This window comes from Salvelinus fontinalis, unplaced genomic scaffold, assembly GCF_029448725.1.
Source record: "Salvelinus fontinalis isolate EN_2023a unplaced genomic scaffold, ASM2944872v1 scaffold_0029, whole genome shotgun sequence".
Lineage (NCBI taxonomy): Eukaryota > Metazoa > Chordata > Actinopteri > Salmoniformes > Salmonidae > Salvelinus > Salvelinus fontinalis.
This window is the reverse complement of record NW_026600238.1, coordinates 409,861-531,756: the sequence shown is the minus strand read 5'-3', so window position 1 is coordinate 531,756 and position 121,896 is coordinate 409,861. Positions and strand designations below refer to the sequence as shown.

The window sequence follows — 121,896 nt, the reverse complement described above, 5'->3', positions numbered from 1 at the left end:
TATAGGTCCTGGATGGCAGGAAGCTCGGCCCCAGTGATGTACTGGGTCATTCGCACTACCCTCTGTAGTGCCTTGTGGTCGGAGGCCGATCAGCTGCCATACCAGGCGGTGATGCAACCGGTCAGGATGCTCTCGATGGTGCAGCTGTATAACTTTTTGAGGATCTGGGGACCCAAGACAAATCTTTTCAGTCTCCTGAGGGGGAAAAGCTATTGTCGTGCCCTCTTGATGACTGCCTTGGTGTTCTGACCCTAGTTCTTGTGTTATTTCTTTGTTTTAGTGTGGTCAGGGCGTGACTTGGGTGGGTATTCTATGTTCGCTTTTCTATGTTGGTTTTTTCGTTTGGCCTGGTATGATTCTCAATTCTCAATCAGAGGCAGGTGTCGTTAGTTGTCTCTGATTGAGAATCATACTTAGGTAGCCTTTTTTCACCTGGGTTTCGTGGGTGGTTGTCTTCCGTGTCTGTGTGTTCCACACGGAACTGTTTCGGTTTTCGTTCGTTCACTTTGTTATGTATTTCAGTGTTCAGTTTGTTCTATTAAAGTTTCATCATGAACACTTACCACGCTGCGCATTGGTCCTCCGATCCTTGTTACTACTCCTCCTCAGATGAGGAGGAAAGCCGTTACAGATGTGTTTGGACCAGACAGTTTGTTGGTGATGTGGAAACTCTTGAAACTCTCCACCCGCTGCACTATGAGATTTCTGTTTGAATTTGGCTCCACTACAGTCCTGTCGATGTTAATGGGGGCCTGTTCAGCCCTCCTTGTCCATCCTTTTCCTGTAGTCTACGATCATCTCCTTTGTCTTGATCACATTGAGGGAGAGGTTGTTGTCCTGGCACCACACTGCAGGTCTCTGACCTCCTCCCTATAGGCTGTCTCATGGTTGTCGGTGATCAGGCCTACCACCGTTGTGTCGTCAGCAAACTTGATGGTGGTTAGGGGACAGTAAAACGGCAGCCATTCTCCTCTCCTGACACCGACAACAGTGTCTGCTCAGTGTTTATGGAAACAGTGTTGATTGTTGTGTTGTGACAAGGGGTGGTATTCAACCTTGTTTTCTTCAGAGTTCCCAGTTGTCTTGAAAGCACCATACATCCAGAGAATGACAGACTTTGATGACAAAGTTTGATTAGAACATTTGCCCACAAGAAGGACCGCCGTGCCACCTCCAAAAATGTTTTGAATGCTGTAGCTAAGAAAGTCATCCTACGTGTATGTTGGGTAGTAAGCTGTTAGTAGCCCATATTCCTCACCCAAATAATTTGGTCTCTTTCCCCCTCATAATTTAGCCTACTGTTCTGACTTGGTGTTGCACATGTAGCCTATAAACTGTTTTAGAGAAATGCCATCATGAAATATAGTAAGAGCTTTCATTGTCTGCTTATATGCCCCCTTTTTATATCCTACGGTTCTGACTTGGTGTACAGGTAGAATACTGTAAGAACGGCCCATGTTCTGAATTCTGTCGCTGTACATTTCAAAAGTGCTGAACAAATAGTTATATTGATTACGTCCGTCTCAGCTCATTGTCTTAATCAAAACTACGACTGCCTCTTATCCACTCATCATTCCCTTATGCCATAGTTTGTTCATCTCAGTTGTCAGTAGAAACCACATTTCTTTAAACAAGTCAGCCATATCAGCTATGTTTTTAAAAAGGCAGTAAATGAGGCTGAATGAACTGTTGTGCTGCCAGACAAGGTGGTATGAGTCTGTTTCTCAGCCAGACAAGGCTCCTCTGAGGCTCAGGGGTAGCGGTGGTAAGGAGTCTGTTTCTCTGCCAGACAAGGCTCCACTGAGGCTCAGGGGTAGCGGTGGTAAGGAGTCACTCCATGGTGCTGAAAAGGCTCTGCTGTTGGGACAGCTTTATGTCGACCCTAACAGTTTGTGGGCACCGTTTGTCAAAGTTAGTGCAATTAATGTATTGTGTTGTGTAGTGGCATGAATGGAAGAAAAATGGCCTTGAGATTTACTGCTAAAATCACCACTGGACAACAAAGCTGTAATAAATATTTACATTTACAACAACTTGGGATGTGCCAAGAACATTGATCATATAAAATACATGTGACTAGATAGTTGAGCAGTATGGCAGAAATGACTGGGGCTGTAGGGGAAACCTGGAATGGAGTATTTAGAAGATACTCAAGGCCCTGGGGGCTGTAGGGGGCACCTGGAATGGAGCATTTAGAAGATACTCAAGGCCCTGGGGGCTGTAGGGGAAACCTGGAATGGAGCATTTAGAAGATACTCAAGGCCCTGGGGGCTGTAGGGGAAACCTGGAATGGAGCATTTAGAAGATACTCAAGGCCCTGGGGGCTGTAGGGGGATCCTGGAATGGAGTATTTAGAAGATACTCAAGGCCCTGGGGGCTGTAGGGGGAACCGGGAATGGAGTATTTAGAAGATACTCAAGGCCCTGGGGGCTGTAGGGGAAACCTGGAATGGAGCATTTAGAAGATACTCAAGGCCCTGGGGGCTGTAGGGGAAACCTGGAATGGAGCATTTAGAAGATACTCAAGGCCCTGGGGGCTGTAGGGGGATCCTGGAATGGAGCATTTAGAAGATACTCAAGGCCCTGGGGGCTGTAGGGGGAACCGGGAATGGAGTATTTAGAAGATACTCAAGGCCCTGGGGGCTGTAGGGGAAACCTGGAATGGAGTATTTAGAAGATACTCAAGGCCCTGGGGGCTGTAGGGGGATCCTGGAATGGAGCATTTAGAAGATACTCAAGGCCCTGGGGGCTGCAGGGGAAACCTGGAATGGAGTATTTAGAAGATACTCAAGGCCCTGGGGGCTGTAGGGGGAACCTGGAATGGAGCATTTAGAAGATGCTCAAGGACCTGGGGGCTGTAGGGGAAACCTGGAATGGAGTATTTAGAAGATACCCAAGGCCCTGGGGGCTGTAGGGGAAACCTGGAATGGAGCATTTAGAAGATACTCAAGGACCTGGGGGCTGTAGGGGAAACCTGGAATGGATCATGTAGAAGATACTCAAGGGCCTGGGGGCTGTAAGGGGATTAAAAACAGAGTGGTTTTGATGTCATTCAGAACAGATTAAAACAGGATACATGCTTGAGGAAAATCATTTATTTCAATCTATATGATACAAAAGCAATATCTTAGCTAGATGATTAATATAATAATTATAATTTTGCACAAAACAACCTTAATTAAATTATAGGACTACATTAGTTTATGTTTAAATCAAATAATGCTGACCAAATGACCATATGGAGACCAAAATGGAAAAAAGTAAGATAATATTTATAATAATTGAATTCTCCTGTCCTGTATGTTTTCTATCTCTGTAACATGTAGCGGTATAACATTATACTGAACCTGTAACAATAATGCCTGAACCTCAACACCTATCAGTTGATGTGTATAGACATGAAAAGTGAAGGCATTTACAATGTATCAACCATAATGCTATACAGTATATGACCAGTATATGACTGATGTTAAAGCTGCTGAATGAATAATACAACACACATTATATTAAAACACATTCCAATCAGAATAATACATGTATCAGTTAATAGATCACATTTGATCAAATGCCACTATTGTTCCAGCAGGTGGAGCTACAATGTAACAACATACAGCATAGTGACTCACAGTTCTATATTAGAATTCCATGAGTTCCATTCTGATGGTTGTTATGGTGATCAGGTGACCTCAGCCTCACTCTTCTTCAACACGATCACCTGTTCAACACAGAAGTAGTTCATCAGTGTGGCCATGTATTTACTTATCCAATACAGAACCACTTAGAAATGGAAATCATATCAGATGATTTACTAGTCAATACTGTGCTACTTAGAATCCTATCAAATTACTTCCAATGGGGCTCCTGCTTATGTCCAGTTCTCCCTTATCAATACCAGGGCTATTTACTCCTTATGTCCAGCTCTCCCATATCAATACCAGGGCTATTTACCATTTATCAATACCAGGGCTATTTACAATATATCAATACCTGGGCTACTAATAGCTATTTATCAATACCAGGGCTATTTACTCCTTATCAATACCAGGGCTATTTACTCCTTATCAATACCAGGGCTATTTACTCCTTATCAATACCAGGGCTATTTACTCCTTATCAATACATGGGCTATTTACTCCTTATCAATACCAGATCTATTTACTCCTTATCAATGCCTGGGCTTTTTACTCCTTATCAATACCTGGGCTATTTACTCCTTATCAATACCTGGGCTATTTACTCCTTATCAATACCTGGGCTATTTACTCCTTATCAATACTAGGGCTACTTACTATTTATGTCCATACCAACTCTCCCATATGTGACCGACCCGGCTCAAGTCGGTCTTTTGTAGCATCATTTGAAATTGTATTTTTTACGTTGGTTAAAGTAGAGACTCAGAGCGCCAAAATGGTATATCATACACTACAGTTGAGAAATGATGGGAAAGTAATTCTGCTTTGAAAGTTGATAAATTTATAAACTGAATTCTGAGAAAATGGCATTTGAATGTTTTGGTACTACTACTGTAGAGCCCTTCTTTGCATACACCCATTCAGCATTGTTCCCACCCTCTTCAGCTTTAGCCCCACCCATCTCTTAAGCTTTAGCCCCACCCTCTTCCGTTTTAGCCCCACCCATCTCTTAAGCTTTAGCCCCACCCTCTTCAGATTTAGCCCCACCCATCTCTTTACGGGTTGAACTGAGCGTTCTGTACTAACAGCAGCAGTCAAGCTGTAAATACCTTTATTATACACAGATTCTAAATTGCTGTTGAAAACAAATGTGTATTTTGTGGTTGTGACCCAGAGACTCTTGACCATTTATTTTGGTTTCTGTTCTCATGTCAGAAGATGTTGGGGTGAGTAAAAATATTTGATTTTAAAATTAACTACTATTAATGTTAATTTGAAAGATATTATGTTTTATTTTGATCCAAATTATATGATTTGTTTATTTGTTTATTTTTCGTGGCAGATTCTTTGTCAAGGATCGGTAGGATGGTCAGTTTTACGAGGGTATGTTTGGCAGCATGAGTGAAGGATGCTTTGTTGCGAAATAGGAAGCCGATTCTAGATGTAATTTTGGATTGGAGGGGTAGGTAGGGTTGGTGTAGGGGTAGATAAGGTTAGTGTTTAACCTGTTTGGGCTGCAGGGGCAGTATTGAGTAGCCAGATAAAAGGTGCCCATTTCAAACGGCCTCGTACTCAATTCTTGCTCGTACAATATGCATATTATTATTACTATTGGATAGAAAACACTCTCTAGTTTCTAAAACCGTTTGAATTATATCTGTAAGTAAAACAGAACTCATTTGGCACAAACTTCCTGACCAGGAAGTGGAAAATCTGAAATCGATGCTCTCTTCTAGGTCCTGCCTATAAATGGGCATGATACGTATTAGTATACATGCACGTCATACACCTTCCCCTGGATGTCAAGAGGCTGTGAGAGAAGAAATGGAGTGTTTATCTTGGTCTGAGATGGAATAAATCGTCTTGGAATGACGTGTCACCCATTTCCTGTTTTCAGGAAGGCGCGAGGTTGGACCCGGAATTGCCTTCTGAAAAGCTTTCGTTATAGGCGACTACTATCTCCGGCTTTGATTTTATTTGATACATGTGACAATATCATCGTAAAGTATGTTTTTTCAATATAGTTTTATTAGATTTTTTGAAATTTATTCGGGACGTTAGATGTGTTGCGTTGTGTGCCTTTGTTCAGAAAGGAGAGCTTCGCGCCACTTGGCCAGTGTACTTGCTAATTCAAGAGGGAAAAAGGACCTTCTAAATCCAAACAACGATTGTTCTGGACAAAGGACCTCTTGTACAACATTCTGATGGAAGATCATCAAAAGTAGGACCCATTTTGTGATGCTATTTCATATATCTGTCGAACTGTGTACTAGTAGTTTTGCGCCCAGGTTTTGGCCACTCTCTCGCTATACATAAGCCTTATGTCGTAATGAAGATATTTTTAGAATTCTAACACTGCGATTGCATTAAGAACTAGTGTATCTATCATTTCCTATACAACATGTATTTTTTTGTAATGTTTATGAATAGCTATTTGGTCAGAATAGGTGAGAGTCTAATAGAAATATCCGCACATTCTGTGAAAAGGAAGCTACGTTAGCATAATGGATAACCACTGATTTCAGCTCTAAATATGCACATTTTCGAACAAAACATAAGTGTATGTATAACCTGATGTTATAGGACTGTCATCTGAGGAAGGTTTATGAAGGTTAGTGAAAATTAACCTGTTGAGGATGGGGGCGCTGTTGTGACTATTTATGCTAATCGTGTAATTTTTGAAACGGCTTCCCACAAAATCCTTGATCGTACAATATGCATATTATTATTATTATTGGATAGAAAACAGTCTATAGTTTCTATAGGAGTTGAAATTTTGTCTCTAAGTGGAACAGAGCCCATTCTACAGCAATTTCCCTGACATGGAGTCAGATTTCAGAAATTTTGGCCACTGTTCTGGAGTCAGTTAAAAGGGCACTGTTATTGCTATGACTATACGGACACTGCTTACGTCTTCCCCTGGATGCCTTTACGTGATGACGATTTGAATGGGGTCGATTGCGCGTTCACAGGCACTATAAATTAAAAAACCCTGTAGCTAGCAAGTCTTTTCTTGGTGCGTAACGCGCGTGGAGGACACCGACCCGCTCCTGTTCCAAGCGTTAGTTTAGCCTGTTATATTTCTCCGGTCATCTTTTTACTCGTTATAGGAGTTAAAAACATCATAAGGTAGTTAATTTAAAGCGTTTTATAGCAATTTATATCCGTTTAGTGCGATTTTGGGACATTTATTTTTGAAACGCTGTGAATAGCTGGGCACGCTTTTCAGTTCATCCCGAAAGCAGTTGGCATTTCCACATGGCAAGAGGACAGCTTTCCACCAAAAGACGATTACTCCCAAGAAAGGATCCTTTGCCCAAGATACTGATGGAAGAACAGCTCAAAGTAGGAAATTTTTATTATGATAAATCGTGTTTCTGTCGAAAAATGTTAGTGGCTTAGGACGCCATGTTTTTTGACGTAGCTTCGCTTGGCGCAAACTGTATTGAAAAGTAAGGATAATTTAAAAAATGTAATTCCGCAATTGTATTAAGAATTAAATTGTCTATCAATCCCTGTCCACCCTATATTTTTTAGTCACGTTTATGAGTATTTATGTATAAGAGTAGATGACTGTCTAAGTGGCGCAAGGACATTTTCTGACCAGCTGAGCTACATTTCACATTGTCTAACCATGATTTTGGTGGCTAAATATAAACATTTTCGATCAAACTCTATATGGATTGTGTAATATGATGTTACAGGAGTGTCATCGGAAGAATTCTGAGAAGGTTAGTGAAAAAATTTATATATTTTGGCGATGTTGACTTTTATCGCTCACTTTGGCTAGAATCAATGCTGGGCTGCTATGTGCTATGTGCTATGCTAATATAACGATTTATTGTGTTTTCGCTGTAAGACACTTAGAAAATCTGAAATATTGTCTGTATTCACAGGATCTGTGTCTTTCGATTAGTGTATGCTGTGTATTTTTACGAAATGTTTGATGATTAGTAGTTAGGTAAACACGTTGCTCATTGTAATTATTCTAGTCCATTTGTGACGGTGGGTGCAATTGTAACCTATGCCATCTACCTGAAATATGCACTTTTTTCTAACAAAACCTATCCCATACCATAAATATGTTATCAGACTGTCATCTGATGAGTTTTTTTCTTGGTTAGGGGCTATAAATATCTTAGTTTAGCCGAATTGGTGATAGCTACTGGTGTTGGTGGACAAATAAAAGATGGTGGATTATGCTAATGTGTTTTTAGGTAATAGATGTACATCTTTACATATTGTGTCTTCCCTGTAAAACATTTTAAAAATCGGACATGTTGACTGGATTCACAAGATCTGTGTCTTTCATTAGCTGTATTGGACTTTAATGTGTGAAAGTTAAATATTTAAAAAAAATATTTTTTTTGAACTTCGCGGCACTGGTTTTTCAGTAGGGGGGGGGGGGGGGGTGTGCCGCTAGCGGCACGCTCATCCTAGACAGGTTAATATATTTTGCTGGTTTATTCGCTAACGCTAACGTGCCTATTGCTATCGCTAACGTGCCTTGATGAATGAATGCGGTAGTGTGGTAGGCTATTGTAGTAAGCTAATATAATGCTATATTGTGTTTTCGCTGTAAAACACTTAAAAAATCTGAAATATTGTCTGGATTCACAAGATGTTTATCTTTCATTTGCTTTACATGATGTATTTTTCAGAAATGTTTTATGATGAGTATTTAGGTATTCCACGTTGGTCTCTATAATTACTCTGGCTGCTTCGGTGCTATTTTTGACGGTAGCTGTGATGGTAGCTGCAATGTAAAACTGATTTATACCTCAAATATGCAAATTTTTCGAACAAAGCATAGATTTATTGTGTAACACGTTATAAGACTGTCATCTGATGAAGTTGTTTCTTGGTTAGTTTGGTTGGATCTTGGTTAGTTAGGTTGGCTTTGTGCATGCTACCTGTGCTGTGAAAAATGTCTGTCCTTTTTTGTATTTGGTGGTGAGCTAACATAAATATACGTGGTGTTTTCGCTGTAAAACATTTAAAAAATCGGACATGTTGGCTGGATTCACAAGATGTGTACCTTTCATTTGCTGTATTGGACTTGTTAATGTGTGAAAGTTAAATATTTCTAAAAAATATATTTTGAATTTATATTTATTTTGAGGTGATCCTGTAAAAACTCTGGTTCCCACCTTGAGTCCTGCTCCTGCAGCATTTCACCAGCAGTATGATGGTCACCAGCAGGTAGGGAGACCCCAGCAGTAGACTACACAGAAGCCTGGGTAGAGACATGGACAACACTGGGACTGCTGGAGATGGAATGGGAGTTGGAGGAAGAATGACAGCGGGAGAGAGACATGGAAACACAGTATATTGTCATGGTTACAGCCAATACAGTGTAAGAACATCAGTACATATTGAAGCATTAAGGCCCAGGGGCCAATATCGTATACCTGAATGCTGATTGGCTGGAAGCCGTATACCACGGGTATGACAAAACATGTAATTTTCTAATTATGTTGTAGTAGTACGCCCAGTAAGGAACCAGTACTAATTATGTTGTAGTAGTACGCCCAGTAAGGAACCAGTACTAATTATGTTGTAGTAGTACGCCCAGTAAGGAACCAGTACTAATTATGTTGTAGTAGTACGCCCAGTAAGGAACCAGTACTAATTATGTTGTAGTAGTACGCCCAGTAAGGAACCAGTACTAATTATGTTGTAGTAGTACGCCCAGTAAGGAACCAGTACTAATTATGTTGTAGTAGTACGCCCAGTAAGGAACCAGTACTAATTATGTTGTAGTAGTACGCCCAGTAAGGAACCAGTACTAATTATGTTGTAGTAGTACGCCCAGTAAGGAACCAGTACTAATTATGTTGTAGTAGTACGCCCAGTAAGGAACCAGTACTAATTATGTTGTAGTAGTACGCCCAGTAAGGAACCAGTACTAATTATGTTGTAGTAGTACGCCCAGTAAGGAACCAGTACTAATTATGTTGTAGTAGTACGCCCAGTAAGGAACCAGTACTAATTATGTTGTAGTAGTACGCCCAGTAAGGAACCAGTACTAATTATGTTGTAGTAGTACGTCCAGTAAGGAACCAGTACTAATGATGTTGTAGTAGTACGCCCAGTAAGGAACCAGTACTAATTATGTTGTAGTAGTACGCCCAGTAAGGAACCAGTACTAATTATGTTGTAGTAGTACGCCCAGTAAGGAACCAGTACTAATTATGTTGTAGTAGTACGCCCAGTAAGGAACCAGTACTAATTATGTTGTAGTAGTACGCCCAGTAAGGAACCAGTACTAATTATGTTGTAGTAGTACGCCCAGTAAGGAACCAGTACTAATTATGTTGTAGTAGTACGCCCAGTAAGGAACCAGTACTAATGATGTTGTAGTAGTACGCCCAGTAAGGAACCAGTACTAATTATGTTGTAGTAGTACGCCCAGTAAGGAACCAGTACTAATGATGTTGTAGTAGTACGCCCAGTAAGGAACCAGTACTAATTATGTTGTAGTAGTACGCCCAGTAAGGAACCAGTACTAATTATGTTGTAGTAGTACGCCCAGTAAGGAACCAGTACTAATGATGTTGTAGTAGTACGCCCAGTAAGGAACCAGTACTAATTATGTTGTAGTAGTACGCCCAGTAAGGAACCAGTACTAATTATGTTGTAGTAGTACGCCCAGTAAGGAACCAGTACTAATTATGTTGTAGTAGTACGCCCAGTAAGGAACCTGTACTAATTATGTTGTAGTAGTACGCCCAGTAAGGAACCAGTACTAATTATGTTGTAGTAGTACGCCCAGTAAGGAACCAGTACTAATTATGTTGTAGTAGTACGCCCAGTAAGGAAACAGTACTAATTATGTTGTAGTAGCACGCCCAGTAAGGAACCAGTACTAATTATGTTGTAGTAGTACGCCCAGTAAGGAACCAGTACTAATTATGTTGTAGTAGTACGCCCAGTAAGGAACCAGTACTAATTATGTTGTAGGAGTACGCCCAGTAAGGAACCAGTACTAATTATGTTGTAGTAGTACGCCCAGTAAGGAACCAGTACTAATTATGTTGTAGTAGTACGCCCAGTAAGGAACCAGTACTAATTATGTTGTAGTAGTACGCCCAGTAAGGAACCAGTACTAATTATGTTGTAGTAGTACGCCCAGTAAGGAACCAGTACTAATTATGTTGTAGTAGTACGCCCAGTAAGGAACCAGTACTAATTATGTTGTAGTAGTACGCCCAGTAAGGAACCAGTACTAATTATGATGTAGTAGTACGCCCAGTAAGGAACCAGTACTAATTATGATGTAGTAGTACGCCCAGTAAGGAACCAGTACTAATTATGATGTAGTAGTACGCCCAGTAAGGAACCAGTACTAATTATGATGTAGTAGTACGCCCAGTAAGGAACCAGTACTAATTATGATGTAGTAGTACGCCCAGTAAGGAACCAGTACTAATTATGTTGTAGTAGTACGCCCAGTAAGGAACCAGTACTAATTATGTTGTAGTAGTACGCCCAGTAAGGAACCAGTACTAATTATGTTGTAGTAGTACGCCCAGTAAGGAACCAGTACTAATTATGTTGTAGTAGTACGCCCAGTAAGGAACCAGTACTAATTATGTTGTAGTAGTACGCCCAGTAAGGAACCAGTACTAATTATGTTGTAGTAGTACGCCCAGTAAGGAACCAGTACTAATTATGTTGTAGTAGTACGCCCAGTAAGGAAAAGGTTTTGGTAACATTGGTAACAACATTACATAAAAAAGTAAATCTCTCTTCACCTGTCACAGTCATCCAGCTCTCTGGTGATTCTCCTTCAGAGTTGGTACACTTGTAGAGTCCTTCATCTGACTTGGACACTGCAGGGATGGTCATCTCTCCTGTAGTCTCAGTCCTGATGAGGGATCCATCTTTGTAGAAATCAGCTGTGAGGTCAGAGGGAGTTCCCTGATATCTGCAGCGCAGAGTCACAGAATCTCCCTCAGTCACAGGAAGGGCAGGACTCTCCAGGATCACAGCTCCATCTGTATATAATATATAAACATCATATATAAACAGGTCTCTCCAGGATCACAGCTCCAGCTGTATATAATATTTAAACAGGTCTCTCCAGGATCACAGCTCCAGCTGTAGATAATATATAAACAGGTCTCTCCAGGATCACAGCTCCAGCTGTATATAATATATAAACATCATATATAAACAGGTCTCTCCAGGATCACAGCACCAGCTGTATATAATATATAAACATCATATATAAACAGGTCTCTCCAGGATCACAGCACCAGCTGTATATAATATATAAACATCATATATAAACAGGTCTCTCCAGGATCACAGCTCCAGCTGTATATAATATATAAACATCATATATAAACAGGTCTCTCCAGGATCACAGCTCCAGCTGTATATAATATATAAACAGGTCTCTCCAGGATCACGCACGAGCTGTATATAATATATAAACAGGTCTCTCCGGGATCACAGCACCAGCTGTATATAATATATAAACATCATATATAAACAGGTCTCTCCAGGATCACAGCTCCAGCTGTATATAATATATAAACAGGTCTCTCCAGGATCACGCACGAGCTGTATATAATATATAAACAGGTCTCTCCAGGATCACAGCTCCAGCTGTATATAATGTATAAACAGGTCTCTCCAGGATCACAGCTCCAGCTGTATATAATATATAAACAGGTCTCTCCAGGATCACGCACGAGCTGTATATAATATATAAACAGGTCTCTCCAGGATCACAGCTCCAGCTGTATATAATGTATAAACATCATATATAAACAGGTCTCTCCAGGATCACAGCTCCAGCTGTATATAATATATAAACAGGTCTCTCCAGGATCACGCACGAGCTGTATATAATATATAAACAGGTCTCTCCAGGATCACAGCTCCAGCTGTATATAATATATAAACAGGTCTCTCCAGGATCACAGCTCCAGCTGTATATAATATATAAACAGGTCTCTCCAGGATCACGCACGAGCTGTATATAATATATAAACAGGTCTCTCCGGGATCACAGCACCAGCTGTATATAATATATAAACATCATATATAAACAGGTCTCTCCAGGATCACAGCTCCAGCTGTATATAATATATAAACAGGTCTCTCCAGGATCACGCACGAGCTGTATATAATATATAAACAGGTCTCTCCAGGATCACAGCTCCAGCTGTATATAATGTATAAACAGGTCTCTCCAGGATCACAGCTCCAGCTGTATATAATATATAAACAGGTCTCTCCAGGATCACGCACGAGCTGTATATAATATATAAACAGGTCTCTCCAGGATCACAGCTCCAGCTGTATATAATGTATAAACATCATATATAAACAGGTCTCTCCAGGATCACAGCTCCAGCTGTATATAATATATAAACAGGTCTCTCCAGGATCACGCACGAGCTGTATATAATATATAAACAGGTCTCTCCAGGATCACAGCTCCAGCTGTATATAATATATAAACAGGTCTCTCCAGGATCACAGCTCCAGCTGTATATAATATATAAACAGGTCTCTCCAGGATCACGCACGAGCTGTATATAATATATAAACAGGTCTCTCCAGGATCATAGCTCCAGCTGTATATAATATATAAACATCATATATAAACAGGACTCTCCAGGATCACAGCTCCAGCTGTATATAATATATAAACATCATATATAAACAGGTCTCTCCAGGATCACAGCTCCAGCTGTATATAATATATAAACATCATATATTAACAGGTCTCTCCAGGATAACAGCTCCAGCTGTATATAATATATAAACATCATATATAAACAGGTCTCTCCAGGATCACAGCTCCAGCTGTATATAATATATAAACATCATATATAAACAGGTCTCTCCAGGATCACAGCACCAGCTGTATATAATATATAAACAGGTCTCTCCAGGATCATAGCTCCAGCTGTATATAATATATAAACATCATATATAAACAGGTCTCTCCAGGATCACAGCTCCAGCTGTATATAATATATAAACATCATATATAAACAGGTCTCTCCAGGATCACAACTCCAGCTGTATATAATATATAAACATCATATATAAACAGGACTCTCCAGGATCACAGCTCCAGCTGTATATAATATATAAACAGGTCTCTCCAGGATCACAGCTCCATCTGTATATAATATATAAACATCATATATAAACAGGTCTCTCCAGGATCACAGCATCAGCTGTATATAATATATAAACAGGTCTCTCCAGGATCACAGCTCCAGCTGTATATAATATATAAACATCATATATAAACAGGTCTCTCCAGGATCACAGCTCCAGCTGTATATAATATATAAACAGGTCTCTCCAGGATCACAGCTCCATCTGTATATAATATATAAACATCATATATAAACAGGTCTCTCCAGGATCACAGCACCATCTGTATATAATATATAAACATCATATATAAACAGGTCTCTCCAGGATCACAGCTCCAGCTGTATATAATATATAAACATCATATATAAACAGGTCTCTCCAGGATCACAGCTCCAGCTGTATATAATATATAAACATCATATATAAACAGGTCTCTCCAGGAACACAGCTCCAGCTGTATATAATATATAAACAGGGCTCTCCAAGATCACAGCTCCAGCTGTATATAATATATAAATATCATATATAAACAGGTCTCTCCAGGATCACAGCACCAGTTGTATATAATATATAAACATCATTTATAAACAGGTCTCTCCAGGATCACAGCTCCAGCTGTATATAATATATAAACATCATATATAAACAGGTCTCTCCAGGATCACAGCTCCAGCTTTATATAATATATAAACATCATATATAAACAGGTCTCTCCAGGATCACAGCTCCAGCTGTATATAATATATAAACATCATATATAAACAGGACTCTCCAGGATCACAGCTCCAGCTGTATATAATATATAAACATCATATATAAACAGGACTCTCCAGGATCACAACTCCAGCTGTATATAATATATAAACATCATATATAAACAGGACTCTCCAGGATCACAGCTCCAGCTGTATATAATATATAAACATCATATATAAACAGGTCTCTCCAGGATCACAGCACCAGCTGTATATAATATATAAACAGGTCTCTCCAGGATCATAGCTCCAGCTGTATATAATATATAAACATCATATATAAACAGGTCTCTCCAGGATCACAGCTCCAGCTGTATATAATATATAAACATCATATATAAACAGGTCTCTCCAGGATCACAACTCCAGCTGTATATAATATATAAACATCATATATAAACAGGACTCTCCAGGATCACAGCTCCAGCTGTATATAATATATAAACAGGTCTCTCCAGGATCACAGCTCCATCTGTATATAATATATAAACATCATATATAAACAGGTCTCTCCAGGATCACAGCATCAGCTGTATATAATATATAAACAGGTCTCTCCAGGATCACAGCTCCAGCTGTATATAATATATAAACATCATATATAAACAGGTCTCTCCAGGATCACAGCTCCAGCTGTATATAATATATAAACAGGTCTCTCCAGGATCACAGCTCCATCTGTATATAATATATAAACATCATATATAAACAGGTCTCTCCAGGATCACAGCTCCAGCTGTATATAATATATAAACATCATATATAAACAGGTCTCTCCAGGAACACAGCTCCAGCTGTATATAATATATAAACATCATATATAAACAGTTCTCTCCAGGATCACAGCTCCAGCTGTATATAATATATAAACAGGTCTCTCCAGGATCACAGCTCCAGCTGTATATAATATATAAACATCATATATAAACCTGTTAGGCGGGCTGTCCCGACATCGGTACACTTATGACAACATCCAGCTCAAAGTGCAGGACGCGAAATTCAAAATCTATTTTTTTTAAATATTTAACTTTTTCACATTAACAAGTCCAATACAGCATATGAAAGGTACACATCTTGTGAATCAAGCCAACATGTCCGATTTTTAAAATGTTTTACAGGGAAGACAAAATATGTAAATCTATTAGCTAACCACGTTCGCAAAAGACACCATTTTTCTTAGTCCATAATTTTTTCTCAACACCAGTAGCTATCACCAATTCGACCAAATAAAGATATTGATAGCCACTAACCAAGAAAAAACCTCATCAGATGACAGTCTGATAACATATTTATTGTATAGCATAGTTTTTTTAGAAAAATTTGCATATTTCAGGTATAAATCATAGTTTGCCATTGCAGCCACCATCACAAATCTCACCAAAGCGACTAGAATTACTACAGAGAGCAACGTGTATTACCAATTTACTCATCATAAAACATTTCTTAAAAATACACAGCGTACACTAATTGAAAGACACAGATCCTGTGAATCCAGACAATATTTCAGATTTTCTAAGTGTCTTACAGCGGAAAAACACAATAAATCGTTATATTACCATAGCACATGTGCAAACATTACCCCAGCATTGATTCACGGCAAAAAGAGCGATAGCATTATCACCACCAAAATGTATAAATTTTTTCACTAACCTTCTCAGAATTCTTCAGATGACACTCCTGTAACATCATATTACAACATACATATAGAGTTTGTTCGAAAATGTGCATATTTATCCACCAAAATCATGGTTAGACAATGAGAAAAGTAGCCCAGCTGGTCAGAAAATGTCGTGCGCCATATTAGACAGTGATCTAGTCTTATACATAAATACTCATAAACTTGACTAAAAAATACAGGGTGGACAGCGATTGATAGACAATTTAATTCTTAATACAATCGCTGAATTACATTTTTAAAATTATCCTTACTTTTCAATACAGGTTGCGCCAAGCGAAGCTATACCAAACAAAATGGCGGCATAAGCGTTTAACATTTTTCGACAGAAACACGATTTATCATCATAAATTGTTCTTACTATGAGCTGTTCTTCCATCAGAATCTTGGGCAATGAATCCTTTCTCCGGTCTAATCGTCTTTTGGTCAAAAGATCTCCTGTGGTCCGGTCGAAATGGTCACTAACGTTCACCATGCACTCGAAAAGTGCCCAGCGCTTCAAAGTGCATTACACAGAAATGCCATAAAATCGCCCTAAACGGATATAAATTGCAATAAAACGGTTCAAATTAACTACCTTATGATGTTTTTAACACCTATGACGAGTAAAAACATGACCGGAGAAATATTACTGGCTAAACAACAGGTTGGAAGGAGGCGAGTCCGATGTCCTTCGTGCGTCAGGCGCAGGCAGCAAAAGAAAGCTACTTCCGGTATTTGGTGTTTTATACAGGCCCTGATTGCGCAATTGACTCCATTCAAAGCGTCACCACGTACTGACACCCAGGGGAAGACGTAAGCAGTGTCTGTTTCTCCATAGCATTTACAGGGACCTTAAAACCGACCCCAGATCAGGGGCCAAGATTTCTGAAATCTGACTCCCTCTCATGAAAAGTGCTGTAGAAGGAGTAATGTTTCACTCAGACAAAATTCCAACGGCTATAGAAACTAGAGAGTGTTTTCTATCCAATAATAATAATAATATGCATATTGTACGAGCAAGAATTGAGTACGAGGCCGTTTGAAATGGGCACGATTTAGCTGGCTACTCAGTAACGCCCCCTGCAGCCATAAGAATTAACAGGCCTCTCCAGGATCACAGCACCAGCTGTATATAATATATTGTTGGATTCTGGGTGAAACTTTGAACATTGCTATACTAGAGATATGATATATCATGAGTAATACTATAGTATCTGAGGGGTGATAGAGACTGGTTTTTACATCAGAAGTCAATGTTTATCTGTAGGAGCCAGATGGCTATGGAATGTGCTGGGTGGACAGGAGGAAGTCACGGGAGTGGTATAGGTGATACGGGTGGAGAGCTGTGGGTGACATCAAGGGGGTTGAGGTCAGGTCACCTTAACTTATTATGGCTGAAGGGGCAGTATTGAGTAGCTTGGAAAGGTGAAAGGTGCACAGAGGTGCCCAGAGTAAACGGCCTGCTCCTATGTCATAGTTGCTAATATATGCATAGTATTATTAGTATTGGATAGAAAACACTCTGAAGTTTCTAAAACTGTTTGAATTATGTCTGTGAGTATAACAGAACTCAAATGGCAGGCAAAAACCTGAGAAGTTCCACTTCCTGTTTGTATTTTTTCTGGGGGTGCCAGATTTTCAACCAAGCTCTCATTGAAATTACAGCGAGATATTGATGGGTTTTCACTTCCTACGGCTTACACTAGATGTCAACAGTCAATAGAACTTTGTCTGATGACTCTAATGTGAAGGGGGGCCAAAAGAGACAGGAATTAGTGACCACTGCCAAGAGATGATCACGCATTGAAGAGGCACATTCACGTGAGAGGGAGCTCCGTTCCTTCAGTCAACTGAAGTCGATGAAATTCTCCGGTTGGAACGTTATTCATTACATCGTTTGACATGTTTCTGCTGACTGTAACGGAACTTTTGGACATTTCGTCACGTTATAGTGGACGGTAGTGGACGCACTTTGGGTTGGGCGTTTGGTAAACATGTCCAAAGCAGCTAATTGGACATAAATAACGGACATTATCGAACAAATCAAGCATTTATTGTGGACCTGGGATTCCTAGGACTGCATTCTGATGAATTCATCAAGGTAAGGAAACATTTATCATGTATTTTCTGGTTTCTGCTGAGTCCAACATGGCGGCTAATTTGGCTATTCATCTGAGCTCCGTCTCAGATTATTGCATGGTTTATTTTTCCGTAAAGATTTTTTGAAATCTGACACAACGGTTGTATTAAGGAGAGGTATATCTATAATTCCATGTGTATAACTTGTTTTATCATCTACATTTATGATGAGTATTTCTGTTGAAACGATGTGGCTATGCAAAATCACTTGATGTTTTTGCAACTAGTGAATCTAACGAGCCAATGTAAACTCAGATTTTTTTATATAAATATGAACTTAATCAAACAAAACATGCATGTATTGTGTAACATGAAGTCCTATGAGTGTCATCTGATGAAGATAATCAAAGGTTAGTGATTAATTTTCTCTATTTCTGTTTTTTGTGAAAGCTATCTGTGGCTGGAAAAATGGCTGTGCTTATTGTGGTTTTGTGGTGACCTAACATAATCATTTGTAGTGCTTTCGCTGAAAAGCATATTTGAAATCGGACACTTTGGTGGGATTAACAACAAGATTACCTTTAAAATGATATAAAACACATCTATGTTTGAGGAATTTTAATTATGAGATTTCTGCTTTTTTGAATTTGGCGCCCTGCACTTTCACTCACTGTAGTCATATCATCCCGGTAGCGGGATGGCAGCCATAATTAAGGGAGACAGAATGGTTTATTAATCTATCACTGCGTCTTCCTGTCAGACCATAAAAGATGTAAGGATTGGAGAGGAAGAGGAGTATAAAGTGGAGTATATATACTTGTGGTGGTGGAAATATGATGTCTGAATGCAGCTGTATCGACCCTTTCGGAAGACCTAAACTTGGTTAAGCCGTGAAGTCATTTACTCTTAAAATTAGAAACTAAAAGATGGCGTTGTCGGCAGGATTCCCCACGATTTGTAGTCAAACCAGAGAGTCCAGATCAGTGATGCAGGATCTGGCAACAAACAAGGTAAGCAAAGATTCCTACACTTGTTTCCACTCATTTTTACATCTTGGTGAGATGAGAATCGTATAGGGTAAGTCCTAGGGGGAAAATCCCTAGGTGGTTGGTTCTTTGCTAAACCTGTAATGAGAGGTTGGAAGCCCAGCCGCAGTGGATGGAGAGTGCAGGGTGTGAGTGTGTGTGTGAAAGAAAGAGAGGTTAGTTGTATGCACTGTTAGGGAGGGGAACCATGAAAGATTATGTGGAAATAGGAAGACAAGTGTGAATCATTTTGGTGATGTGTGTTATCAATAATAGTTTATATTTGAGGCAATACAGGAATAAGCCAGTAGGTCATCTGTATTGTCCAGTGAAACTTATGCAGACACTATAGTATCGGTTCTAATACAAGGTATTAAGTGCCGTGACCAATGAATTATTAACCGGGGAAGTGTGTAGTGCTACCTTGGAAAATAGAGCAAATTAGAGAAAATTGTACAACATTTCCCTGCTGACGGAGAATTCAAATCAAATGATGAATTCAGGGAGGCAATTATGACTTGGCACAAAGACATAAAACCAGAATCAAAAGCTCAATATACCAGCGTTTTGAAGTCAGCATTCTATCATCAAAAAATACAAACTGAATAACCAGAAATTAGTAGAAGTACGTCCACAGAAAGACTGAGTACAGTGATAGAATTTGAACTTCTGCTTTGATGGCAGGTTTGAACCCTGTGATCAAAACGGTAATTGCTGAGTAGTGGATAAAATAGAGCAGGATGTTTTGACAGTGGAATATAACTCCGTTCACTTCACAGACGTGCGAGGGGTTAGTAGGGCCTTCGTGGAAATCATTAACTATAGTTTCAATGACCAAGGTAAACCAAAGAAATGTAGCGGAAAACATCAAAGCGTAGGGAGACAGAGTCCTGTTTTAGGTGGGGCTATGGTCATTCGAAAAGGGAGTGTAAAGTGAGTATGGAGCCCGCTGTATTCGGAGGAAATGCTGCCAAGCAAGCGTTTGCATCTTTTTTCAAAATAGCAACAACAAATCCTTTTGAGATTAGCGAGAGGAAATGTCACATATCGGTGTTTGGCCTCGGTTCGATCGATAGTGGTTCTTAGAGATGACAGTTTCTATGTGAAGGAAGACATATGAGATCACGTTTTACCTAACCTTTTAGTAGAGGCCAGGATCAAATATCGCAGATTCTTTACGATGAAAAGTTGGCTAAATTTGCTAAAGGAAAACATGTTTTGGGTTGAAGAATCCAAGCGACATGCCAGGGGAATGGATTCTATAGGTAACAAATTTAAATTATACTGCCAAACACTCCCTGCAAACTCAGAAAGCCTTGTTTTCTTTTGATCTCATGAGACATTTTATGTTCTCTTATTCTGAAATAAATGTATAGAATGGATGAAAAGGTGGAGGGGTCACGAGGAATTAGCATAGTTGTTACAAAACCTAAAATTAACTTAAAACTTCTTAGGGATAGGGGGCGACATTTTCACTTTTGGATGAATTGGTGCCCAAATTAAACGGCCTCGTACTCTGTCCTAGATCATATGATATGCATATTATTATTACTATTGGATAGAAAACACTCTGAAGTTTTTAAAACTGTTTGAATTATATCTGTGAGTAAAACAGAACTCTTATGGCAGGCAAACTTCCAAACAGGAAGTGAAAATTCTGAAATGGGTCGCTGTGAAAGGCATCGCCTATTCAATTGCCTTATATTTATGGATCTGTATGCACTCCATACGCCTTCCACTAGATGTCAACAGGCAGTAGAACGTGGAATGAAGCGTCTAGCCTGATGTGGGACCGAATGAGAGCCTTTGGAGTGACAGGCCAGGGCTATTGCCAGTTCTTGGCCACGCACACTACGCATGTGATGTCCTTCCTTGCTATCGGTTATATAAATATGAAGAAATGCTCCGTCTGGGACGTTATTGGATATATATGAGAAAAACATCCTGAAGATTGATTTTCAACTGAGTTTGACCAGTTTATTCGATTTGTAATATCACTTTTTGAAGTTTTTGTTCATTAGCGTAAAGTTCTATGGACACATGAACTACACATGCTAGCCAAAGTTGCTAATTCGAGAGAAGTAATGGACATTATAAAACAAAAAAACGATTTATTGTGGAACTAGGATTCCTGGCACTGCATTCTGATGAAAGATCATCAAAGGTAAGGGAATATTTTGATGTCATTTCGTATTTCTGTTGACTCCAACATGGCGGAGAATGGCTGAGCGCTGTCTCAGAATATTGCATGCTGTGCTTTTTACTAAAGTTATTTTTAAAATCTAACACAGCGGAGGATACTGATACGGAAGGAGAAGAGGACCAAGGTGCAACTCCCAATAGCCAACCGACACTCCCTCCTGAATATCCAGAGAGTCCAGGGATGGGGAGGAGTGACATGCCTGTTGCTCCTGATGAGATACCTACTCTGGCAGATACCCCTGACGGAGAAACAACGACAGGAGAATGGGAAGGAGACTTCCGCTACCATCGACTTCTCTGTCACATGGACTTCCTAACAGACAGTGGAAACCAGGACAGATGAAGAACGGTAGAATGGCCTTGACAGCAACAGCAGCAAACCTAGAAGAAATTGTAAAATTACCTCCCACTAGCACCAGTACACCAACGAAGACAATCCCCCAGGTTTATTAACTTCTTGCGACTACAGGGGGTGCTGTTTTCTCATTAGCATAATTGCATTACAGATTAAACGGCTTCCTACTAAATTCATTATCGTACAATATGCATATTATTACTATTATTGGATAGAAAACAGTCTCTAGTTTCTATAGGCGTTGGAATTTTGTCTCTGAGTGGAACAGAGGTCATTCTACAGCAATTTCCCTGACATGGAGTCAGATTTCACACATTTTGGCCCCTGATCTGGAGTCAGTTTTAAGGCCACTGTTATTGCTATGAGGATACGGACACTGCTTACGTCTTCCCCTGGATGCCTTTACGTGATGACGATTTGAATTGTGTCGATTGCCCAATCACAGCCCCTATGAAACAAAAACACGTGTAGGTAGGAACTTTTTCCCAGATGCGTAATGCGCGCGGAGGACACTGAACGGCTCTTCTTCCAAGATTTAGTGTAGCCAGTTATATTTTTCCGTACATGTTTCTACTCGTTATAGGAGTTAAAAACATCATAAGGTAGTTAATTTAAACCGTTTCATAGCAATTTATATCTGTTTAGTGCGATTTTGAGGCATTGCTTTGTTGTGCACTTTGACGCGCTGGCCACATTTCGGGCTCCCGGTCGTACGTTAGTGGGCATTTCCACGGACAAGTGGACATCTTTCGATCAAAAGAAGATTAGACCCAAGAAAGAATTCTTTGTCCAAGATTCTGATGGAAGAACAGCTCACAGTAAGAACAATTTATGATGATAAATCGTGTTTCTGTCGATAAATGTTAACCTGTTGGGGATGGGGGCGCTGTTTAGACTATTTATGCTAATGTGGCTAATTTTTTAAACGGCTTCCCACAAAATCCTTGATCGTACAATATGCATATTATTATTATTATTGGATAGAAAACAGTCTATAGTTTCTATAGGAGTTGAAATTTTGTCTCTAAGTGGAACAGAGCCCATTCTACAGCAATTTCCCTGACATGGAGTCAGATTTGAGAAACGTTGGCCACTTTTCTGAAGTCATTTAAACGGGCACTGTCGTTGCTATGACTATACGGACACTTCTTACGTCTTCCCCTGGATGCCTTTACGTGATGACGATTCCAACGGGCTCGATTGCTCGTTCACAGGCCCTACAAATGAAAAAAACCTTTAGCTAGCAAGTCTTTTCTTGCTGCGTAACGCGCGTGGAAGACACCGACCCTCTCCTGTTCCAAGCGTTAGTTTAGCCTGTTATATTTCTCCGGTCATCTTTTCACTCGTTATAGGAGTTACAAACATCACAAAGTAGTTAATTTAAAGCGTTTTATAGCAATTTATATCCGTTTAGTGCGATTTTGGGACATTTATTTTTGCAACGATGTGAAAAGTTGGGCACGCTTTTCAGTTCATCCCGAACGTAGTTGACATTTCCACATGGCAAGAGGACAGCTTTCCACCAAAAGACGATTTCTCCCAAGAAAGGATCCTTTGCCCAAGATACTGATGGAAGAACAGCTCAAGGTAGGACATTTTTATTATGATAAATCGTGTTTCTGTCGAAACATTTTAGTGGCTTAGGACGCCATGTTTTTTGACGTAGCTTCGCTTGGCGCAAACTGTATTGAAAAGTAAGGATAAATTAAAAAATGTAATAACGCAATTGTATTAAGAATTAAATTGTCTATCAATCCCTGTCCACCCTATATTTTTTAGTCACGTTTATGAGTATTTATGTATAAGAGTAGATCACTGTCTAAGTGGCGCAAGGACGTTTTCTTTACCAGCTTGTCTACATTTCACATTGTCTAACCATGATTTTGGTGGCTAAATATAAACATTTTCGATCAAACTGTATATGCATGTTGTAATGTGATGTTACAGGAGTGTCATCGGAAGAATTCTGAGAAGGTTAGTGAAAAAATTAATATCTTTTGGCGATGTTGACTTTTATCGCTCACTTTGGCTAGAATCAATGCTGGGCTGCTAATTGCTATGTGCTAAGCTAATATAACGATTTATTGTGTTTTCGCTGTAAGACACTTAGAAAATCTGAAATATTGTCTGTATTCACAGGATCTGTGTCTTTCGATTCGTGTATGCTGTGTATTTTTACGAAATGTTTGATGATTAGTAGTTAGGTAAACACGTTGCTCATTGTAATTATTCTAGTCCATTTGTGATGGTGGGTGCAATTGTAAACTATGCCATATACCTGAAATATGCACTTTTTTCTAACAAAACCTATCCCATACCATAAATATGTTATCAGACTGTCATCTAATGAGTTTTTTTGTTGGTTAGGGGCTATAAATATCTTAGTTTAGCCGAATTGGTGATGGCTACTGGTGTTGGTGGACAAATAAAAGATGGTGGCTTATGCTAATGTGTTTTTAGGTAATAGATGTACATCTTTACATATTGTGTCTTCCCTGTAAAACATTTTAAAAATCGGAAATGTTGACTGGATTCATAAGATCTGTGTCTTTCATTAGCTGTATTGGACTTTAATGTGTGAAAGTTAAATATTTTAAAAAAATATTTTTTTTGAATTTCGCGGCACTGGTTTTTCAGTGGGGGGGGGGGGGGAGTGCCGCTAGCGCCACGCTGATCCTAGACAGGTTAAACGTTTATGTCGCCATCTTGTTTGCTATAGCTTCGCTTGGCGCAACCTGTATTGCACAGTAAGGATAATTTAAAAAATGTAAATCAGCGATTGCATTAAGAACTAATTTGACTTTCGATTCCTGTCAACCCTGTATTTTTTAGTCAAGTATATGATTAGCTATTGATTAAACTAGATCACTCAAAGATGGCGACCGACTTTACCAGGCTTGTTTTGCTACTATTTTCATTGTATAACCACGTTTTTTTATGGCTAAATATGCACATTTTCGAACAAACTGTATATGTATGTTGTAATATGATGTTACAGGAGTGTCATCTGAAGGATTCTGAGAAGGTTAGTGAAAAAATTAATATATTTTGGCGATGATATGATATCGCTCTCTTTGGCTAGAATCAGTGCTCGGGTAACGTTTGCGTATGTGGTATGCTAATATAACGATTTATTGTGTTTTTGCCGTAAAACACTTAGAAAATCTGAAATGTTGTCTGAATTCACAAGATCTGTGTCTTTCCATTGCTATGTGCTGTGTATTTTGAACAAATGTTTTATGAGTAATACACGTTGCTGTCTGTAGTAATTCTAGGAGCTTTGGTGAGATTTGTGATGCTGGCTGCAATGGCAAACTATGATTTATACCTGAAATATGCACATTTTTCTAACAAAACCTATCCTATACCATAAATATGTTATCAGACTGTCATCTGATGAGCTTTTTTCTTGGTTAGTGGCTATCAATATCTTAGTTTAGCCGAATTGGTGATAGCTACTGGTTTTGAGAAAAATTGGTGGACAAAGAAAAGGGTGTCTTTTGCTAACATGGTTAGCTAATAGATTTACATATTTTGTCTTCCCTGTACAACATTTAAAAAATCTGAAATGGTGACTTGATTCACAAGATCTGTATCTTTCATTAGGTGTCTTGGTGTTAGGGCTGTCTCTCTCCTCATCCTCGGACGAGGAGAGGAGAGAAGGATCGTCAGACCAAAATGCAGCAGTAGGGAAATAAGCCATCTTTTTATTTAACACGACGATGATGGCAACACGAAAAACAAAACACTTTCAAAAATACAAAACAAGAAAACGACGTTGACGAAACCTGAACATAAACTTACATAACTAAACGTAAACTCACGGACAGGAAACAGACGACATCGAAACGAAAACGAACAGCCAAACAGTCCCGTATGGTACATACATTACACGACACAGGAGACATTCACCCACAAACAAACAGTGAGAACGCCCTACCTAAATATGACTCTTAATTAGAGGAAAACGCAAACCACCTGCCTCTAATCAAGAGCCATACCAGGCAACCCAAAACCAACATAGAAACAGATAACATAGACTGCCCACCCAAAACACATGCCTTGACCATAAACACATGAAAAACAACATAAAACAGGTCAGGACCGTTACAGAACCCCCCCCTCAAGGTGCGATCGCCGGGCGCACCAGCACAAAGTCCAGGGGAGGGTCTGGGTGGGCAGTTGACCACGGTGGTGGCTCCGGCTCTGGACGCTGTCCCCACACCACCATAGTCACTCCCCGCTTCTGTCTTCCCCTCCAAATGACCACCCTAAAACTAACATCCCCTAAATAAATGGCCAGCACCGGGACAAGGGGCAGCACCGGGACAAGGGGCAGCACCGGGACAAGGGGCAGCACCGGGACAAGGGGCAGCACCGGGATAAGGGGCAGCACCGGGATAAGGGGCAGCACCGGGATAAGGGGCAGCACCGGGATAATGTGCAGCACCGGAATAAGGGGCAGCACCGGGACAAGGGGCAGCACCGGGACAAGGGGCAGCACCGGGACAAGGGGCAGCACCGGGACAAGGGGCAGCACCGGGACAAGGGGCAGCACCGGGCTCCAGGCTGAGGGACTCTGGCAGGTCCTGGCTGAGGGACTCTGGCAGGTCCTGGCTGGACGGCTCTGGCAGGTCCTGGCTGGACGGCTCTGGCAGGTCCTGGCTGGACGGCTCTGGCAGGTCCTGGCTGGACGGCTCTGGCAGGTCCTGGCTGGACGGCTCTGGCAGGTCCTGGCTGGACGGCTCTGGCAGGTCCTGGCTGGACGGCTCTGGCAGGTCATGGCAGGACGGCTCTGGCAGGTCATGGCAGGACGGCTCTGGCTGGTCATGGCAGGACGGCTCTGGCTGGTCATGGCAGGACGGCTCTGGCTGGTCATGGCAGGACGGCTCTGGCTGGTCATGGCAGGACGGCTCTGGCTGGTCATGGCAGGACGGCTCTGGCTGGTCATGGCAGGACGGCTCTGGCTGGTCATGGCAGGACGGCTCTGTAGGGAGGAGAAGGAGAGACAGCCTGGTGCGTGGTCTAGGCACTGGCTGCGCTGGAGAGGAGGAAACAGCTGGAGAGAGAACCCGGAGAGACAGCCTGGTACGGGGGGCTGCCACCGGAGGACTGGTACATGGAGGTGGCACCGGGTCTACCGGACCGTGAAGGAGGACACGTGCTCTTGAGCACCGAGCCTCCCCAACCCTACCAGGTTGAATGGTCCCCGTAGCCCTGCCAGTGCGGCGAGGTGGAATAGCCCGCACTGGGCTATGCAGGCGAACCGGGGACACCACCTGTAAGGCTGGTGCCATGTACGCCGGCCCGAGGAGACGTACTGGAGGCCAGATACGTTGGGCCGGCTTCATGACATCCGGCTCGATGCCCAACCTAGCCCTCCCAGTGCGGCAAGGTGGAATAGCCCGCACTGGGCTAAGCACGCGTACTGGGGACACCGTGCGCTTTACCGCATAACACGGTGTCTTACCAGTACGACGCCTTCTACCTCCACGGTAAGCACGGGGAGTTGGCTCGGGTATCCTACCCGGCTTTGCCACACTCCTCGTGTGCCCCCCCCCAAGAAATTTTTTGGTCTGACTCACGGGCTCCCAACCGCGTCGTCGCGCTGCCTCCTCATACCAGCGCCTCTCAGCCTTCGCTGCTTCCAACTCCTCCTTTGGACGGCGATATTCCCCTGGCTGAGCCCAAGGTCCTCTACCGTCCAGGATCTCCTCCCAAGTCCAGGAGTCCTTGCTGCTCCGTAGAGCATTCCCTTGCCGCTTGGTCTTAGCGTGGTGGGTGATTCTGTTAGGGCTGTCTCTCTCCTCATCCTCGGACGAGGAGAGGAGAGAAGGATCGTCAGACCAAAATGCAGCAGTAGGGAAATAAGCCATCTTTTTATTTAACACGACGATGATGGCAACACGAAAAACAAAACACTTTCAAAAATACAAAACAAGAAAACGACGTAGACGAAACCTGAACATAAACTTACATAACTAAACGTAAACTCACGGACAGGAAACAGACGACATCGAAACGAAAACGAACAGCCAAACAGTCCCGTATGGTACATACATTACACGACACAGGAGACATTCACCCACAAACAAACAGTGAGAACGCCCTACCTAAATATGACTCTTAATTAGAGGAAAACGCAAACCACCTGCCTCTAATCAAGAGCCATACCAGGCAACCCAAAACCAACATAGAAACAGATAACATAGACTGCCCACCCAAAACACATGCCCTGACCATAAACACATAAAAAACAACATAAAACAGGTCAGGACCGTTACACTTGGACTTGTGATTTAATGATATTTAGATGCTAAAATTTAAATGTGACGCTATGCTAGCGATGCTAATCAGTGTGGGGGGGTGGGGGGGGATCCCGGATCCGGGTTTCAGAGGCAGTAAAAGTTAATAGTACTTGAACCTGCGACGTTTGAGGTTTGTGCAAATCGTACAAACTAAACTAGATGATGTTAAACTTGGGCATTTTCATCATGAAGGAATGTGTTTAAAGTATTCACATACTATAACAGAATATAACCATGTACTCAATGTAACAGTTTCTGAATGATAAATCCTTTTAGACCTGATTATATGATCTCCTAGACATAAGACGACTTATGGTTTTCCGGTTACAAGAGTCCAAGTCCAATCCTCTAACAGGTTTTTTTCACTATAGACCGAATATTTGTTAGAGTTTTTAGAGAGGTGTCTGTGAGGGAAGGCCATATATTTAGGTGTCATATTGAGAATGACGTTATAAGGGTTTATGAGGTTTAGTTTTTTTAATGTTTTTATGTTGTCTTTATTTTATTTTACATAACTGAGAACCTCGGGCAAGGCTAAGAAATGCATGCACATGCTTTTACACTGTGTTAACCTGTTGGGGATGGGGGCGCTGTTTAGACTACTTATGCTAATTTGGCTAATTTTTTAAACGGCTTCCCACAAAATCCTTGATCGTACAATATGCATATTATTATTATTATTGGATAGAAAACAGTCTATAGTTTCTATAGGAGTTGAAATTTTGTCTCTAAGTGGAACAGAGCCCATTCTACAGCAATTTCCCTGACATGGAGTCAGATTTGAGAAATGTTGGCCACTTTTCTGAAGTCAGTTAAAAGGGCACTGTCGTTGCTATGACTATACGGACACTTCTTACGTCTTCCCCTGGATGCCTTTACGTGATGACGATTCCAACGGGGTCGATTGCGCGTTCACAGGCCCTACAAATGAAAAAAACCTTTAGCTAGCAAGTCTTTTCTTGCTGCGTAACGCGCGTGGAAGACACCGACCCTCTCCTGTTCCAAGCGTTAGTTTAGCCTGTTATATTTCTCCGGTCATCTTTTCACTCGTTATAGGAGTTACAAACATCATAAAGTAGTTAATTTAAAGCGTTTTATAGCAATTTATATCCGTTTAGTGCGATTTTGGGACATTTATTTTTGCAACGATGTGAAAAGTTGGGCACGCTTTTCAGTTCATCCCGAACGCAGTTGACATTTCCACATGGCAAGAGGACAGCTTTCCACCAAAAGACGATTTCTCCCAAGAAAGGATCCTTTGCCCAAGATACTGATGGAAGAACAGCTCAAGGTAGGACATTTTTATTATGATAAATCGTGTTTCTGTCGAAACATTTTAGTGGCTTAGGACGCCATGTTTTTTGACGTAGCTTCGCTTGGCGCAAACTGTATTGAAAAGTAAGGATAAATTAAAAAATGTAATAACGCAATTGTATTAAGAATTAAATTGTCTATCAATCCCTGTCCACCCTATATTTTTTAGTCACGTTTATGAGTATTTATGTATAAGAGTAGATCACTGTCTAAGTGGCGCAAGGACATTTTCTGACCAGCTGAGCTACATTTCACATTGTCTAACCATGATTTTGGTGGCTAAATATAAACATTTTCGATCAAACTGTATATGCATGTTGTAATGTGATGTTACAGGAGTGTCATCGGAAGAATTCTGAGAAGGTTAGTGAAAAAATTAATATCTTTTGGCGATGTTGACTTTTATCGCTCACTTTGGCTAGAATCAATGCTGGGCTGCTAATTGCTATGTGCTAAGCTAATATAACGATTTATTGTGTTTTCGCTGTAAGACACTTAGAAAATCTGAAATATTGTCTGTATTCACAGGATCTGTGTCTTTCGATTCGTGTATGCTGTGTATTTTTACGAAATGTTTGATGATTAGTAGTTAGGTAAACACGTTGCTCATTGTAATTATTCTAGTCCATTTGTGATGGTGGGTGCAATTGTAAACTATGCCATATACCTGAAATATGCACTTTTTTCTAACAAAACCTATCCCATACCATAAATATGTTATCAGACTGTCATCTAATGAGTTTTTTTGTTGGTTAGGGGCTATAAATATCTTAGTTTAGCCGAATTGGTGATGGCTACTGGTGTTGGTGGACAAATAAAAGATGGTGGATTATGCTAATGTGTTTTTAGGTAATAGATGTACATCTTTACATATTGTGTCTTCCCTGTAAAACATTTTAAAAATCGGAAATGTTGACTGGATTCACAAGATCTGTGTCTTTCATTAGCTGTATTGGACTTTAATGTGTGAAAGTTAAATATTTTAAAAAAATATTTTTTTTGAATTTCGCGGCACTGGTTTTTCAGTGGGGGGGGGGGGGGGTGTGCCGCTAGCGCCACGCTGATCCTAGACAGGTTAAAGGACAATTGGCTTGAGGATATTTTACAACCTGATGTTTGCTCCTGACTCTCCAGTATGAGAAAGTGAAATATATCACTTGTACTGGAACAAACTTTAAGGTTTGGGACTTAAACTTCTTATGGCTGCAGGGGGCGTATTGAAAAACTGGAAAATATGTGCACATTTTCAAACGGCCTCTTAATCAATTTTTGCTCTTACAATATGCATATATTTACTACTATTGGATAGAAAACAGTCTCTAGTTTCTAAAAACGTTTGAATTATTTCTCTAAGTGGAACAGAACTATTTTTACAGCCCATTTCCTATCCGGAATTGAGATTTCCAAATGCGATGTCTCTCTTTAAGAGCTTGTCTATAAAAGGTCATGTCCACTTAGGACTGTAGAAACACGTCATACGCCTTCCTCTGGGTGTCATGCGGAAGTGAGAGCAGAAAGGAGTTGAATATCTCGTCCAGGGACTGAACACAACATCTTGGAGTGAGACCTGCGCACTTTATATTTTTTTCAGGGCACGAAATAGAACAATGACTCGGCTCCTGGACAACGCTCGTTAAAGGTGAATATGAGCTCTGGCTTCGATATTATTGATACATGTCACAAAATCATCCTAAAGTATGTTTTTTCAATATAGTTTAATTATACAGCTGGTGCTGTGATCCTGGAGAGAGTTTAATTATATTATTGAAATTTATTCTGGACTTTAGACGTGATGCGACGCAAGAATTGTTTGAAGAAAGAGAGGTTAGCGCCGCACGGCCAGTGTGCTTGCTAATTCAAGAGGGAAATAGTTTGTTCTGGATCCCAACTAAAGACTCAACTGGACATTGGACCCCTTTACAACATTCTGATGGAATATCAACAAAGATAAGGACCCAATTTGGGATGCTTTTTCATATATCTGTCAAACTGTGCTATGCTACCGTTTGACTAGAATCAATGCTGCCGTATGCTAGCTAATGTAGTAAGCTAATATAACGATATATTGTGTTTTCGCTGTAAAACACTTCAGAAATCGGAAATATTGGCTCTATTCACACGATCTTTGTCTTTCATTAGCTATCCACCATATATTTTTCTGAAATGTTTTATGAGGTGTAATTAGTAGTTGACGTTGGTGTCTGTATTTTCTCTGGCTACTCCCGTGCTATTTCTGACTGTAGCTATGATGGGAGCAGTAATGTAAAACTGATTTATAGCTAAAATATGCACATTTTTTGAACAAAACATAGATTTATTGTGTAACATGTTATAGGACTGTCATCTGAGGTAGTTTTTTCTAGGTTATTTAGGTTGGTTCTAGGTTAGTTAGGTTGGCTTGTGCATGCTACTTGAATCCTACTTGTGCTGTGAAAAATGTCTGTCCTCTTTTTTATTTGGTGGTGAGCTAACATAAATATATGTGGTGTTTTCTCTGTAAAACATTAAAAAAATCGGACATGTTGGCTGGATTGACAAGATGTTTATCTTTCAAATGCTGTATTGGACTTGTTAATGTGTGAAAGTTAAATATTAAAAAAAAATAGATTTTGAATTTCGCGCCCTGCACCTGAGGTGGATGTTGTCATAAGTGTACCGGTGACGGGCTGCAGCCATAACAGGTTTAATAAGCCCCAGAGGAGGAAAGAACATGTGTGGCCATTATACATTATACATACATTTCATAGTAGTATTCCATGTAATCCGTTACACTCTGTATCTATATTGAAATGGAAAAGGTTTTGGTAACATTGGTAACAACATTACATAAAAAAGTAAATCTCTCTTCACCTGTCACAGTCATCCAGCTCTCTGGTGATTCTCCTTCAGAGTTGGTACACTTGTAGAGTCCTTCATCTGACTTGGATACTGCAGGGATGGTCATCTCTCCTGTAGTCTCAGTCCTGATGAGGGATCCATCTTTGTAGAAATCAGCTGTGAGGTCAGAGGGAGTTCCCTGATATCTGCAGCGCAGAGTCACAGAATCTCCCTCAGTCACAGGAAGGGCAGGGCTCTCCAGGATCACTGCACCAACTGTATATAATATATAAACATCATATATAAACAGGTCTCTCCAGGATCACAGCTCCATCTGTATATAATATATAAACAGGTCTCTCCAGGATCACAGCTCCAGCTGTATATAATATATAAACAGGTCTCTCCAGGATCTCCAGGATCACAGCTCCAGCTGTATATAATATATAAACATCATATATAAACAGGTCTCTCCAGGATCACAGCTCCATCTGTATATAATATATAAACATCATATATAAACAGGTCTCTCCAGGATCACAGCTCCAGCTGTATATAATATATAAACAGGTCTCTCCAGGATCACAGCTCCAGCTGTATATAATATATAAACATCATATATAAACAGGTCTCTCCAGGATCACAGCACCAGTTGTATATAATATATAAACATCATATATAAACAGGTCTCTCCAGGATCACAGCTCCATCTGTATATAATATATAAACATCATATATAAACAGGTCTCTCCAGGATCACAGATCCAGCTGTATATAATATATAAACAGGTCTCTCCAGGATCACAGCTCCAGCTGTATATAATATATAAACAGGTCTCTCCAGGATCACAGCACCAGCTGTATATAATATATAAACATCATATATTAACAGGGCTCTCCAGGATCACAGCTCCATCTGTATATAATATATAAACATCATATAAACAGGTCTCTCCAGGATCACAGCTCCAGCTGTATATAATATATAAACAGGTCTCTCCAGGATCACAGCTCCAGCTGTATATAATATATAAACAGGTCTCTCCAGGATCACAGCTCCAGCTGTATATAATATATAAACAGGACTCTCCAGGATCACAGCTCCAGCTGTATATAATATATAAACAGGTCTCTCCAGGATCACAGCTCCAGCTGTATATAATATATAACATCATATATAAACAGGTCTCTCCAGGATCACAGCTCCAGCTGTATATAATATATAAACAGGTCTCTCCAGGATCACAGCTCCAGCTGTATATAATATATAAACAGGTCTCTCCAGGATCACAGCACCAGCTGTATATAATATATAAACATCATATATTAACAGGGCTCTCCAGGATCACAGCTCCATCTGTATATAATATATAAACATCATATATAAACAGGTCTCTCCAGGATCACAGCTCCAGCTGTATATAATATATAAACAGGTCTCTCCAGGATCACAGCTCCAGCTGTATATAATATATAAACAGGTCTCTCCAGGATCACAGCTCCAGCTGTATATAATATATAAACATCATATATAAACAGGTCTCTCCAGGATCACAGCTCCAGCTGTATATAATATATAAACATCATATATAAACAGGTCTCTCCAGGATCACAGCTCCAGCTGTATATAATATATAAACATCATATATAAACATAACATCAGCTATCTGAAACCAGATGAACCACTAAACACTATAATGTTAGTAGATGGTGTTTGTGGACATACCAGGTACTGTGATGTTGACAGTATTGCTGTGTTCTCCAGGCCCAGACTCACACCAGTACACTCCACTGTGTGATGGTATTAGATACACGATGCAGGAAGATCCTTGTGGTTTTCCCCAGTTTCTTCCACAATCTGAACGCTCCCCATAGGCTGTGTATCTCTTCATTCTCCATCCAGCAGAGTTCCCCTGAACCTCACAGCTCAGAGAGACAGACTCATATTTAAGGAACTGAGAACTGTCAGGACTGACGCTCAGAGACGCTGGATTAAAGAGAACTGAGCGAGAGCGAGAGAGCGAGAGGAGGGAAGAGAGAGAGAGAGAGAGAGAGACGGAGATACAGACAGAGAGAGACATAGAAAGAGAGAGACATAGAGAGAGAGAGCCATAGAAAGAGAGAGAGAGAGAAAGCGAGAGAGACATAGACAGAGAGACAGAGAGAGACAGAGATACGTTGAGTGTCAGTCGGATTTCTGTACTGTTGTAATATATTCCAGAGCTGAGTCTGTATCACATCTGAGTTTAACTTTGATTTGTTCTACCAGTCTACACCAGATTCAGTTTCTGACTCCCCAGGATCACAGCTCCATCTGTATATAATATATAAACATCATATATAAACAGGTCTCTCCAGGATCACTGCTCCATCTGTATATAATATATAAACATCATATATAAACAGGTCTCTCCAGGATCACAGCTCCAGCTATATATAATATATAAACATCATATATAAACAGGTCTCTCCAGGATCACAGCTCCAGCTGTATATAATATATAAACAGGTCTCTCCAGGATCACAGCTCCAGCTGTATATCATATATAAACATCATATATAAACAGGTCTCTCCAGGATCACAGCTCCATCTGTATATAATATATAAACATCATATATAAACAGGTCTCTCCAGGATCACAGCTCCAGCTGTATATAATATATAAACAGGTCTCTCCAGGATCACAGCTCCAGCTGTATATAATATATAAACATCATATAAAAACAGGTCGCTCCAGGATCACAGCTCCAGCTGTATATAATATATAAACATCATATATAAACAGGTCTCTCCAGGATCACAGCTCCAGCTGTATATAATATATAAACAGGTCTCTCCAGGATCACAGCCCCAGATGTATATAATATATAAACAGGTCTCTCCAGGATCACAGCTCCAGCTGTATATAATATATAAACAGGTCTCTCCAGGATCACAGCTCCAGCTGTATATAATATATAAACAGGTCTCTCCAGGATCACAGCCCCAGATGTATATAATATATAAACAGGTCTCTCCAGGATCACAGCTCCAGCTGTATATAATATATAAACAGGTCTCTCCAGGATCACAGCTCCAGCTGTATATAATATATAAACAGGTCTCTCCAGGATCACAGCTCCATCTGTATATAATATATAAACATCATATATAAACAGGTCTCTCCAGGATCACAGCTCCAGCTGTATATAATATATAAACAGGTCTCTCCAGGATCACAGCTCCAGCTGTATATAATATATAAACAGGTCTCTCCAGGATCACAGCTCCAGCTGTATATAATATATAAACATCATATATAAACATAACATCAGCTATCTGAAACCAGATGAACCACTAAACACTATAATGTTAGTAGATGGTGTTTGTGGACATACCAGGTACTGTGATGTTGACAGTATTGCTGTGTTCTCCAGACCCAGACTCACACCAGTACACTCCACTGTCTGATGGCATTAGTGACACGATGCATGAAGACCCTTGTTGTTTTCCCCATTTTCTTCCACAATCTGAACGCTCCCCATAGACTGTGTATCTCTTCAGTCTCCATCCAGCAGAGTTCCCCTGAACCTCACAGCTCAGAGAGACAGACTTATATTTAAAGAACTGAGATCTATCCGGACTGATGCTCAGATAGGCTGAAAGAGAGATTTGAGAGGGAGAGATTTGAGAGGGAGAGAGAGAGAGAGAGATACAATCAAAGAAAATGAACAACAATGACAAATGGTTTGAAGAACCGAAGAAAAATATTTAGAAAACTATCCAACCAAAAACATAGAAACCCAGAAAACCTGAGCCTTTGCCTTCACTATGGTGAATCACTAAAACAATACAGAAATGGACTACGGAAAAAGAAGGAACACCACATCAGAAATCAACTGAATGTCATTGAAGAATCCATAGACTCCAACCACTTCTGGGAAAATTGGAAAACACTAAACAAACAACAACATGAAGAATTATCAAAATGGAGATGTGTGGATAAACCACTTCTCCAATCTTTTTGGTTCTATAACAAAGAACAAACAGCAAAAACATACACATGATCAAATACAAATCTTAGAATCAACTATTAAAGACGACCAGAACTCACTGGATTCTCCAATTACCTTGAATGAACTACAGGACAATACAAATCCTCATACCTAAAAGGCCTGTGGTATTGATGGTATCCTAAGTGAAATGATAAAATCTACAGACAACTAATTCCAATTGGCTTAAACTTAAACTCTTTAACATCATCCTCAGGTCTGGCATCTACCCCAATATTTGGAACCAAGGACTGATCACCCCAATCCACAAAAGTTGTTGAGTTAATAAACTATATAACCTTCCTGTATTCTGACTAGATGGTGGTAAACCATATAACCTTCCTGTATTCTGACTAGATCAGATGGTGGTCAACTATATAACCTTCCTGTATTCTGACTCGATCAGATGGTGGTAAACTATATAATATTCTCTAGTTGCGCCGTGAAAAAGGTAATTATATATTTTTATATACATTTGCTAGAATAAGTAAAAACCTTTTTTTCACTTTGTAATTATGGGATATTGTATATACACTGGTGTATATATATATACAATACCCCATAATGACAAAGTGAAAAAAAGGTTTTTACTTATTCTAGCAAATGTAAATAAAAATAAAATAAAAATATATATATATAATGTACAGATTGATGAGAACTTTTTTTTTTAAATCCATTTCAGAATAACGTAACAACATGTGGAAAATCTTCATTAAATCCAAAAATAAATGTAGCAACTGCAGATTGCCCCTTTAAAACCTGTTTGGGATAGAGGGCGCTTTTTTCACTTTGGAAAAAATCGTGCCCAATTTAAACGGCCTCGTACTCTATTCTTGCTCGTACAATATGCATATTATTTTTACTATTGGATAGAAAACACTCTCAAGTTTCTAAAACCGTTTGAATTATATCTGTGAGTAAAACAGAACTCATTTTGCAGCAAACTTCCTGTCAGGAAGTGAAAAATCTGAAATCGAGGCTCTGTTCCAGGGCCTCCCTATTAATTTGCATGAAATCTATGGATATACTTGCACTTCATACGCCTTCCACTAGATGTCAACAGGCAGTGATAGGTGAAATGGGGTGTATAGCTTGATCTGAGGTCAAAAGAGAGCTCTTGGAATGACATGACCCCAATTTCCTTTGTTCAGCAAGGCGCGGGAAGGAACTCTGGATTGCCTTCTGAAAAGCTTTCGTTATAGACGGCTAATATCTCCGGCTTTGATTTTATTTGATACATGTGATAATATCATCGTAAAGTATTTTTTTTCAATATAGTTTTATCAGATTATTGAACGTTTATCGGGAGTTTTGGAGTTTTCCGTTCTCTGCGTTAGGTGAAGATGGACATCTTCGCGCCACTTGGCTAGCTTTGGTTGCTAATTCGACAGGAGAAGAGGACATTCTAAAACCAAACAACGATTTATTCTGGACAAAGGACTCCTTGTACAAGATTCTGATGGAAGCTCAGCAAAAGTAGGAACCATTTATTATGTTATTTCGTATTTCTGTCGAAAATGTTTAGTATTATTTTCCGCCCTGATTTTGGGCGCTGTCTTGCTATAACGTAAGCTGTATGTCGTACTAAAGTTATTTTTAGAATTCTAACACGGCGATTGCATTAAGAACTAGTGTATCTTTCATTTGCTGTACAACATGTATTTTTTAGTAAAGTTTATGATGAGTTCTTTGGTCAGAATAGGTGAGTGTCAGAAATATATCCGGAGATTCTGGGAAAAGTTGCTACGTTTTAATAATGTATAACCACGGATTTCGGCTCTAAATATGCACATTTTCGAACAAAACATAAGTGTATTGTATAACCTGATGTTATAGGACTGTCATCTGATGAAGCTTGTCAAGGTTAGTGAACAATTATATATCTTTTGCTGTTTTTTTGCGATCGCTAACTTTTGCTGCTGATAAATGGGTTGTGTTTTTGGCTATTGTGGTAAGCTAATATAATGCTATATTGTGTTTTCGCTGTAAAACACTTAAAAAATCTGAAATATTGGCTGGATTCACAAAATGTTTATCTTTCATTTGCTGTACACCATGTATTTTTCATAAATGTTTTATGATGAGTATTTATGTATTTCACGTTGGTCTCTGTAATTGTTCTAGCCGCTTCGGTGCTATTTGTGATTGTAGCTGCAATGTAAAACTATGATTTATACCTGAAATACGCACATTTTTCTAACAAAACATAGATTTATTGTATAACATGTTATAAGACTGTCATTTGATCAAGTTGTTTCTTGGTAAGTGACTAATTCTATCTCTATTTGGTCGGTTTTGTGCAAGCTACCTGTGCTGTGAAAGAAATGTCTGTGCTTTTTTGTATTTGGTGGTGAGCTAACATAAATATACGTGGTGTTTTCGCTGTAAAACATTTAAAAATCGGACATGTTGGCTGGATTCACAAGATGTTTATCTTTCATTTGCTGTATTGGACTTGTTAATGTGTGAAAGTTAAATATTTCAAAAAAATATTTTTTTAATTTCGTGCTCTAGCTTTTCAGTGGAATGTGGGAGGAGTTCCGCTAGCGGAACCCTGGGGCTAGATGCACGGCAGGTTCTCTATCTGTATCCTTTATCAAGGTGCTGTGGTAAAACACTTCATAATACACCTGTTGTATCAGCAGGTACAACACTTCATAATACACCTGTTGTATTAAAACACTTCATATGACACCTGTTGTATCAGCAGGTACAACACTTCATATAACACCTGTTGTATCAGCAGGTACAACACTTCATAATACACCTGTTGTATCAGCAGGTACAACACTTCATAATACACCTGTTGTATCAGCAGGTACAACACTTCATAATACACCTGTTGTATTACAACACTTCATATAACACCTGTTGTATTACAACACTTCATAATACACCTGTTGTATCAGCAGGTACAACACTTCATATAACACCTGTTGTATCAGCAGGTACAACACTTCATAATACACCTGTTGTATCAGCAGGTACAACACTTCATAATACACCTGTTGTATCAGCAGGTACAACACTTCATAATACACCTGTTGTATCAGCAGGTACAACACTTCATATAACACCTGTTGTATCAGCAGGTACAACACTTCATAATACACCTGTTGTATCAGCAGGTACAACACTTCATAATACACCTGTTGTATTACAACACTTCATAATACACCTGTTGTATTACAACACTTCATATAACACCTGTTGTATCAGCAGGTACAACACTTCATATAACACCTGTTGTATCAGCAGGTACAACACTTCATGATACACCTGTTGTATCAGCAGGTACAACACTTCATATAACACCTGTTGTATTACAACACTTCATAATACACCTGTTGTATCAGCAGGTACAACACTTCATAATACACCTGTTGTATCAGCAGGTACAACACTTCATATAACACCTGTTGTATCAGCAGGTACAACACTTCATAATACACCTGTTGTATCAGCAGGTACAACACTTCATAATACACCTGTTGTATCAGCAGGTACAACACTTCATAATACACCTGTTGTATTACAACACTTCATATAACACCTGTTGTATCAGCAGGTACAACACTTCATATAACACCTGTTGTATCAGCAGGTACAACACTTCATATAACACCTGTTGTATTACAACACTTCATATAACACCTGTTGTATCAGCAGGTACAACACTTCATATAACACCTGTTGTATCAGCAGGTACAACACTTCATAATACACCTGTTGTATCAGCTGGTACAACACTTCATAATACACCTGTTGTATCAGCAGGTACAACACTTCATAATACACCTGTTGTATCAGCAGGTACAACACTTCATAATACACCTGTTGTATCAGCAGGTACAACACTTCATATAACACCTGTTGTATCAGCAGGTACAACACTTCATATAACACCTGTTGTATCAGCAGGTACAACACTTCATAATACACCTGTTGTATTACAACACTTCATATAACACCTGTTGTATCAGCAGGTACAACACTTCATAATACACCTGTTGTATCAGCAGGTACAACACTTCATAATACACCTGTTGTATTACAACACTTCATATAACACCTGTTGTATTACAACACTTCATAATACACCTGTTGTATCAGCAGGTACAACACTTCATATAACACCTGTTGTATCAGCAGGTACAACACTTCATAATACACCTGTTGTATCAGCAGGTACAACACTTCATAATACACCTGTTGTATCAGCAGGTACAACACTTCATAATACACCTGTTGTATCAGCAGGTACAACACTTCATATAACACCTGTTGTATCAGCAGGTACAACACTTCATAATACACCTGTTGTATCAGCAGGTACAACACTTCATAATACACCTGTTGTATTACAACACTTCATAATACACCTGTTGTATTACAACACTTCATATAACACCTGTTGTATCAGCAGGTACAACACTTCATAATACACCTGTTGTATTACAACACTTCATAATACACCTGTTGTATTACAACACTTCATATAACACCTGTTGTATCAGCAGGTACAACACTTCATATAACACCTGTTGAATCAGCAGGTACAACACTTCATGATACACCTGTTGTATCAGCAGGTACAACACTTCATATAACACCTGTTGTATTACAACACTTCATAATACACCTGTTGTATCAGCAGGTACAACACTTCATAATACACCTGTTGTATCAGCAGGTACAACACTTCATATAACACCTGTTGTATCAGCAGGTACAACACTTCATAATACACCTGTTGTATCAGCAGGTGCAACACTTCATAATACACCTGTTGTATCAGGTACAACACTTCATAATACACCTGTTGTATTACAACACTTCATAATACACCTGTTGTATCAGCAGGTACAACACTTCATATAACACCTGTTGTATCAGCAGGTACACCTGTTGTATCAGCAGGTACAACACTTCATATAACACCTGTTGTATCAGCAGGTACAACACTTCATATAACACCTGTTGTATCAGCAGGTACAACACTTCATATAACACCTGTTGTATCAGCAGGTACAACACTTCATATAACACCTGTTGTATTACAACACTTCATATAACACCTGTTGTATCAGCAGGTACAACACTTCATATAACACCTGTTGTATCAGCAGGTACAACACTTCATAATACACCTGTTGTATCAGCTGGTACAACACTTCATAATACACCTGTTGTATCAGCAGGTACAACACTTCATAATACACCTGTTGTATCAGCAGGTACAACACTTCATAATACACCTGTTGTATCAGCAGGTACAACACTTCATATAACACCTGTTGTATCAGCAGGTACAACACTTCATATAACACCTGTTGTATTACAACACTTCATATAACACCTGTTGTATCAGCAGGTACAACACTTCATATAACACCTGTTGTATCAGCAGGTACAACACTTCATAATACACCTGTTGTATCAGCTGGTACAACACTTCATAATACACCTGTTGTATCAGCAGGTACAACACTTCATAATACACCTGTTGTATCAGCAGGTACAACACTTCATATAACACCTGTTGTATCAGCAGGTACAACACTTCATAATACACCTGTTGTATCAGCAGGTACAACACTTCATAATACACCTGTTGTATCAGCAGGTACAACACTTCATAATACACCTGTTGTATCAGCAGGTACAACACTTCATAATACACCTGTTGTATCAGCAGGTACAACACTTCATAATACACCTGTTGTATCAGCAGGTACAACACTTCATAATACACCTGTTGTATCAGCAGGTACAACACTTCATAATACACCTGTTGTATTACAACACTTCATAATACACCTGTTGTATCAGCAGGTACAACACTTCATAATACACCTGTTGTATTACAACACTTCATAATACACCTGTTGTATCAGCAGGTACAACACTTCATATAACACCTGTTGTATCAGCAGGTACAACACTTCATAATACACCTGTTGTATCAGCAGGTACAACACTTCATAATACACCTGTTGTATCAGCAGGTACAACACTTCATAATACACCTGTTGTATCAGCAGGTACAACACTTCATATAACACCTGTTGTATCAGCAGGTACAACACTTCATAATACACCTGTTGTATCAGCAGGTACAACACTTCATAATACACCTGTTGTATTACAACACTTCATAATACACCTGTTGTATTACAACACTTCATATAACACCTGTTGTATCAGCAGGTACAACACTTCATATAACACCTGTTGTATCAGCAGGTACAACACTTCATGATACACCTGTTGTATCAGCAGGTACAACACTTCATATAACACCTGTTGTATTACAACACTTCATAATACACCTGTTGTATCAGCAGGTACAACACTTCATAATACACCTGTTGTATCAGCAGGTACAACACTTCATATAACACCTGTTGTATCAGCAGGTACAACACTTCATAATACACCTGTTGTATCAGCAGGTACAACACTTCATAATACACCTGTTGTATCAGCAGGTACAACACTTCATAATACACCTGATGTATTACAACACTTCATAATACACCTGTTGTATCAGCAGGTACAACACTTCATATAACACCTGTTGTATCAGCAGGTACAACACTTCATAATACACCTGTTGTATCAGCAGTTACAACACTTCATAATACACCTGTTGTATTACAACACTTCATAATACACCTGTTGTATTACAACACTTCATAATACACCTGTTGTATCAGCAGGTACAACACTTCATATAACACCTGTTGTATCAGCAGGTACAACACTTCATATAACACCTGTTGTATCAGCAGGTACAACACTTCATGATACACCTGTTGTATCAGCAGGTACAACACTTCATATAACACCTGTTGTATTACAACACTTCATAATACACCTGTTGTATCAGCAGGTACAACACTTCATAATACACCTGTTGTATCAGCAGGTACAACACTTCATATAACACCTGTTGTATCAGCAGGTACAACACTTCATAATACACCTGTTGTATCAGCAGGTACAACACTTCATAATACACCTGTTGTATCAGCAGGTACAACACTTCATAATACACCTGTTGTATTACAACACTTCATAATACACCTGTTGTATCAGCAGGTACAACACTTCATATAACACCTGTTGTATCAGCAGGTACAACACTTCATATAACACCTGTTGTATCAGCAGGTACAACACTTCATATAACACCTGTTGTATCAGCAGGTACAACACTTCATATAACACCTGTTGTATTACAACACTTCATATAACACCTGTTGTATCAGCAGGTACAACACTTCATATAACACCTGTTGTATCAGCAGGTACAACACTTCATAATACACCTGTTGTATCAGCTGGTACAACACTTCATAATACACCTGTTGTATCAGCAGGTACAACACTTCATAATACACCTGTTGTATCAGCAGGTACAACACTTCATAATACACCTGTTGTATCAGCAGGTACAACACTTCATATAACACCTGTTGTATCAGCAGGTACAACACTTCATATAACACCTGTTGTATCAGCAGGTACAACACTTCATAATACACCTGTTGTATTACAACACTTCATAATACACCTGTTGTATCAGCAGGTACAACACTTCATAATACACCTGTTGTATCAGCAGGTACAACACTTCATAATACACCTGTTGTATTACAACACTTCATATAACACCTGTTGTATTACAACACTTCATAATACACCTGTTGTATCAGCAGGTACAACACTTCATATAACACCTGTTGTATCAGCAGGTACAACACTTCATAATACACCTGTTGTATCAGCAGGTACAACACTTCATAATACACCTGTTGTATCAGCAGGTACAACACTTCATAATACACCTGTTGTATCAGCAGGTACAACACTTCATATAACACCTGTTGTATCAGCAGGTACAACACTTCATAATACACCTGTTGTATCAGCAGGTACAACACTTCATAATACACCTGTTGTATTACAACACTTCATAATACACCTGTTGTATTACAACACTTCATATAACACCTGTTGTATCAGCAGGTACAACACTTCATAATACACCTGTTGTATCAGCAGGTACAACACTTCATATAACACCTGTTGTATCAGCAGGTACAACACTTCATATAACACCTGTTGTATCAGCAGGTACAACACTTCATATAACACCTGTTGTATCAGCAGGTACAACACTTCATATAACACCTGTTGTATTACAACACTTCATATAACACCTGTTGTATCAGCAGGTACAACACTTCATATAACACCTGTTGTATCAGCAGGTACAACACTTCATAATACACCTGTTGTATCAGCTGGTACAACACTTCATAATACACCTGTTGTATCAGCAGGTACAACACTTCATAATACACCTGTTGTATCAGCAGGTACAACACTTCATAATACACCTGTTGTATCAGCAGGTACAACACTTCATATAACACCTGTTGTATCAGCAGGTACAACACTTCATATAACACCTGTTGTATCAGCAGGTACAACACTTCATAATACACCTGTTGTATTACAACACTTCATATAACACCTGTTGTATCAGCAGGTACAACACTTCATAATACACCTGTTGTATCAGCAGGTACAACACTTCATAATACACCTGTTGTATTACAACACTTCATATAACACCTGTTGTATTACAACACTTCATAATACACCTGTTGTATCAGCAGGTACAACACTTCATATAACACCTGTTGTATCAGCAGGTACAACACTTCATAATACACCTGTTGTATCAGCTGGTACAACACTTCATAATACACCTGTTGTATCAGCAGGTACAACACTTCATAATACACCTGTTGTATCAGCAGGTACAACACTTCATAATACACCTGTTGTATCAGCAGGTACAACACTTCATATAACACCTGTTGTATCAGCAGGTACAACACTTCATAATACACCTGTTGTATTACAACACTTCATAATACACCTGTTGTATTACAACACTTCATAATACACCTGTTGTATCAGCAGGTACAACACTTCATAATACACCTGTTGTATCAGCAGGTACAACACTTCATAATACACCTGTTGTATTACAACACTTCATAATACACCTGTTGTATTACAACACTTCATATAACACCTGTTGTATCAGCAGGTACAACACTTCATATAACACCTGTTGTATCAGCAGGTACAACACTTCATGATACACCTGTTGTATCAGCAGGTACAACACTTCATATAACACCTGTTGTATTACAACACTTCATAATACACCTGTTGTATCAGCAGGTACAACACTTCATAATACACCTGTTGTATCAGCAGGTACAACACTTCATATAACACCTGTTGTATCAGCAGGTACAACACTTCATAATACACCTGTTGTATCAGCAGGTGCAACACTTCATAATACACCTGTTGTATCAGGTACAACACTTCATAATACACCTGTTGTATTACAACACTTCATAATACACCTGTTGTATCAGCAGGTACAACACTTCATATAACACCTGTTGTATCAGCAGGTACACCTGTTGTATCAGCAGGTACAACACTTCATATAACACCTGTTGTATCAGCAGGTACAACACTTCATATAACACCTGTTGTATCAGCAGGTACAACACTTCATATAACACCTGTTGTATCAGCAGGTACAACACTTCATAATACACCTGTTGTATTACAACACTTCATAATACACCTGTTGTATCAGCAGGTACAACACTTCATATAACACCTGTTGTATCAGCTGGTACAACACTTCATATAACACCTGTTGTATTACAACAATTCATATAACACCTGTTGTATCAGCAGGTACAACACTTCATATAACACCTGTTGTATCAGCAGGTACAACACTTCATAATACACCTGTTGTATCAGCTGGTACAACACTTCATAATACACCTGTTGTATCAGCAGGTACAACACTTCATAATACACCTGTTGTATCAGCAGGTACAACACTTCATAATACACCTGTTGTATCAGCAGGTACAACACTTCATATAACACCTGTTGTATCAGCAGGTACAACACTTCATATAACACCTGTTGTATTACAACACTTCATATAACACCTGTTGTATCAGCAGGTACAACACTTCATATAACACCTGTTGTATCAGCAGGTACAACACTTCATAATACACCTGTTGTATCAGCTGGTACAACACTTCATAATACACCTGTTGTATCAGCAGGTACAACACTTCATAATACACCTGTTGTATCAGCAGGTACAACACTTCATATAACACCTGTTGTATCAGCAGGTACAACACTTCATAATACACCTGTTGTATCAGCAGGTACAACACTTCATAATACACATGTTGTATCAGCAGGTACAACACTTCATAATACACCTGTTGTATCAGCAGGTACAACACTTCATAATACACCTGTTGTATCAGCAGGTACAACACTTCATAATACACCTGTTGTATCAGCAGGTACAACACTTCATAATACACCTGTTGTATCAGCAGGTACAACACTTCATAATACACCTGTTGTATTACAACACTTCATAATACACCTGTTGTATCAGCAGGTACAACACTTCATAATACACCTGTTGTATCAGCAGGTACAACACTTCATAATACACCTGTTGTATCAGCAGGTACAACACTTCATAATACACCTGTTGTATCAGCAGGTACAACACTTCATATAACACCTGTTGTATCAGCAGGTACAACACTTCATAATACACCTGTTGTATCAGCAGGTACAACACTTCATAATACACCTGTTGTATCAGCAGGTACAACACTTCATATAACACCTGTTGTATCAGCAGGTACAACACTTCATAATACACCTGTTGTATCAGCAGGTACAACACTTCATAATACACCTGTTGTATCAGCAGGTACAACACTTCATAATACACCTGTTGTATCAGCAGGTACAACACTTCATAATACACCTGTTGTATTACAACACTTCATATAACACCTGTTGTATCAGCAGGTACAACACTTCATATAACACCTGTTGTATTACAACACTTCATAATACACCTGTTGTATTACAACACTTCATAATACACCTGTTGTATCAGCAGGTACGACACTTCATATAACATAACAGATAAACCTGCTGGAGCGTGTGCTACGAGTGGGTGCTGCTATGGTGACCAGTGAGCTGAAATAAGGAGAGACTAGCAGAGACTTGTCGATGACCAGGGGCCAGTGGGTTTGGCGACGAGTATGAAGCGAGGGCCAGCCAACGAGAGCGTACAGGTCGCAGTGGTGGGAAGTATTTGGTGACAAAATGGATGGCACTGTGATAGACTGCATCCAATTTGTTGAGTAGAGTGTTGGAGGCTATTTTATAAATGACATCGCTGAAGTCGAGGATCGGTAGGATGGTCAGTTTTACGAGGGTATGTTTGGCAGCATGAGTGAAGGAGGCTTTACGGCGAAATAGGATGCCGATTCTAGATTTAATTTTGGATTGGAGATGCTTAATGTGAGTCTGGAAGCAGAGTTAACAGTCTAGCCAGACACCTAGGTATTTGTAGTTGTCCACGTATTCTAAGTCAGAGCCGTCCAGAGTAGTGATGTTGGACTGGCGGGCAGGTGCGGGCAGTGATCGGTTGAAGAGCAGACCTTAGAAAGGTAAAATAGATCTGTAACAGCGTGTCTCCCCCTTTGAAGAGTGGGATGACTGCGTCAGCTTTCCAATCTATGGGAATCTCAGACGATACGAAAGAGAGGTTGAACAGGCTAGTAATAGGGGTTGCAACAGTTTCGGCCGATCATTTTAGAAAAGGGTGGCCAGATTGTCAAGATTGTCTGATTTGTAGCCCAGCTGATTTGTAGTGGTCCAGATTTTGCAGCTCTTTCAGAACATCAGCTATCTGGTTTTGGGTGAAGGAGAAATGGGGGAGGTTTGGGCGAGTTGCTGTGGGGAGCGCAGGGCTGTTGACCGGGGTAGGGGTAGCCAGGTGAAAGCATGGCCAGCCGTATCAAAATGCTTATTGAAATTCTCAATTATAGTGGATTTATCGGTGGTCCATAGTGGATTTATATTTCCTAGCCTCAGTGCAGTGAGCAGCTGGGAGGAGGTGCTCTTATTCTCCATGGACTTTACAGTGTCCCAGAACTTTTTGGTGAGGAAGGCACTTTTAAAGAATAGCCAGGCATCCTCTACTGACGGGATGAGGTCAATATCCTTCCAGGATACCCAGGGCAGGTCGATTAGAAAGGCCTGTTCGCTGAAGTGTTTTAGGGAGCGTTTGATAGTGATGAGGGGTGGTCGTTTGACCGCAGACCCATTACGGATGCAGACAATGAGGCAGTGATCGCTGAGATCTTGATTGAAAACAGCAGAGGTGTATTTGGAGGGCAAGTTGGTTAGGATGATATCCATGAAATCATCAACATCTATTGATCACATCTTTACTAACGCTGCAGAAATTTGTTTCTGTAAAACAGTTTACAGATCCACAGGATGTAGTGATCAGAATATAGTCTCCATATCTAGGAAAACCAAACTTCCAAAGGCTGGGCCTAATATGGTGTATAACAATAAGTTTGGTAGAGATTCATATGTTGACGATATAAAGAATATTTGCTGGTCTGTGGTGTCTAATGAGGAGCAACCAGATGGTGAACTTGACACATTTATAAAATTGCTTATTCCAGTTACTAATAAACAGGCACCCATTAATAAAATTACTGTAAAAACAGTTTTCCCTGTGGATTGATGAGGAATTCAAAAGTTGTATGGTTGAGAGGGATGAGGCAAAAGATATGGAAAATAAGTCTGGCAGCCCAACTGATTGGCAATGCCAACTACTTTACTTTTTTATCAGGTACAGTTATCAATACTTTAAACATGGTTCAATCAGAGCTACAGTTATCAACATTTTACAACATGGTTCAATCAGAGATACAGTTATCAACACTTTACAACATGGTTCAATCAGAGATACAGTTATCAACATGGTTCAATCAGAGCTACAGTTATCAACACTTTACAACATGGTTCAGAGATACAGTTATCACCACTTTACAACATGGTTCAATCAGAGCTACAGTTATCAACACTTTACAACATGGTTCAATCAGAGCTACAGTTATCAACACTTTACAACATGGTTCAATCAGAGATACAGTTATCAACACTTTACAACAGGGTTCAATCAGAGCTACAGTTATCAACACTTTACAACATGGTTCAATCAGAGCTACAGTTATCAACACTTTACAACATGGTTCAATCAGAGATACAGTTATCAACACTTTACAACATGGTTCAATCAGAGCTACAGTTATCAACATGGTTCAATCAGAGATACAGTTATCAACACTTTACAACATGGTTCAATCAGAGCTACAGTTATCAACACTTTACAACATGGTTCAATCAGAGATACAGTTATCAACACTTTACAACATGGTTCAATCAGAGCTACAGTTATCAACACTTTACAACATGGTTCAATCAGAGATACAGTTATCAACACTTTACAACATGGTTCAATCAGAGCTACAGTTATCAACACTTTACAACATGGTTCAATCAGAGATACAGTTATCAACACTTTACAACATGGTTCAATCAGAGATACAGTTATCAACACTTTACAACATGGTTCAATCAGAGAAACAGTTATCAACAGGGTTCAATCAGAGATACAGTTATCAACACTTTACAACATGGTTCAATCAGAGATACAGTTATCAACACTTTACAACATGGTTCAATCAGAGATACAGTTATCAACACTTTACAACATGGTTCAACCAGAGATACAGTTATCAACACTTTACAACAGGGTTCAATCAGAGATACAGTTATCAACACTTTACAACATGGTTCAATCAGAGATACAGTTATCAACACTTTACAACATGGTTCAATCAGAGATACAGTTATCAACACTTTACAACATGGTTCAATCAGAGATACAGTTATCAACACTTTACAACATGGTTCAATCAGAGATACAGTTATCAACACTTTACAACATGGTTCAATCAGAGATACAGTTATCAACACTTTACAACATGGTTCAATCAGAGATACAGTTATCACCACTTTACAACATGGTTCAATCAGAGCTACAGTTATCAACACTTTACAACATGGTTCAGAGATACAGTTATCAACACTTTACAACATGGTTCAATCAGAGATACAGTTATCAACACTTTACAACATGGTTCAATCAGAGATACAGTTATCAACACTTTACAACATGGTTCAATCAGAGCTACAGTTATCAACACTTTACAACATGGTTCAATCAGAGATACAGTTATCAACACTTTACAACATGGTTCAATCAGAGCTACAGTTATCAACATGGTTCAATCAGAGCTACAGTTATCAACATGGTTCAATCAGAGCTACAGTTATCAACACTTTACAACATGGTTCAATCAGAGATACAGTTATCAACACTTTACAACATGGTTCAATCAGAGATACAGTTATCAACACTTTACAACATGGTTCAATCAGAGCTACAGTTATCAACACTTTACAACATGGTTCAATCAGAGATACAGTTATCAACACTTTACAACATGGTTCAATCAGAGATACAGTTATCAACACTTTACAACATGGTTCAATCAGAGCTACAGTTATCAACATGGTTCAATCAGAGATACAGTTATCAACACTTTACAACATGGTTCAATCAGAGATACAGTTATCAACATGGTTCAATCAGAGATACAGTTATCAACACTTTACAACATGGTTCAATCAGAGATACAGTTATCAACACTTTACAACATGGTTCAATCAGAGATACAGTTATCAACACTTTACAACATGGTTCAATCAGAGCTACAGTTATCAACATGGTTCAATCAGAGATACAGTTATCAACACTTTACAACATGGTTCAATCAGAGCTACAGTTATCAACACTTTACAACATGGTTCAATCAGAGATACAGTTATCAACATGGTTCAATCAGAGATACAGTTATCAACACTTTACAACAGGGTTGAATCAGAGAAATTCATTGGCAAGATAATGACATGCCTGCAACAAATGCTGACACTACACATCCAATTATCTGACCAAATTATGAAAGAACAAAAATTGTACTTTTGAATTCTGTCAGTGTGAAATTATTGGATGGATGGAAAATTACTGAGGATAATAGCGGACAATATTGCTACTCCTATTTGCCATATCTTCAATTTGAACCTAGTAGAGAACGTGTGCCCTCAGGCCTGGAGGGAAGCTAAAGTCATTCCGCTACCTAAGAATAGTAAAGCCCCCTTTACTGGCTCCAATAGCCAACCAACTAGCCTGTTACCAAACCTTAGTAAACTTCTGGAAAAAATTGTGTTCAACCAGATACAATGCTATTTCACAGTAAACAGATTGACAACAGAATTTCAGCAGGGAAGGACATTCATCAAGCACAGCACTTACACAAACGACTGATGATTGGCTGAGAGAGAGAAAGGGAAATGTTACTACTATGGAATAGGTGATGAATATAGAGAAATGTTACTATTATAGAACAGGAGATGAATATAGAGAAATTTTACTATTATAGATGTAACGGCGATCCTCCTCCTCTCCATCTTCGGAAAAGGAGGAGTATTGAGGGAACCAAGGCGCAGCGAAGTTTGAATACATATTTATTAACAAGACGAAAAGCGAACACGAACTACACTTGAAATGATACAAAATAACAAACGACGTAGACTGACCTAAACATGAGAACTTACATTGACACGAAGAACGCACGAAATGGAAACAGACTACATAAACCGAAACAGTCCCGTGTGGTACGAAATAACATACAGACACGGAAGACAATCACCCACAAACAAACAGTGAGAACGCCCTACCTAAATATGACTCTTAATTAGAGGAAAACGCAAACCACCTGCCTCTAATCAAGAGCCATACCAGGCAACCCAAAACCAACATAGAAACAGATAACATAGACTGCCCACCCAAAACTAACGCCCTGACCAATTACACATACAAAAACAACATAAAACTGGTCAGGACCGTTACAATAGAACAGGTGATGGATATAGAGAAATATTACTATTATAGAACAGGTGATAAATATAGAGAAATGTTACTATTATAGAACAGGCAATGAATATAGAGAAATGTACTCACCTCCACCTTGTCCGAGGGTAGAGTATACCAGTGTACTCAACAGCACTGAAACACACGGAGAGAACTATCACTATTTCTACATGATGTAAAGACTGAGCAGCACCACAGATATTAATTTCCTTAACCTTTACCTAACACCCATCCCGGATCCGGGAGCATCCTCATCAGTAAAGGCTGACTAGCATAGCCTAGCATAGCGCCACAAGTAAAAAAATAGCATATAAATATCATGAAATCACAAGTCCAATACAGCAAATGAAAGATAAACAACTTGTGAATCCAGCGATAATTTCTGATTTTTAAAATGCTTTACAGCGAAAACACAATATGTATTTCTATTAGCTAACCAAAATAGCCAAAGACTCAACCGCATATTTTCACCATGTTTCTACCGCATAGGTAGCTATCACAAAACCGACCAAATAGAGATATAATTAGTCACTAACCAAGAAACAACTTCATCAGATGACAGTCTTATAACATGTTATAGAATAAATGTATGTTTTGTTCGAAAATGTGCATATTTGAGGTATAAATCCGTTTTACATTGCAGCTACCATCACAGCTACCGTCAGAAATAGCACCGAAGCAGCCAGAGTAATTACAGACACCAACGTCAAATACCTAAATACTCTGAAATATTTCTGAAAAATTGATGGTGTACAGCAAATTAAAGACAAACATCTTGTGAATCCAGCCAATATTTCCTATTTTTTAAGTGTTTTACAGCGAAAACACAATATAGCATTATATTAGCTTACTACAATAGCCTACCACACTACCGCATTCATTCATCAAGGCACGTTAGCGATAGCAATAGGCACGTTAGCGATAGCGAATAAACCAGCAAAATATATTAATTTTCACTAACCTTCATAAACCTTCATCAGATGACAGTCCTATAACATCAGTTTATACATACACTTATGTTTTGTTCGAAAATGTGCATATTTAGAGCTGAAATCAGTGGTTATACATTGTGCTAACGTAGCATCTTTTTCCCAGAATGTGCGGATATTTTTATGACACTCAACTATTCTGACCAAATAACTATTCATAAACGTTACTAGAAAATACATGTTGTATAGGAAATGATAGATACACTAGTTCTTAATGCAATCGCCGTGTTAGAATTCTAAAAATAACTTCATTACGACATCCAGCTTAGTTATAGCGAGAGAGTACCCAAAATCTGGGCGCAAACTACTAGTACACATGTACGACAGATATATGAAATAACATCATAAAATGGGTCTTACTTTTGATGATCTTCCATCAGAATGTTGTACAAGGGCTCCTTTGTCCAGAACAATCGTTGTTGGGTTTTAGAATGTCCTCTTCTCCAGTCAATTAGCACGGAAAGCTAGCAAAGTAGCGCGAAGCTCTCCTTCCTGAACAAAGGCACACAACGCAACACGCCTAACGTCCCGAATAAATTTCAATAATCTAATAAAACTATATTGAAAAAACATACTTTACGATGATTTTGTCACATTTATCAAATAAAATCAAAGCCGGAGATATTAGTCGTCTATAACGACAGCTTTTCAGAAAGCAATAACAGGTCCCTTCTCGCGCGTTCCAGAAAACAGGAAATGGGTGACACGTCATGCCAAGAGCTTTCATTCGACCCCAGATCAAGTTATACACTCCATTTCTTCTCTCACTGCCTGTCGACATCTAGTGGAAGACGTATGATGTGCATGTATATTAATAAATATCAAGGACATTTATAGGCAGAACCTAGAACAGAGTATCGATTTCAGATTTTCCACTTCCTGTCAGGAAGTTTGCTGCAAAATGAGTTCTGTTTTAATCACAGATATAATTCAAACGGTTTTAGAAACTAGAGAGTGTTTTCTATCCAATAGTAATAATAATATGCATATTGTACGAGCAAGAATTGAGTACGAGGCCGTTTAAATTGGGCAAGATTTTCCCCCAAAGTGAAAGCAGCGCCCTCTGTCCTCAACAGGTTAACAGTCTGATGGCCTTGAGATAGAAGCCATTTTTCAGTCTCTCGGTCCCTGTTTTGATGCACCTGTACTGACCTCACCTTCTGGATGATAGCGGGGTGAACAGGCAGTGGCTCGGGTGGTTGTTGTCCTTGATGATCTTTATGGCCTTCCTGTGACATCGGGTGGTGTAGATGTCCTGGAGGGCAGGTAGTTTGCCCCCGGTGATGCGTTGTGCAAACCTCACTACCCTCTGGAGAGCCTTACAGTTGTGGGCAGAGCAGTTGCCGTACCATGAGGTGATACAGCCCGACAGGATGCTCTCGATTGTGCATCTGTAAAAGTTTGTGAGTGTTTTTGATGACAAGCCAAATTTCTTCAGCCTCCTGAGGTTGAAGAGGCGCTGCTGCGCCTTCTTCACCACGCTGTCCGTGCGTGTGGACCAATTCAGTTTGTCCGTGATGTGTACGCCAAGGAACTTAAAACTTTCTACGCTCTCCACTACTGTCCCGTCGATGTGGATAGAGGGGTGCTCCCTCTGCTGTTTCCTGAAGTCCACGATCATCTCCTTTGTTTTGTTGATGTTGAGTGTGAGGTTATTTTCCTGACACCACACTCCGAGGGCCCTCACCTCCTCCCTGTAGGCCGTCTCGTCGTTGTTGGTAATCAAGCCTACCACTGTAGTGTCGTCTGCAAACTTGATGATTGAGTTGGAGGCGTGCATGGCCACACAGTCGTGGGTGAACAGGGAGTACAGGAGAGGGCTCAGAACACACCCCTGTGGGGCCCCAGTGTTGAGGATCAGCGGGGTGGAGATGTTGTTACCTACCCTCACCACCTGGGGGCGGCCCGTCAGGAAGTCCAGGACCCAGTTGCACAGGGCGGGGTCGAGACCCAGGGTCTCGAGCTTGATGACAAGTTTGGAGGGTACTATGGTGCTAAATGCTGAGCTGTCGTCGATGAACAGCATTCTCACATAGGTATTCCTCTTGTCCAGATGGGTTAGGGCAGTGTGCAGTGTGATTGCGATTGCATCGTCTGTGGACCTATTGGGCGATAAGCAAATTGGAGTGTGTCTAGGGTTTTCAGGTAGGGTGGAAGAGATATGGTCCTTGACTAGTCTCTCAAAGCACTTAATTACATTTACATTTAAGTCATTTAGCAGACACTCTTATCCAGAGCGACTTACAAGTACATACATTCATACTTTTTTTGTACTTAATAAACCATATAGATATTAAACCATACAGATATTAAACTATATAGATATTAAACTATATAGATATTGAACCATATAGATATTAAACCATGCAGATATTAAATGATATAGATATTAAACCATACAGATATTAAACTATATAGATATTAACCTGTTAAGGCTGGGGGCGCTGTTGTCACTATTTATGCTAATCGTGTAATTTTTGAAACGACTTCCTACAAAATTCTTGATCGTACAATATGCATATTATTATTATTATTGGATAGAAAACAGTCTATAGTTTCTATAGGAGTTGAAATTTTGTCTCTAAGTGGAACAGAACCCATTCTACAGCAATTTCCCTGACATGGAGTCAGATTTCAGAAATTTTGGCCACTGTTCTGGAGTCAGTTTTAAGCCCACTATTATTCCTATGAGTATACGGACACTGCTTACGTCTTCCCCTGGATGCCTTTACGTGATGACGATTTGAATGGGGTCGATTGCGCGTTCACAGGCACTATAAATAAAAAAACCCTGTAGGTAGGAGCTCCTTTGCAGCTGCGTCATGCGCGTGGAGGACATCGACCTGCTATTTTTCCAAGCGTTAGTTTAGCCTGTTATATTTCTCTGGTCATGTTTTTACTCGTTATAGGAGTTAAAAACATCATAAGGTAGTTAATTTAAAGCGTTTTATAGCAATTTATATCCGTTTAGTGCGATTTTGGGACATTTATTTCTGAAACGCTGTGAATCGCTGGGCACGCTTCCAGTTCATCCCGAACGCAGTTGGCATTTCCACACGGCAAGAGGACAGCTTTCCACCAAAAGACGATTAGACCCAAGAAAGGATCCTTTGCCCAAGATACTGATGGAAGAACAACTCAAAGTAGGAAATTTTTATTATGATAAATCGTGTTTCTGTCGAAAAATGTTAGTGGCTTAGGACGCCATGTTTTTTGACGTAGCTTCAGTTGGCGCAAACTGTATTGAAAAGTAAGGATAATTTAAAAAATGTAATTCCGCGATTGTATTAAGAATTAAATTGTCTATCAATCGCTGTCCACCCTATATTTTTTAGTCACGTTTATGAGTATTTATGTATACGAGGAGATCACTGTCTAATATGGCGCACGGACATTTTCTCACCAGCTGGGCTACTTTCCCCATTGTCTAACCATGATTTTGGTGGCTAAATATGCACATTTTCGAACAAACTGTATATGCATGTTGTAATGTGATGTTACAGGGGTGTCATCTGAAGAATTCTGAGAAGGTTAGTGAAAAAAATAATATATTTTGGCGATGTTTACGTTATCGCTCACTTTGGCTAGAATCAATGCTGGGGTAATGTTTGCACATGTGCTATGCTAATATAACGATTTATTGTGTTTTCGCTGTAAGACACTTAGAAAATCTGAAATATTGTCTGTATTCACAGGATTAGTGTATGCTGTGTATTTTTAATATTGTCTGTATTCTTTCGATTAGTGTATGCTGTGTATTTTTACGAAATGTTTGATGATTAGTAAGTAGGTAAACACGTTGCTCTATGTAGTTATTCTAGTCCATTTGTGACGGTGGGTGCAATTGTAACCTATGCCATCTACCTGAAATATGCACTTTTTTCTAACAAAACCTATCCCATACCATAAATATGTTATCAGACTGTCATCTGATGAACTTTTTTCTTGGTTAGGGGCTATAAATATCTTAGTTTAGCCGAATTAGTGATAGCTACTGTTGTTGGTGGACAAAGAAAAATGGTGGATTATGCTAATGTGTTTTTAGCTAATAGATTTACATCTTTACATATTGTGTCTTCCCTGTAAAACATTTTAAAAATCGGACATGTTGGCTGGATTCACAAGATCTGTGTCTTTCATTAGCTGTATTGGACTTTAATGTGTGAAAGTTAAATATTTTAAAAAAATATTTTTTTTGAATTTCGCGGCTCTGCCTTTTCAGTGTTTCAGTGGGGGTGGGGGGGGGGGGTGCCGCGAGCGGCACTCTAGTCCCAGACAGGTTAAACTATATAGATATTAAACCATACAGATATTAAACTATACAGATATTAAACTATATAGATATTAAACCATACAGATATTTAAATATATAGATATTAAACCATATAGATATTATACCATATAGATATTAAACTATATAGATATTAAACCATATAGATATTATACCATATAGATATTAAACTATATACAGTTGAAGTTGGAAGTTTACATACACCTTAGCCAAATACATTTAAAATCTGTTTTTCACAATTCCTGACATTTAATCCAAGTAAAAAATGCCCTGTCTTAGGTCAGTTAGGATCACCACTTTATTTTAAGAATGTGAAATGTCAGAAAAATAGTAGAGAGAATTATGTTTGTCAGCATCACATTCCCAGTGGGTCAGATATTTACATACACTAATTTTGTATTTGGAAGCATTGTCTTTAACCTCTAACACCTCCCAAACCCGGATCCGGGAGCACCCCCATCAGTAGAAAAGCTACTAGCATAGCTTAGCATAGCGTCACAAGTAAATACTAGCATCTAAATATCATTAAATCACAAGTCCAAGACACCAGATGAAAGATACACATCTTGTGAATCCAGCCATCATTTCTGATTTTTAAAATGTTTTACAGGGAAGACACAATATGTAAATCTATTAGCTAACCACGTTAGCAAAAGACACCACTTTTTTTACTCCATCATTTTTACTCCATCAGTAGCTATCACAAATTCGACCAAATAAAGATATAAATAGCCACTAACCAAGAAACAACTTCATCAGATGACAGTCTGATAACATATTTATTGTATAGCATATGTTTTGTTAGAAAAATGTGCATGTTTCAGGTATAAATCATAGTTTACCATTGCAGCCACCATCACAACTCTCACCAAAGCAACTAGAATAACTACAGAGAGCAACGTGTATTACCTAATTACTCATCATAAAACATTTCTTAAAAATACACAGCTCACAGCAATTGAAAGACACAGATCTTGTGAATCCAGACAATATTTCAGATTTTCTAAGTGTTTTACAGCGAAAACACAATATAGCGTTATATTAGCTTACCACAATAGCAAACATCACACCAGCATTGATTCAAGGCAAAAATAGCGATAACGTATAAACCACCAAAATATATACATTTTTTCACTAACCTTCTCAGAATTCTTCAGATGACAGTCCTGTAACATCATATTACACAATGCATATAGAGTTCTTGGCTGATTTCTTTTGATTTTCCCATGATGTCAAGCAAAGAGACACTGAGTTTGAAGGTAGGCCTTGAAATACATCCACAGGTACACCTCCAATTGACTCAAATTATGTCAATTAGAATATCAGAAGCCTCTAAAGCCATGACATTGTTTTCTGGAATTTTCCAAGCAGTTTAAAGGCACAGTCAACTTAGTGTACGTAAACTTCTGACCCACTGGAAATGTGATACAGTGAATTATAAGTGAAATAATCTGTCTGTAAACAATTGTTGGAAAAATGACTTCTGTCATGCACAAAGTAGATGTCCTAACCAACTTACCAAAACTATAGTTTGTTAACAAGACATTTGTGGAGTGGTTGAAAAACTAGTGTTAATGACTCCAACCTAACTGCATGTAAACTTCCGACTTCAACTGTAAATATTAAACCATACAGATTATAGCTCAACCTTCCCGCTGTATTAAACCATACAGATTATAGCTCAACCTTCCCGCTGTATTAAACCATACAGATTATAGCTCAACCTTCCCGCTGTATTAAACAATACAGATTATAGCTCAACCTTCCCGCTGTATTAAACCATACAGATTATCATAAAATAGATGTGTTCCATTTTACCTGCCGAGACACACACACACACACACACACACACACACACACACACACACACACACACACACACACACACACACACACACACACACACACACACACACACACACACACACACACACATACACACAAACACACACACACACACACACACACGCACACACACACACCCAGAGAGAGAGAGTGAGAATTTACAGAGCTGCCAGCAGAGTGGTGTGAGTTCCATCCTGTCTTGCTGCTGAGTGAGACTCTGTGATCTCCAGTTATAGACTAAAAACTGTACTCCTCCTCCTTCCTGTTTTGACCACACACAAGGCCCTGCTGACGACGTACGAAACAGAGGAAGAGAGAGTAGATTATTGTGTCTATACTTCCTCTACCACTGTATATTTCTTCATTGCCACTCCTCCCACCCCTGGACTAGGTTCATATCCGTTTATTCCAACCATTCCCATGTGCTCAACTGTGTTATTCTGAGAGGATTGACCTCTAACCCCTACTATCAGTCACTACTGTAGATCTGAGAGGATTGACCTCTAACCCCTACTATCAGTCACTACTGTAGATCTGAGAGGATTGACCTCTAACCCCTACTATCAGTCACTACTGTAGATCTGAGAGGATTGACCTCTAACCCCTACTATCAGTCACTACTGTAGATCTGAGAGGATTGACCTCTAACCCCTACTATCAGTCACTACTGTAGATCTGAGAGGATTGACATCTAACCCCTACTACTGTAGATCTGAGAGGATTGACCTCTAACCCCTACTATCAGTCACTACTGTAGATCTGAGAGGATTGACCTCTAACCCCTACTATCAGTCACTACTGTAGATCTGAGAGGATTGACCTCTAACCCCTACTACTGTAGATCTGAGAGGATTGACCTCTAACCCCTACTACTGTAGATCTGAGAGGATTGACCTCTAACCCCTACTATCAGTCACTACTGTAGATCTGAGAGGATTGACCTCTAACCCCTACTACTGTAGATCTGAGAGGATTGATCTCTAACCCCTACTACTGTAGATCTGAGAGGATTGACCTCTAACCCCTACTATCAGTCACTACTGTAGATCTGAGAGGATTGACCTCTAACCCCTACTATCAGTCACTACTGTAGATCTGAGAGGATTGACCTCTAACCCCTACTATCAGTCACTACTGTAGATCTGAGAGGATTGACCTCTAACCCCTACTATCAGTCACTACTGTAGATCTGAGAGGATTGATCTCTAACCCCTACTATCAGTCACTACTGTAGATCTGAGAGGATTGACCTCTAACCCCTATTATCAGTCACTACTGTAGATCTGAGAGGATTGACCTCTAACCCCTACTATCAGTCACTACTGTAGATCTGAGAGGATTGATCTCTAACCCCTACTATCAGTCACTACTGTAGATCTGAGAGGATTGACCTCTAACCCCTATTATCAGTCGCTACTGTAGATCTGAGAGGATTGACCTCTAACCCCTACTATCAGTCACTACTGTAGATCTGAGAGGATTGACCTCTAACCCCTACTATCAGTCACTACTGTAGATCTGAGAGGATTGACCTCTAACCCCTACTATCAGTCACTACTGTAGATCTGAGAGGCTTGACCTCTAACCCTTGCTAATGTAGATCTGAGAGGATTGACCTCTAGTCTACTCTGTATGTGTGGTTCCCACCGTGAAGCATGGAAGAGGAGGTGTGATGGTGTTGGTGTGCTTTGCTGGTGACGGTGTTTGTGATTTATTTAGAATTCAAGGCACACTTAACAAGCGTGGCTACCACAGCATTCTGCAGTGATACGTCATCCCCTCTGGTTTGCACTTACTGGGACTATCATTTGTTTTTCAACAGGACAATGATCCAACACACCACCAGGCTGAGTAAGGGCTATTTGACCAAGAAGGAGAGTGATGGATTGCTGCATCAGATGACCTGGCCTCCACAATCACCCAACCTCAACCCAATTGAGATGGTTTGGGATGAGTTGGACCACAGAGTGAAAATCATTCCAGGTGAATCTGGTTGAGAGAATGCCAAGTGTGTGCAAAGCTGACATCAATGCAAAATCAAATCAAATCAAATGTTATTTGTCACATGCGCTGAATACAACAGTTGTAGACCTTACCATGAAATGTTTACTGACAAGCACTTAACCAACAATGCAGTTCAAGAAATAGAGTTAAGAAAATATTTACTAAATAAACTAAAGTGAAAAAAAATCGAATCAAAAAGTATCACAAGAAAATGACATAACAATAATGAGGCTATATACAAGGGGTACCGGTACCAAGTCAATGTGCTGGGGTACAGGTTAGTCGAGGTAATTTGTAAAGTGATCATGCACAAATAATAAACAGCGAGTAGCAGCAGTGTAAAAACAAAGGGGGGTAAATAGTCTGGTTGGCCATTTGATTAATTGTTCAGCAGTCTTATTGCTTGGGGGTAAATAGTCTTAGTGGCCATTTGTTTAAACTTCTTGTCAATATGGGGGAGCTGTTTCCACTTTGTAAAAAATTGTGCCCAAATTAAACTGCCTCGTACTCTATTCTAGATCGTACAATATGCATATTATTATTACTATTGGATAGAAAACACTCTCAAGTTTCTAAAACCGTTTGAATTATATCTGTGAGTAAAACAGAACTCATTTTGCAGCAAACTTCCTGACAGGAAGTGAAAAATCTGAAATCGAGGTTCTGTTCCAGGGCCTTCCTATTCAATTGCTTGAAATCTATGGATATACATGCACTTTATACGCCTTCCACTAGATGTCAACAGGCAGTGGGAGGTGGAATGGGGTGTCTAGCTTGATCTGAGGTCGAACAAGAGCTCTTGGAATGACGTGACCACAATTTCATTTGTCTACCAAGGCGTGGGAAGGACATCAGCATTTGCTTCTGAAAAGCGTTCGGTATAGACGGCTAATATCTCCGGCTTTGCTTTTATTTGATACATGTGATAATATCATCGTAAAGTACGTTTTTTCATTATAGTTTTATCAGGTTATTCAACGTTTATCGGGAGTTTTGGAGTTTTCCGTTCCCTGCGTTAGGTGAAGATGGACATCTTCGCGCCACTTGGCTAGCTAAGGTTGCTAATTCGACAGGAGAAGAGGACATTTTTAAAATCAAACAATGATTTATTCTGGACAAAGGACCCCTTGTACAAGATTCTGATGGAAGCTCAGCAAAAGTAAGAACCATTTATGATGTTATTTCGTATTTCTGTGGAAAATGTTTAGTCATATTTTCCTTCCTTTTTGCGGGCGCTGTCTCGCTACAACGTAAGCTGTCTGTTATGGTAAAGTTTTTTTTTTTTAAATCTAACACGGCGATTGCATTAAGAACTAGTGTATCTTTCATTTGCTGTCCAACATGTATTTTTTTTGTAAAGTTTATGATGAGGTCTTTGATTAGATTAGGTGACTGTCAAAAATATCTCCGGAGATTCTGGTGAATCGATGCTACATATTCACAATGTATAACCACGGTTTGCAGCTCAAAATATGCACATTTTCGAACAAAACATAAGTGTATTGTATAACCTGATGTTATAGGACTGTCATCTGATGAAGTTGGTTAATAAAGGTTAGTGATTAATTTTATATCTTTTGCTGTTTTTTTGCGATCGCTACCTTTGCGGTGAATGAATGCGGTTGTGTGTTTGGCTATTGTGGTAAGCTAATATAATGCTATATTGTGTTTTCGCTGTAAAACACTTAAAAAATCGGAAATATTGGCTGGATTCACAAGATGTTTATCTTTCATTTGCTGTACACCATGTATTTTTCATAAGAGTTTTTAGTGATGAGTATTTAGGTATTTCACATTGCTCTCTGTATTTATTGGCTGGCTGCTTTGGTGATATTTTTGATGGTAGCTGCAATGTAAAACTATGATTTATACCTCAAATATGCACATTTTCGAACAAAACAGATTTATTGTATAACATGTTATAAGACTGTCGTCTGATGAAGTTGTTTCTTGGTTAGTGACTAATTATATCTCTATTTGGTCGGTTTTGTGATAGCTACCTATGCGGTAAAAAAATGGTGAAAATATGCGGTTGGGTCTTTTGCTATTGTGGTTAGCTAATAGAAATACATATTGTGTTTTCGCTGTAAAACATTTTAAAAATCGGAAAGGATGGCTGGATTCACAAGATGTTTATCTTTCATTTGCTGTATTGGACTTGTGATTTCATGAAAATTATATTATATGATATCCCTGTCGCGTTAGGCTAGGCTAGGCTATGCTAGTCAGCTTTTTTGATGAGGATGCTCCCGGATCCGGGATGGGTAGCAATGAAAGGTTAACTGTTGTTGGGGGTAGAAGCTGTCAAGGAGCCTTTTCTTCCTAGACTTGGCGCTCCGGTACCGCTTGCCGTACGGTAGCAGAGAGAACAGTCTATGACTTGGGTGACTGGAGTCTTTAACAATTTTTTGGGCCGTCCTCTGACACCGCCTAGTATATAGGTCCTGGATGTCAGGACGTTTGGCCCCAGTGATGTACTGGGCCATACGCACTACCCTCTGTGGGCCTTACGGTCGGATGCCGAGCAGTTGGATTACCAGGCAGTGATGAAACCGGTCAGGACGCTCTCGATGATGCAGCTGTAGAACTTTTTTGAGGATCTGGGGACCCATGACAAATCTTTTCAGTCTCCTGAGGGGGAAAAGGTGTTGTCGTGCCCTCTTTACAACTGTCTTCGTGTGTTTGCACCATGATAGTTTGTAGATGATGTGGATACCATGGAACTTGAAACTCTCGACCCACTCCACTTCAGCCCCATCGATGTTAATGGGGGCCTGTTCGGTCCTCCTTTTCTCATAGTCCACGATCAGCTCATTTGTCTTGCTCACATTGAGGGAGAGGTTGTTCTCCTGGCACCACACTGCCAGGTCTCTGATCTCCTCCCTATAGGCTGTCTCATAGTTATCAGTGATCAGGCCTACCACCGTTGTGGTGTTGGGGTCGTGCTTGGCCACACAGTTGTGGGTGAACAGGAAGTACAGTAGGGGACTAAGCACCCAATCCTGAGGGGCCCCAGTGTTGAGGATCAGCGTGGCAGATGTGTTGTTGCCTACCCTTACCACCTGGGGGCGGCCCAGCAGGAAGTCCAGGATCCAGGTGCAGAGGGAGGTATTTAGTCCCAGGATTCTTAGCTTAGTGATGAGCTTTGTGGGCACTATGGCATTGAATGCTGAGCTATAGTCAATTATTTAGTCCCAGGATCCTTAGCTTAGTGATGAGCTTTGTGGGCACCATGGTATTGAATGCTGAGCTGTAGTCAATGAAAAGTATTCTCAGATAGGTGTTACTTTTTTCCAGGTGGAACAAAAGGGTGGATACTTTGAAGAACATTTAAAATTCATTTTGATATATAGATACTTTTTTGGTTACTACATGATTCCATATCTGTTATTTCATAGTTTTGATGTCTTCACTATTATTCTACAATGTAGAAAATTGTAAATATGAAAGTCCATAATGTATTATTCTAGCCATGGTGTAATTTAGATTTTGGCCACAAGATGGCATAAGTGTATGTGCAAAGTTATAGACTGATCCAATGAACCATTGCATGTATGTTCAACATTTGTATCAAGACTGCCCAAATGTGCCTAATTTTCATGTTCAAAATGGTGCACTCTCCTCAAACAATAGAATTTCACTGGAATAGCTACTGTAAATTGGACAGTGCAGTTAGTTTAACCTCTCTTGGGAACGTGAGATGGTAGCTTCCCACCTCTTCAACAGCCAGTGAAACTGCTGGGCGCCAAATTCAAATACAGAAATACTCATTATAAAAATTCAGAAAACAAAACTTATTTGACTGCGTTTGAGCCTGTGGATTACTGAAGAACAAAACGTTTTTTGGGGGATATATAGAGACTTTATCAAACAAAATGAACATTTATTGAGTAAATTAATGTCTGCTGAGTGCAACCATATTAAGATCATCAAAGGTAAGGGATTCATTTTATCTCTACTTCTGACATGTGTAACTGTTCTACTTGGCTGGCTACTGTTTGTAATGTTTTGTCTCGTGGGCTTTGTTCTCAAATAATCCTAAAGTATGCTTTCGCTGTAAAACATTTTTTTTAAATCTGACACCGTGGTTCGATTCACAAGAAGTTCATCTTTAAACCTTTGTAAAAACAGGAAGACAAAAAAATCCAAATTGTATCCGTAAAGTTCATAGAAACATGTCAAACGATGTTTATATTCAAACCTCAGGTTGTTTTTAGCCTAAATAATCAATAATATTTCAACCGGATAATAACGTCGTCAATTCAAAAGGTAAATAAGAAACGCACTCTCGTTCGCGCACATGAAAAAGCTCTGTGACACTTTAGGGCCCACTCATTCAGACTGCTCTTACTTCCTCATTTTTCAGAATACAAGACTGAAACCATTTCTAAAGACTGTTGACATCTAGTGGAAGGCATAGAAACTGCAATTTGAGTCTTAAGTTAATTAATGGATACTGTAATGTAATCGAAAACTACAAAACCAAAAAAGAATTACTTCCTGAATGGATTTTTCTCAGGTTTTTGTCTGCCAAATCAGTTATGTTATACTCACAGACACTATTTTAACAGTTGTGGCAACTTTAGAGTGTTTTCTATCTAAATCTACCAGTTATATGCATATCATATCTTCTGGGCCCGAGAAGCAGGCAGTTTAATTTGGGCATGCATTTCATCCAAAATTCCGAATGCTGCCCCCTACCCTAGTGAAGTTAACAAGATTTTAACGAAGTCCGCCCAATGCTACAGAATCTCTATGGAACCAACAACAGCTCTCCCTGACCTTGCACAGTCCCAAACACTGCCGGATCTGATCGCCGCCACAAAGCAGACCTCAGATGGGGTGGCTTCTATACCCACCTCCCTTGCGGCAGAGACACTACTCCTCCAGCTCCCTGAGGAGCTAAAAGCTCTGAAAGCTGGTAGGGAAGTTGCTAAGGAGAGCCGTCTTCTCTCTCTCGCCCCAGAATATGATCAAATCCTTGAAGTGATCAGTCGGACTGAGGACCCCGAGTTTTGGACCCCGATCCACCCAATTATCCTTGACTCCAGACACCCTATTACCAGGCTCCTCATCAAGAGTTATGATGAAAAGCTTCTCCACCCAGGGCCAGAGAGGGTCTATGGGGAGATGAGGCGGAAGTACTGGATACTTGGAGGACGAGGAGCCATTCGTAAGCACCAATACGCCTGCGTAGAATGTCAGAGATGGCTGGCCGGAGCCACTGTGCCCAAAATGGCAGATTTACCCCCTGCGCCTCCTCAAACCACCCTTCTGGTCAACAGGAGTATATTGCTTTGGCCCCTTGACGATCAAGCTAGGTCATCGAGTGGAAAAGCGCTGGGGCATTCTATTCAAGTGTTTGACAACTAGGTGTGTCCACCTGGACCTACTGGAGAGTTTGGATACTGAAGCCTTCCTCATGGCCCTACGGCAGTTTATCTCCCGACGGGGGAAACCCTACGAGATCCTGGCTGATAGAGGCACAAACTTCAAGGCAGGAGAAGCCAGGTTGGAGGAAGCTTTCCAGGCCATGGAACCCAGCCTCCAGGATCAGCTAATGGACCAACAAATCTTATTCAAATTTAACCCTCCAGGAGCTACTCATTTTGGAGGACCATGGGAGCGAGAGATCAAATCTGTAAAGATGGCCTTACGAGTCGTCCTGGGGGACCAAACTGTCACTGAAATTGTCTTGCGGACTGTCCTGAAAGAGGTGGAAGGGATATTGAACTCCAAACCCTTGGGATATCTCTCTGCAGACATCGCTGATCCCGATCCGGTTACATCGAATATGCTCTTGATGGGACGCAGAGATGGGTCACTTCCTCAAGCCATGTATGCTGATACCAACCATCGTTGGCAGACGCCGGTGTCGACACAGCCAGATCTTGGCTGACCATTTCTGGGCTAGATTCATTCGGGATTACCTACCAAGCCTACAGCACAGAGGGAAATGGCGGAGAGAAATGGACAGCCTGGAAACTGGCCAAGTAGTAATGATGGTGGACCCTCACCTGCCCCGAGCCTCCTGGCCGGTGGGACATATCACTAAGACCATGCCTGGGACCGATGGTCGCGTTAGATCAGTGGAGATCTAGGTAGAGAACCGGACATATATCCGGCCAGTTGCTCGACTAATTCCTCTCCCTGAGATGACAGAGGACGGGGAGCAATGAGCCTTTTTGAGGAGTGTGGAATTTAACAAATTTCCAGGGTGGCTGTAGAAAAGGCCCATGGAGTTGGTGGAATAATCCTTTAATTCATGGCCACTTACTCAGCTGGGCCAGGGGAGCTTTAATTAGGTCAGGTGGCAATGACCGACAGATCTCATCCCCATAAAAGGAGGAAAACGCCATCGCCTGATCTCGCTGCTTTCTCTTCCTTAACTCCGTCTGCTCCAGAAGTTCTGTGCGTCCATGAATCCACGTAAGTCCACCGACTCTGTTACCTTTCATCTGAACTATCTGTTGCGATCGGGAGAGTGGGCCATCAGTTATTGTTTATAGTTATTACCGTGGAGCGGGGCTTGGAGCGCACGCCTCAAACATATGGTGTAATGTGAATTGTCAATGATCGCGGCCATACGGTTCATCATAGGCCAATTATGCAATCAATATGGTTAAGATGTAATTAAATTCATTACATGTACACATGAAGACAATTGAAAGGGTGAAATGAGAAACAATGAGAAACGTCATTGTTTGCTAACTGATCGACTTTGATGTCAAACTAATGGGGATTATAGATTGAATTACCATTCCCTGTCTGTTTCATGATTAATGATAAATAGTTATGAGCCTAAATGACTCATGGATGATTACTATTGACTTCTTAATGATATGGATTGTTGAATTCCCTAATTATGTTAATCATGAATGATTGTTATGATATGATCTTTTGTGATTATGAATTTGATCGGATACATGTTATTTTGTTTCCTTTGTTTTGCAGCACAGACTACTCAGTAAATATACCAATTTATGGTTAAAGGAATTCCTGCCTCAGTCTCATCCATTCCTCTGTCACCTGTTCACCTTCACTGTCAGTCATCCTACCTGTCCAGCTACTCACACAGATTCCACTAATCTTTCAATTGCCCTTGTTTCTCTCCAGACCTGACTGCCCTTATCCAACACAAAAACTTCCTGTGGCGTTCTGCATTAGCATCGAACAGCCCCCGTGATATGTCACTTTTCAGGGAAGTTAGAAACCAATATACACAGGCAGTTAGAAAAGCCAAGGCTAGCTTTTTCAAGCAGAAATTTGCTTCCTGCAACACAAACTCAAAACAGTTCTGGGACACTGTACATTTCTGCAGCATTAGTAAAGATGTGATCAATAGATGTTGATGATTTCATAGATATAATCCTAACGAACTTGCCCTACAAATACACCTCTGCTGTTTTCAATCAAGATCTCAGCGATCACTGCCTCATTGCCTGCATCCGTAATGAGTCTGCGGTCAAACGAGCACCCCTCATCACTGTCAAACGCTCCCTAAAACACTTCTGTATCCTGGAAGGATATTGACCTCATCCCATCAGTAGAGGATGCCTGGCTGTTCTTTAAAAGTGCCTTCCTCACCAAAAAGTTCTGGGACACTGTAAAGTCCATGGAGAATAAGAGCACCTCCTCCCAGCTGCACACTGCACTGAGGCTAGGAAACACTGTCACCTCTGATGAATCCACTACAATAGAAAACAGCACTGCAGCCCCCACAGCAACTCGCCCAAACCTTCCCCATTTTTCTTTCTTCTACCAAATCCAGTCAGCTGATGTTCTGAAAGAGCTGCAAAACTGGACCCATCAGGACAAATCAGCCGGGCTAGACAATCTGGACCCTTTCTTTCTAAAATGATCTGCCGAAATTGTTGCAACCCCTATTACTAGCCTGTTCAACCTCTCTTTTGTGTCGTCTGAGATTCACAAAGATTGGAAAGCAGCTGCGGTCATCCCCCTCTTCAAAGGGGGGAAACTCTTGACCCAAACTGATACAAACCTAAATCTATCCAACCCTGTCTTTCTAAGGTCTTCGAAAGCCAAGTGAACAAACAGATCACCGACCATCTCTAATCCCACCGTACCTTCTCCGCTATGCAATCTGGTTTCAGAGCTGGTCATGGGTGCACCTCAGCCACGCTCAAGGTCCTAAATTATATCATAACCGCCATTGATAAGAAACAATACTGTGCAGCCGTATTCATTGACATGGACAAGGCTTTCGACTCTGTCAATCACCACATCCTCATCGGTAGACTCAACAGCCTTGGTTTCTCAAATTATTGCCTCGCCTGGTTCACCAACTACTTCTCTGATAGAGTTCAGTGTGTCAAATCAGAGGGCCTGTTGTCCGGACCTCTGGCAGTCTCTATTGGGGTGCAAAAGGGTTCAATTCTTGAGCCAACTCTCTTCTCTGTATACATCAATGATGTCGCTCTTGCTGCTGGTGATTCTCTGATCCACCTCTAGTCAGACGACACCATTCTGTATACTTCTGGCCCTTCTTTGGACACTGTGTTAACCTGTTGAGGCTGGGGGCGCTGTTGTCACTATTTATGCTAATCGTGTAATTTTTGAAACGGCTTCCCACAAAATTCTTGATCGTACAATATGCATATTATTATTATTATTGGATAGAAAACAGTCTATAGTTTCTATAGGAGTTGAAATTTTGTCTCTAAGTGGAACAGAACCCATTCTACAGCAATTTCCCTGACATGGAGTCATATTTCAGAAATGTTGGCCCCTGATCTGGAGTCAGTTAAAAGGCCACTGTTATTGCTATGAGTATACGGACACTGCTTACGTCTTCCACTGGATGCCTTTACGTGATGACGATTTGAATGGGGTCGATTGCGCGTTCACAGGCACTATAAATTAAAAAACCCTGTAGCTAGTAAGTCTTTTGGAGCTGCGTTATGCGCGTGGAGGACACCGACCCGCACCTGTTCCAAGCATTAGTGTTGGGAGTAATCTTTCTCCGGTCATGTTAAGACTCGTTATAGGAGTTAAAAACATCATAAGGTAGTTAATTTAAAGCGTTTTATAGCAATTTATATCCGTTTAGTGCGATTTTGGGACATTTATTTTTGAAACGCTGTGAATAGCTGGGCACGCTTTTCAGTTCATCCTGAACGCAGTTGGCATTTCCACATGGCAAGAGGACAGCTTTCCACCAAAAGACGATTACTCCCAAGAAAGGATCCTTTGCCCAAGATACTGATGGAAGAACAGCTCAAAGTAGGACATTTTTATTATGATAAATCGTGTTTCTGTCGAAAAATGTTAGTGGCTTAGGACGCCATGTTTTTTGACGTAGCTTCGCTTGGCGCAAACTGTATTGAAAAGTAAGGATAATTTAAAAAATGTAATTCCGCAATTGTATTAAGAATTAAATTGTCTATCAATCCCTGTCCACCCTATATTTTTTAGTCACGTTTATGAGTATTTATGTATAAGAGTAGATCACTGTCTAAGTGGCGCAAGGACATTTTCTGACCAGCTGAGCTACATTTCACATTGTCTAACCATGATTTTGGTGGCTAAATATAAACATTTTCGATCAAACTCTATATGGATTGTGTAATATGATGTTACAGGAGTGTCATCGGAAGAATTCTGAGAAGGTTAGTGAAAAAATTAATATATTTTGGCGATGTTGACTTTTATCGCTCACTTTGGCTAGAATCAATGCTGGGCTGCTATGTGCTATGTGCTATGCTAATATAACGATTTATTGTGTTTTCGCTGTAAGACACTTAGAAAATCTGAAATATTGTCTGTATTCACAGGATCTGTGTCTTTCGATTAGTGTATGCTGTGTATTTTTACGAAATGTTTGATGATTAGTAAGTAGGTAAACACGTTGCTCTAAGTAGTTTTTCTATTCCATTTGTGACGGTGGGTGCAATTGTAACCTATGCCATCTACCTGAAATATGCACTTTTTTCTAACAAAACCTATCCCATACCATAAATATGTTATCAGACTGTCATCTGATGAGTTTTTTTGTTGGTTAGGGGCTATAAATATCTTAGTTTAGCCGAATTGGTGATAGCACCTGATGGAGTAAGATACTGATGGAGTTAGAAAAGTGGTGTCCTTTGATAACGTGGTTAGCTAATAGATTTACATATTTTGTCTTCCCTGTAAAACATTTTAAAAATCTGAAATGGTGGCTTTATTCACAAGATCTGTATCTTTCATTAGGTGTCTTGGACTTGTGATTTAATGATATTTAGATGCTACTATTTAATTGTGACGCTATGCTAGGCTATGCTACTCAGTGTGGGGGGGGTGGGGGGTGATTCCGGGCCCGGGGTAGATACTCGTGAAAGGTTAACAGTACACTTTGGCTTGAAATGAAACCACTGTCTTTCAAAATTAGAAACGTGTATAGTTGTCACGTCTGCTCCCGCTCACCCTCTCTGGCACTTGCGGGTGCCAGGCTGCCCAGCACAACGCACTCCTGCCACCATCATTACGCTGCTTCCCTCTTCATTAGCATCAACGATTATTGGGCTCACCTGGACTCAATCACCTGTGTCATTACCTCCCCTATATCTGTCTGTTTTCCAGCTCTGTTCCCTGCTTCAGCATGAATTGTTGTATGTCCCGGTTATGATGCTGTTCCTGTCCATACTTCCATTCATTTGTATGTGTTACCTTCAGATGAAGATTTAACATCTATATATATCTCCAGACTTCTATTCATTTGTATGTGTTACCTTCAGATGAAGATTTATCATCTATATATATCTCCACACTTCTATTCATTTGTATGGGTTACCCTCAGATGAGTCACACGAGACTTGTGGGAGTCGTAGAGCACCATTGTGTTTGTGAGAGTCTCCCCTTTCCATAGCGGGGTCATATTAGTTTGTAGCTGAGACACACTTTCCACCCAGATGTGGAAGGCCAACATAGGCTGATGCTGTGGATTGCAAAGCAGCCGAAATTGGGAATTTTTGTAGTAGGATTCACGCACGAATGTGTCAATAGACTATTAAAACTTCTTGTCAATAGGGGGGCGCTATTTTCACTTTGGAAAAAATCGTGCCCAAAATAACCTGTTGAGGCTAGGGGGTGCTGTTGTCACTATTTATGTAAATCGCGTAATTTTTTAAACGGCTTCCTACTAAATTCTTGATCGTACAATATGCATATTATTACTATTATTGGATAGAAAACAGTCTATAGTTCTATAGGCGTTGGAATTTTGTCTATGAGTGGAACAGAACTCATTCTACAGCAATTTCCCTGACATGGAGTCAGATTTCACACATTTTGGCCCCTGATCTGGAGTCAGTTTAAAGGCCACTGTTATAGCTATGAGCATACAGACACTGCTTACGTCTTCCCCTGGATGCCTTTACATGATGACGATTTGAATGGTGTCGATTGCCCAATCACAGCCACTATAAATCCAAAAAACCTGTAGGTAGGAACTCTTTTCCAGCTGCGTCAGGCGCGCGGTGGCCACCGACCCGCACTTGTTCCAAGCATTAGTGTAGGGAGTAATATTTCTCCGGTCATGTTTCTATACAACATGTATTTTTTAGTAAAGTTTATGATCAGTTATTTGGTCAGATTAGGTGAGTGTCAGAAATATATCCGGACATTCTGGGAAAAAGTTGCTACATTTTCACAATGTATAACCACGGTTTTCAGCTCTAAATATGCACATTTTCAAACAAAAAATAAAAGTTTTGTGTAACATGATGTTATAAGACTGTCATCTGATGAAGTTGGTCAAGGTTAGTGATTTATTTTATATTTATTGCTGGGTTTTGCGAATGCTATCTTTGCGGTGAATGAATGCGGTTGTGAGTTTGGCTATTGTGGTAAGCTAATATAATGCTATATTGTGTTTATGGCCTGCAGCCATACATTTACATTTACATTTAAGTCATTTAGCAGACGCTCTTATCCAGAGCGACTTACAAATTGGTGCATTCACTTTATGACATCAATAAAAGGTTAACAACCCTCCAGATGAGCTTCAATGCCACTCGACCTTCTGCAACCTTCCCAACTGCTCTTAAATACATGTAAAACTAAATGCCTATATCTAACTAAACCTATATCTATTCTACCCTGCCTTTCTAAGGTCTGCTCTTCAACTGATTGCTGCCTGCACCTGCCCGCCCATCCAGCATCACTACTGTGAACAGTTCTGACCATTCTGATGAAGATAATCAAAGGTAAGGGAATATTTATGATGTAATTTCGTATTCTGTTGACTCCAACATGGCAGAGAAATGTTGTTAAATCGCCATATCAGATTATTGCATGGTGAAAAACTTTTTTCCAGGTGGTAAAAAACTTTTTTAACATATCTTTAATCATATGTAAAACATGTCTCTTTCATCAAAGTTTATGATGAGTATTTCTGTTATTTGACATGGCTCTCTGTAATTACTCCGGATATTTTGGAGGCATTTCTGAACATGGCGCCAAAGGTAAACCGAGATTTGTGGATATAAATATGCACATTATCGAACAAAACATAATTGTATTGTGTAACATGATGTCCTATGAGTGTCATCTGATGAAGATCATCAAAGGTTAGTGATTAATTTTATCTGTATTTCTGGTTTTTGTTACTACGATCCTTTGCTAGGAAAATGGCTGTGTTTTTCTGTGGCTATGTACTGAGCTAACATAATTGTTTGGTGTGCTTTCCCCGTAAATCCTTTTTGAAATCAGACATGTTGGCTGGATTCACAGTATGTGTAGCTTTAAGTTGGTGTCTTTCATGTGTGATTTCATGAAAGATTGATTTTTATAGTAATATATTTGAATTTGGCATTTTTTCTGGATTTTGGCCAGTTGGGACGCAACCCACCTATCCCAGAGAAGTTAATGAAAGTTAGATTTTTATAGTAATTTTCATAGTAATTAATTTGAATTTGGCGCTCTGCATTTTCTCAGGCTTTCTGCCAAGTGAGACAGTAGCGTCCCGCCTAAAATCAGATTTTTGGATATAAATATTAACTTTACCGAACAAAACATACATGTATACATGTATTGTGTAACTTGAAGTCCTATGAGTGTCATCTGATGAAGATCATCAAAGGTTAGTGATAAATTTGATCTCTATTTCTGCTTTTTGCTACTCCTCTCTTTGGCTGGAAAAAATGGCTGTCTTTTTCTGTGACTTGGCTCATACCTAACATAATCGTTTGGTGTGCTTTCGTCGTAAAACCTTTTTGAAATCGGACACTGTGGTTGGATTTACAACAAGTGTACCTTTAAAATGGTGTAACATACTTGTATGTTTGAGGAATTTAAATTATGGTTGTTTTGAATTTGGCAGTTTCACGCTACCGTGAAACGCTACCGTCCCACATACCCGAGAGAAGTTAACACAGACTGGACCAGGTCCACCTGGAACTAAACACAGGAGAGAGAGAGAGGATATTAACACAGACTGAACCAGATCCACCTGGAACTAAACACAGGAGAGAGAGAGAGGATATTAACACAGACTGGACCAGATCCACCTGGAACTAAACACAGGAGAGAGAGAGGGGATATTAACACAGACTGGACCTGATCCACCTGGAACTAAACACAGGAGAGAGGGAGAGAGAATATTAACACAGACTGGACCAGATCCACCTGGAACTAAACACAGGAGAGAGAGAGAGAGGATATTAACACAGACTGGACCAGATCCACCTGGAACTAAACACAGGAGAGAGAGAGGATATTAACACAGACTGGACCAGATCCACCTGGAACTAAACACAGGAGAGAGAGAGGATATTAACACAGACTGGACCAGATCCACCTGGAACTAAACACAGGAGAGAGAGAGGATATTAGCACAGACTGGACCAGATCCACCTGGAACTAAACAAAGGAGAGAGAGAGGATATTAACACAGACTGGACCAGATCCACCTGGAACTAAACACAGGAGAGAGAGAGGATATTAACACAGACTGGACCAGATCCACCTGGAACTAAACACAGGAGAGAGAGAGGATATTAACACAGACTGGACCAGATCCACCTGGAACTAAACACAGGAGAGAGAGGATGTTAACACAGACTGGACCAGATCCACCTGGAACTAAACACAGGAGAGAGAGAGAGGATATTAACACAGACTGGAACAGATCCACCTGGAACTAAACACAGGAGAGAGAGAGAGGATATTAACACAGACTGGACCAGATCCACCTGGAACTAAACACAGGAGAGAGAGAGAGAGGATATTAACACAGACTGGACCAGATCCACCTGGAACTAAACACAGGAGAGAGAGAGAGGATATTAACACAGACTGGACCAGATCCACCTGGAACTAAACACAGGAGAGAGAGGATATTAACACAGACTGGACCAGATCCACCTGGAACTAAACACAGGAGAGAGAGAGGGGATATTAACACAGACTGGACCAGATCTACCTGGAACTAAACACAGGAGAGAGAGAGGATATTAACACAGACTGGACCAGATCCACCTGGAACTAAACACAGGAGAGAGAAAGGATATTAACACAGACTGGACCAGATCCACCTGGAACTAAACACAGGAGAGAGAGAGGATATTAACACAGACTGGACCAGATCCACCTGGAACTAAACACAGGAGAGAGAGGATATTAACACAGACTGGACCAGATCCACCTGGAACTAAACACAGGAGAGAGAGAGAGAGGATATTAACACAGACTGGACCAGATCCACCTGGAACTAAACACAGGAGAGAGAGAGGATATTAACACAGACTGGACCAGATCCACCTGGAACTAAACACAGGAGAGAGAGGATATTAACACAGACTGGACCAGATCCACCTGGAACTAAACACAGGAGAGAGAGAGAGAGGATATTAACACAGACTGGACCAGATCCACCTGGAACTAAACACAGGAGAGAGAGAGGATATTAACACAGACTGGACCAGATCCACCTGGAACTAAACACAGGAGAGAGAGAGGATATTAACACAGACTGGACCAGATCCACCTGGAACTAAACACAGGAGAGAGAGGGGATATTAACACAGACTGGACCAGATCCACCTGGAACTAAACACAGGAGAGAGAGAGGATATTAACACAGACTGGACCAGATCCACCTGGAACTAAACACAGGAGAGAGAGAGGATATTAACACAGACTGGACCAGATCCACCTGGAACTAAACACAGGAGAGAGAGAGGATATTAACACAGACTGGACCAGATCCACCTGGAACTAAACACAGGAGAGAGAGAGAGGATATTAACAAAGACTGGAACAGATCCACCTGGAACTAAACACAGGAGAGAGAGAGGATATTAACACAGACTGGACCAGATCCACCTGGAACTAAACACAGGAGAGAGAGGATATTAACACAGACTGGACCAGATCCACCTGGAACTAAACACAGGAGAGAGAGAGAGAGAGAGGATATTAACACAGACTGGACCAGATCCACTTGGAACTAAACACAGGAGAGAGAGAGGATATTAACACAGACTGGACCAGATCCACCTGGAACTAAACACAGGAGAGAGAGGATATTAACACAGACTGGACCAGATCCACCTGGAACTAAACACAGGAGAGAGAGAGAGAGGATATTAACACAGACGTGACCAGATCCACCTGGAACTAAACACAGGAGAGAGAGAGGATATTAACACAGACTGGACCAGATCCACCTGGAACTAAACACAGGAGAGAGAGAGGATATTAACACAGACTGGACCAGATCCACCTGGAACTAAACACAGGAGAGAGAGAGGATATTAACACAGACTGGACCAGATCCACCTGGAACTAAACACAGGAGAGAGAGAGAGGATATTAACACAGACTGGAACAGATCCACCTGGAACTAAACACAGGAGAGAGAGGATATTAACACAGACTGGACCAGATCCAACTGGAACTAAACACAGGAGAGAGAGAGAGGATATTAACACAGACTGGACCAGATCCACCTGGAACTAAACACAGGAGAGAGAGAGAGAGGATATTAACACAGACTGGACCAGATCCACCTGGAACTAAACACAGGAGAGAGAGAGAGAGGATATTAACACAGACTGGACCAGATCCACCTGGAACTAAACACAGGAGAGAGAGAGGATATTAACACAGACTGGACCAGATCAACCTGGAACTAAACACAGGAGAGAGAGGATATTAACACAGACTGGACCAGATCCACCTGGAACTAAACACAGGAGAGAGAGAGAGGATATTAACACAGACTGGACCAGATCCACCTGGAACTAAACACAGGAGAGAGAGAGAGAGGATATTAACACAGACTGGACCAGATCCACCTGGAACTAAACACAGGAGAGAGAGAGGATATTAACACAGACTGGACCAGATCCACCTGGAACTAAACACAGGAGAGAGAGAGGATATTAACACAGACTGGACCAGATCCACCTGGAACTAAACACAGGAGAGAGAGAGAGAGGATATTAACACAGACTGGACCAGATCCACCTGGAACTAAACACAGGAGAGAGAGAGAGAGGATATTAACCTGTCTAGGATCAGCGTGGCGCTAGCGGCACACCCCCCCCCCCCCCACTGAAAAACCAGTGCCGCGAAATTCAAAAAAAATATTTTTTTAAAATATTTAACTTTCACACATTAAAGTCCAATACAGCTAATGAAAGACACAGATCTTATGAATCCAGTCAACATTTCCGATTTTTAAAATGTTTTACAGGGAAGACACAATATGTAAAGATGTACATCTATTACCTAAAAACACATTAGCATAATCCACCATCTTTTATTTGTCCACCAACACCAGTAGCCATCACCAATTCGGCTAAACTAAGATATTTATAGCCCCTAACCAACAAAAAAACTCATTAGATGACAGTCTGATAACATATTTATGGTATGGGATAGGTTTTGTTAGAAAAAAGTGCATATTTCAGGTATATGGCATAGTTTACAATTGCACCCACCATCACAAATGGACTAGAATAATTACAATGAGCAACGTGTTTACCTAACTACTAATCATCAAACATTTCGTAAAAATACACAGCATACACGAATCGAAAGACACAGATCCTGTGAATACAGACAATATTTCAGATTTTCTAAGTGTCTTACAGCGAAAACACAATAAATCGTTATATTAGCTTAGCACATAGCAATTAGCAGCCCAGCATTGATTCTAGCCAAAGTGAGCGATAAAAGTCAACATCGCCAAAAGATATTAATTTTTTCACTAACCTTCTCAGAATTCTTCCGATGACACTCCTGTAACATCACATTACAACATGCATATACAGTTTGATCGAAAATGTTTATATTTAGCCACCAAAATCATGGTTAGACAATGTGAAATGTAGACAAGCTGGTAAAGAAAACGTCCTTGCGCCACTTAGACAGTGATCTACTCTTATACATAAATACTCATAAACGTGACTAAAAAATATAGGGTGGACAGGGATTGATAGACAATTTAATTCTTAATACAATTGCGTTATTACATTTTTTAATTTATCCTTACTTTTCAATACAGTTTGCGCCAAGCGAAGCTACGTCAAAAAACATGGCGTCCTAAGCCACTAAAATGTTTCGACAGAAACACGATTTATCATAATAAAAATGTCCTACCTTGAGCTGTTCTTCCATCAGTATCTTGGGCAAAGGATCCTTTCTTGGGAGAAATCGTCTTTTGGTGGAAAGCTGTCCTCTTGCCATGTGGAAATGTCAACTACGTTCGGGATGAACTGAAAAGCGTGCCCAACTTTTCACATCGTTGCAAAAATAAATGTCCCAAAATCGCACTAAACGGATATAAATTGCTATAAAACGCTTTAAATTAACTACTTTGTGATGTTTGTAACTCCTATAACGAGTGAAAAGATGACCGGAGAAATATAACAGGCTAAACTAACGCTTGGAACAGGAGAGGGTCGGTGTCTTCCACGCGCGTTACGCAGCAAGAAAAGACTTGCTAGCTAAAGGTTTTTTTCATTTGTAGGGCCTGTGAACGAGCAATCGAGCCCGTTGGAATCGTCATCACGTAAAGGCATCCAGGGGAAGACGTAAGAAGTGTCCGTATAGTCATAGCAACGACAGTGCCCGTTTAAATGACTTCAGAAAAGTGGCCAACGTTTCTCAAATCTGACTCCATGTCAGGGAAATTGCTGTAGAATGGGCTCTGTTCCACTTAGAGACAAAATTTCAACTCCTATAGAAACTATAGACTGTTTTCTATCCAATAATAATAATAATATGCATATTGTACGATCAAGGATTTTGTGGGAAGCCGTTTAAAAAATTAGCCACATTAGCATAAATAGTCTAAACAGCGCCCCCATCCCCAACAGGTTAACACAGACTGGACCAGATCCACCTGGAACTAAACACAGGAGAGAGAGAGGATATTAACACAGACTGGACCAGATCCACCTGGAACTAAACACAGGAGAGAGAGAGGATATTAACACAGACTGGACCAGATCCACCTGGAACTAAACACAGGAGAGAGAGGATATTAACACAGACTGGACCAGATCCACCTGGAACTAAACAAAGGAGAGAGTGAGGATAGTCACACAGACTGGACCAGATCCACCTGGAACTAAACACAGGAGAGAGAGAGAGAGGATATTAACACAGACTGGACCAGATCCACCTGGAACTAAACACAGGAGAGAGAGAGGATATTAACACAGACTGGACCAGATCCACCTGGAACTAAACACAGGAGAGAGAGGATATTAACACAGACTGGACCAGATCCACCTGGAACTAAACACAGGAGAGAGAGAGAGAGGATATTAACACAGACTGGACCAGATCCACCTGGAACTAAACACAGGAGAGAGAGAGAGAGGATATTAACACAGACTGGACCAGATCCACCTGGAACTAAACACAGGAGAGAGAGAGGATATTAACACAGACTGGACCAGATCCACCTGGAACTAAACACAGGAGAGAGAGAGAATATTAACACAGACTGGACCAGATCCACCTGGAACTAAACACAGGAGAGAGAGGGGATATTAACACAGACTGGACCAGATCCACCTGGAACTAAACACAGGAGAGAGAGAGGATATTAACACAGACTGGACCAGATCCACCTGGAACTAAACACAGGAGAGAGAGAGGATATTAACACAGACTGGACCAGATCCACCTGGAACTAAACACAGGAGAGAGAGAGGATATTAACACAGACTGGACCAGATCCACCTGGAACTAAACACAGGAGAGAGAGAGAGGATATTAACACAGACTGGAACAGATCCACCTGGAACTAAACACAGGAGAGAGAGAGGATATTAACACAGACTGGACCAGATCCACCTGGAACTAAACACAGGAGAGAGAGGATATTAACACAGACTGGACCAGATCCACCTGGAACTAAAAACAGGAGAGAGAGAGAGAGGATATTAACACAGACTGGACCAGATCCACCTGGAACTAAACACAGGAGAGAGAGAGGATATTAACCTGTCTAGGATCAGCGTGGCGCTAGCGGCACCCCCCCCCCCCCCCCACTGAAAAACCAGTGCCGCGAAATTCAAAAAAAATATTTTTTTAAAATATTTAACTTTCACACATTAAAGTCCAATACAGCTAATGAAAGACACAGATCTTGTGAATCCAGTCAACATTTCCGATTTTTAAAATGTTTTACAGGGAAGACACAATATGTAAAGATGTACATCTATTACCTAAAAACACATTAGCATAATCCACCATCTTTTATTTGTCCACCAACACCAGTAGCCATCACCAATTCGGCTAAACTAAGATATTTATAGCCCCTAACCAACAAAAAAACTCATTAGATGACAGTCTGATAACATATTTATGGTATGGGATAGGTTTTGTTAGAAAAAAGTGCATATTTCAGGTATATGGCATAGTTTACAATTGCACCCACCATCACAAATGGACTAGAATAATTACAATGAGCAACGTGTTTACCTAACTACTAATCATCAAACATTTCGTAAAAATACACAGCATACACGAATCGAAAGACACAGATCCTGTGAATACAGACAATATTTCAGATTTTCTAAGTGTCTTACAGCGAAAACACAATAAATCGTTATATTAGCATAGCACATAGCACATAGCAGCCCAGCATTGATTCTAGCCAAAGTGGGCGATAACGTCAACATCGCCAAAAATATATTAATTTTTTCACTAACCTTCTCAGAATTCTTCAGATGACACTCCTGTAACATCATATTACACAATCCATATAGAGTTTGATCGAAAATGTTTATATTTAGCCACCAAAATCATGGTTAGACAATGTGAAATGTAGCTCAGCTGGTCAGAAAATGTCCTTGCGCCACTTAGACAGTGATCTACTCTTATACATAAATACTCATAAACGTGACTAAAAAATATAGGGTGGACAGGGATTGATAGACAATTTAATTCTTAATACAATTGCGTTATTACATTTTTTAATTTATCCTTACTTTTCAATACAGTTTGCGCCAAGCGAAGCTACGTCAAAAAACATGGCGTCCTAAGCCACTAAAATGTTTCGACAGAAACACGATTTATCATAATAAAAATGTCCTACCTTGAGCTGTTCTTCCATCAGTATCTTGGGCAAAGGATCCTTTCTTGGGAGAAATCGTCTTTTGGTGGAAAGCTGTCCTCTTGCCATGTGGAAAAGTCAACTGCGTTCGGGATGAACTGAAAAGCGTGCCCAACTTTTCACATCGTTGCAAAAATAAACGTCCCAAAATCGCACTAAACGGATATAAATTGCTATAAAACGCTTTAAATTAACTACCTTATGATGTTTTTAACTCCTATAATGAGTGAAAAGATGACCGGAGAAATATAACAGGCTAAACTAACGCTTGGAACAGGTGCGCGCCGGTGTCCACTTTGCTCATGACGCAGCTCCCAAAGAATGACTAGCTTCAGGGTTTTTTCATTTGTAGGGCCTGTGAACGTGCAATCGACCCCGTTGGAATCGTCATCACGTAAAGGCATCCAGGGGAAGACGTAAGAAGTGTCCGTATAGTCATAGCAACGACAGTGCCCTTTTAAATGACTTCAGAAGAGTGGCCAACATTTCTCAAATCTGACTCCATGTCAGGGAAATTGCTGTAGAATGGGCTCTGTTCCACTTAGAGACAAAATTTCAACTCCTATAGAAACTATAGACTGTTTTCTATCCAATAATAATAATAATATGCATATTGTACGATCAAGGATTTTGTGGGAAGCCGTTTAAAAAATTAGCCAAATTAGCATAAGTAGTCTAAACAGCGCCCCCATCCCCAACAGGTTAACACAGACTGGACCAGATCCACCTGGAACTAAACACAGGAGAGAGAGGATATTAACACAGACTGGACCAGATACACCTGGAACTAAACACAGGAGAGAGAGAGAGAGGATATTAACACAGACTGGACCAGATCCACCTGGAACTAAACACAGGAGAGAGAGAGGATATTAACACAGACTGGACCAGATCCACCTGGAACTAAACACAGGAGAGAGAGAGGATATTAACACAGACTGGACCAGATCCACCTGGAACTAAACACAGGAGAGAGAGAGGATATTAACACAGACTGGACCAGATCCACCTGGAACTAAACACAGGAGAGAGAGAGAGGATATTAACACAGACTGGAACAGATCCACCTGGAACTAAACACAGGAGAGAGAGGATATTAACACAGACTGGACCAGATCCACCTGGAACTAAACACAGGAGAGAGAGAGAGGATATTAACACAGACTGGACCAGATCCACCTGGAACTAAACACAGGAGAGAGAGAGAGAGGATATTAACACAGACTGGACCAGATCCACCTGGAACTAAACACAGGAGAGAGAGAGGATATTAACACAGACTGGACCAGATCCACCTGGAACTAAACACAGGAGAGAGAGAGGATATTAACACAGACTGGACCAGATCCACCTGGAACTAAACACAGGAGAGAGAGAGAGAGGATATTAACACAGACTGGACCAGATCCACCTGGAACTAAACACAGGAGAGAGAGAGAGAGGATATTAACACAGACTGGACCAGATCCACCTGGAACTAAACACAGGAGAGAGAGAGGATATTAACACAGACTGGACCAGATCCACCTGGAACTAAACACAGGAGAGAGAGAGGATATTAACACAGACTGGACCAGATCCACCTGGAACTAAACACAGGAGAGAGAGGATATTAACACAGACTGGACCAGATCCACCTGGAACTAAACACAGGAGAGAGAGAGGATAGTCACACAGACTGGACCAGATCCACCTGGAACTAAACACAGGAGAGAGAGAGGATAGTCACACAGACTGGACCAGCTGAGAGAGGATAGTCATATTAACACAGACTGGACCAGCTGAGAGAAGATAGTCATATTAACACAGACTGGACCTGTTGAAAATACCTGCTTTAATCAGTCAGTTGCTTACAAAGACGACACTGAATGTTCCTGAGTGGCCTAGTTACAGTTTCGACTGAAATCAGCTTGACAATCTATGACAAGACTTGACAATAGCTGTCTAGCAATGATCAACAACCAACTTGACAGATTTGGAAGATTTTTTTAAAGAAAATATTGAACCATCCAGGTTTGCAAAGCTCTTAGAGACGTACCCAGAAATTCTTCCAGCTCTTAGAGACGTACCCAGAAATACTTACAGCTGTAATCGCTATTCACTGCCAAATGTGATTCTAACATCAAATCAAATTTTATTTGTCACATGCGCCGATTTCAACCTTACCATGAAATGCTTAATTACAAACCCTTAACCAACAATGCAGTTTAAAAAAGACGAATAAGAATAAGAAATAAAAATAACAAGTCATTAAAGAGCAGCAGTAAAATAACAACAGTGAGACTATATAAAGGGGATACAGAGTTAATATATTGAATCAGGGGTGTGAATTCAATATTTATGCATTTCATTTTCAAAAACATGTTTTCACTTCGTCATTGTGGGGTATTCTGATGTCATTGTGGATTATTGTCATGTCTTTAAGCACCAACTGTCAGAGCAGCTCACAGATTACTGCACCTGTACATAGCCCAAACAACTACCTATTTCCCTACTGTATTTATTTTTTTATTTATTTTTCCTCCTTTGCACCCCATTATTTCTATCTCTACTTTGCACATTCTTACACTAAAAAAAATCTACCATTCCAGTGTTTTACTTGGTATATTGTATTTACTTCACCACCATGGCTTTTTTTTGCCTTTACCTCCCTTATCTCACCTCATTTGCTCACATTGTATATAGACTTATTTTTCTACTGTATTATTGACTGTATGTTTGTTTTACTCCATGTGTAACTCTGTGTTGTTGTATGTGTCGAACTGCTTTGCTTTATCTTGGCCAGGTCGCAATTGTAAATGAGAACTTGTTCTCAACTGGCCGAACTTAAATAAAGGTGAAATAAAAAATAAAAAAATGGCGGGGTATTGTGATGTCATTGTGGGGTAGGTGGTACCATCAATTTAATACATTCTGAATTCAGGCTGTAACACAACAAAATGTGGAATTACTCAAGGGATATGAATACTTTCTGAAGGCACTGTATTTCATTACGAATAAAAATATATATTTTAGGTGACATGTTGGCATTGGTCTTTAGTCGAAAAAGAAAGTAAATTCACATGAGCACGACAATGCCTTCTACACCCATGTTCTACCAAGGTTTTCCAGCACACAGCGTTGACCTACTACAGAAGCTATGTTGGTCTATTGTACTTCAAACAATGTGTAAGCAGGTTGCTTAGGATTCAAACCTTCTCTGCAATGACCTACCAGACATTTCTAAACCCAGAGGAACAATATCGCAAGACTTCGGGGAATGCTTGCGAAACAGACCAATCAGACCAGGCCGGGGTTTGGGGATAGAGAAGTCACAAAGAGAAGTGAAACATTCTGCCTTAGTTGTTCATTTTCTAGAAATGTAAAGGCACAACCTAGATTAGAGACAATGTCTTCAGTAGTGTAACATGTTATTACTCCAACCTAGATTAGAGACAATGTCTTCAGGAGTGGAACATGTTATTACTCCACTAGATTAGAGACAATGTCTTCAGTAGTGGAACATATTATTACTCCACTAGATTAGAGACAATGTCTTCAGTAGTGGAACATGTTATTACTCCACTAGATTAGAGACAATGTCTTCAGTAGTGGAACATGTTATTACTCCACTAGATTAGAGACAATGTCTTCAGGAGTGGAACATGTTATTACTCCACTAGATTAGAGACAATGTCTTCAGTAGTGGAACATGTTATTACTCCACTAGATTAGAGACAATGTCTTCAGTAGTGGAACATGTTATTACTCCACTAGATTAGAGACAATGTCTTCAGTAGTGGAACATGTTATTACTCCAACCTAGATTAGAGACAATGTCTTCAGTAGTGGAACATATTATTACTCCACTAGATTAGAGACAATGTCTTCAGTAGTGGAACATGTTATTACTCCAACCTAGATTAGAGACAATGTCTTCAGTAGTGGAACATGTTATTACTCCACTAGATTAGAGACAATGTCTTCAGTAGTGGAACATGTTATTACTCCAACCTAGATTAGAGACAATGTCTTCAGTAGTGGAACATATTATTACTCCACTAGATTAGAGACAATGTCTTCAGTAGTGTAACATGTTATTACTCCACTAGATTAGAGACAATGTCTTCAGTAGTGGAACATGTTATTACTCCACTAGATTAGAGACAATGTCTTCAGTAGTGGAACATATTATTACTCCACTAGATTAGAGACAATGTCTTCAGTAGTGGAACATATTATTACTCCACTAGATTAGAGACAATGTCTTCAGTAGTGGAACATGTTATTACTCCAACCTAGATTAGAGACAATGTCTTCAGTAGTGGAACATGTTATTACTCCACTAGATTAGAGACAATGTCTTCAGTAGTGGAACATGTTATTACTCCAACCTAGATTAGAGACAATGTCTTCAGTAGTGGAACATGTTATTACTCCACTAGATTAGAGACAATGTCTTCAGTAGTGGAACATGTTATTACTCCAACCTAGATTAGAGACAATGTCTTCAGTAGTGGAACATGTTATTACTCCACTAGATTAGAGACAATGTCTTCAGTAGTGGAACATGTTATTACTCCAACCTAGATTAGAGACAATGTCTTCAGTAGTGGAACATGTTATTACTCCACTAGATTAGAGACAATGTCTTCAGTAGTGGAACATGTTATTACTCCACTAGATTAGAGACAATGTCTTCAGTAGTGGAACATGTTATTACTCCACTAGATTAGAGACAATGTCTTCAGTAGTGGAACATATTATTACTCCACTAGATTAGAGACAATGTCTTCAGTAGTGGAACATGTTATTACTCAAAACTCATGAAAATGACAAACTGACACATTTTCTAACACATTTTAGGAAGCTTTATTTGACAAGTTAGCAACCATACACTGGTTTAAAAAGAAGTGCATGATAAACTAACTAAGTCTGCTGTGGAAATTTCACACCTCTCTGTTGCTGATACTGTTGGAGGTCAAAGTCGCAGTTGGTCACGAAAAGGGAAGGAAGGAGAGAGAATATAAGAGAAAGGAGAAGTAAAGAGATGAACTGACAGGGTTGTGGTTATTCATCGCTGTTGAAGAGAGCATATTTTTCCATCCACCATGACGTTCTGATGAACAGGGTCACTAGGTAAAGAGAGAGGAGAGAGAGATGAGTGAGGGACAGAGGAGCTGATCCGGTTTACTGCAGTGAAGACCTCCAACAACACAGGAACAGTTATACACCCCAACTGTGTGAATTTAAGTATGCTCTCTCTAATTCTCTCCTTCTCTCTTTCTTTCTCTCTCTCGGAGGACCTGAGCCCTAGGACCATATGTCAGGACTACCGGGCATGATGACTCCTTGCTGTCCCCAGTCCGCCTGGCCTTGCTGCTATTCCAGTTTCAACTGTTCTGCCTGCGGTTATGGAACCGCCACCTGTCCCAGACCTGCTGTTTTCAACTCTTAATGATCGGTTATGAAAAGCCAACTGAAAATTATTCATGATTATTATTTGACCATGCTTGTCACTTATGAACATTTTGAACATCTTGGCATAGTTCTGTTATAATCTCCACCCGGCACAGCCAGAGGAGGACTGGCCACCCCTCATAGCCTGGTTCCTCTCTAGGTTTCTTCCTAGGTTTTGGCCTTTCTAGGGAGTTTTTCCTAGCCACCGTGCTTCTACACCTGCATTGCTTGCTGTTTGGGGTTTTAGGCTGGGTTTCTGTACAGCACTTCGAGATATTAGCTGATATACGAAGGGCTATATAAAATAAACTTGATTTGATTTGATTTGATTTGAACAGGTCTCAGTGTTTAATGTGTAGTTAGGTACATTTTACACCCCAACAGGTCTCAGTGTTTAACTTCTTTGATATAGAGGGCAGCATTTTCACTTTTGGATGAATTGCGTGCCCATAGGGTTAGGGTTAGAGTTAGGGTTAGGGGTTAGGGTTAGGTTAGGGTTAGGTTATGGTTAGGTTAGGGTTAGGGGTTAGGTTAGGGTTAGGTTAGGGTAAGGTTAGGGTTAGGGTTAGGGGTTAGGTTAGGGTTAGGGGTTAGGGTTAGGGTTAGGTTAGGGTTAGGTTAGGTTAGGTTAGGTTAGGGTTAGGTTAGGTTAGGGTTAGGGTTAGGTTAGGGTTAGGTTAGGGTTAGGGATAGGTTAGGTTAGGTTAGGTTAGGTTAGGGTTAGGTTAGGGTTAGGGGTTAGGGTTAGGGTTAGGTTAGGGTTAGGGGTTAGGGTTAGGTTAGGTTAGGGTTAGGTTAGGGTTAGGGTTAGGGTTAGGGTTAGGGGTTAGGGTTAGGGTTAGGGTTAGGGGTTAGGTTAGGGTTAGGGTTAGGTTAGGGTTAGGGTTAGGGTTAGGGTTAGGGTTAGGGGGAGTTAGGGTTAGGGTTAGGTTTCTAGTTTTGAGTCGGTTGATCCACTTCCATCTCTGACACGTGGAAACCGGAGGGGGGAAGGGAGGGGGTGCACTCCACTCATATGCGCGCGGGCCGGAGGGGTCCGGGCGCGGCCGGCCGAGGTCGTAGGCCCCATAGTTGCCCACTTCTAGATTAACCCGTTGGTTGGGTTAAAAATCCGTCTGTCCGTAGGGTAGGGGTTAGGGTTAGGTATAGTTTATAGAATGGTTAAGGTTAGGGATAAGGTTTGGATAAGGTTTGGGTAAGGTATAGTTTTTAGAATGGTTAAGGTTAGGGTTAGGGTTGGGGTTATATATATATATATATATATATATAAAAAAAAGACCAGAATAAGAATTTAAAAATAAGGCTTGGGTTAAAAACCTGGGATTCAGAACTAAGAAAAGAGCCCAGGAGCCAAGCTCAGAGCTTGGTCTAAGAGGTAAGCTTTTAGGTATGAGGGTATAGAGGTTGAGGTTAGGGTTGGAATTAGGTTTAGGATTTAGGAGCTAGGGGTAAAGGTTAGAGTTCGGGTTGGGGTAACGGTTAAGGTCAGGATTAGAGTACAGGTCACGATTAAATTAGGATCAGGTATGGGGGTCCAAAGGTTAAGGTTAGGCATGGGGATCTCGGGGTTAGGGTGGGGAATTAGGGTAGAGTAAAGGTCAGGGTTGAATTAAGATTAGGTATGGGGGTCTAGAGGTTAAGGTTCAGCATGAGGATCTCGGGGTAAGGGTGGGGGATTAGGGTAAAGGTCAGGGTTGAATTAAGATTAGGTATGGGGGTCTAGAAGTTAAGGTTCGGCATGAGGATCTCGGGGTTAGGGTGGGGGATTAGAGTCTGCAAGGAGAACCACCCAATGAACAAACAAATAAATAAATAAATAAAACAATCATAGGTGCTATCAAACAATGGCTAAGCAACCATGGACAAATCATCATACCACACTGACATATAAAAGAAAGTGCTTTAACCTGTTTGGGGTGCAAGCCCGAAATCGGACGAAAATGACAACAGCTGCAGGGCGCGAAATTCAAAATCTATTTTTTAAAAATATTTAACTTTTACACATTAACAAGTCCAATACAGCATTTGAAAGATAAACATCTTGTCAATCCAGCCAACATGTCCGATTTTTATATGTTTTACAGAGAAAACACCACATATATTTATGTTAGCTCACCACCAAATACAAAAGTGGACAGACACGTATGGATATGATTATGAAGTATGAATTATGATTCAAGTAGCATGCACAAGCCAACCGAAATAAACTAAAACCAACCTAAAGAGCCCAGAAAAAACTACCTCAGATGACAGTCATATAACATGTTACACAATAAATCTATGTTTTGTTCATAAAAAGTGCATATTTTAGCTATAAATCAGTTTTACATTGATGCTACCCAAAAATGCTAACACATAGCTAGAGTCTGAATCCAGACGGGAGTAGCCAGAGAAAATACATACACCAACGTCGGCTACTAATTACACCTCATAAAACATTTCAGAAAAACATATGGTGGATAGCTAATGAAAGACAGATATCGTGTGAATAAAGCCAACATTTCCGATTTTTGAAGTGTTTTACAGCGAAAACACAATATATCGTTATATTAGCTAACAACATAAGCTAGCATAAGTCAGCACTAGCATTGGTCAAGCGCTAGCCTAGCACAGTTAGCCCAGTTAGCACAGCACAGCTCAACAGATATATGAAAAAGCATCCCAAATTGGGTCTTATCTTTGTTGATATTCCATCAGAATGTTGTAACGGGGTCCAATGTCCAGTAGAGTCTTTAGTTGGGTTCCAGAACGAATTATTTCCCTCTTTGGTTAGCAAGCACAATAGCATTGCGGCGCTACTCAGCGTTTCTTCAAAAAATTCTTCCGTCGTATCACATCTAAAGTCCAGAATAAATTGCAATAATATAATTAAAGTATATTGAAAAAACATACTTTAGGATGATTTTGTGACATGTATCAAATAATATCGTAGTCAGAGATCATATTCACCGTTATCTACCTTGTTCCAGAAGCCGAGACCAAATTCTGCTTCGCGCCCGGAATTTTTTTTTAACTGCGCAGGTCTCACAAGAAGGTGTGTTATTCAGTCCATGGACGAGATATTCGACTCCTTTCAATTCTCACTTCCGCATTACAGCCTGACGAACGCGTGTGACGTGTTTCTATGGTCCCAAGTCAAAGGGCCTTTTATAGAGAAGGTCTTAAAGAGACACATCGCATTTTGGAAATCTCAATTCGGCTGGGAAAATGTTTGTAAAAATATTTCTGTTCGACTTAGAGAAACAATTCAAACCTTTTTAGAAACTATAGACTGTTATCTATCCAACAGTAGTAAATATATGCATATTGGAAAATAAAAAGTTTCTTAGGAGGCCGTTTGAAAATGTGCACACATTTTCCAGTTTTTTCAATATTCAGCTTGCAGCCCAAACAGGTTAAACTCAAGATAAGTGCTATAGAAAATATGCAAAAAACACATCTGATAAAATCACGCCACACTAAGGAATCAAAAAATATAAAAATAAGTGCCATCATATTTATAGTCAGTGCTTAAAAAACATAAGAGTGAATTCATGAATAAATAAATAATTAAATATACAAACATTTATATGGCTCTCCCACAATCCCCCCCCCCCCCCATATAACCCGTTTCACTGCAACCGGGGAGGACCCCTCCCATCAGGTAAGTAAGCCAAAATAAATCAAATATTTTTCATCTAGTCCCTTAGGCTCTATCGTGTTGGGGCTCCAATACCAAGTTCCTTCCATCCCCTCCCCTTGTTTACATTATCCAGCCAAGAGTTTAAGATCATATTTCCTGTTTCAGATGACCAGTGTCACATGGCAATGTGTGGAACCTAAGTTTGCTAATCTCAGGTAAATAGTTGCATTGCTCTAGGATCTTTTGATTAAGTTGATCCAAGAGTAACTGTTGCTGTTTTTCTAGTCTATCTGAATAGACTGAATAGTTGATAATGGGCACGTAGAGTATGGCATTCGGAAATTTACTTTCCGCCATTTTCAACAGTTGTTGTAGTTGCTTCCAGAAGCTGTTTCAGAAGGCAGTTGTTTAAACCCCCGATAGAACCACCTTCTCCACTGTTGGGTGTTGTTCTAATTTTTCTACTACCCCTTTTAAATGGTGGAATGTAGCACCAGAGAAGCTATCTGCCTGCACTCTAGGGTCAGTAAACCTAGGTATCCGTGAAATATTAGAGTCTCCAATTATAACAATTGTTTTTCTAATTGTAAGTTCCCAATCCCAAATTTTCCTAGTAGAATTTGGGTGCCTAACTGGTTCAAGGCAGGTGGATATAGGCTTCCTGACAGGTAAATTAATCACTGGAGTAGAAGAAACCCCCGGGTGCACCTCAGCTGTGACAAATCCCACTGTTTTACTCTGACCTGGATCAAGAGGAGGAGGTTGGGACAAATCCCACTGTTTTACTCTGACCTGGATCAAGAGGAGTCGGCCCCGAAGAGAATAGCAGCGGGAGGACCGGAGCAGCAGCAACGTGGGACTCCCTGGGGGGCTCAGACAAGGACGTCACTTATCATCATATGTTCATCCCCCTCTCGGGTCCCAAGGGCAGCCCCACACGGGTCCCGCTCCCCTCCAACTCCGGGGACCTCCTGGCCAGAGTCAGATAAAGAGGAAATAGTACTACATTGTAGGATGACATTACTGTATAAAAACCTCTTAGGACTGTGAACAAGAGCAGACCTCACCTGTGTTTGACAATGGTGTCGTCTCAGATTTTGAAATTATGCTTTACAGCGAAAGCAATGCAAGCGTTTGTGTAAATTTATCGATCGCTCGACAAAACAATAAGAACACCTAGCGTCAGGTAACGTGGTCACGAAAATCAGAAAAGCAATCAAATTAATCGTTTACCTTTGATCTTCGGATGTTTTCACTCATGAGACTCCCAGTTAGACAGCAAATGTTCCCTTTGTTCCATAAAGATATTTTTTATATCCAAATACCTCCGTTAGTTTGCTGCGTTATGCCCAGGAATCCACCGGATAGAGCGGTCGTGACAATGCCGACAAAAATTCAAAATTATATCCATAATGTCCACAGAAACATGTTGTTTATAATCCATCCACAGGGTGTTTATTAAATATCTATTTGATAATATATCAACCGGGACAGTTGGCTTTTCACTAGGACAGAGAGTAACAATGGCTGCCTTTCTCTTTTGCGCAAAAAACACTCGGAGAGCCCCCACCTATCCACTTACGCAATGTGGTCGTTCACGCTCATCCTTCAAAATAAAAGCCTGAAACTATGTCTAAAGGCTGTTGACACCTTAGGGAAGACATATAAAAAGAAGTCTGGTTGATATCCCTTTATATGGGCAATAGGGATGCATGGGAGCAGAGAGGTCTCAAGAACAGGGGCACTTCCTGGTTGGATTTTCCTCAGGTTTTAGCCTGCAATATCAGTTTTGTTTACCTCACAGACAAAACATTTACAGTTTTGGAAACTCAGAGTGTTTTCTATCCTAATCTGACGATTATATGCATATTCTAGTTTCGGGGGCTGAGAAATAGGCATTTTCAAATGGGTACGCCTTTTTAGCCAAAAGCGAAAATACTGCCCCCTAGTCTTTCTTCCTCTTAAATGGACGAAAGGCAGGCAATAGAATAGTGATTTTTCAAAATAAGAGCCACTTCCAGGTTGGATTTCCTCAGATTTTCGCCTGCAAAATCAGTTCTGTTATACTTACAGACAATAATTTGACCGTTTTGGAAACTTTAGAGTGTTTTCTATCCTACTCTGTCAATTATATGCATATTCTAGCATCTGGACCTGAGAAATAGGCAGCTTACAATGGGAACAAAATTTTTCCAAACACAAAAATTCTGCCCCCTAACTTCAAGAGGTTATGGCATATGTCTTGTGCATTTGCAATGTGATTTCATAGGAAGTCAAAAGTCAAAAGTCAAAAATTTGAAAAAATTTGAAAAAACTTATCACCCCCTTTAAAAAGTGGTTTCTGGACCGTTTTTAGAAATTCTTTCAATTTTTATGTCAATTACACATGAATTACACAATACTTTAGTCAAATTTTATTATCATAATAAAAAAAAAAGCTTACTTTGACTTAACCTGTCTAGGATCAGCGTGGCGCTAGCGGCACTCCCCCCCCCCCCCCCCCCCACTGAAAAACCAGTGCCGCGAAATTCAAAAAAAATATTTTTTTTAAATATTTAACTTTCACACATTAACTTCTACTGCCTCAGAAACCCGGATCCGGGAGCACCCCCCACCCCCCACACACTGTTTAGCATAGCTAGCATAGCTTCACAAGTAGATAGTAGCATCTAAATATCATTAAATCACAAGTCCAAGACACCAGATGAAAGATACAGATCTTGTGAATAAAGCCACCATTTCCGATTTTTAAAATGTTTTACAGGGAAGACACAATATGTAAAGATGTACATCTATTACCTAAAAACACATTAGCATAATCCACCATCTTTTATTTGTCCACCAACACCAGTAGCCATCACCAATTCGGCTAAACTAAGATATTTATAGCCCCTAACCAACAAAAAAACTCATTAGATGACAGTCTGATAACATATTTATGGTATGGGATAGGTTTTGTTAGAAAAAAGTGCATATTTCAGGTAGATGGCATAGTTTACAATTGCACCCACCGTCACAAATGGACTAGAAAAACTACTTAGAGCAACGTGTTTACCTAACTACTAATCATCAAACATTTCGTAAAAATACACAGCATACACTAATCGAAAGACACAGATCCTGTGAATACAGACAATATTTCAGATTTTCTAAGTGTCTTACAGCGAAAACACAATAAATCGTTATATTAGCGTAGCACATAGCACATAGCAGCCCAGCATTGATTCTAGCCAAAGTGAGCGATAAAAGTCAACATCGCCAAAAGATATTAATTTTTTCACTAACCTTCTCAGAATTCTTCCGATGACACTCCTGTAACATCATTTTACAATATACATATACAGTTTGTTCGAAAAGGTGCATATTTAGCCATACAAAACCGTGGTTACACAATGAAAATAGTAGCAAAACAAGCCTGAAAATGTCGGTCGCCATCTTTCAGAGTGATCTGGTTTAATTAATAGCTAATCATATACTTGACTAAAAAATACAGGGTTTACAGGAATCGAAAGACAAATTAGTTCTTAACCTCTTGGAACTATAGGGGGTGCTGTTCCGCATTAGCATATTTGTGTCTCCAAATTAAACTGCCTCGTGCTAAATTCTTGATCGTACAATATGCATATTATTGTTATTATTGGATAGAAAACACCTTCTAGTTTCTATAGAAGTTGAAATTTTGTCTCTGAGTTGTACAGAACAATTTCTACAGCACTTTTCATGACAGGGTTCAGATTTCAATTTTTTTTACCTCTGATCTGGGGTCTGTTTTTAAGGCGACAGTGAATGCTATGAAGAAACCGACACTGCCTACGTCTTCCTCTGGGTGTCTGTACGTCATCACGCTTTCAATGGAATCGATGGGATATTCACAGCCAGTATAAAAGACCAAAATGTATAGAGACCGCCCTTTCTCGTCGTGCGCCTGAAGCGTGAAGGGCATCGGACCTGCCTCGTTCCAAATCGTTTTCTAACCAGCAATATTTCTCCGGTCATGTTTTCACTCGTTTTAGGTGTTAAAAACATCAAAATGTAGTTAATTTGAACCGTTTTATAGCAATTTATATCCGTTTAGTGCGATTTTAGAGGAATTTATTTGTTGTGCACTCTGAAACTTTGGACACGTTTTGGGGTGTCGGTCGTTGGTGGTGGACATTTCGAAGGACAGAGGACATCTATCGACCAAAAGACGTTTATAACATAGAAAGGATACATTGCCCAAGAATCTGATGGAAGAACAGCTCAAAGTAAGCAATATTTAATATGATAAATCGTGTTTCTGTCGAAATATTTTAAACGCACATTTCGCCATTTTGTTTGGTATAGCTTCACTTGGCGAACCCTGTATTGAAAAGTAAGGATAATTTTAAAAATGTAAATCAGCGGTTGCATTAAGAACTAATTTGTCTTTCGATTCCTGTAAACCCTGTATTTTTTAGTCAAGTATATGATTAGCTATTAATTAAACCAGATCACTCTGAAAGATGGCGACCGACATTTTCAGGCTTGTTTTGCTACTATTTTCATTGTGTAACCACGGTTTTGTATGGCTAAATATGCACCTTTTCGAACAAACTGTATATGTATATTGTAAAATGATGTTACAGGAGTGTCATCGGAAGAATTCTGAGAAGGTTAGTGAAAAAATTAATATCTTTTGGCGATGTTGACTTTTATCGCTCACTTTGGCTAGAATCAATGCTGGGCTGCTATGTGCTATGTGCTACGCTAATATAACGATTTATTGTGTTTTCGCTGTAAGACACTTAGAAAATCTGAAATATTGTCTGTATTCACAGGATCTGTGTCTTTCGATTCGTGTATGCTGTGTATTTTTACGAAATGTTTGATGATTAGTAGTTAGGTAAACACGTTGCTCATTGTAATTATTCTAGTCCATTTGTGACGGTGGGTGCAATTGTAACCTATGGCAGCTACCTGAAATATGCACTTTTTTCTAACAAAACCTATCCCATACCATAAATATGTTATCAGACTGTCATCTAATGAGTTTTTTTGTTGGTTAGGGGCTATAAATATCTTAGTTTAGCCGAATTGGTGATGGCTACTGGTGTTGGTGGACAAATAAAAGATGGTGGATTATGCTAATGTGTTTTTAGGTAATAGATGTACATCTTTACATATTGTGTCTTCCCTGTAAAACATTTTAAAAATCGGAAATGGTGGCTTTATTCACAAGATCTGTATCTTTCATCTGGTGTCTTGGACTTGTGATTTAATGATATTTAGATGCTACTATCTACTTGTGAAGCTATGCTAGCTATGCTAAACAGTGTGTGGGGGGTGGGGGGTGCTCCCGGATCCGGGTTTCTGAGGCAGTAGAAGTTAATGCAACCGCTGATTTACATTTTTAAAATTATCCTTACTTTTCAATACAGGGTTCGCCAAGTGAAGCTATACCAAACAAAATGGCGAAATATGCGTTTAAAATATTTCGACAGAAACACGATTTATCATATTAAATATTGCTTACTTTGAGCTGTTCTTCCATCAGATTCTTGGGCAATGTATCCTTTCTATGTTATAAACGTCTTTTGGTCGATAGATGTCCTCTGTCCTTCGAAATGTCCACCACCAACGACCGACACCCCAAAACGTGTCCAAAGTTTCAGAGTGCACAACAAATAAATTCCTCAAAATCGCACTAAACGGATATAAATTGCTATAAAACGGTTCAAATTAACTACATTATGATGTTTTTAACACCTAAAACGAGTAAAAACATGACCGGAGAAATATTGCTGGTTAGAAAACGATTTGGAACGAGGCAGGTCCGATGCCCTTCACGCTTCAGGCGCACGACGAGAAAGGGCGGTCTCTATACATTTTGGTCTTTTATAATGGCTGTGAATATCCCATCGATTCCATTGAAAGCGTGATGACGTACAGACACCCAGAGGAAGACGTAGGCAGTGTCGGTTTCTTCATAGCATTCACTGTCGCCTTAAAAACAGACCCCAGATCAGAGGTAAAAAAAATTGAAATCTGAACCCTGTCATGAAAAGTGCTGTAGAAATTGTTCTGTACAACTCAGAGACAAAATTTCAACTTCTATAGAAACTAGAAGGTGTTTTCTATCCAATAATAACAATAATATGCATATTGTACGATCAAGAATTTAGCACGAGGCAGTTTAATTTGGAGACACAAATATGCTAATGCGGAACAGCACCCCCTATAGTTCCAAGAGGTTAAAGTCCAATACAGCTAATGAAAGACACAGATCTTGTGAATAAAACCACCATTTCAGATTTTTTAAATGTTTTACAGGGAAGACACAATATGTAAATCTATTAGCTAAACACGTTAGCAAAATGACACCATTTTCTTACTCCAACAGTTTCTTACTCCATCAGGTGCTATCACCAATTCGGCTAAACTAAGATATTGATAGCCACTAACCAACAAAAAAATTCTTAAGATGACAGTCTGATAACATATTTATGGTATAGCATAGTTTTTTTTTTTTAAATGTGCATTTTTCAGGTATAAATCACAGTTCTACATTGCAGCTGCAATCTGATATAGTGCTGATGCAGCTAGAACAATTACAGAGACCAACGTTATATAACTAATTACTTGTCTTAAAACATTTCAGAAAAAATACACAGCGTACAGACATTGAAAGCCCAACATCTGGTGAATCCAAACAATATTTCAGATTTTTTAAATGTTTTATAGCGAAAACAAAATGTATCGCTAATTAGCATAACCAGGCCAGCCAGAACCGGCTGGACGCGCCCGACCAGTTCACATGCACGACAGATATATGAAATAACATCGTAAATTGGGTCTTACTATTGCTGGTCTTTCATCAGAATGTTGATCAAGGTGTCCTTAGTCCTGATGAGTCGTTCAATCCATTCACAATGGCAACCTCCCCTCTTCATTTAGCCTGGGTACTGGTCGACTGGCACGGTCAATTCCCAAAGTTAAAAAACTCAAAGAACGGAACACGGCAAAACTCCCGAAAAAATTCTAATAATCTGATTAAACTATATTGAAAAAACATACATTACGGTGATATGGTCACATGTAGCAAACAAACTTCGACACGGAGATAGTTTTCATCCGTAACGTCAGCATAACAAAAGACAATGCCACCTCTGAAAACGCGCATCTCAGAAACCGGAAGTTGTCGGTCACGCTAAAGAAATAAGTCTTATTTCACGTCAGTACAAGATAAACAAAAAATTTCTCCTCTGACGTCTTCCAGACACCCAGAGGAAGAAGAAGGAAGTGTCATTCGGGTCATAGGTGGCGTGACCATATATAGGCAGAGCTTTGAAGCGAGCATACACATCTTGCAATCTTTTTCAGGCTCAGGGAAAGTGCTGTGAAATGACCTGTGTTTGACTCAGAGACTCAATTGGAACGGTTTTAGAAACCATAGCTTGTTTTCTATCCAATGCTATATGGTTATATGCATATAGTAACAGCAATAATTGAATAAGAGGCAGTTTAGTCTGTAGAGGCAATTATGCTAATGCGAAACAGCACCCCCTGTATTCTCAAGAAGTTAAGAACTGACTGATTTACACAGGTTTGAATGCACTATATATCACAAACTGCTGGTTGGGTATGGAAAAACACTTTTAGGGTGATTTTATCACTTCCGGTTGCTCCAGGAAGCTTAGAATCAACACAGGTAGACCTCATAGTGGCCTGATGGATTGTCATTGAAGACAGGTTCATAAGACATTCATAACCCACATAGGCTTCAGGTTGAATGTAGGGGTGCAGGCAATGTGTTCCTATGGGGTGAGATGTCATTGTATACTGTTTGATGTAAACACCTTCTTTTAACTGTTAACCTGTTGGGGATGGGGGCGCTGTTTAGACTACTTATGCTAATGTGGCTAATTTTTTAAACGGCTTCCCACAAAATCCTTGATCGTACAATATGCATATTATTATTATTATTGGATAGAAAACAGTCTATAGTTTCTATAGGAGTTGAAATTTTGTCTCTAAGTGGAACAGAGCCCATTCTACAGCAATTTCCCTGACATGGAGTCAGATTTGAGAAATGTTGGCCACTCTTCTGAAGTCATTTAAAAGGGCACTGTCGTTGCTATGACTATACGGACACTTCTTACGTCTTCCCCTGGATGCCTTTACGTGATGACGATTCCAACGGGGTCGATTGCACGTTCACAGGCCCTACAAATGAAAAAACCCTGAAGCTAGTCATTCTTTGGGAGCTGCGTCATGAGCAAAGTGGACACCGGCGCGCACCTGTTCCAAGCGTTAGTTTAGCCTGTTATATTTCTCCGGTCATCTTTTCACTCGTTATAGGAGTTAAAAACATCATAAGGTAGTTAATTTAAAGCGTTTTATAGCAATTTATATCCGTTTAGTGCGATTTTGGGACATTTATTTTTGCAACGATGTGAAAAGTTGGGCACGCTTTTCAGTTCATCCCGAACGCAGTTGACTTTTCCACATGGCAAGAGGACAGCTTTCCACCAAAAGACGATTTCTCCCAAGAAAGGATCCTTTGCCCAAGATACTGATGGAAGAACAGCTCAAGGTAGGACATTTTTATTATGATAAATCGTGTTTCTGTCGAAACATTTTAGTGGCTTAGGACGCCATGTTTTTTGACGTAGCTTCGCTTGGCGCAAACTGTATTGAAAAGTAAGGATAAATTAAAAAATGTAATAACGCAATTGTATTAAGAATTAAATTGTCTATCAATCCCTGTCCACCCTATATTTTTTAGTCACGTTTATGAGTATTTATGTATAAGAGTAGATCACTGTCTAAGTGGCGCAAGGACATTTTCTGACCAGCTGAGCTAAATTTCACATTGTCTAACCATGATTTTGGTGGCTAAATATAAACATTTTCGATCAAACTCTATATGGATTGTGTAATATGATGTTACAGGAGTGTCATCTGAAGAATTCTGAGAAGGTTAGTGAAAAAATTAATATATTTTTGGCGATGTTGACGTTATCGCCCACTTTGGCTAGAATCAATGCTGGGCTGCTATGTGCTATGTGCTATGCTAATATAACGATTTATTGTGTTTTCGCTGTAAGACACTTAGAAAATCTGAAATATTGTCTGTATTCACAGGATCTGTGTCTTTCGATTCGTGTATGCTGTGTATTTTTACGAAATGTTTGATGATTAGTAGTTAGGTAAACACGTTGCTCATTGTAATTATTCTAGTCCATTTGTGATGGTGGGTGCAATTGTAAACTATGCCATATACCTGAAATATGCACTTTTTTCTAACAAAACCTATCCCATACCATAAATATGTTATCAGACTGTCATCTAATGAGTTTTTTTGTTGGTTAGGGGCTATAAATATCTTAGTTTAGCCGAATTGGTGATGGCTACTGGTGTTGGTGGACAAATAAAAGATGGTGGATTATGCTAATGTGTTTTTAGGTAATAGATGTACATCTTTACATATTGTGTCTTCCCTGTAAAACATTTTAAAAATCGGAAATGTTGACTGGATTCACAAGATCTGTGTCTTTCATTAGCTGTATTGGACTTTAATGTGTGAAAGTTAAATATTTTAAAAAAAATATTTTTTTTGAATTTCGCGGCACTGGTTTTTCAGTGGGGGGGGGGGGGGTGCCGCTAGCGCCACGCTGATCCTAGACAGGTTAAGGGATAATGCCACACGGTCAAGGTTAGGCTTGCACAGAGACCTTAGGAACGTTCCTGAGGTCAAATTGTGCTTTGCTGCTAATTCCTTAAAAACTTCTTGTCAATATGGGGGCGCTGTTTTCACTTTGTAAAAATTCGTTCCCAAATTAAACTGCCTCGTACTCAATTCTTGCTCGTACAATATGCATATTATTATTACTATTGGATAGAACACACTCTCTAGTTTCTAAAACCGTTTGAATTATATCTGTGAGTAAAACAGAACTCAAGTTGCAGCAAACTTCCTGTCAGGAAGTGAGAAATCTGAAATCGGGCACTCTGTTCCAGGGTCAGTTTATTAATTTGCATGTAATCTATGAGTCGACATGCACTGCATACGATTTCCCCTAGATGTCAGTAAGCTGTGATATTTTGAATGGGGTTGCTAGGCAGATCTGAGGCCGTATAAAAGCTCTTGGAACCGGGGTTGCACTCTTTTCAACGTTCGTCATGACGCAAGACAGACCTCAGGATGGCATTCTGAAAAGCTCTCGTTATAGGCCTTAGATATTTTATTCGATATAGGTGTTAAAAACATCATAATGTAGTTATTTTAACCTGTTGGGGATGGGGGCGCTGTTTAGACTATTTATGCTAATTTGGCTAATTTTTTAAACGGCTTCCCACAAAATCCTTGATCGTACAATATGCATATTATTATTATTATTGGATAGAAAACAGTCTATAGTTTCTATAGGAGTTGAAATTTTGTCTCTAAGTGGAACAGAGCCCATTCTACAGCAATTTCCCTGACATGGAGTCAGATTTGAGAAATGTTGGCCACTCTTCTGAAGTCAGTTAAAAGGGCACTGTCATTGCTATGACTATACGGACACTTCTTACGTCTTCCCCTGGATGCCTTTACGTGATGACGATTCCAATGGGGTCGATTGCACGTTCACAGGCCCTACAAATGAAAAAACCCTGAAGCTAGTCATTCTTTTGGAGCTGCGTCATGAGCCTAGAGGACACCGGCGCGCACCTGTTCCAAGCGTTAGTTTAGCCTGTTATATTTCTCCGGTCATCTTTTCACTCGTTATAGGAGTTAAAAACATCATAAGGTAGTTAATTTAAAGCGTTTTATAGCAATTTATATCCGTTTAGTGCGATTTTGGGACATTTATTTTTGCAACGATGTGAAAAGTTGGGCACGCTTTTCAGTTCATCCCGAACGCAGTTGACATTTCCACATGGCAAGAGGACAGCTTTCCACCAAAAGACGATTTCTCCCAAGAAAGGATCCTTTGCCCAAGATACTGATGGAAGAACAGCTCAAGGTAGGACATTTTTATTATGATAAATCGTGTTTCTGTCGAAACATTTTAGTGGCTTAGGACGCCATGTTTTTTGACGTAGCTTCGCTTGGCGCAAACTGTATTGAAAAGTAAGGATAAATTAAAAAATGTAATAACGCAATTGTATTAAGAATTAAATTGTCTATCAATCCCTGTCCACCCTATATTTTTTAGTCATGTTTATGAGTATTTATGTATAAGAGTAGATCACTGTCTAAGTGGCGCAAGGACTTTTTCTTTACCAGCTTGTCTACATTTCACATTGTCTAACCATGATTTTGGTGGCTAAATATAAACATTTTCGATCAAACTGTATATGCATGTTGTAATGTGATGTTACAGGAGTGTCATCGGAAGAATTCTGAGAAGGTTAGTGAAAAAATTAATATCTTTTGGCGATGTTGACTTTTATCGCTCACTTTGGCTAGAATCAATGCTGGGCTGCTAATTGCTATGTGCTAAGCTAATATAACGATTTATTGTGTTTTCGCTGTAAGACACTTAGAAAATCTGAAATATTGTCTGTATTCACAGGATCTGTGTCTTTCGATTCGTGTATGCTGTGTATTTTTACGAAATGTTTGATGATTAGTAGTTAGGTAAACACGTTGCTCATTGTAATTATTCTAGTCCATTTGTGATGGTGGGTGCAATTGTAAACTATGCCATCTACCTGAAATATGCACTTTTTTCTAACAAAACCTATCCCATACCATAAATATGTTATCAGACTGTCATCTAATGAGTTTTTTTGTTGGTTAGGGGCTATAAATATCTTAGTTTAGCCGAATTGGTGATGGCTACTGGTGTTGGTGGACAAATAAAAGATGGTGGATTATGCTAATGTGTTTTTAGGTAATAGATGTACATCTTTACATATTGTGTCTTCCCTGTAAAACATTTTAAAAATCGGAAATGTTGACTGGATTCACAAGATCTGTGTCTTTCATTAGCTGTATTGGACTTTAATGTGTGAAAGTTAAATATTTAAAAAAAATATTTTTTTTGAATTTCGCGGCACTGGTTTTTCAGTGGGGGGGGGGGGGTGTGCCGCTAGCGCCACGCTGATCCTAGACAGGTTAAACCGAGTTATATCAGTTTATATCAGAATATTGCGATTTTCGGAATTTTCTTTGTGCTGCGTTATGATGAGTTGGACACGTCTGGGCCACATACCTAATGTTTGCTGCTAATTCCTAAGTTGAAGACAACAATCTACAACAGAGCAACGATGATTCTGGACAAAGGACAACTTGCACAAGATTCTGATGGAAGCTCATCAAATAGTAAGAACTATTTATGATGTTAATTCGTTGTTCTGTTGAAAAATGTAAAACTCATATTCCGCCATTAATTTCGGTGCGGTCTCGCTTTAACGCACGCTGTATGTCGTACTAACGTTAATTTTAAAAATCTAACACAGCGGTTGCATTAAGAACTAATGTATCTTTCATTTGCTGTCCAACCTGTATTTTTTTGTCAAGTTTATGATTAGTTATTGATTAGATTAGGTGCCTCTCCCAAGATTTCTCCCGACATTTTGTTGGCAGCTTGGCTACTATTCTCATTGTATAACCACGATTTGTGCCTCTAAATATGCACATTTTCGAACAAACAATATATGTATTGTGTAATATGATGTTATAGGACTGTCATCTGATGAAGTTTTGAGAAGGTTAGTGAAAAATGTAATATCTTTTGCTGGTTTATTCGCTATCGCTAACGTGCATGAATCAATGCTGCTGTGTGGTTGGCTATTGTAGTAAGCTAATATAATGCTAAATTGTGTTTTCGCTGTAAAACACTTAAAAAATCTGAAATATTGGCTGGATTCACAAGATCTTTGTCTTTCATTTGGTGTACGCTGTGTGTTTTTCATAAATGTTTTATGATGAGCATTTAGGTAATTCACGTTGCTCTCTGTAGTTATTCTAATTGCTTTGGTGAGAGTTGTGATGGTGGCTGCAATGTAAAACTATGATTTATACCTGAAATATGCACATTTTTGGAACAAAACATATGCTATACAATAAATATGTTATCAGACTGTCATCTGATGAAATTGTTTCTTGGTTAGTGACTATTTATATCTTTATTTGGTCGAATTTGTGATAGCTATTATATAATTTATTATATGATATCCCTGTCGCTTTAGGCTAGGCTATGCTAGTCAGCTTTTTTGATGGGGGGGATCCCGGATCCGGGTTTGTGACTCGTTAGAGGTTAACGGTTCTCTCTCTCTCCCAAAAGCAAAAGACTTGAAATGTAGGTCAAGGGTCATTTGGGTCCTTCTTCTTGTCACTGTTGCTGCGCTCAGACCGAGTGAGCTACGGTCAAGCGGGGCATCTCGTTGAACTCGGCACGGCCTGGAGACTATGGTGATGTCATTTTTAGTGGTGATTTCAGAATGCTATTTTGGTGATCTTTTTCACTGTTGAAACATATTGCAAATGCACGTTACATTTGCAATATGTTTCAACAGTGAAAAACATCACATCATATTGCAAATGTAACACGCATTTGCAATATGTTTCAATGGGCATATAGCATCACGAATTTGGCATTCTCTTAACTTCTCTGGGGCAGGTGGGACGCAAACGTCCCACCGGCCAATAGCCAGGGAAAATACAGCGCTCCATACTAAAATAACTTGATATTAAAATCAAACTTTCATTAAATCACACATGTAAGATACCAAATTAAAGCTACACTCGTTGTGAATCCAGCCAACATGTCAGATTTCAAAAAAGCTTTTCGGCGAAAATATAAGATGCTATTATCTGATGATAGCACAAAAGTAAACAAAGGGAGAAGCATATTTCATCACTGCAAGCACGACACAAAACGCAGAAATGAAATATAAATCATGCCTTACCTTTGACGAAATTCTTTAGTTGGCACTCCAATATGTCCCATAAACATCACAAATGGTCCTTTTGTTCGATTAATTCCGTCGATATATATATAAAAAGGCAATTTATTTGGACCGTTTCATTCAGAAAAACACAGCTTCCAACTTTCGCCAAGTCACTACAAAATATATCAAAAGTTACATGTAAACTTTACCAAAACATTTCAAACTACTTTGGTAATACAACGTTAGGTATTTTTAAACGTTAATAATCAATCAATTTGAAGACGGGATAATCTGTGTTCAATACAAAAAGAAAACAATCTTTACTTCATGTGACCCTCATTTACGATAGCCCTACTTCTTCACTACGCAAAGGAATAACCTCAACCGATTTACAAGGACTGGTGACATCCAGTGGAAGCGGTAGGAACTGCAAGCAAGTCCATTAGAAATCTGGTGTCTCTAAAAAATTTAATTGAAAAGACAGTGACATCAAAAAAATACAAATTCTGAATGGTTTGTCCTCAGGGTTTTGCCTGCTACATAAGTTCTGTTATTCTCACAGACATGATTCAAACAGTTTTAGAGACTTCAGAGTGTTTTCTATCCAAATCTACTAATAATATGCATATCTTATATTCTGGGGATGAGTAGCAAGCAGTTGAATTTTGGAATGCTATTTTTCCCGGAAGTGAAAATGCTGCCCCCTGCCCTCAAGAAGTTAACCTGTCTAGGCTGAGGGTGCCGCTAGCGGCACTCCCCCCCCACCCCCACTGAAAAGGCAGAGCCGCGAAATTCAAAAAAAATATTTTTTTAAAATATTTAACTTTCACACATTAAAGTCCAATACAGCTAATGAAAGACACAGATCTTGTGAATCCAGCCAACATGTCCGATTTTTAAAATGTTTTACAGGGAAGACACAATATGTAAAGATGTAAATCTATTACCTAAAAACACATTAGCATAATCCACCATCTTTTATTTGTCCACCAACACCAGTAGCTATCACCAATTCGGCTAAACTAAGATATTTATAGCCCCTAACCAAGAAAAAAACTCATCAGATGACAGTCTGATAACATATTTATGGTATGGGATAGGTTTTGTTAGAAAAATGTGCATATTTCAGGTAGATGGCATAGGTTACAATTGCACCCACCGTCACAAATGGACTAGAATAACTACATAGAGCAACGTGTTTACCTACTTACTAATCATCAAACATTTCGTAAAAATACACAGCATACACTAATCGAAAGACACAGATCCTGTGAATACAGACAATATTTCAGATTTTCTAAGTGTCTTACAGCGAAAACACAATAAATCGTTATATTAGCATAGCACATAGCACATAGCAGCCCAGCATTGATTCTAGTCAAAGTGAGCGATAACGTCAACATCGCCAAAATATATTAATTTTTTCACTAACCTTCTCAGAATTCTTCAGATGACACTCCTGTAACATCATATTACACAATCCATATAGAGTTTGATCGAAAATGTGCATATTTAGCCACCAAAACCATGGTTAGACAATGTGAAATGTAGCCCAGCTGGTGAGAAAATGTCCGTGCGCCATATTAGACAGTGATCTACTCTTATACATAAATACTCATAAACGTGACTAAAAAATATAGGGTGGACAGGGATTGATAGACAATTTAATTCTTAATACAATCGCGGAATTACATTTTTTAAATTATCCTTACTTTTCAATACAGTTTGCGCCAAGCGAAGCTACGTCAAAAAACATGGCGTCCTAAGCCACTAACATTTTTCGACAGAAACACGATTTATCATAATAAAAATGTCCTACTTTGAGCTGTTCTTCCATCAGTATCTTGGGCAAAGGATCCTTTCTTGGGTCTAATCGTCTTTTGGTGGAAAGCTGTCCTCTTGCCATGTGGAAATGCCAACTGCGTTCGGGATGAACTGGAAGCGTGCCCAGCAATTCACAGCGTTTCAGAAATAAATGTCCCAAAATCGCACTAAACGGATATAAATTGCTATAAAACGCTTTAAAATAACTACCTTATGATGTTTTTAACTCATATAACGAGTAGAAACATGACCAGAGTAATATTACTCCCTCCACTAATGCTTGGAACAAGTGCGGGTCGATGTCCTCCAGGCGCATTACGCAGCAAGAAAAGAGTTCCTAGCTACAGGGTTTTTTAATTTGTAGTGCCTGTGAACGCGCAATCGACCCCATTCAAATCGTCATCACGTAAAGGCATCCAGGGGAAGACGTAAGCAGTGTCCGTATACTCATAGCAATAACAGTGGCCTTTTAACTGACTCCAGATCAGGGGCCAACATTTCTGAAATCTGACTCCATGTCAGGGAAATTGCTGTAGAATGGGTTCTGTTCCACTTAGAGACAAAATTTCAACTCCTATAGAAACTATAGACTGTTTTCTATCCAATAATAATAATAATATGCATATTGTACGATCAAGAATTTTGTGGGAAGCCGTTTCAAAAATTACACGATTAGCATAAATAGTGACAACAGCGCCCCCAGCCTCAACAGGTTAAATACTGCAGAAATGCAAAATTGACTGGCCTGATGAATTTAGAGGAGCAGGCAAGGCATTCCTATGGGGAGAGATGTCATTGTAAACTGTTTGATGTAAACACCTTCTTTTAACTGTTAAGGGTTAATGCCACACGGTCAATGTTAGACTTGCACAGATCGGGAGGACCTCAGGAACGTTCCTGAAGTCAAATTGTGCTTCTAACCTTAACGGTTCTCTCTCTGTCTCCCAAAAGCAAAAGACTTGAAATTGAGGTCAAAGGGTCATTTGGGGAATTCTTCTTGTCACTGTCGCTGCGCTCAGACCGAGTGAGCTACGGTCATGCGAGGTACCTGGTTGAACTCGGCACGGCCTGGAGATAATGGTAATGCCATTGTAGGCTCTGTGTGTCTTTAACCTGTTGGGGATGGGGGCGCTGTTTAGACTATTTATGCTAATTTGGCTAATTTTTTAAACGGCTTCCCACAAAATCCTTGATCGTACAATATGCATATTATTATTATTATTGGATAGAAAACAGTCTATAGTTTCTATAGGAGTTGAAATTTTGTCTCTAAGTGGAACAGAGCCCATTCTACAGCAATTTCCCTGACATGGAGTCAGATTTGAGAAATGTTGGCCACTTTTCTGAAGTCAGTTAAAAGGGCACTGTCGTTGCTATGACTATACGGACACTTCTTACGTCTTCCCCTGGATGCCTTTACGTGATGACGATTCCAACGGGGTCGATTGCTCGTTCACAGGCCCTACAAATGAAAAAAACCTTTAGCTAGCAAGTCTTTTCTTGCTGCGTAACGCGCGTGGAAGACACCGACCCTCTCCTGTTCCAAGCGTTAGTTTAGCCTGTTATATTTCTCCGGTCATCTTTTCACTCGTTATAGGAGTTACAAACATCATAAAGTAGTTAATTTAAAGCGTTTTATAGCAATTTATATCCGTTTAGTGCGATTTTGGGACATTTATTTTTGCAACGATGTGAAAAGTTGGGCACGCTTTTCAGTTCATCCCGAACGCAGTTGACATTTCCACATGGCAAGAGGACAGCTTTCCACCAAAAGACGATTTCTCCCAAGAAAGGATCCTTTGCCCAAGATACTGATGGAAGAACAGCTCAAGTTAGGACATTTTTATTATGATAAATCGTGTTTCTGTCGAAACATTTTAGTGGCTTAGGACGCCATGTTTTTTGACGTAGCTTCGCTTGGCGCAAACTGTATTGAAAAGTAAGGATAAATAAAAAAATGTAATAACGCAATTGTATTAAGAATTAAATTGTCTATCAATCCCTGTCCACCCTATATTTTTTAGTCACGTTTATGAGTATTTATGTATAAGAGTAGATCACTGTCTAAGTGGCGCAAGGACAAATTCTGACCAGCTGAGTTACATTTCACATTGTCTAACCATGATTTTGGTGGCTAAATATAAACATTTTCGATCAAACTGTATATGCATGTTGTAATGTGATGTTACAGGAGTGTCATCGGAAGAATTCTGAGAAGGTTAGTGAAAAAATTAATATCTTTTGGCGATGTTGACTTTTATCGCTCACTTTGGCTAGAATCAATGCTGGGCTGCTAATTGCTATGTGCTAAGCTAATATAACGATTTATTGTGTTTTCGCTGTAAGACACTTAGAAAATCTGAAATATTGTCTGTATTCACAGGATCTGTGTCTTTCGATTCGTGTATGCTGTGTATTTTTACGAAAAGTTTGATGATTAGTAGTTAGGTAAACACGTTGCTCATTGTAATTATTCTAGTCCATTTGTGATGGTGGGTGCAATTGTAAACTATGCCATCTACCTGAAATATGCACTTTTTTCTAACAAAACCTATCCCATACCATAAATATGTTATCAGACTGTCATCTAATGAGTTTTTTTGTTGGTTAGGGGCTATAAATATCTTAGTTTAGCCGAATTGGTGATGGCTACTGGTGTTGGTGGACAAATAAAAGATGGTGGATTATGCTAATGTGTTTTTAGGTAATAGATGTACATCTTTACATATTGTGTCTTCCCTGTAAAACATTTTAAAAATCGGAAATGTTGACTGGATTCACAAGATCTGTGTCTTTCATTAGCTGTATTGGACTTTAATGTGTGAAAGTTAAATATTTTAAAAAAATATTTTTTTTGAATTTCGCGGCACTGGTTTTTCAGTGGGGGGGGGGGGGGTGTGCCGCTAGCGCCACGCTGATCCTAGACAGGTTAAGCACCGTACTTTTTCACTCCATCCTTGCTGTGTGTGTGTGTGTGTGTGTGTGTGTGTGTGTGTGTGTGTGTGTGTGTGTGTGTGTGTGTGTGTGTGTGTGTGTGTGTGTGTGTGTGTGTGTGTGTGTGAGAGCTTTTCTTTGACATCTGTTGGGAGGAATTACTGATTTATAGTTCATGAGTGTTGCCTAATCACACATATGAAGTTTTGAAAAGATCTGACCTTTTTAACCCTTCGAAACTGACCCTATGACACCATTTTAAGGTACTTCCGGTTGACATAGGAAGCTGAAAGTGAACACATATCCTCCTTGGGGTAGGTTCTTATATAATATTGAGTTTTAAGTCTTTATGTAAAGAACTGACTTATTTACAGAGGGTTAAATGAGTGTGTGTTATTTCATAAAATCACATAAAATCAAAGAATTCTCGCAGATCTTCGAAACATTGCACATTTGTGGCCTGCTGGAGGTCATTTTGCAGGGCGCTGGCAGTGCACCTCCTTGCACAAAGGCGGAGGTAGCGGTCCTGCTGCTGGGTTGTTGCCCTCCTACGGCGTCCTCCACGTCTCCTGATGTACTGGCCTGTCTCCTGGTAGCGCCTCCATGCTCTGGACACTACGCTGACAGACACAGCAAACCTTTTTGCCACAGCTCGCATTGATGTGCCATCCTGGATGAACTGCACTACCTGAGCCACTTGTGTGGGTTGTAGACTCCATCTCATGCTACCACTACAGTGAGAGCACCGCCAGCATTCAAAAGTGACCAAAACATCAGCCAGGAAGCATAGGAACTGAGAAGTGGTCTGTTGTCACCACCTGCAGAATCACTCCTTTTTGGGGGGTGTCTTGCTAATTGCCTATAATTTCCACCTTTTGTCTATTCCATTTGCACAACAGCATGTGAAATTTATTGTCAATCAGTGTTGCTTCCTAAGTGGACAGTTTGATTTCACAGAAGTGTGATTGACTTGGAGTTACATTGTGTTGTTTAAGTGTTCCCTTTATTTTTTGAGCAGTGTATAATACAGGCCTGGTCTATGATAAAACAAGCCTGGTCTACTATAATACAGAAAAGGTAAATTATAATACAGACCGGGTATATCATAAGACAGACCAGGTCTATTATAATACAGGCCAGTTCTATTATAATACAGGCCAGGTATATTATAATACAGGCCAATTCTATTATAATACAGACCAGATCTACAGGCCAGGTCTATTATAATACAGGCCAGGTATATTATAATACAGAAGAGATCTACAGGTCAGGTTTATTATAATACAGACCAGGTCTATTATAATACAGGCCAGTTATATTATAATACAGGCCAGGTCTTTAATAAAACAGGCTAGGTCTATTATAGTAGAGACCAGTACTATTATAATACACACCAGGTCTATTATAATACAGGCCAGGTCTATTACAATACAGGCCAGTTCTATTATAAAACAGACCAGGTCTATTATAATACAGGCCAGGTCTATAATAGTACAGGCCAGGTCTAATAAAATACAGGCCAGGTCTATTAAAATACAGGCCAGGTCTATTATAATACAGGCCAGGTATATTATAATACAGGCCAGGTCTATTACAATACAGGCCAGGTCTATTTTAATACAGTCCAGATCTATTATTATACAGGCAAGGTCTATTATAATACAGGCTAAGTATATTTTAACACAGGCCAGGTCTATCATAATACAGGCCAGGTCTTTTATAATACAGCAATGTCTATTATAATACAAGCCAGGTCTACATGCCAGGTCTAGTATAATACAAGTCAGGTCTATTATAATACAGACCAGTTTTTTATAAACCATACCAGGTCTTATATAATATAGGCCTAGTCTATGATAATACAAGCCTGGTCTACTATAATACAGACAAGGTATAATATAATACAGACAGGGTCTATTATAATACAGGCCAGGTCTATTATAATACAGGCCAGGTCTATTTTAATTCAGGCCAGGTCTAGTATAATACAGGCCAGGTCTAGTATAATACAGGCCAGGTCAATTATAATAAAGACCAGGTCTATTTTAATACAGATCAGATCTACAGGTCAGGTCTATTATTGTACAGGCCAGGTCTAATATAATACAGGCAAGGTCTATTATAATACAGGTCAGGTGTATTATTATACAGGCCATGTCTACAGGCCAGGTCTAGTATAATACATGCCAGGTCTATTATACTACAGGCCAGGTCTATTATAATAAAGACCAGGTCTATTATAATAGAGGTCATGTCTATTATAATACAGGCCAGGTCTAGCATAAAAAAGACCAGGTCTATTATAATACAGGCCAGGTCTATTATAATACAGGCCAGGTCTATTATAATACAGGCCTGGTCTATAGGCCAGGTCTATTACAATACAGGCCAGGTCTATTATAATAAAAACCAGGTCTATTATAATACAGGCCAGGTCTATTATAATACAGGCCAGATATATTAAAATACAGGCCAGTTCTATTATAATACAGGCCTGGTCTACAGGCCAGGTCTATTAAAATACAGGTCAGGTATATTATAATACAGGCCTGGTCTACAGGCCAGGTCTATTAAAATACAGGTCAGGTATATTATAATACAGGAATGGTCTACAGGCCAGGTCTATTAAAATACAGGTCAGGTATATTATAATACAGGCCTGGTCTACAGGCCAGGTCTATTATAATACAGGCCAGGTATATTATAATACAGATCAGATCTATTATTATACAGGCCAGGTCTAGTATAATACAGACCAGGTCTATTAAATTACAGACCAGGACTATTATAAAACAGGCCAGGATTGCAGGCCAGTCTAGTATAATACAGGTCAGGTCTAGTATTATACAGAACAGGTCTATTATAATACAGGCCAGGTCTATTATAACACAGGCCAGGTCATCAGGCCAGGTCTATTATTATATAGGCCAGGTCTATTATAATACAGACCAGGTCTATTATAATACAGGCCTGATCTATTATAATACAGGCCAGGTTTATTATAATACCCACCAGGTCTATTATGATACAGGCCAGTTCTATTATAATACAGGCCATTTCTATTATAATACAGACCAGGTCTATTATTAAAGAGGCCAGTTCTATAATAATACAGGCCAGGTCTATTATATTAGAGGCTAGTTCTATTATTAAACAAGCCACGTCTATTATACAGGCCAGGTCTGCAGGCCAGGTCTAGTATAATACAGGACAGGGCTATTATAATACAGGCCAGCTCTATTCAAATACATACCAGGTCTATAATAATACAAGACAGGTCTACAGGTCAGGTATATTATAGTACAGACCAGGTAAGTTATAACACAGACCAGGTCTATTACAATACAGGCCAGGTCTATTATAATACAGACCAGGTCTATTATAATACAGGCCAGGTCCACAGGTCAGGTCATTATAATACAGGCCAGGTCTATTATAATACAGACAAGGTCTATTATAATACAGGCCAGGTCTATTATAGTACAGGAGAGTTCTATTATAGTACAGGCCAGGTCTATTATAATACAGGCCAGGTCTATTATAATACAGGAGAGTTCTATTATAGTACAGGCCAGGTCTATTATAATACAGGCCAGGTCTATTATAATACAGACCAGGTCTATTATAATACAGGCCAGGTCTATTATAGTACAGGAGAGTTCTATTTTAGTACAGGCCAGGTCTATTATTATACAGGCCAGGTCTATTATAATACAGGCCAGGTCTATTATAGTACAGGAGAGTTCTATTATAGTACAGGCCAGGTCTATTATTATACAGGCCAGGTCTATTATAATACAGGCCAGGTCTATTATAATACAGACCAGGTCTATTATAGTACAGGCCAGGTCTATTATAGTACAGGCCAGGTCTATTATAGTACAGGCCAGGTCTATTATAATACAGGCCAGGTCTATTATAGTACAGGCCAGGTCTATTATAATACAGGCCAGGTCTATTATTATACAGGCCAGGTCCACAGGTCAGGTCATTATAATACAGGCCAGGTCTATTATAATACAGACAAGGTCTATTATAATACAGGCCAGGTCCACAGGTCAGGTCATTATAATACAGGCCAGGTCTATTATAGTACAGGCCAGGTCTATTATAATACAGGCCAGGTCTATTATTATACAGGCCAGGTCCACAGGTCAGGTCATTATAATACAGGCCAGGTCTATTATAATACAGACAAGGTCTATTATAATACAGGCCAGGTCCACAGGTCAGGTCATTATAATACAGGCCAGGTCTATTATATTACCGGCCAGGTCTATTATAATACAGGCCAGGTCTATTATATTACAGGCAAGGTCTATTATAAAATAGGCCAGGTCTATTATAATACAGGCCAGGTCTATTATAATACAGAACAGGTATATTATAATACAGGCCTGGTCTATTAAAATACAGACAAGGTATATTATAATACTTGCCAGGTCTATTATAATACAGGCCATTTCTATTATAATACAGGCCAGGTCTATTATTAAACAGGCCAGTTCTATAATAATACAGGCCAGGTCTATTATAATAGAGGCTAGTTCTATTATAATACAGGCCAGGTCTATTGTTAAACAAACCAAGTCTATTATACAGGCCAGGTCTATTATAATAAAGGCCAGGTATATTATAATACAGACCAGGTTAATTATAATACAGGCCAGGTCTACAGGCCAAGTCTATTATAATACAGGCCAGGTCTATTATTAAACAAACCAAGTCTATTATACAGGCCAGGTCTATTATAATAAAGGCCAGGTCTATTATAATACAGACCAGGTTAATTATAATACAGGCCAGGTCTACAGGCCAGATCTATTATAATACAGGCCTGGTCTATTATAATACAGGCCATGTCTATTATAATACAGGTGAGGTCTATTATAATACAGGCCATGTCTATTATAATACAGGTGAGGTCTATTATAATACAGGCCAGGTTTACAGTCCAGGTATATTATAATACAGACCAGGTCTATTCAATTACAGACCAGTTCTAATAAAATACAGGCCAGGTCTATTATAATACAGACCAGTAATATTATAATACAGACCAGGTATATTATAATACAGACCATGCATATTATAATACAGGCCAGGTCTATTAAATTACAGACCAGGTCTATTATAATACAGGTGAGGTCTATTATAGTACAGGCCAGGTCTATTATAATACAGGCCAGGTCTATTATTATACATAGCATGTCTACAGGCCAGGTCTATTATAATACAGTCCAGGTCTATTATATTACAGGCCATGTCTATTTTAATACAGTCCATGTCTATTAAATTACAGGCCAGATCTATTATGATACAGGCCAGGTCTATTATAATACAGGCCCGATCTATTATGATACAGGCCAGGTCTATTATAATACAGGTCAGGTCTATTATAATACAGGCCAGGTCTATTATAATAAAGGCCAGGTCTATTATAATAAAGGCCAGGTCTATTATAATACAGACCAGTTCTATTAAATTACAGACCAGGTATATTATAATACAGGCCAGGTCTATTATAATACAGACCAGGTCTATTAAATTACAGACCAGGTGTTTTATAATACAGACCAGGTGTATTATAATACAGGCCATGTATATTATAATACAGGCCAGGTCTATTTTAATACAGGCCAGGTCTACAGTCCAGGTCTATTATAATACAGACCATGTATATTATGATACAGACCAGGTCTATTATAATAAAGTCCAGGTCTTTTATAATACAGACCAGGTGTATTATAATACAGGCCATCTATTTTATAATACAGGCCAGGTCATCAGGCAAGGTCTATTATAATACAGACCAGGTCTATTATAATAATGGTCAGGTCTATTATAATACAGACAAGGTCTATTATAATACAGACCAGGTATATTATAATACAGACCAGGTCTATTATAATACAGGCCAGGTCTATTATAATACAGGCCAGGTCTACAGGCCATGTCTATTATAATACAGGCCAGGTCTATTATTATACAGGCCAGATCTATTATATTACAGGCCATGTCTATTATAATACAGGCCAGGTCTATTATTATACAGGCCAGATCTATTATATTACAGGCCAGGTCTATTATAATACAGGCCAGGTCTATTATTATACAGGCCAGGTCCACAGGTCAGGTCATTATAATACAGGCCAGGTCTATTATAATACAGACAAGGTCTATTATAATACAAGCCAGGTCCACAGGTCAGGTCATTATAATACAGGCCAGGTCTATTATATTACCGGCCAGGTCAATTATAATACAGGCCAGATCTATTATATTACAGGCCAGGTCTATTATAAAATAGGCCAGGTCTATTATAATACAGGCCAGGTCTATTGTATAACAGGCCAGGTCTATTATAATACATAACAGGTATATTATAATACAGGCCTGGTCTATTAAAATACAGACAAGGTATATTATAATACTTGCCAGGTCTATTATAATACAGGCCAGTTCTATAATAATACAGGCCATGTCTATTATAATAGAGGCTAGTTCTATTATAATACAGGCCAGGTCTATTGTTAAACAAACCAAGTCTATTATACAGGCCAGGTCTATTATAATAAAGGCCAGGTATATTATAATACAGACCAGGTTAATTATAATACAGGCCAGGTCTACAGGCCAAGTCTATTATAATACAGGCCTGGTCTATTATAATACAGGCCATGTCTATTATAATACAGGTGAGGTCTATTATAATACAGACCATGTCTATTATAATACAGGTGAGGTCTATTATAATACAGGCCAGGTTTACAGTCCAGGTATACTATAATACAGACCAGGTTTTTTATAATACAGACCAGGTCTATTATAATACAGGCCAGATCTATTATGATACAGGCCAAGTCTATAATAATACAGGCCAGGTCTACAGGTCATGTCTATTATAATACAGGCCAGGTCTATTATAATACAGGCCAGGTCTATTACAATACTGGCCAGGTCTATTATAATACCGGCAAGGTCTATTATAATACCGGCAAGGTCTATTAAAATACAGAAATTTATTGTCAATCAGTGTTGCTTCCTAAGTGGACAGTTTGATTTCACAGAAGTGTGATTGACTTGGAGTTACATTGTGTTGTTTAAGTGTTCCCTTTATTTTTTGAGCAGTGTATAATACAGGCCTGGTCTATGATAATACAAGCCTGGTCTACTATAATACAGAAAAGGTAAATTATAATACAGACCGGGTATATCATAAGACAGACCAGGTCTATTATAATACAGGCCAGTTCTATTATAATACAGGCCAGGTATATTATAATACAGGCCAATTCTATTATAATACAGACCAGATCTACAGGCCAGGTCTATTATAATACAGGCCAGGTATATTATAATACAGAAGAGATCTACAGGTCAGGTTTATTATAATACAGACCAGGTCTATTATAATACAGGCCAGTTATATTATAATACAGGCCAGGTCTTTAATAAAACAGGCTAGGTCTATTATAGTAGAGACCAGTACTATTATAATACACACCAGGTCTATTATAATACAGGCCAGGTCTATTACAATACAGGCCAGTTCTATTATAAAACAGACCAGGTCTATTATAATACAGGCCAGGTCTATAATAGTACAGGCCAGGTCTAATAAAATACAGGCCAGGTCTATTAAAATACAGGCCAGGTCTATTATAATACAGGCCAGGTATATTATAATACAGGCCAGGTCTATTACAATACAGGCCAGGTCTATTTTAATACAGTCCAGATCTATTATTATACAGGCAAGGTCTATTATAATACAGGCTAAGTATATTTTAACACAGGCCAGGTCTATCATAATACAGGCCAGGTCTTTTATAATACAGCAATGTCTATTATAATACAAGCCAGGTCTACATGCCAGGTCTAGTATAATACAAGTCAGGTCTATTATAATACAGACCAGTTTTTTATAAACCATACCAGGTCTTATATAATATAGGCCTAGTCTATGATAATACAAGCCTGGTCTACTATAATACAGACAAGGTATAATATAATACAGACAGGGTCTATTATAATACAGGCCAGGTCTATTATAATACAGGCCAGGTCTATTTTAATTCAGGCCAGGTCTAGTATAATACAGGCCAGGTCTAGTATAATACAGGCCAGGTCAATTATAATAAAGACCAGGTCTATTTTAATACAGATCAGATCTACAGGTCAGGTCTATTATTGTACAGGCCAGGTCTAATATAATACAGGCAAGGTCTATTATAATACAGGTCAGGTGTATTATTATACAGGCCATGTCTACAGGCCAGGTCTAGTATAATACATGCCAGGTCTATTATACTACAGGCCAGGTCTATTATAATAAAGACCAGGTCTATTATAATAGAGGTCATGTCTATTATAATACAGGCCAGGTCTACAGGTCATGTCTATTATAATACAGGCCAGGTCTATTATAATACAGGCCAGGTCTATTACAATACAGGCCAGGTCTATTATAATACAGGCCAGGTCTATTATAATACTGGCCAGGTATATTATAGTACATTACAGGTATATTATAATACAGGCCAGGTCTATTATACTAAAGGCGTGGTCTATTATAATACAGGCCATGTATATTATAATACAGGCCAGGTCTATTATAAAACAGGCCAGGGCTTTTATAATACAGACCAGGTTTATTATAATACAGACCAGGTCTATTATAATACAGGCCAGGTCCATTATAATACAGGCCATGTATATTATAATACAGGCCAGGTCTATTATTAATCAGGCCAGGTCTAGAGGCCCGACCTATTAAAATACAGACAAGATATATTATAATACGGGTCAGGTCTATTATAATACAGGCCATTTCTATTATAATACAGGCCATTTCTATTATAATACAGGCCAAGTCTATTATAATACAGTCCAGGTCTATTAAATTACAGACGAGGTATATTATAATACAGGCCAAGTCTATTTCTAAACAGGCCAGGGCTTTTATAATACAGACCAGGTCTATTATAATACAGGCCAGGTCTATTATAATACAGTCCAGGTCTATTATAATACAGGACAGGTCATCAGGCCAGGTCTGTTATTATATATGCCAGGTCTATTATAATACAGACCAGGTATATTGTAATACAGATTAGGTCTATTATACTAAAGGCCTAGTCTATTATAATACAGGCAAGGTCTATTATAATACAGGCCAGGTCTACAGGCCAGGTCATTATAATACCGGCCAGGTCTATTATAATACAGGACTGGTCTATTATACTAAAGGCCTGGTCTATTATAATACAGACCAGGTTTTTTATAATACAGGCCAGGTCTATTATAATACAGGCCAGGTCTGTTATAATACAGGCCAGGTCTATTATAATACAGGCCAGGTCAATTATAATACAGGCCAGGTCTATTATAATACAGGCCGGGTCAATTATAATACAGGCCAGGTCTATTATATTACAGGCCAGGTCTATTATAATACAGGCAAGGTCTATTAAAATACAGATCATGTCTATTATAATACAGGCCAGGTCTATTATAATACAGACCAGGTCTATTTTAATACAAGCCAGGTCTATTATAATACAGACCAGGTCTATTAATAGACAGGACAGGTCTATTATAATACTGGCCAGGTCTACAGGCCAGGTCTTTTATATTAAAGACCAGGTCTATTATAATACAGGCCAGGTCTATTATAATAATGGCCAGGTCTATTATAGTACATTACAGGTATATTATAATACAGGCCAGGTCTATTATATTACAGGCCATGTATATTATAATACAGGCCAGGTATATTTTAATACAGGCCAGGTTTACAGACCAGGGCTATTATAATACAGACCACGTACATTATAATACAGACTAGGTCTATTATAATAAAGGCCAGGTCTATTATAATACAGACAATGTCTATTATAATACAGGCCAGGTCTACTGGCTAGGTCATTATAATACCGGCCAGGTCTATTATAATGCAGGCCAGGTCTATTATAATACAGTCTAGGTCTTTTATAATACAGGCCAGGTCTACAGGCCAGGTCTATTATAATACAGGCCAGGTCTATTATAATATATTCCAGGTCTATTATAATAAAGACCAGGTATAATATAATACAGGCCAGGTCTATTATAATACAGGCCAGGTCTATTATATTTCAAACCAGTTCTATTATAATACAGGCCAGGTCTTTTATAATAAAGGCCTGGTCTACAGGTCAGGTCTATTAAATTACAGAAAATATCTATTATAATACAGGCCAGATCTATTATAATACAGGCCAGGTCTATCATAATACAGGCCTGATCTATTATAATACAAGCCAGGTCTATTATAATAAAGGCCTGGTCTACAGGTCAGGTCTATTAAATTACAGAAAAGATCTATTATAATACAGGCCAGATCTATTATAATACAGGCCAGGTCTATTATAATACAGGCCAGGTCTATTATAGTAAAGGCAAGGTTTACAGGCCAGGGCTAGTATAATACAGGTCAGGTCTATTATAATACAGACCAGGTCTATTATAATACAGGCCAGGTCTATTAAATTACAGATCAGGTCTATTATAATACAGGTCAGGTCTAGTATAATACAGGCCATGTCTATTATAATACAGGCCAGGTCTACAAGCCAGGTCTATTATAATACAGGCCAGGTCTATTATAATACAGGCCAGGTATATTATAATACAGATCAGGTCTATTATTATTCACGCAAGGTCTATTATAATACAGGCCAGGTCTATTATAATACAGGCCAGGTATATTATAATACAGATCAGGTCTATTATTATTCACGCAAGGTCTATTATAATACAGGCAAGGTCTATTATAATACAGGCCAGGTGTATTATTATACAGGCCAGATCTATAGGCCAGGTATAGTATAATAACCGCCAGGCCTATTATAATACAGGCCAGGTCTATTATAGTACAGGCCAGGTCTATTATAATACAGGCCATGTCTATTATAATACAGACCAGGTCTATTATAATAAAGAATTGTAATTGTAATATATTAGACCTGGCCTGTATTATAATAGACCTGGCCTGTATTATAATAGACCTGGCCTGTAATATAATAGGCCTGGCCTGTATTATAATAGACCTGGCCTGTATTATAATAGACATGGCCTGTAGACCTGGCCTGTATTATAACAGACCTGGCCTGTATTATAATAGACCTGACCATTATTATAACAGACCTGGCCTGTATTATAACAGACCTGACCTGTATTATAATAGAACTGGTCTATAGACTTGTCCTGTACTGTAATAGACCTGGCCTGTATTATAAAGCACCTGGTCTGTATTATAATAGACCTGACCATTATTATAATAGACCTGGTCTGTATTATAATATACCTGGTCTGTATTATAATAGACCTGGCTTATATAATAACATACCTGATGACCTGGCCTGTATTATAATATAGATGGCCTGTATTATAAAAGACCTGGCCTGTAGACCTGGTCTGTATTATAATAGACCTGGTCTGTATTATAATAGACCTGGACTTTATTATAATAGACCTGGACTGTAGACCTGGCCTGTATTAAAATAGACCTGACCTGTATTATAATATACCTGGTCTGTATTATAACAGACCTGGCCTGTATTATAATAGACCTGGCCTGTATTATAATAGAACTGGTCTGTATTATAAAAGACCTGGTCTGTATTATAATAGAACTGGTCTGTAATATAATATACCTGGTCTGTATTATAATATACCTGGTCTGTATTATAATATACCTGGTCTGTATTATAATAAACCTGACCATTATTATAATAGACCTGGTCTGTATTATAATAGACCTGGCCTGTATTATAATAGACCTGGTCTGTATTATAATATACCTGGTCTGTATTATAATAGACCTTGTCTGTATTATAATAGACCTGACCATTATTATAATAGACCTGGTCTGTATTATAATAGACCTGGCCTGATGACCTGGCCTGTATTATAATATAGATGGCCTGTATTATAATACACCTGGTCTGTATTATAATAGACCTGGTCTGTAGTAAAAAAGACCTGACCTGTATTATAATTGAACTGGTTTGTATTATAATAGACCTGGCCTGTATTATAATAGACATGGTCTGTATTATAATAGACCTGGTCTGTAGTAAAAAAGACCTGACCTGTATTATAATAGACCTGGTCTGTATTATAATAGACCTGGTCTGTATTATAATA

The 121,896-nt window shown here is 39.4% G+C and overlaps 1 protein-coding gene across 2 annotated transcripts; it reads right to left on the bottom strand.

The window, feature by feature from the left end:
* Positions 1-3,079: 3,079 nt before the first annotated feature.
* LOC129842284 (Fc receptor-like protein 5) lies at positions 3,080-59,690 on the bottom strand. Of its 2 annotated transcripts, XM_055910768.1 has the most exons (8): positions 59,621-59,690; positions 52,424-52,468; positions 35,653-35,913; positions 34,001-34,276; positions 32,308-32,550; positions 11,389-11,631; positions 8,782-8,898; positions 3,080-3,714 (listed from the first exon to the last, which is right to left on the bottom strand). In XM_055910768.1, exons 1-8 carry the CDS (start codon positions 59,649-59,651, stop codon positions 3,692-3,694), a joined length of 1,239 nt encoding a protein of 412 aa, XP_055766743.1. In that variant the 5' UTR covers positions 59,652-59,690; the 3' UTR covers positions 3,080-3,691. The 2 variants fall into 2 exon arrangements, with proteins under 2 accessions (XP_055766743.1, XP_055766744.1); XM_055910769.1 differs by lacking the exon at positions 34,001-34,276.
* Between the last annotated feature and the right edge of the window lie 62,206 nt (positions 59,691-121,896).

Coding starts and splice junctions, on each gene's coding strand:
- LOC129842284 (XM_055910768.1), bottom strand. CDS start 59,651: ATGGAACTCACACCACTCTGCTGGCAGCTCT. Junction 52,469..59,620: donor ACCACTCTGCTGGCAGCTCT/GTAAATTCTCAC, acceptor CGTGTGTTTCAG/TGCTGTTGAGTACACTGGTA. Junction 8,899..11,388: donor GAGCTGGATGACTGTGACAG/GTGAAGAGAGAT, acceptor TTCCATCTCCAG/CAGTCCCAGTGTTGTCCATG.